Below are 143,511 nucleotides of genomic sequence, written 5' to 3'. Positions count from 1 at the left end.
GCAAACTCTAGGAGTTCCCGGCAGGAGTACTGTGAAAGTCTTAAGGTCAGCAAATAATGGTGTATCGCTTCTGGTGAACTGGCCAGAGTAAGTTTGTAGATGTGACTGTGGTTTAACGAGGAGCAAGTGGCAGGAGTACGTATGACTCTCTTAAGGTAGCCAAATGCCTCGTCAACAGGCGAAAAACATCGGCATTCTCGAGGAGCTCCCGGCAGGAGTACTGTGAAAGTCTTAAGGTCAACAAATAATGGCGTATCGCTTCTGGTTAACTGACCAGAGCAAGCTTGTACATGTGACTATTGTGAAACGGGGAGAAACTGGCAGGACTAACTATAACTCTCTTAAGGTAGCCAAATGCCTTGTCAACTGGCGAATTCCAACGGCAAACTCGAGGAGCTCCCGGCAGGAGTACTGTGAAAGTCTCAAGGCCGACAAATAATGACGTACCGCTTCAGGTGAACTGGGCCAGAGGAAGCTTGAAAATGTGGCTGTGGTTAACAGCGAGCATTTGGCAGGTGTAACAATGACTCTCTTAAGGTAGAAAAATGCCTCGTCAACAGGCGAAAAACATCGGCATTCTCGAGGAGCTCCCGGCAGGAGTACTGTGAAAGTATTAAGGTCAACAAATAATGGTGTATCGCTTCTGGTTAACTGGCCAGAGCAAGCTTGTAGATGTGACTATGGTGAAACGGGGAGAAACTGGCAGGATTAACTATGACTCTCTTAAGGTAGCCAAATGCCTCGTAAACAGGCGAATCCCAACGGCAAACTCGAGGAGCTCCTGGCAGGAGTACTGTGAAAGTCTTAAGGTCAACAAATAATGGCGTATCGCTTCTGGTGAACTAGCCAGAGTAAGCTTGTAGATGTGACTGTGGTAAAATGGGGAGCAAGTGGCAGGAGTAACTATGACTCTCTTAGGGTTGCCAAATGACTCGTCAAAAGGCGAATTACATCGGCAAACCCGAGGAGCTCCCGGAAGGAGTACTGTGAAAGTCTTAAGGTCAACAAATAATGGCGTATCGCCTCTGGTGAACTGGCCAGAGTAAGTTTGTAGATGTGACTGTGGATTAACGAGGAGCAAGTGGCAGGAGTACGTATGACTCTCTTAAGGTAGCCAAATGCCTCGTCAACAGGCGAAAAACATCGGCATTCTCGAGGAGCTCCCGGCAGGAGTACTGTGAAAGTCTTAAGGTCAACAAATAATGGCGTATCGCTTCTGGTTAACTGGCCAGAGCAAGCTTGTACATGTGACTATTGTGAAACGGGGAGAAACTGGCAGGACTAACTATAACTCTCTTAAGGTAGCCAAATGCCTTGTCAACTGGCGAATTCCAACGGCAAACTCGAGGAGCTCCCGGCAGGAGTACTGTGAAAGTCTCAAGGCCGACAAATAATGACGTACCGCTTCAGGTGAACTGGGCCAGAGGAAGCTTGAAAATGTGGCTGTGGTTAACAGCGAGCATTTGGCAGGTGTAACAATGACTCTCTTAAGGTAGAAAAATGCCTCGTCAACAGGCGAAAAACATCGGCATTCTCGAGGAGCTCCCGGCAGGAGTACTGTGAAAGTATTAAGGTCAACAAATAATGGTGTATCGCTTCTGGTTAACTGGCCAGAGCAAGCTTGTAGATGCGACTGTGGTTAAACGAGGAGCAAGTGGCAGGAGTAACTATGACTCTCTTAAGGTAGCCTAATGCCTCGTCAACAGGCGAATTCCAACGGCAAACTCTAGGAGTTCCCGGCAGGAGTACTGTGAAAGTCTTAAGGTCAGCAAATAATGGTGTATCGCTTCTGGTGAACTGGCCAGAGTAAGTTTGTAGATGTGACTGTGGTTTAACGAGGAGCAAGTGGCAGGAGTACGTATGACTCTCTTAAGGTAGCCAAATGCCTCGTCAACAGGCGAAAAACATCGGCATTCTCGAGGAGCTCCCGGCAGGAGTACTTTGAAAGTCTTAAGGTCAACAAATAATGGTATATCGCTTCTGGTTAACTGGCCAGAGCAAGCTTGTACATGTGACTATTGTGAAACGGGGACAAACTGGCAGGACTAACTATAACTCTCTTAAGGTAGCCAAATGCCTCGTCAACAGGCGAATTCCAACGGCAAACTCGAGGAGCTCCCGGCAGGAGTACTGTGAAAGTCTCAAGGCCGACAAATAATGACGTACCGCTTCAGGTGAACTGGGCCAGAGGAAGCTTGAAAATGTGGCTGTGGTTAACAGCGAGCATTTGGCAGGTGTAACAATGACTCTCTTAAGGTAGAAAAATGCCTCGTCAACAGGCGAAAAACATCGGCATTCTCGAGGAGCTCCCGGCAGGAGTACTGTGAAAGTATTAAGGTCAACAAATAATGGTTTATCGCTTCTGGTTAACTGGCCAGAGCAAGCTTGAAGATGTGACTATGGTGAAACGGGGAGAAACTGGCAGGATTAACTATGACTCTCTTAAGGTAGCCAAATGCCTCGTAAACAGGCGAATCCCAACGGCAAACTCGAGGAGCTCCTGGCAGGAGTACTGTGAAAGTCTTAAGGTCAACAAATAATGGCGTATCGCTTCTGGTGAACTAGCCAGAGTAAGCTTGTAGATGTGACTGTGGTAAAATGGGGAGCAAGTGGCAGGAGTAACTATGACTCTCTTAGGGTTGCCAAATGACTCGTCAAAAGGCGAATTACATCGGCAAACCCGAGGAGCTCCCGGAAGGAGTACTGTGAAAGTCTTAAGGTCAACAAATAATGGCGTATCGCTTCTGGTGAACTGGCCAGAGTAAGTTTGTAGATGTGACTGTGGATTAACGAGGAGCAAGTGGCAGGAGTACGTATGACTCTCTTAAGGTAGCCAAATGCCTCGTCAACAGGCGAAAAACATCGGCATTCTCGAGGAGGTCCCGGCAGGAGTACTGTGAAAGTCTTAAGGTCAACAAATAATGGTGTATCGCTTCTGGTTAACTGGCCAGAGCAAGCTTGTACATGTGACTATTGTGAAACGGGGAGAACCTGCAGGACTAACTATAACTCTCTTAAGGTAGCCAAATGCCTCGTCAACAGGCGAATTCCAACGGCAAACTCGAGGAGCTCCCGGCAGGAGTACTGTGAAAGTCTCAAGGCCGACAAATAATGACGTACCGCTTCAGGTGAACTGGGCCAGAGGAAGCTTGAAAATGTGGCTGTGGTTAACAGCGAGCATTTGGCAGGTGTAACAATGACTCTCTTAAGGTAGAAAAATGCCTCGTCAACAGGCGAAAAACATCGGCATTCTCGAGGAGCTCCCGGCAGGAGTACTGTGAAAGTATTACGGTCAACAAATAATGGTGTATCGCTTCTGGTTAACTGGCCAGAGCAAGCTTGTAGATGCGACTGTGGTTAAACGAGGAGCAAGTGGCAGGAGTAACTATGACTCTCTTAAGGTATCCAAATGCCTCGTCAACAGGCGAATTCCAACGGCAAACTCTAGGAGTTCCCGGCAGGAGTACTGTGAAAGTCTTAAGGTCAGCAAATAATGGTGTATCGCTTCTGGTGAAATGGCCAGAGTAAGTTTGTAGATGTGACTGTGGTTTAACGAGGAGCAAGTGGCAGGAGTACGTATGACTCTCTTAAGGTAGCCAAATGCCTCGTCAACAGGCGAAAAACATCGGCATTCTCGAGGAGCTCCCGGCAGGAGTACTGTGAAAGTCTTAAGGTCAACAAATAATGGTGTATCGCTTCTGGTTAACTGGCCAGAGCAAGCTTGTACATGTGACTATTGTGAAACGGGGAGAAACTGGCAGGACTAACTATAACTCTCTTAAGGTAGCCAAATGCCTCGTCAACAGGCGAATTCCAACGGCAAACTCGAGGAGCTCCCGGCAGGAGTACTGTGAAAGTCTCAAGGCCGACAAATAATGACGTACCGCTTCAGGTGAACTGGGCCAGAGGAAGCTTGAAAATGTGGCTGTGGTTAACAGCGAGCATTTGGCAGGTGTAACAATGACTCTCTTAAGGTAGAAAAATGCCTCGTCAACAAGCGAAAAACATCGGCATTCTCGAGGAGCTCCCGGCAGGAGTACTGTGAAAGTATTACGGTCAACAAATAATGGTGTATCGCTTCTGGTTAACTGGCCAGAGCAAGCTTGTAGATGCGACTGTGGTTAAACGAGGAGCAAGTGGCAGGAGTAACTATGACTCTCTTAAGGTAGCCAAATGCCTCGTCAACAGGCGAACTCCAACGGCAAACTCTAGGAGTTCCCGGCAGGAGTACTGTGAAAGTCTTAAGGTCAGCAAATAATGGTGTATCGCTTCTGGTGAACTGGCCAGAGTAAGTTTGTAGATGTGACTGTGGTTTAACGAGGAGCAAGTGGCAGGAGTACGTATGACTCTCTTAAGGTAGCCAAATGCCTCGTCAACAGGCGAAAAACATCGGCATTCTCGAGGAGCTCCCGGCAGGAGTACTGTGAAAGTCTTAAGGTCAACAAATAATGGTGTATCGCTTCTGGTTAACTGGCCAGAGCAAGCTTGAACATGTGACTATTGTGAAACGGGGACAAACTGGCAGGGCTAACTATAACTCTCTTAAGGTAGCCAAATGCCTCGTCAACAGGCGAATTCCAACGGCAAACTCGAGGAGCTCCCGGCAGGAGTACTGTGAAAGTCTCAAGGCCGACAAATAATGACGTACCGCTTCAGGTGAACTGGGCACGAGGAAGCTTGAAAATGTGGCTGTGGTTAACAGCGAGCATTTGGCAGGTGTAACAATGACTCTCTTAAGGTAGAAAAATGCCTCGTCAACAGGCGAAAAACATCGGCATTCTCGAGGAGCTCCCCGCAGGAGTACTGTGAAAGTATTAAGGTCAACAAATAATGGTGTATCGCTTCTGGTTAACTGGCCAGAGCAAGCTTGTAGATGTGACTATGGTGAAACGGGGAGAAACTGGCAGGATTAACTATGACTCTCTTAAGGTAGCCAAATGCCTCGTAAACAGGCGAATCCCAACGGCAAACTCGAGGAGCTCCTGGCAGGAGTACTGTGAAAGTCTTAAGGTCAACAAATAATGGCGTATCGCTTCTGGTGAACTAGCCAGAGTAAGCTTGTAGATGTGACTGTGGTAAAATGGGGAGCAAGTGGCAGGAGTAACTATGACTCTCTTAGGGTTGCCAAATGACTCGTCAAAAGGCGAATTACATCGGCAAACCCGAGGAGCTCCCGGAAGGAGTACTGTGAAAGTCTTAAGGTCAACAAATAATGGCGTATCGCTTCTGGTGAACTGGCCAGAGTAAGTTTGTAGATGTGACTGTGGATTAACGAGGAGCAAGTGGCAGGAGTACGTATGACTCTCTTGAGGTAGCCAAATGCCTCGTCAACAGGCGAAAAACATCGGCATTCTCGAGGAGCTCCCGGCAGGAGTACTGTGAAAGTCTTAAGGTCAACAAATAATGGTGTATCGCTTCTGGTTAACTGGCCAGAGCAAGCTTGTACATGTGACTATTGTGAAACGGGGAGAAACTGGCAGGACTAACTATAACTCTCTTAAGGTAGCCAAATGCCTCGTCAACAGGCGAATTCCAACGGCAAACTCGAGGAGCTCCCGGCAGGAGTACTGTGAAAGTCTCAAGGCCGACAAATAATGACGTACCGCTTCAGGTGAACTGGGCCAGAGGAAGCTTGAAAATGTGGCTGTGGTTAACAGCGAGCATTTGGCAGGTGTAACAATGACTCTCTTAAGGTAGAAAAATGCCTCGTCAACAGGCGAAAAACATCGGCATTCTCGAGGAGCTCCCGGCAGGAGTACTGTGAAAGTATTAAGGTCAACCAATAATGGTGAATCGCTTCTGGTGAACTAGCCAGAGTAAGCTTGTAGATGTGACTGTGGTAAAATGGGGAGCAAGTGGCAGGAGTAACTATGACTCTCTTAAGGTTGCCAAATGCCTCGTAAACAGGCGAATCCCAACGGCAAACTCGAGGAGCTCCTGGCAGGAGTACTGTGAAAGTCTTAAGGTCAACAAATAATGGCGTATCGCTTCTGGTGAACTGGCCAGAGTAAGTTTGTAGATGTGAATGTGGTTTAACGAGGAGCAAGTGGCAGGAGTACGTATGACTCTCTTAAGGTAGCCAAATGCCTCGTCCACAGGCGAAAAACATCGGCATTCTCGAGGAGCTCCCGGCAGGAGTACTGTGAAAGTCTTAAGGTCAACAAATAATGGTGTATCGCTTCTGGTTAACTGGCCAGAGCAAGTTTGTACATGTGACTATTGTGAAACGGGGAGAAACTGGCAGGACTAACTATAACTCTCTTAAGGTAGCCAAATGCCTCGTCAACAGGCGAATTCCAACGGCAAACTCGAGGAGCTCCCGGCAGGAGTACTGTGAAAGTCTCAAGGCCGACAAATAATGACGTACCGCTTCAGGTGAACTGGGCCAGAGGAAGCTTGAAAATGTGGCTGTGGTTAACAGCGAGCATTTAGCAGGTGTAACAATGACTCTCTTAAGGTAGAAAAATGCCTCGTCAACAGGCGAAAAACATCGGCATTCTCGAGGAGCTCCCGGCAGGAGTACTGTGAAAGTATTAAGGTCAACAAATAATGGTGTATCGCTTCTGGTTAACTGGCCAGAGCAAGCTTGTAGATGTGACTATGGTGAAACGGGGAGAAACTGGCAGGATTAACTATGACTCTCTTAAGGTAGCCAAATGCCTCGTAAACAGGCGAATCCCAACGGCAAACTCGAGGAGCTCCTGGCAGGAGTACTGTGAAAGTCTTAAGGTCAACAAATAATGGCGTATCGCTTCTGGTGAACTAGCCAGAGTAAGCTTGTAGATGTGACTGTGGTAAAATGGGGAGCAAGTGGCAGGAGTAACTATGACTCTCTTAGGGTTGCCAAATGACTCGTCAAAAGGCGAATTACATCGGCAAACCCGAGGAGCTCCCGGAAGGAGTACTGTGAAAGTCTTAAGGTCAACAAATAATGGCGTATCGCTTCTGGTGAACTGGCCAGAGTAAGTTTGTAGATGTGACTGTGGATTAACGAGGAGCAAGTGGCAGGAGTACGTATGACTCTCTTAAGGTAGCCAAATGCCTCGTCAACAGGCGAAAAACATCGGCATTCTCGAGGAGCTCCCGGCAGGAGTACTGTGAAAGTCTTAAGGTCAACAAATAATGGTGTATCGCTTCTGGTTAACTGGCCAGAGCAAGCTTGTACATGTGACTATTGTGAAACGGGGAGAAACTGGCAGGACTAACTATAACTCTCTTAAGGTAGCCAAATGCCTCGTCAACAGGCGAATTCCAACGGCAAACTCGAGGAGCTCCCGGCAGGAGTACTGTGAAAGTCTCAAGGCCGACAAATAATGACGTACCGCTTCAGGTGAACTGGGCCAGAGGAAGCTTGAAAATGTGGCTGTGGTTAACAGCGAGCATTTGGCAGGTGTAACAATGACTCTCTTAAGGTAGAAAAATGCCTCGTCAACAGGCGAAAAACATCGGCATTCTCGAGGAGCTCCCGGCAGGAGTACTGTGAAAGTATTAAGGTCAACAAATAATGGTGTATCGCTTCTGGTTAACTGGCCAGAGCAAGCTTGTAGATACGACTGTGGTTAAACGAGGAGCAAGTGGCAGGAGTAACTATGACTCTCTTAAGGTAGCCAAAAGCCTCGTCAACAGGCGAATTCCAACGGCAAACTCTAGGAGTTCCCGGCAGGAGTACTGTGAAAGTCTTAAGGTCAGCAAATAATGGTGTATCGCTTCTGGTGAACTGGCCAGAGTAAGTTTGTAGATGTGACTGTGGTTTAACGAGGAGCAAGTGGCAGGAGTACGTATGACTCTCTTAAGGTAGCCAAATGCCTCGTCAACAGGCGAAAAACATCGGCATTCTCGAGGAGCTCCCGGCAGGAGTACTGTGAAAGTCTTAAGGTCAACAAATAATGGCGTATCGCTTCTGGTTAACTGGCCAGAGCAAGTTTGTACATGTGACTATTGTGAAACGGGGAGAAACTGGCAGGACTAACTATAACTCTCTTAAGGTAGCCAAATGCCTCGTCAACAGGCGAATTCCAACGGCAAACTCGAGGAGCTCCCGGCAGGAGTACTGTGAAAGTCTCAAGGCCGACAAATAATGACGTACCGCTTCAGGTGAACTGGGCCAGAGGAAGCTTGAAAATGTGGCTGTGGTTAACAGCGAGCATTTAGCAGGTGTAACAATGACTCTCTTAAGGTAGAAAAATGCCTCGTCAACAGGCGAAAAACATCGGCATTCTCGAGGAGCTCCCGGCAGGAGTACTGTGAAAGTATTAAGGTCAACAAATAATGGTGTATCGCTTCTGGTTAACTGGCCAGAGCAAGCTTGTAGATGTGACTATGGTGAAACGGGGAGAAACTGGCAGGATTAACTATGACTCTCTTAAGGTAGCCAAATGCCTCGTAAACAGGCGAATCCCAACGGCAAACTCGAGGAGCTCCTGGCAGGAGTACTGTGAAAGTCTTAAGGTCAACAAATAATGGCGTATCGCTTCTGGTGAACTAGCCAGAGTAAGCTTGTAGATGTGACTGTGGTAAAATGGGGAGCAAGTGGCAGGAGTAACTATGACTCTCTTAGGGTTGCCAAATGACTCGTCAAAAGGCGAATTACATCGGCAAACCCGAGGAGCTCCCGGAAGGAGTACTGTGAAAGTCTTAAGGTCAACAAATAATGGCGTATCGCTTCTGGTGAACTGGCCAGAGTAAGTTTGTAGATGTGACTGTGGATTAACGAGGAGCAAGTGGCAGGAGTACGTATGACTCTCTTAAGGTAGCCAAATGCCTCGTCAACAGGCGAAAAACATCGGCATTCTCGAGGAGCTCCCGGCAGGAGTACTGTGAAAGTCTTAAGGTCAACAAATAATGGTGTATCGCTTCTGGTTAACTGGCCAGAGCAAGCTTGTACATGTGACTATTGTGAAACGGGGAGAAACTGGCAGGACTAACTATAACTCTCTTAAGGTAGCCAAATGTCTCGTCAACAGGCGAATTCCAACGGCAAACTCGAGGAGCTCCCGGCAGGAGTACTGTGAAAGTCTCAAGGCCGACAAATAATGACGTACCGCTTCAGGTGAACTGGGCCAGAGGAAGCTTGAAAATGTGGCTGTGGTTAACAGCGAGCATTTGGCAGGTGTAACAATGACTCTCTTAAGGTAGAAAAATGCCTCGTCAACAGGCGAAAAACATCGGCATTCTCGAAAAGCTCCCGGCAGGAGTACTGTGAAAGTATTAAGGTCAACAAATAATGGTGTATCGCTTCTGGTTAACTGGCCAGAGCAAGCTTGTAGATGCGACTGTGGTTAAACGAGGAGCAAGTGGCAGGAGTAACTATGACTCTCTTAAGGTAGCCAAAAGCCTCGTCAACAGGCGAATTCCAACGGCAAACTCTAGGAGTTCCCGGCAGGAGTACTGTGAAAGTCTTAAGGTCAGCAAATAATGGTGTATCGCTTCTGGTGAACTGGCCAGATTAAGTTTGTAGATGTGACTGTGGTTTAACGAGGAGCAAGTGGCAGGAGTACGTATGACTCTCTTAAGGTAGCCAAATGCCTCGTCAACAGGCGAAAAACATCGGCATTCTCGAGGAGCTCCCGGCAGGAGTACTGTGAAAGTCTTAAGGTCAACAAATAATGGCGTATCGCTTCTGGTTAACTGGCCAGAGCAAGTTTGTACATGTGACTATTGTGAAACGGGGAGAAACTGGCAGGACTAACTATAACTCTCTTAAGGTAGCCAAATGCCTCGTCAACAGGCGAATTCCAACGGCAAACTCGAGGAGCTCCCGGCAGGAGTACTGTGAAAGTCTCAAGGCCGACAAATAATGACGTACCGCTTCAGGTGAACTGGGCCAGAGGAAGCTTGAAAATGTGGCTGTGGTTAACAGCGAGCATTTAGCAGGTGTAACAATGACTCTCTTAAGGTAGAAAAATGCCTCGTCAACAGGCGAAAAACATCGGCATTCTCGAGGAGCTCCCGGCAGGAGTACTGTGAAAGTATTAAGGTCAACAAATAATGGTGTATCGCTTCTGGTTAACTGGCCAGAGCAAGCTTGTAGATGTGACTATGGTGAAACGGGGAGAAACTGGCAGGATTAACTATGACTCTCTTAAGGTAGCCAAATGCCTCGTAAACAGGCGAATCCCAACGGCAAACTCGAGGAGCTCCTGGCAGGAGTACTGTGAAAGTCTTAAGGTCAACAAATAATGGCGTATCGCTTCTGGTGAACTAGCCAGAGTAAGCTTGTAGATGTGACTGTGGTAAAATGGGGAGCAAGTGGCAGGAGTAACTATGACTCTCTTAGGGTTGCCAAATGACTCGTCAAAAGGCGAATTACATCGGCAAACCCGAGGAGCTCCCGGAAGGAGTACTGTGAAAGTCTTAAGGTCAACAAATAATGGCGTATCGCTTCTGGTGAACTGGCCAGAGTAAGTTTGTAGATGTGACTGTGGATTAACGAGGAGCAAGTGGCAGGAGTACGTATGACTCTCTTAAGGTAGCCAAATGCCTCGTCAACAGGCGAAAAACATCGGCATTCTCGAGGAGCTCCCGGCAGGAGTACTGTGAAAGTCTTAAGGTCAACAAATAATGGTGTATCGCTTCTGGTTAACTGGCCAGAGCAAGCTTGTACATGTGACTATTGTGAAACGGGGAGAAACTGGCAGGACTAACTATAACTCTCTTAAGGTAGCCAAATGCCTCGTCAACAGGCGAATTCCAACGGCAAACTCGAGGAGCTCCCGGCAGGAGTACTGTGAAAGTCTCAAGGCCGACAAATAATGACGTACCGCTTCAGGTGAACTGGGCCAGAGGAAGCTTGAAAATGTGGCTGTGGTTAACAGCGAGCATTTGGCAGGTGTAACAATGACTCTCTTAAGGTAGAAAAATGCCTCGTCAACAGGCGAAAAACATCGGCATTCTCGAGGAGCTCCCGGCAGGAGTACTGTGAAAGTATTAAGGTCAACAAATAATGGTGTATCGCTTCTGGTTAACTGGCCAGAGCAAGCTTGTAGATGCGACTGTGGTTAAACGAGGAACAAGTGGCAGGAGTAACTATGACTCTCTTAAGGTAGCCAAAAGCCTCGTCAACAGGCGAATTCCAACGGCAAACTCTAGGAGTTCCCGGCAGGAGTAATGTGAAAGTCTTAAGGTCAGCAAATAATGGTGTATCGCTTCTGGTGAACTGGCCAGAGTAAGTTTGTAGATGTGACTGTGGTTTAACGAGGAGCAAGTGGCAGGAGTACGTATGACTCTCTTAAGGTAGCCAAATGCCTCGTCAACAGGCGAAAAACATCGGCATTCTCGAGGAGCTCCCGGCAGGAGTACTGTGAAAGTCTTAAGGTCAACAAATAATGGCGTATCGCTTCTGGTTAACTGGCCAGAGCAAGCTTGTACATGTGACTATTGTGAAACGGGGAGAAACTGGCAGGACTAACTATAACTCTCTTAAGGTAGCCAAATGCCTTGTCAACTGGCGAATTCCAACGGCAAACTCGAGGAGTTCCCGGCAGGAGTACTGTGAAAGTCTCAAGGCCGACAAATAATGACGTACCGCTTCAGGTGAACTGGGCCAGAGGAAGCTTGAAAATGTGGCTGTGGTTAACAGCGAGCATTTGGCAGGTGTAACAATGACTCTCTTAAGGTAGAAAAATGCCTCGTCAACAGGCGAAAAACATCGGCATTCTCGAGGAGCTCCCGGCAGGAGTACTGTGAAAGTCTTAAGGTCAACAAATAATGGCGTATCGCTTCTGGTGAACTAGCCAGAGTAAGCTTGTAGATGTGACTGTGGTAAAATGGGGAGCAAGTGGCAGGAGTAACTATGACTCTCTTAGGGTTGCCAAATGACTCGTCAAAAGGCGAATTACATCGGCAAACCCGAGGAGCTCCCGGAAGGAGTACTGTGAAAGTCTTAAGGTCAACAAATAATGGCGTATCGCTCCTGGTGAACTGGCCAGAATAAGCTTGTAGATGTGACTGTGTGAAACGGGGTGCAACTGGCAGGATTAACTATGACTCTCTTAAGGTTGCCAAATGCCTCGTAAACAGGCGAATCCCAACGGCAAACTCGAGGAGCTCCTGGCAGGAGTACTGTGAAAGTCTTAAGGTCAACAAATAATGGCGTATCGCTTCTGGTGAACTGGCCAGAGTAAGTTTGTAGATGTGACTGTGGTTTAACGAGGAGCAAGTGGCAGGAGTACGTATGACTCTCTTAAGGTAGCCAAATGCCTCGTCAACAGGCGAAAAACATCGGCATTCTCGAGGAGCTCCCGGCAGGAGTACTGTGAAAGTCTTAAGGTCAACAAATAATGGCGTATCGCTCCTGGTGAACTGGCCAGAATAAGCTTGTAGATGTGACTGTGTGAAACGGGGTGCAACTGGCAGGATTAACTATGACTCTCTTAAGGTTGCCAAATGCCTCGTAAACAGGCGAATCCCAACGGCAAACTCGAGGAGCTCCTGGCAGGAGTACTGTGAAAGTCTTAAGGTCAACAAATAATGGCGTATCGCTTCTGGTGAACTAGCCAGAGTAAGCTTGTAGATGTGACTGTGGTAAAATGGGGAGCAAGTGGCAGGAGTAACTATGACTCTCTTAGGGTTGCCAAATGACTCGTCAAAAGGCGAATTACATCGGCAAACCCGAGGAGCTCCCGGAAGGAGTACTGTGAAAGTCTTAAGGTCAACAAATAATGGCGTATCGCTTCTGGTGAACTAGCCAGAGTAAGTTTGTAGATGTGAATGTGGTTTAACGAGGAGCAAGTGGCAGGAGTACGTATGACTCTCTTAAGGTAGACAAATGCCTCGTCAACAGGCGAAAAACATCGGCATTCTCGAGGAGCTCCCGGCAGGAGTACTGTGAAAGTCTTAAGGTCAACAAATAATGGTGTATCGCTTCTGGTTAACTGGCCAGAGCAAGTTTGTACATGTGACTATTGTGAAACGGGGAGAAACTGGCAGGACTAACTATAACTCTCTTAAGGTAGCCAAATGCCTCGTCAACAGGCGAATTCCAACGGCAAACTCGAGGAGCTCCCGGCAGGAGTACTGTGAAAGTCTCAAGGCCGACAAATAATGACGTACCGCTTCAGGTGAACTGGGCCAGAGGAAGCTTGAAAATGTGGCTGTGGTTAACAGCGAGCATTTGGCAGGTGTAACAATGACTCTCTTAAGGTAGAAAAATGCCTCGTCAACAGGCGAAAAACATCGGCATTCTCGAGGAGCTCCCGGCAGGAGTACTGTGAAAGTCTTAAGGTCAACAAATAATGGCGTATCGCTTCTGGTGAACTAGCCAGAGTAAGCTTGTAGATGTGACTGTGGTAAAATGGGGAGCAAGTGGCAGGAGTAACTATGACTCTCTTAGGGTTGCCAAATGACTCGTCAAAAGGCGAATTACATCGGCAAACCCGAGGAGCTCCCGGAAGGAGTACTGTGAAAGTCTTAAGGTCAACAAATAATGGCGTATCGCTCCTGGTGAACTGGCCAGAATAAGCTTGTAGATGTGACTGTGTGAAACGGGGTGCAACTGGCAGGATTAACTATGACTCTCTTAAGGTTGCCAAATGCCTCGTAAACAGGCGAATCCCAACGGCAAACTCGAGGAGCTCCTGGCAGGAGTACTGTGAAAGTCTTAAGGTCAACAAATAATGGCGTATCGCTTCTGGTGAACTAGCCAGAGTAAGCTTGTAGATGTGACTGTGGTAAAATGGGGAGCAAGTGGCAGGAGTAACTATGACTCTCTTAGGGTTGCCAAATGACTCGTCAAAAGGCGAATTACATCGGCAAACCCGAGGAGCTCCCGGAAGGAGTACTGTGAAAGTCTTAAGGTCAACAAATAATGGCGTATCGCTTCTGGTGAACTAGCCAGAGTAAGTTTGTAGATGTGAATGTGGTTTAACGAGGAGCAAGTGGCAGGAGTACGTATGACTCTCTTAAGGTAGACAAATGCCTCGTCAACAGGCGAAAAACATCGGCATTCTCGAGGAGCTCCCGGCAGGAGTACTGTGAAAGTCTTAAGGTCAACAAATAATGGTGTATCGCTTCTGGTTAACTGGCCAGAGCAAGTTTGTACATGTGACTATTGTGAAACGGGGAGAAACTGGCAGGACTAACTATAACTCTCTTAAGGTAGCCAAATGCCTCGTCAACAGGCGAATTCCAACGGCAAACTCGAGGAGCTCCCGGCAGGAGTACTGTGAAAGTCTCAAGGCCGACAAATAATGACGTACCGCTTCAGGTGAACTGGGCCAGAGGAAGCTTGAAAATGTGGCTGTGGTTAACAGCGAGCATTTAGCAGGTGTAACAATGACTCTCTTAAGGTAGAAAAATGCCTCGTCAACAGGCGAAAAACATCGGCATTCTCGAGGAGCTCCCGGCAGGAGTACTGTGAAAGTATTAAGGTCAACAAATAATGGTGTATCGCTTCTGGTTAACTGGCCAGAGCAAGCTTGTAGATGCGACTGTGGTTAAACGAGGAGCAAGTGGCAGGAGTAACTATGACTCTCTTAAGGTAGCCAAATGCCTCGTCAACAGGCGAATTCCAACGGCAAACTCTAGGAGTTCCCGGCAGGAGTACTGTGAAAGTCTTAAGGTCAGCAAATAATGGTGTATCGCTTCTGGTGAACTGGCCAGAGTAAGATTGTAGATGTGACTGTGGTTTAACGAGGAGCAAGTGGCAGGAGTACGTATGACTCTCTTAAGGTAGCTAAATGCCTCGTCAACAGGCGAAAAACATCGGCATTCTCGAGGAGCTCCCGGCAGGAGTACTGTGAAAGTCTTAAGGTCAACAAATAATGGCGTATCGCTTCTGGTTAACTGGCCAGAGCAAGCTTGTACATGTGACTATTGTGAAACGGGGAGAAACTGGCAGGACTAACTATAACTCTCTTAAGGTAGCCAAATGCCTCGTCAACAGGCGAATTCCAACGGCAAACTCGAGGAGCTCCCGGCAGGAGTACTGTGAAAGTCTCAAGGCCGACAAATAATGACGTACCGCTTCAGGTGAACTGGGCCAGAGGAAGCTTGAAAATGTGGCTGTGGTTAACAGCGAGCATTTGGCAGGTGTAACAATGACTCTCTTAAGGTAGAAAAATGCCTCGTCAACAGGCGAAAAACATCGGCATTCTCGAGGAGCTCCCGGCAGGAGTACTGTGAAAGTATTAAGGTCAACAAATAATGGTGTATCGCTTCTGGTTAACTGGCCAGAGCAAGCTTGTAGATGTGACTATGGTGAAACGGGGAGAAACTGGCAGGAGTAACTATGACTCTCTTAAGGTAGCCAAATGCCTCGTAAACATGCGAATCCCAACGGCAAACTCGAGGAGCTCCTGGCAGGAGTACTGTGAAAGTCTTAAGGTCAACAAATAATGGGGTATCGCTTCTGGTGAACAGAGTAAGCTTGTAGATGTGACTGTGGTAAAATGGGGAGCAAGTGGCAGGAGTAACTATGACTCTCTTAGGGTTGCCAAATGACTCGTCAAAAGGCGCATTACATCGGCAAACCCGAGGAGCTCCCGGAAGGAGTACTGTGAAAGCCTTAAGGTCAACAAATAATGGCGTATCGCTCCTGGTGTACTGGCCAGAGTAAGCTTGTAGATGTGACTGTGTGAAACGGGGACAAACTGGCAGGAGTAACTATGACTCTCTTAAGGAACCCAAATGCCTCGTCAACATGCGAAATACATCTGCAAACTCGAGGAGCTCCCAGCAGTAGTACTGTGAAACACTTTATGTCGACAGATAATGGCGTATCGGCTGTGGTGAACTGGGCCAGAGGAAGCTTGAAAATGTGGCTGTGGTTAACAGCGAGCATTTGGCAGGTGTAACAATGACTCTCTTAAGGTAGAAAAATGCCTCGTCAACAGGCGAAAAACATCGACATTCTCGAGGAGCTCCCGGCAGGAGTACTGTGAAAGTATTACGGTCAACAAATAATGGTGTATCGCTTCTGGTTAACTGGCCAGAGCAAGCTTGTAGATGCGACTGTGGTTAAACGAGGAGCAAGTGGCAGGAGTAACTATGACTCTCTTAAGGTAGCCAAATGCCTCGTCAACAGGCGAATTCCAACGGCAAACTCTAGGAGTTCCCGGCAGGAGTACTGTGAAAGTCTTAAGGTCAGCAAATAATGGTGTATCGCTTCTGGTGAACTGGCCAGAGTAAGTTTGTAGATGTGACTGTGGTTTAACGAGGAGCAAGTGGCAGGAGTACGTATGACTCTCTTAAGGTAGCCAAAAGCCTCGTCAACAGGCGAAAAACATCGGCATTCTCGAGGAGCTCCCGGCAGGAGTACTGTGAAAGTCTTAAGGTCAACAAATAATGGTGTATCGCTTCTGGTTAACTGGCCAGAGCAAGCTTGTACATGTGACTATTGTGAAACGGGGACAAACTGGCAGGACTAACTATAACTCTCTTAAGGTAGCCAAATGCCTCGTCAACAGGCGAATTCCAACGGCAAACTCGAAGAGCTCCCGGCAGGAGTACTGTGAAAGTCTCAAGGCCGACAAATAATGACGTACCGCTTCAGGTGAACTGGGCCAGAGGAAGCTTGAAAAAGTGGCTGTGGTTAACAGCGAGCATTTGGCAGGTGTAACAATGACTCTCTTAAGGTAGAAAAATGCCTCGTCAACAGGCGAAAAACATCGGCATTCTCGAGGAGCTCCCGGCAGGAGTACTGTGAAAGTATTAAGGTCAACAAATAATGGTGTATCGCTTCTGGTTAACTGGCCAGAGCAAGCTTGTAGATGTGACTATGGTGAAACGGGGAGAAACTGGCAGGATTAACTATGACTCTCTTAAGGTAGCCAAATGCCTCGTAAACAGGCGAATCCCAACGGCAAACTCGAGGAGCTCCTGGCAGGAGTACTGTGAAAGTCTTAAGGTCAACAAATAATGGCGTATCGCTTCTGGTGAACTAGCCAGAGTAAGCTTGTAGATGTGACTGTGGTAAAATGGGGAGCAAGTGGCAGGAGTAACTATGACTCTCTTAGGGTTGCCAAATGACTCGTCAATAGGCGAATTACATCGGCAAACCCGAGGAGCTCCCGGAAGGAGTACTGTGAAAGTCTTAAGGTCAACAAATAATGGCGTATCGCTTCTGGTGAACTGGCCAGAGTAAGTTTGTAGATGTGACTGTGGATTAACGAGGAGCAAGTGGCCGGAGTACGTATGACTCTCTTAAGGTAGCCAAATGCCTCGTCAACAGGCGAAAAACATCGGCATTCTCGAGGAGCTCCCGGCAGGAGTACTGTGAAAGTCTTAAGGTCAACAAATAATGGTGTATCGCTTCTGGTTAACTGGACAGAGCAAGCTTGTACATGTGACTATTGTGAAACGGGGAGAAACTGGCAGGACTAACTATAACTCTCTTAAGGTAGCCAAATGCCTCGTCAACAGGAGAATTCCAACGGCAAACTCTAGGAGCTCCCGGCAGGAGTACTGTGAAAGTCTCAAGGCCGACAAATAATGACGTACCGCTTCAGGTGAACTGGGCCAGAGGAAGCTTGAAAATGTGGCTGTGGTTAACAGCGAGCATTTGGCAGGTGTAACAATGACTCTCTTAAGGTAGAAAAATGCCTCGTCAACAGGCGAAAAACATCGGCATTCTCGGGGAGCTCCCGGCAGGAGTACTGTGAAAGTATTACGGTCAACAAATAATGGTGTATCGCTTCTGGTTAACTGGCCAGAGCAAGCTTGTAGATGCGACTGTGGTTAAACGAGGAGCAAGTGGCAGGAGTAACTATGACTCTCTTAAGGTAGCCAAATGCCTCGTCAACAGGCGAATTCCAACGGCAAACTCTAGGAGTTCCCGGCAGGAGTACTGTGAAAGTCTTAAGGTCAGCAAATAATGGTGTATCGCTTCTGGTGAACTGGCCAGAGTAAGATTGTAGATGTGACTGTGGTTTAACGAGGAGCAAGTGGCAGGAGTACGTATGACTCTCTTAAGGTAGCTAAATGCCTCGTCAACAGGCGAAAAACATCGGCATTCTCGAGGAGCTCCCGGCAGGAGTACTGTGAAAGTCTTAAGGTCAACAAATAATGGTGTATCGCTTCTGGTTAACTGGCCAGAGCAAGCTTGTACATGTGACTATTGTGAAACGGGGACAAACTGGCAGGACTAACTATAACTCTCTTAAGGTAGCCAAATGCCTCGTCAACAGGCGAATTCCAACGGCAAACTCGAAGAGCTCCCGGCAGGAGTACTGTGAAAGTCTCAAGGCCGACAAATAATGACGTACCGCTTCAGGTGAACTGGGCCAGAGGAAGCTTGAAAAAGTGGCTGTGGTTAACAGCGAGCATTTGGCAGGTGTAACAATGACTCTCTTAAGGTAGAAAAATGCCTCGTCAACAGGCGAAAAACATCGGCATTCTCGAGGAGCTCCCGGCAGGAGTACTGTGAAAGTATTAAGGTCAACAAATAATGGTGTATCGCTTCTGGTTAACTGGCCAGAGCAAGCTTGTAGATGTGACTATGGTGAAACGGGGAGAAACTGGCAGGATTAACTATGACTCTCTTAAGGTAGCCAAATGCCTCGTAAACAGGCGAATCCCAACGGCAAACTCGAGGAGCTCCTGGCAGGAGTACTGTGAAAGTCTTAAGGTCAACAAATAATGGCGTATCGCTTCTGGTGAACTAGTCAGAGTAACCTTGTAGATGTGACTGTGGTAAAATGGGGAGCAAGTGGCAGGAGTAACTATGACTCTCTTAGGGTTGCCAAATGACTCGTCAAAAGGCGAATTACATCGGCAAACCCGATGAGCTCCCGGAAGGAGTACTGTGAAAGCCTTAAGGTCAACAAATAATGGCGTATCGCTCCTGGTGTACTGGCCAGAGTAAGCTTGTAGATGTGACTGTGTGAAACGGGGACAAACTGGCAGGAGTAACTATGACTCTCTTAAGGAACCCAAATGCCTCGTCAACATGCGAAATACATCTGCAAACTCGAGGAGCTCCCAGCAGTAGTACTGTGAAACACTTTATGTCGACAGATAATGGCGTATCGGCTGTGGTGAACTGGGCCAGAGGAAGCTTGAAAATGTGGCTGTGGTTAACAGCGAGCATTTGGCAGGTGTAACAATGACTCTCTTAAGGTAGAAAAATGCCTCGTCAACAGGCGAAAAACATCGGCATTCTCGAGGAGCTCCCGGCAGGAGTACTGTGAAAGTATTACGGTCAACAAATAATGGTGTATCGCTTCTGGTTAACTGGCCAGAGCAAGCTTGTAGATGCGACTGTGGTTAAACGAGGAGCAAGTGGCAGGAGTAACTATGACTCTCTTAAGGTAGCCAAATGCCTCGTCAACAGGCGAATTCCAACGGCAAACTCTAGGAGTTCCCGGCAGGAGTACTGTGAAAGTCTTAAGGTCAGCAAATAATGGTGTATCGCTTCTGGTGAACTGGCCAGAGTAAGTTTGTAGATGTGACTGTGGTTTAACGAGGAGCAAGTGGCAGGAGTACGTATGACTCTCTTAAGGTAGCCAAAAGCCTCGTCAACAGGCGAAAAACATCGGCATTCTCGAGGAGCTCCCGGCAGGAGTACTGTGAAAGTCTTAAGGTCAACAAATAATGGTGTATCGCTTCTGGTTAACTGGCCACAGCAAGCTTGTACATGTGACTATTGTGAAACGGGGACAAACTGGCAGGACTAACTATAACTCTCTTAAGGTAGCCAAATGCCTCGTCAACAGGCGAATTCCAACGGCAAACTCGAAGAGCTCCCGGCAGGAGTACTGTGAAAGTCTTAAGGCCGACAAATAATGACGTACCGCTTCAGGTGAACTGGGCCAGAGGAAGCTTGAAAAAGTGGCTGTGGTTAACAGCGAGCATTTGGCAGGTGTAACAATGACTCTCTTAAGGTAGAAAAATGCCTCGTCAACAGGCGAAAAACATCGGCATTCTCGAGGAGCTCCCGGCAGGAGTACTGTGAAAGTATTAAGGTCAACAAATAATGGTGTATCGCTTCTGGTTAACTGGCCAGAGCAAGCTTGTAGATGTGACTATCGTGAAACGGGGAGAAACTGGCAGGATTAACTATGACTCTCTTAAGGTAGCCAAATGCCTCGTAAACAGGCGAATCCCAACGGCAAACTCGAGGAGCTCCTGGCAGGAGTACTGTGAAAGTCTTAAGGTCAACAAATAATGGCGTATCGCTTCTGGTGAACTAGCCAGAGTAAGCTTGTAGATGTGACTGTGGTAAAATGGGGAGCAAGTGGCAGGAGTAACTATGACTCTCTTAGGGTTGCCAAATGACTCGTCAAAAGGCGAATTACATCGGCAAACCCGAGGAGCTCCCGGAAGGAGTACTGTGAAAGTCTTAAGGTCAACAAATAATGGCGTATCGCTTCTGGTGAACTGGCCAGAGTAAGTTTGTAGATGTGACTGTGGATTAACGAGGAGCAAGTGGCAGGAGTACGTATGACTCTCTTAAGGTAGCCAAATGCCTCGTCAACAGGCGAAAAACATCGGCATTCTCGAGGAGCTCCCGGCAGGAGTACTGTGAAAGTCTTAAGGTCAACAAATAATGGTGTATCGCTTCTGGTTAACTGGCCAGAGCAAGCTTGTACATGTGACTATTGTGAAACGGGGACAAACTGGCAGGGCTAACTATAACTCTCTTAAGGTAGCCAAATGCCTCGTCAACAGGCGAATTCCAACGGCAAACTCGAGGAGCTCCCGGCAGGAGTACTGTGAAAGTCTCAAGGCCGACAAATAATGACGTACCGCTTCAGGTGAACTGGGCCAGAGGAAGCTTGAAAATGTGGCTGTGGTTAACAGCGAGCATTTGGCAGGTGTAACAATGACTCTCTTAAGGTAGAAAAATGCCTCGTCAACAGGCGAAAAACATCGGCATTCTCGAGGAGCTCCCGGCAGGAGTACTGTGAAAGTATTAATGTCAACAAATAATGGTGTATCGCTTCTGGTTAACTGGCCAGAGCAAGCTTGTAGATGTGACTATGGTGAAACGGGGAGAAACTGGCAGGATTAACTATGACTCTCTTAAGGTAGACAAATGCCTCGTAAACTGGCGAATCCCAACGGCAAACTCGAGGAGCTCCTGGCAGGAGTACTGTGAAAGTCTTAAGGTCAACAAATAATGGTGTATCGCTTCTGGTGAACTGGCCAGAGTAAGATTGTAGATGTGACTGTGGTTTAACGAGGAGCAAGTGGCAGGAGTACGTATGACTCTCTTAAGGTAGCTAAATGCCTCGTCAACAGGCGAAAAACATCGGCATTCTCGAGGAGCTCCCGGCAGGAGTGCTGTGAAAGTATTAAGGTCAACAAATAATGGTGTATCGCTTCTGGTTAACTGGCCAGAGCAAGCTTGTAGATGTGACTATGGTGAAACGGGGAGAAACTGGCAGGAGTAACTATGACTCTCTTAAGGTAGCCAAATGCCTCGTAAACAGGCGAATCCCAACGGCAAACTCGAGGAGCTCCTGGCAGGAGTACTGTGAAAGTCTTAAGGTCAACAAATAATGGCGTATCGCTTCTGGTGAACAGAGTAAGCTTGTAGATGTGACTGTGGTAAAATGGGGAGCAAGTGGCAGGAGTAACTATGACTCTCTTAGGGTTGCCAAATGACTCGTCAAAAGGCGCATTACATCGGCAAACCCGATGAGCTCCCGGAAGGAGTACTGTGAAAGCCTTAAGGTCAACAAATAATGGCGTATCGCTCCTGGTGTACTGGCCAGAGTAAGCTTGTAGATGTGACTGTGTGAAACGGGGACAAACTGGCAGGAGTAACTATGACTCTCTTAAGGAACCCAAATGCCTCGTCAACATGCGAAATACATCTGCAAACTCGAGGAGCTCCCAGCAGTAGTACTGTGAAACACTTTATGTCGACAGATAATGGCGTATCGGCTGTGGTGAACTGGGCCAGAGGAAGCTTGAAAATGTGGCTGTGGTTAACAGCGAGCATTTGGCAGGTGTAACAATGACTCTCTTAAGGTAGAAAAATGCCTCGTCAACAGGCGAAAAACATCGGCATTCTCGAGGAGCTCCCGGCAGGAGTACTGTGAAAGTATTACGGTCAACAAATAATGGTGTATCGCTTCTGGTTAACTGGCCAGAGCAAGCTTGTAGATGCGACTGTGGTTAAACGAGGAGCAAGTGGCAGGAGTAACTATGACTCTCTTAAGGTAGCCAAATGCCTCGTCAACAGGCGAATTCCAACGGCAAACTCTAGGAGTTCCCGGCAGGAGTACTGTGAAAGTCTTAAGGTCAGCAAATAATGGTGTATCGCTTCTGGTGAACTGGCCAGAGTAAGTTTGTAGATGTGACTGTGGTTTAACGAGGAGCAAGTGGCAGGAGTACGTATGACTCTCTTAAGGTAGCCAAAAGCCTCGTCAACAGGCGAAAAACATCGGAATTCTCGAGGAGCTCCCGGCAGGAGTACTGTGAAAGTCTTAAGGTCAACAAATAATGGTGTATCGCTTCTGGTTAACTGGCCAGAGCAAGCTTGTACATGTGACTATTGTGAAACGGGGACAAACTGGCAGGACTAACTATAACTCTCTTAAGGTAGCCAAATGCCTCGTCAACAGGCGAATTCCAACGGCAAACTCGAAGAGCTCCCGGCAGGAGTACTGTGAAAGTCTCAAGGCCGACAAATAATGACGTACCGCTTCAGGTGAACTGGGCCAGAGGAAGCTTGAAAATGTGGCTGTGGTTAACAGCGAGCATTTGGCAGGTGTAACAATGACTCTCTTAAGGTAGAAAAATGCCTCGTCAACAGGCGAAAAACATCGGCATTCTCGGGGAGCTCCCGGCAGGAGTACTGTGAAAGTATTACGGTCAACAAATAATGGTGTATCGCTTCTGGTTAACTGGCCAGAGCAAGCTTGTAGATGCGACTGTGGTTAAACGAGGAGCAAGTGGCAGGAGTAACTATGACTCTCTTAAGGTAGCCAAATGCCTCGTCAACAGGCGAATTCCAACGGCAAACTCTAGGAGTTCCCGGCAGGAGTACTGTGAAAGTCTTAAGGTCAGCAAATAATGGTGTATCGCTTCTGGTGAACTGGCCAGAGTAAGTTTGTAGATGTGACTGTGGTTTAACGAGGAGCAAGTGGCAGGAGTACGTATGACTCTCTTAAGGTAGCCAAATGCCTCGTCAACAGGCGAAAAACATCGGCATTCTCGAGGAGCTCCCGGCAGGAGTACTGTGAAAGTCTTAAGGTCAACAAATAATGGTGTATCGCTTCTGGTTAACTGGCCAGAGCAAGCTTGTACATGTGACTATTGTGAAACGGGGACAAACTGGCAGGGCTAACTATAACTCTCTTAAGGTAGCCAAATGCCTCGTCAACAGGCGAATTCCAACGGCAAACTCGAGGAGCTCCCGGCAGGAGTACTGTGAAAGTCTCAAGGCCGACAAATAATGACGTACCGCTTCAGGTGAACTGGGCCAGAGGAAGCTTGAAAATGTGGCTGTGGTTAACAGCGAGCATTTGGCAGGTGTAACAATGACTCTCTTAAGTTAGAAAAATGCCTCGTCAACAGGCGAAAAACATCGGCATTCTCGAGGAGCTCCCGGCAGGAGTACTGTGAAAGTATTAATGTCAACAAATAATGGTGTATCGCTTCTGGTTAACTGGCCAGAGCAAGCTTGTAGATGTGACTATGGTGAAACGGGGAGAAACTGGCAGGATTAACTATGACTCTCTTAAGGTAGACAAATGCCTCGTAAACTGGCGAATCCCAACGGCAAACTCGAGGAGCTCCTGGCAGGAGTACTGTGAAAGTCTTAAGGTCAACAAATAATGGTGTATCGCTTCTGGTGAACTGGCCAGAGTAAGATTGTAGATGTGACTGTGGTTTAACGAGGAGCAAGTGGCAGGAGTACGTATGACTCTCTTAAGGTAGCTAAATGCCTCGTCAACAGGCGAAAAACATCGGCATTCTCGAGGAGCTCCCGGCAGGAGTGCTGTGAAAGTATTAAGGTCAACAAATAATGGTGTATCGCTTCTGGTTAACTGGCCAGAGCAAGCTTGTAGATGTGACTATGGTGAAACGGGGAGAAACTGGCAGGAGTAACTATGACTCTCTTAAGGTAGCCAAATGCCTCGTAAACAGGCGAATCCCAACGGCAAACTCGAGGAGCTCCTGGCAGGAGTACTGTGAAAGTCTTAAGGTCAACAAATAATGGCGTATCGCTTCTGGTGAACAGAGTAAGCTTGTAGATGTGACTGTGGTAAAATGGGGAGCAAGTGGCAGGAGTAACTATGACTCTCTTAGGGTTGCCAAATGACTCGTCAAAAGGCGCATTACATCGGCAAACCCGATGAGCTCCCGGAAGGAGTACTGTGAAAGCCTTAAGGTCAACAAATAATGGCGTATCGCTCCTGGTGTACTGGCCAGAGTAAGCTTGTAGATGTGACTGTGTGAAACGGGGACAAACTGGCAGGAGTAACTATGACTCTCTTAAGGAACCCAAATGCCTCGTCAACATGCGAAATACATCTGCAAACTCGAGGAGCTCCCAGCAGTAGTACTGTGAAACACTTTATGTCGACAGATAATGGCGTATCGGCTGTGGTGAACTGGGCCAGAGGAAGCTTGAAAATGTGGCTGTGGTTAACAGCGAGCATTTGGCAGGTGTAACAATGACTCTCTTAAGGTAGAAAAATGCCTCGTCAACAGGCGAAAAACATCGGCATTCTCGAGGAGCTCCCGGCAGGAGTACTGTGAAAGTATTACGGTCAACAAATAATGGTGTATCGCTTCTGGTTAACTGGCCAGAGCAAGCTTGTAGATGCGACTGTGGTTAAACGAGGAGCAAGTGGCAGGAGTAACTATGACTCTCTTAAGGTAGCCAAATGCCTCGTCAACAGGCGAATTCCAACGGCAAACTCTAGGAGTTCCCGGCAGGAGTACTGTGAAAGTCTTAAGGTCAGCAAATAATGGTGTATCGCTTCTGGTGAACTGGCCAGAGTAAGTTTGTAGATGTGACTGTGGTTTAACGAGGAGCAAGTGGCAGGAGTACGTATGACTCTCTTAAGGTAGCCAAAAGCCTCGTCAACAGGCGAAAAACATCGGAATTCTCGAGGAGCTCCCGGCAGGAGTACTGTGAAAGTCTTAAGGTCAACAAATAATGGTGTATCGCTTCTGGTTAACTGGCCAGAGCAAGCTTGTACATGTGACTATTGTGAAACGGGGACAAACTGGCAGGACTAACTATAACTCTCTTAAGGTAGCCAAATGCCTCGTCAACAGGCGAATTCCAACGGCAAACTCGAAGAGCTCCCGGCAGGAGTACTGTGAAAGTCTCAAGGCCGACAAATAATGACGTACCGCTTCAGGTGAACTGGGCCAGAGGAAGCTTGAAAAAGTGGCTGTGGTTAACAGCGAGCATTTGGCAGGTGTAACAATGACTCTCTTAAGGTAGAAAAATGCCTCGTCAACAGGCGAAAAACATCGGCATTCTCGAGGAGCTCCCGGCAGGAGTACTGTGAAAGTATTAAGGTCAACAAATAATGGTGTATCGCTTCTGGTTAACTGGCCAGAGCAAGCTTGTAGATGTGACTATGGTGAAACGGGGAGAAACTGGCAGGATTAACTATGACTCTCTTAAGGTAGCCAAATGCCTCGTAAACAGGCGAATCCCAACGGCAAACTCGAGGAGCTCCTGGCAGGAGTACTGTGAAAGTCTTAAGGTCAACAAATAATGGCGTATCGCTTCTGGTGAACTAGTCAGAGTAACCTTGTAGATGTGACTGTGGTAAAATGGGGAGCAAGTGGCAGGAGTAACTATGACTCTCTTAGGGTTGCCAAATGACTCGTCAAAAGGCGAATTACATCGGCAAACCCGATGAGCTCCCGGAAGGAGTACTGTGAAAGCCTTAAGGTCAACAAATAATGGCGTATCGCTCCTGGTGTACTGGCCAGAGTAAGCTTGTAGATGTGACTGTGTGAAACGGGGACAAACTGGCAGGAGTAACTATGACTCTCTTAAGGAACCCAAATGCCTCGTCAACATGCGAAATACATCTGCAAACTCGAGGAGCTCCCAGCAGTAGTACTGTGAAACACTTTATGTCGACAGATAATGGCGTATCGGCTGTGGTGAACTGGGCCAGAGGAAGCTTGAAAATGTGGCTGTGGTTAACAGCGAGCATTTGGCAGGTGTAACAATGACTCTCTTAAGGTAGAAAAATGCCTCGTCAACAGGCGAAAAACATCGGCATTCTCGAGGAGCTCCCGGCAGGAGTACTGTGAAAGTATTACGGTCAACAAATAATGGTGTATCGCTTCTGGTTAACTGGCCAGAGCAAGCTTGTAGATGCGACTGTGGTTAAACGAGGAGCAAGTGGCAGGAGTAACTATGACTCTCTTAAGGTAGCCAAATGCCTCGTCAACAGGCGAATTCCAACGGCAAACTCTAGGAGTTCCCGGCAGGAGTACTGTGAAAGTCTTAAGGTCAGCAAATAATGGTGTATCGCTTCTGGTGAACTGGCCAGAGTAAGTTTGTAGATGTGACTGTGGTTTAACGAGGAGCAAGTGGCAGGAGTACGTATGACTCTCTTAAGGTAGCCAAAAGCCTCGTCAACAGGCGAAAAACATCGGAATTCTCGAGGAGCTCCCGGCAGGAGTACTGTGAAAGTCTTAAGGTCAACAAATAATGGTGTATCGCTTCTGGTTAACTGGCCAGAGCAAGCTTGTACATGTGACTATTGTGAAACGGGGACAAACTGGCAGGACTAACTATAACTCTCTTAAGGTAGCCAAATGCCTCGTCAACAGGCGAATTCCAACGGCAAACTCGAAGAGCTCCCGGCAGGAGTACTGTGAAAGTCTCAAGGCCGACAAATAATGACGTACCGCTTCAGGTGAACTGGGCCAGAGGAAGCTTGAAAAAGTGGCTGTGGTTAACAGCGAGCATTTGGCAGGTGTAACAATGACTCTCTTAAGGTAGAAAAATGCCTCGTCAACAGGCGAAAAACATCGGCATTCTCGAGGAGCTCCCGGCAGGAGTACTGTGAAAGTATTAAGGTCAACAAATAATGGTGTATCGCTTCTGGTTAACTGGCCAGAGCAAGCTTGTAGATGTGACTATGGTGAAACGGGGAGAAACTGGCAGGATTAACTATGACTCTCTTAAGGTAGCCAAATGCCTCGTAAACAGGCGAATCCCAACGGCAAACTCGAGGAGCTCCTGGCAGGAGTACTGTGAAAGTCTTAAGGTCAACAAATAATGGCGTATCGCTTCTGGTGAACTAGTCAGAGTAACCTTGTAGATGTGACTGTGGTAAAATGGGGAGCAAGTGGCAGGAGTAACTATGACTCTCTTAGGGTTGCCAAATGACTCGTCAAAAGGCGAATTACATCGGCAAACCCGATGAGCTCCCGGAAGGAGTACTGTGAAAGCCTTAAGGTCAACAAATAATGGCGTATCGCTCCTGGTGTACTGGCCAGAGTAAGCTTGTAGATGTGACTGTGTGAAACGGGGACAAACTGGCAGGAGTAACTATGACTCTCTTAAGGAACCCAAATGCCTCGTCAACATGCGAAATACATCTGCAAACTCGAGGAGCTCCCAGCAGTAGTACTGTGAAACACTTTATGTCGACAGATAATGGCGTATTGGCTGTGGTGAACTGGGCCAGAGGAAGCTTGAAAATGTGGCTGTGGTTAACAGCGAGCATTTGGCAGGTGTAACAATGACTCTCTTAAGGTAGAAAAATGCCTCGTCAACAGGCGAAAAACATCGGCATTCTCGAGGAGCTCCCGGCAGGAGTACTGTGAAAGTATTACGGTCAACAAATAATGGTGTATCGCTTCTGGTTAACTGGCCAGAGCAAGCTTGTAGATCCGACTGTGGTTAAACGAGGAGCAAGTGGCAGGAGTAACTATGACTCTCTTAAGGTAGCCAAATGCCTCGTCAACAGGCGAATTCCAACGGCAAACTCTAGGAGTTCCCGGCAGGAGTACTGTGAAAGTCTTAAGGTCAGCAAATAATGGTGTATCGCTTCTGGTGAACTGGCCAGAGTAAGTTTGTAGATGTGACTGTGGTTTAACGAGGAGCAAGTGGCAGGAGTACGTATGACTCTCTTAAGGTAGCCAAAAGCCTCGTCAACAGGCGAAAAACATCGGAATTCTCGAGGAGCTCCCGGCAGGAGTACTGTGAAAGTCTTAAGGTCAACAAATAATGGTGTATCGCTTCTGGTTAACTGGCCAGAGCAAGCTTGTACATGTGACTATTGTGAAACGGGGACAAACTGGCAGGACTAACTATAACTCTCTTAAGGTAGCCAAATGCCTCGTCAACAGGCGAATTCCAACGGCAAACTCGAAGAGCTCCCGGCAGGAGTACTGTGAAAGTCTCAAGGCCGACAAATAATGACGTACCGCTTCAGGTGAACTGGGCCAGAGGAAGCTTGAAAAAGTGGCTGTGGTTAACAGCGAGCATTTGGCAGGTGTAACAATGACTCTCTTAAGGTAGAAAAATGCCTCGTCAACAGGCGAAAAACATCGGCATTCTCGAGGAGCTCCCGGCAGGAGTACTGTGAAAGTATTAAGGTCAACAAATAATGGTGTATCGCTTCTGGTTAACTGGCCAGAGCAAGCTTGTAGATGTGACTATGGTGAAACGGGGAGAAACTGGCAGGATTAACTATGACTCTCTTAAGGTAGCCAAATGCCTCGTAAACAGGCGAATCCCAACGGCAAACTCGAGGAGCTCCTGGCAGGAGTACTGTGAAAGTCTTAAGGTCAACAAATAATGGCGTATCGCTTCTGGTGAACTAGCCAGAGTAAGCTTGTAGATGTGACTGTGGTAAAATGGGGAGCAAGTGGCAGGAGTAACTATGACTCTCTTAGGGTTGCCAAATGACTCGTCAAAAGGCGAATTACATCGGCAAACCCGAGGAGCTCCCGGAAGGAGTACTGTGAAAGTCTTAAGGTCAACAAATAATGGCGTATCGCTTCTGGTGAACTGGCCAGAGTAAGTTTGTAGATGTGACTGTGGATTAACGAGGAGCAAGTGGCAGGAGTACGTATGACTCTCTTAAGGTAGCCAAATGCCTCGTCAACAGGCGAAAAACATCGGCATTCTCGAGGAGCTCCCGGCAGGAGTACTGTGAAAGTCTTAAGGTCAACAAATAATGGTGTATCGCTTCTGGTTAACTGGCCAGAGCAAGCTTGTACATGTGACTATTGTGAAACGGGGAGAAACTGGCAGGACTAACTATAACTCTCTTAAGGTACCCAAATGCCTCGTCAACAGGAGAATTCCAACGGCAAACTCTAGGAGCTCCCGGCAGGAGTACTGTGAAAGCCTCAAGGCCGACAAATAATGACGTACCGCTTCAGGTGAACTGGGCCAGAGGAAGCTTGAAAATGTGGCTGTGGTTAACAGCGAGCATTTGGCAGGTGTAACAATGACTCTCTTAAGGTAGAAAAATGCCTCGTCAACAGGCGAAAAACATCGGCATTCTCGGGGAGCTCCCGGCAGGAGTACTGTGAAAGTATTACGGTCAACAAATAATGGTGTATCGCTTCTGGTTAACTGGCCAGAGCAAGCTTGTAGATGCGACTGTGGTTAAACGAGGAGCAAGTGGCAGGAGTAACTATGACTCTCTTAAGGTAGCCAAATGCCTCGTCAACAGGCGAATTCCAACGGCAAACTCTAGGAGTTCCCGGCAGGAGTACTGTGAAAGTCTTAAGGTCAGCAAATAATGGTGTATCGCTTCTGGTGAACTGGCCAGAGTAAGTTTGTAGATGTTACTGTGGTTTAACGAGGAGCAAGTGGCAGGAGTACGTATGACTCTCTTAAGGTAGCCAAATGCCTCGTCAACAGGCGAAAAACATCGGCATTCTCGAGGAGCTCCCGGCAGGAGTACTGTGAAAGTCTTAAGGTCAACAAATAATGGTGTATCGCTTCTGGTTAACTGGCCAGAGCAAGCTTGTACATGTGACTATTGTGAAACGGGGACAAACTGGCAGGGCTAACTATAACTCTCTTAAGGTAGCCAAATGCCTCGTCAACAGGCGAATTCCAACGGCAAACTCGAGGAGCTCCCGGCAGGAGTACTGTGAAAGTCTCAAGGCCGACAAATAATGACGTACCGCTTCAGGTGAACTGGGCCAGAGGAAGCTTGAAAATGTGGCTGTGGTTAACAGCGAGCATTTGGCAGGTGTAACAATGACTCTCTTAAGGTAGAAAAATGCCTCGTCAACAGGCGAAAAACATCGGCATTCTCGAGGAGCTCCCGGCAGGAGTACTGTGAAAGTATTAATGTCAACAAATAATGGTGTATCGCTTCTGGTTAACTGGCCAGAGCAAGCTTGTAGATGTGACTATGGTGAAACGGGGAGAAACTGGCAGGATTAACTATGACTCTCTTAAGGTAGCCAAATGCCTCGTAAACATTCGAATCCCAACGGCAAACTCTAGGAGCTCCTGGCAGGAGTACTGTGAAAGTCTTAAGGTCAACAAATAATGGCGTATCGCTTCTGGTGAACTGGCCAGAGCAAGCTTGTACATGTGACTATTGTGAAACGGGGAGAAACTGGCAGGACTAACTATAACTCTCTTAAGGTAGCCAAATGCCTCGTCAACAGGCGAATTCCAACTGCAAACTCGAGGAGCTCCCGGCAGGAGTACTGTGAAAGTCTCAAGGCCGACAAATAATGACGTACCGCTTCAGGTGAACTGGGCCAGAGGAAGCTTGAAAATGTGGCTGTGGTTAACAGCGAGCATTTGGCAGGTGTAACAATGACTCTCTTAAGGTAGAAAAATGCCTCGTCAACAGGCGAAAAACATCGGCATTCTCGAGGAGCTCCCGGCAGGAGTACTGTGAAAGTATTACGGTCAACAAATAATGGTGTATCGCTTCTGGTTAACTGGCCAGAGCAAGCTTGTAGATGCGACTGTGGTAAAACGAGGAGCAAGTGGCAGGAGTAACTATGACTCTCTTAAGGTAGCCAAATGCCTCGTCAACAGGCGAATTCCAACGGCAAACTCTAGGAGTTCCCGGCAGGAGTACTGTGAAAGTCTTAAGGTCAGCAAATAATGGTGTATCGCTTCTGGTGAACTGGCCAGAGTAAGTTTGTAGATGTGAATGTGGTTTAACGAGGAGCAAGTGGCAGGAGTACGTATGACTCTCTTAAGGTAGCCAAATGCCTCGTCAACAGGCGAAAAACATCGGCATTCTCGAGGAGCTCCCGGCAGGAGTACTGTGAAAGTCTTAAGGTCAACAAATAATGGTGTATCGCTTCTGGTTAACTGGCCAGAGCAAGCTTGTACATGTGACTATTGTGAAACGGGGACAAACTGGCAGGGCTAACTATAACTCTCTTAAGGTAGCCAAATGCCTCGTCAACAGGCGAATTCCAACGGCAAATTCGAGGAGCTCCCGGCAGGAGTACTGTGAAAGTCTCAAGGCCGACAAATAATGACGTACCGCTTCAGGTGAACTGGGCCAGAGGAAGCTTGAAAATGTGGCTGTGGTTAACAGCGAGCATTTGGCAGGTGTAACAATGACTCTCTTAAGGTAGAAAAATGCCTCGTCAACAGGCGAAAAACATCGGCATTCTCGAGGAGCTCCCGGCAGGAGTACTGTGAAAGTATTAATGTCAACAAATAATGGTGTATCGCTTCTGGTTAACTGGCCAGAGCAAGCTTGTAGATGTGACTATGGTGAAACGGGGAGAAACCGGCAGGATTAACTATGACTCTCTTAAGGTAGCCAAATGCCTCGTAAACAGGCGAATCCCAACGGCAAACTCGAGGAGCTCCTGGCAGGAGTACTGTGAAAGTCTTAAGGTCAACAAATAATGGCGTATCGCTTCTGGTGAACTAGCCAGAGTAAGCTTGTAGATGTGACTGTGGTAAAATGGGGAGCAAGTGGCAGGAGTAACTATGACTCTCTTAGGGTTGCCAAATGACTCGTGAAAAGGCGAATTACATCGGCAAACCCGAGGAGCTCCCGGAAGGAGTACTGTGAAAGTCTTAAGGTCAACAAATAATGGCGTATCGCTTCTGGTGAACTGGCCAGAGTAAGTTTGTAGATGTGACTGTGGATTAACGAGGAGCAAGTGGCAGGAGTACGTATGACTCTCTTAAGGTAGCCAAATGCCTCGTCAACAGGCGAAAAACATCGGCATTCTCGAGGAGCTCCCGGCAGGAGTACTGTGAAAGTATTAAGGTCAACAAATAATGGTGTATCGCTTCTGGTTAACTGGCCAGAGCAAGCTTGTAGATGTGACTATGGTGAAACGGGGAGAAACTGGCAGGATTAACTATGACTCTCTTAAGGTAGCCAAATGCCTCGTAAACAGGCGAATCCCAACGGCAAACTCGAGGAGCTCCTGGCAGGAGTACTGTGAAAGTCTTAAGGTCAACAAATAATGGCGTATCGCTTCTGGTGAACTAGCCAGAGTAAGCTTGTAGATGTGACTGTGGTAAAATGGGGAGCAAGTGGCAGGAGTAACTATGACTCTCTTAGGGTTGCCAAATGACTCGTCAAAAGGCGAATTAAATCGGCAGACCCGAGGAGCTCCCGGAAGGAGTACTGTGAAAGTCTTAAGGTCAACAAATAATGGCGTATCGCTTCTGGTGAACTGGCCAGAGTAAGTTTGTAGATGTGACTGTGGATTAACGAGGAGCAAGTGGCAGGAGTACGTATGACTCTCTTAAGGTAGCCAAATACCTCGTCAACAGGCGAAAAACATCGGCATTCTCGAGGAGCTCCCGGCAGGAGTACTGTGAAAGTCTTAAGGTCAACAAATAATGGTGTATCGCTTCTGGTTAACTGGCCAGAGCAAGCTTGTACATGTGACTATTGTGAAACGGGGAGAAACTGGCAGGACTAACTATAACTCTCTTAAGGTAGCCAAATGCCTCGTCAACAGGCGAATTCCAACTGCAAACTCGAGGAGCTCCCGGCAGGAGTACTGTGAAAGTCTCAAGGCCGACAAATAATGACGTACCGCTTCAGGTGAACTGGGCCAGAGGAAGCTTGAAAATGTGGCTGTGGTTAACAGCGAGCATTTGGCAGGTGTAACAATGACTCTCTTAAGGTAGAAAAATGCCTCGTCAACAGGCGAAAAACATCGGCATTCTCGAGGAGCTCCCGGCAGGAGTACTGTGAAAGTATTACGGTCAACAAATAATGGTGTATCGCTTCTGGTTAACTGGCCAGAGCAAGCTTGTAGATGCGACTGTGGTTAAACGAGGAGCAAGTGGCAGGAGTAACTATGACTCTCTTAAGGTAGCCAAATGCCTCGTCAACAGGCGAATTCCAACGGCAAACTCTAGGAGTTCCCGGCAGGAGTACTGTGAAAGTCTTAAGGTCAGCAAATAATGGTGTATCGCTTCTGGTGAACTGGCCAGAGTAAGTTTGTAGATGTGAATGTGGTTTAACGAGGAGCAAGTGGCAGGAGTACGTATGACTCTCTTAAGGTAGCCAAATGCCTCGTCAACAGGCGAAAAACATCGGCATTCTCGAGGAGCTCCCGGCAGGAGTACTGTGAAAGTCTTAAGGTCAACAAATAATGGTGTATCGCTTCTGGTTAACTGGCCAGAGCAAGCTTGTACATGTGACTATTGTGAAACGGGGACAAACTGGCAGGGCTAACTATAACTCTCTTAAGGTAGCCAAATGCCTCGTCAACAGGCGAATTCCAACGGCAAATTCGAAGAGCTCCCGGCAGGAGTACTGTGAAAGTCTCAAGGCCGACAAATAATGACGTACCGCTTCAGGTGAACTGGGCCAGAGGAAGCTTGAAAATGTGGCTGTGGTTAACAGCGAGCATTTGGCAGGTGTAACAATGACTCTCTTAAGGTAGAAAAATGCCTCGTCAACAGGCGAAAAACATCGGCATTCTCGAGGAGCTCCCGGCAGGAGTACTGTGAAAGTATTAATGTCAACAAATAATGGTGTATCGCTTCTGGTTAACTGGCCAGAGCAAGCTTGTAGATGTGACTATGGTGAAACGGGGAGAAACTGGCAGGATTAACTATGACTCTCTTAAGGTAGCCAAATGCCTCGTAAACAGGCGAATCCCAACGGCAAACTCGAGGAGCTCCTGGCAGGAGTACTGTGAAAATCTTAAGGTCAACAAATAATGGCGTATCGCTTCTGGTGAACTAGCCAGAGTAAGCTTGTAGATGTGACTGTGGTAAAATGGGGAGCAAGTGGCAGGAGTAACTATGACTCTCTTAGGGTTGCCAAATGACTCGTGAAAAGGCGAATTACATCGGCAAACCCGAGGAGCTCCCGGAAGGAGTACTGTGAAAGTCTTAAGGTCAACAAATAATGGCGTATCGCTTCTGGTGAACTGGCCAGAGTAAGTTTGTAGATGTGACTGTGGATTAACGAGGAGCAAGTGGCAGCCGTACGTATGACTCTCTTAAGGTAGCCAAATGCCTCGTCAACAGGCGAAAAACATCGGCATTCTCGAGGAGCTCCCGGCAGGAGTACTGTGAAAGTCTTAAGGTCAACAAATAATGGTGTATCGCTTCTGGTTAACTGGCCAGAGCAAGCTTGTACATGTGACTATTGTGAAACGGGGAGAAACTGGCAGGACTAACTATAACTCTCTTAAGGTAGCCAAATGCCTCGTCAACAGGCGAATTCCAACGGCAAACTCGAGGAGCTCCCGGCAGGAGTACTGTGAAAGTCTCAAGGCCGACAAATAATGACGTACCGCTTCAGGTGAACTGGGCCAGAGGAAGCTTGAAAATGTGGCTGTGGTTAACAGCGAGCATTTGGCAGGTGTAACAATGACTCTCTTAAGGTAGAAAAATGCCTCGTCAACAGGCGAAAAACATCGGCATTCTCGAGGAGCTCCCGGCAGGAGTACTGTGAAAGTATTAAGGTCAACAAATAATGGTGTATCGCTTCTGGTTAACTGGCCAGAGCAAGCTTGTAGATGCGACTGTGGTTAAACGAGGAGCAAGAGGCAGGAGTAACTATGACTCTCTTAAGGTAGCCAAATGCCTCGTCAACAGGCGAATTCCAACGGCAAACTCTAGGAGTTCCCGGCAGGAGTACTGTGAAAGTCTTAAGGTCAGCAAATAATGGTGTATCGCTTCTGGTGAACTGGCCAGAGTAAGTTTGTAGATGTGACTGTGGTTTAACGAGGAGCAAGTGGCAGGAGTACGTATGACTCTCTTAAGGTAGCCAAATGCCTCGTCAACAGGCGAAAAACATCGGCATTCTCGAGGAGCTCCCGGCAGGAGTACTGTGAAAGTCTTAAGGTCAACAAATAATGGCGTATCGCTTCTGGTTAACTGGCCAGAGCAAGCTTGTACATGTGACTATTGTGAAACGGGGAGAAACTGGCAGGACTAACTATAACTCTCTTAAGGTAGCCAAATGCCTTGTCAACTGGCGAATTCCAACGGCAAACTCGAGGAGCTCCCGGCAGGAGTACTGTGAAAGTCTCAAGACCGACAAATAATGACGTACCGCTTCAGGTGAACTGGGCCAGAGGAAGCTTGAAAATGTGGCTGTGGTTAACAGCGAGCATTTGGCAGGTGTAACAATGACTCTCTTAAGGTAGAAAAATGCCTCGTCAACAGGCGAAAAACATCGGCATTCTCGAGGAGCTCCCGGCAGGAGTACTGTGAAAGTCTTAAGGTCAACAAATAATGGCGTATCGCTTCTGGTGAACTAGCCAGAGTAAGCTTGTAGATGTGACTGTGGTAAAATGGGGAGCAAGTGGCAGGAGTAACTATGACTCTCTTAGGGTTGCCAAATGACTCGTCAAAAGGCGAATTACATCGGCAAACCCGAGGAGCTCCCGGAAGGAGTACTGTGAAAGTCTTAAGGTCAACAAATAATGGCGTATCGCTCCTGGTGAACTGGCCAGAATAAGCTTGTAGATGTGACTGTGTGAAACGGGGTGCAACTGGCAGGAGTAACTATGACTCTCTTAAGGTAGCCAAATGCCTCGTAAACAGGCGAATCCCAACGGCAAACTCGAGGAGCTCCTGGCAGGAGTAATGTGAAAGTCTTAAGGTCAACAAATAATGGCGTATCGCTTCTGGTGAACTAGCCAGAGTAAGCTTGTAGATGTGACTGTGGTAAAATGGGGAGCAAGTGGCAGGAGTAACTATGACTCTCTTAGGGTTGCCAAATGACTCGTCAAAAGGCGAATTACATCGGCAAACCCGAGGAGCTCCCGGAAGGAGTACTGTGAAAGTCTTAAGGTCAACAAATAATGGCGTATCGCTTCTGGTGAACTGGCCAGAGTAAGTTTGTAGATGTGACTGTGGATTAACGAGGAGCAAGTGGCAGGAGTACGTATGACTCTCTTAAGGTAGCCAAATGCCTCGTCAACAGGCGAAAAACATCGGCATTCTCGAGGAGCTCCCGGCAGGAGTACTGTGAAAGTCTTAAGGTCAACAAATAATGGTGTATCGCTTCTGGTTAACTGGCCAGAGCAAGCTTGTACATGTGACTATTGTGAAACGAGGAGAAACTGGCAGGACTAACTATAACTCTCTTAAGGTAGCCAAATGCCTCGACAACAGGCGAATTCCAACGGCAAACTCGAGGAGCTCCCGGCAGGAGTACTGTGAAAGTCTCAAGGCCGACAAATAATGACGTACCGCTTCAGGTGAACTGGGCCAGAGGAAGCTTGAAAATGTGGCTGTGGTTAACAGCGAGCATTTGGCAGGTGTAACAATGACTCTCTTAAGGTAGAAAAATGCCTCGTCAACAGGCGAAAAACATCGGCATTCTCGAGGAGCTCCCGGCAGGAGTACTGTGAAAGTATTAAGGTCAACAAATAATGGTGTATCGCTTCTGGTTAACTGGCCAGAGCAAGCTTGTAGATGCGACTGTGGTTAAACGAGGAGCAAGTGGCAGGAGTAACTATGACTCTCTTAAGGTAGTCAAATGCCTCGTCAACAGGCGAATTCCAACGGCAAACTCTAGGAGTTCCCGGCAGGAGTACTGTGAAAGTCTTAAGGTCAGCAAATAATGGTGTATCGCTTCTGGTGAACTGGCCAGAGTAAGTTTGTAGATGTGACTGTGGTTTAACGAGGAGCAAGTGGCAGGAGTACGTATGACTCTCTTAAGGTAGCCAAATGCCTCGTCAACAGGCGAAAAACATCGGCATTCTCGAGGAGCTCCCGGCAGGAGTACTGTGAAAGTCTTAAGGTCAACAAATAATGGCGTATCGTTTCTGGTTAACTGGCCAGAGCAAGCTTGTACATGTGACTATTGTGAAACGGGGAGAAACTGGCAGGACTATCTATAACTCTCTTAAGGTAGCCAAATGCCTTGTCAACTGGCGAATTCCAACGGCAAACTCGAGGAGCTCCCGGCAGGAGTACTGTGAAAGTCTCAAGGCCGACAAATAATGACGTACCGCTTCAGGTGAACTGGGCCAGAGGAAGCTTGAAAATGTGGCTGTGGTTAACAGCGAGCATTTGGCAGGTGTAACAATGACTCTCTTAAGGTAGAAAAATGCCTCGTCAACAGGCGAAAAACATCGGCATTCTCGAGGAGCTCCCGGCAGGAGTACTGTGAAAGTCTTAAGGTCAACAAATAATGGCGTATCGCTTCTGGTGAACTAGCCAGAGTAAGCTTGTAGATGTGACTGTGGTAAAATGGGGAGCAAGTGGCAGGAGTAACTATGACTCTCTTAGGGTTGCCAAATGACTCGTCAAAAGGCGAATTACATCGGCAAACCCGAGGAGCTCCCGGAAGGAGTACTGTGAAAGTCTTAAGGTCAACAAATAATGGCGTATCGCTCCTGGTGAACTGGCCAGAATAAGCTTGTAGATGTGACTGTGTGAAACGGGGTGCAACTGGCAGGAGTAACTATGACTCTCTTAAGGTAGCCAAATGCCTCGTAAACAGGCGAATCCCAACGGCAAACTCGAGGAGCTCCTGGCATGAGTACTGTGAAAGTCTTAAGGTCAACAAATAATGGCGTATCGCTTCTGGTGAACTAGCCAGAGTAAGCTTGTATATGTGACTGTGGTAAAATGGGGAGCAAGTGGCAGGAGTAACTATGACTCTCTTAGGGTTGCCAAATGACTCGTCAAAAGGCGAATTACATCGGCAAACCCGAGGAGCTCCCGGAAGGAGTACTGTGAAAGTCTTAAGGTCAACAAATAATGGCGTATCGCTTCTGGTGAACTGGCCAGAGTAAGTTTGTACATGTGACTGTGGTTTAACGAGGAGCAAGTGGCAGGAGTACGTATGACTCTCTTAAGGTAGCCAAATGCCTCGTAAACAGGCGAAAAACATCGGCATTCTCGAGGAGCTCCCGGCAGGAGTACTGTGAAAGTCTTAAGGTCAACAAATAATGGTGTATCGCTTCTGGTTAACTGGCCAGAGCAAGTTTGTACATGTGACTATTGTGAAACGGGGAGAAACTGGCAGGATTAACTATAACTCTCTTAAGGTAGCCAAATGCCTCGTCAACAGGCGAATTCCAACGGCAAACTCGAGGAGCTCCCGGCAGGAGTACTGTGAAAGTCTCAAGGCCGACAAATAATGACGTACCGCTTCAGGTGAACTGGGCCAGAGGAAGCTTGAAAATGTGGCTGTGGTTAACAGCGAGCATTTAGCAGGTGTAACAATGACTCTCTTAAGGTAGAAAAATGCCTCGTCAACAGGCGAAAAACATCGGCATTATCGAGGAGCTCCCGGCAGGAGTACTGTGAAAGTATTACGGTCAACAAATAATGGTGTATCGCTTCTGGTTAACTGGCCAGAGCAAGCTTGTAGATGCGACTGTGGTTAAACGAGGAGCAAGTGGCAGGAGTAACTATGACTCTCTTAAGGTAGCCAAATGCCTCGTCAACAGGCGAATTCCAACGGCAAACTCTAGGAGTTCCCGGCAGGAGTACTGTGAAGGTCTTAAGGTCAGCAAATAATGGTGTATCGCTTCTGGTGAACTGGCCAGAGTAAGTTTGTAGATGTGACTGTGGCTTAACGAGGAGCAAGTGGCAGGAGTACGTATGACTCTCTTAAGGTAGCCAAATGCCTCGTCAACAGGCGAAAAACATCGGCATTCTCGAGGAGCTCCCGGCAGGAGTACTGTGAAAGTCTTAGGGTCAACAAATAATGGTGTATCGCTTCTGGTTAACTGGCCAGAGCAAGCTTGTACATGTGACTATTGTGAAACGGGGACAAACTGGCAGGACTAACTATAACTCTCTTAAGGTAGCCAAATGCCTCGTCAACAGGCGAATTCCAACGGCAAACTCGAGGAGCTCCCGGCAGGAGTACTGTGAAAGTCTCAAGGCCGACAAATAATGACGTACCGCTTCAGGTGAACTGGGCCAGAGGAAGCTTGAAAAAGTGGCTGTGGTTAACAGCGAGCATTTGGCAGGTGTAACAATGACTCTCTTAAGGTAGAAAAATGCCTCGTCAACAGGCGAAAAACATCGGCATTCTCGAGGAGCTCCCGGCAGGAGTACTGTGAAAGTATTAAGGTCAACAAATAATGGTGTATCGCTTCTGGTTAACTGGCCAGAGCAAGCTTGTAGATGTGACTATGGTGAAACGGGGAGAAACTGGCAGGATTAACTATGACTCTCTTAAGGTAGCCAAATGCCTCGTCAACAGGCGAATCCCAACGGCAAACTCGAGGAGCTCCTGGCAGGAGTACTGTGAAAGTCTTAAGGTCAACAAATAATGGCGTATCGCTTCTGGTGAACTAGCCAGAGTAAGCTTGTAGATGTGACTGTGGTAAAATGGGGAGCAAGTGGCAGGAGTAACTATGACTCTCTTACGGTTGCCAAATGACTCGTCAAAAGGCGAATTACATCGGCAAACCCGAGGAGCTCCCGGAAGGAGTACTGTGAAAGTCTTAAGGTCAACAAATAATGGCGTATCGCTTCTGGTGAACTGGCCAGAGTAAGTTTGTAGATGTGACTGTGGATTAACGAGGAGCAAGTGGCAGGAGTACGTATGACTCTCTTAAGGTAGCCAAATGCCTCGTCAACAGGCGAAAAACATCGGCATTCTCGAGGAGCTCCCGGCAGGAGTACTGTGAAAGTCTTAAGGTCAACAAATAATGGTGTATCGCTTCTGGTTAACTGGCCAGAGCAAGCTTGTACATGTGACTATTGTGAAACGGGGAGAAACTGGCAGGACTAACTACAACTCTCTTAAGGTAGCCAAATGCCTCGTCAACAGGAGAATTCCAACGGCAAACTCTAGGAGCTCCCGGCAGGAGTACTGTGAAAGTCTCAAGGCCGACAAATAATGACGTACCGCTTCAGGTGAACTGGGCCAGAGGAAGCTTGAAAATGTGGCTGTGGTTAACAGCGAGCATTTGGCAGGTGTAACAATGATCTCTTAAGGTAGCCAAATGCCTTGTCAACAGGCGAAAAACATCGGCATTCTCGAGGAGCTCACGGCAGGAGTACTGTGAAAGTCTTAAGGTCAACAAATAATGGTGTATCGCTTCTGGTTAACTGGCCAGAGCAAGTTTGTACATGTGACTATTGTGAAACGGGGAGAAACTGGCAGGACTAACTATAACTCTCTTAAGGTAGCCAAATGCCTCGTCAACAGGCGAATTCCAACGGCAAACTCGAGGAGCTCCCGGCAGGAGTACTGTGAAAGTCTCAAGGCCGACAAATAATGACGTACCGCTTCAGGTGAACTGGGCCAGAGGAAGCTTGAAAATGTGGCTGTGGTTAACAGCGAGCATTTGGCAGGTGTAACAATGACTCTCTTAAGGTAGAAAAATGCCTCGTCAACAGGCGAAAAACATCGGCATTCTCGAGGAGCTCCCGGCAGGAGTACTGTGAAAGTATTAAGGTCAACAAATAATGGTGTATCGTTTCTGGTTAACTGGCCAGAGCAAGCTTGTAGATGCGACTGTGGTTAAACGAGGAGCAAGTGGCAGGAGTAACTATGACTCTCTTAAGGTAGCCAAATGCCTCGTCAACAGGCGAATTCCAACGGCAAACTCTAGGAGTTCCCGGCAGGAGTACTGTGAAGGTCTTAAGGTCAGCAAATAATGGTGTATCGCTTCTGGTGAACTGGCCAGAGTAAGTTTGTAGATGTGACTGTGGCTTAACGAGGAGCAAGTGGCAGGAGTACGTATGACTCTCTTAAGGTAGCCAAATGCCTCGTCAACAGGCGAAAAACATCGGCATTCTCGAGGAGCTCCCGGCAGGAGTACTGTGAAAGTCTTAAGGTCAACAAATAATGTTGTATCGCTTCTGGTTAACTGGCCAGAGCAAGCTTGTACATGTGACTATTGTGAAACGGGGACAAACTGGCAGGACTAACTATAACTCTCTTAAGGTAGCCAAATGCCTCGTCAACAGGCGAATTCCAACGGCAAACTCGAGGAGCTCCCGGCAGGAGTACTGTGAAAGTCTCAAGGCCGACAAATAATGACGTACCGCTTCAGGTGAACTGGGCCAGAGGAAGCTTGAAAAAGTGGCTGTGGTTAACAGCGAGCATTTGGCAGGTGTAACAATGACTCTCTTAAGGTAGAAAAATGCCTCGTCAACAGGCGAAAAACATCGGCATTCTCGAGGAGCTCCCGGCAGGAGTACTGTGAAAGTATTAAGGTCAACAAATAATGGTGTATCGCTTCTGGTTAACTGGCCAGAGCAAGCTTGTAGATGTGACTATGGTGAAACGGGGAGAAACTGGCAGGATTAACTATGACTCTCTTAAGGTAGCCAAATGCCTCGTCAACAGGCGAATCCCAACGGCAAACTCGAGGAGCTCCTGGCAGGAGTACTGTGAAAGTCTTAAGGTCAACAAATAATGGCGTATCGCTTCTGGTGAACTACCCAGAGTAAGCTTGTAGATGTGACTGTGGTAAAATGGGGAGCAAGTGGCAGGAGTAACTATGACTCTCTTACGGTTGCCAAATGACTCGTCAAAAGGCGAATTACATCGGCAAACCCGAGGAGCTCCCGGAAGGAGTACTGTGAAAGTCTTAATGTCAACAAATAATGGCGTATCGCTTCTGGTGAACTGGCCAGAGTAAGTTTGTAGATGTGACTGTGGATTAACGAGGAGCAAGTGGCAGGAGTACGTATGACTCTCTTAAGGTAGTCAAATGCCTCGTCAACAGGCGAAAAACATCGGCATTCTCGAGGAGCTCCCGGCAGGAGTACTGTGAAAGTCTTAAGGTCAACAAATAATGGTGTATCGCTTCTGGTTAATTGGCCAGAGCAAGCTTGTACATGTGACTATTGTGAAACGGGGAGAAACTGGCAGGACTAACTATAACTCTCTTAAGGTAGCCAAATGCCTCGTCAACAGGAGAATTCCAACGGCAAACTCTAGGAGCTCCCGGCAGGAGTACTGTGAAAGTCTCAAGGCCGACAAATAATGACGTACCGCTTCAGGTGAACTGGGCCAGAGGAAGCTTGAAAATGTGGCTGTGGTTAACAGCGAGCATTTGGCAGGTGTAACAATGATCTCTTAAGGTAGCCAAATGCCTTGTCAACAGGCGAAAAACATCGGCATTCTCGAGGAGCTCCCGGCAGGAGTACTGTGAAAGTCTTAAGGTCAACAAATAATGGTATATCGCTTCTGGTTAACTGGCCAGAGCAAGCTTGTACATGTGACTATTGTGAAACGGGGAGAAACTGGCAGGACTAACTATAACTCTCTTAACGTAGCCAAATGCCTTGTCAACTGGCGAATTCCAACGGCAAACTCGAAGAGCTCTCGGCAGGAGTACTGTGAAAGTCTCAAGGCCGACAAATAATGACGTACCGCTTCAGGTGAACTGGGCCAGAGGAAGCTTGAAAATGTGGCTGTGGTTAACAGCGAGCATTTGGCAAATGTAACAATGACTCTCTTAAGGTAGAAAAATGCCTCGTCAACAGGCGAAAAACATCGGCATTCTCGAGGAGCTCCCGGCAGGAGTACTGTGAAAGTCTTAAGGTCAACAAATAATGGCGTATCGCTTCTGGTGAACTAGCCAGAGTAAGCTTGTAGATGTGACTGTGGTAAAATGGGGAGCAAGTGGCAGGAGTAACTATGACTCTCTTAGGGTTGCCAAATGACTCGTCAAAAGGCGAATTACATCGGCAAACCCGAGGAGCTCCCGGAAGGAGTACTGTGAAAGTCTTAAGGTCAACAAATAATGGCGTATCGCTCCTGGTGAACTGGCCAGAATAAGCTTGTAGATGTGACTGTGTGAAACGGGGTGCAACTGGCAGGAGTAACTATGACTCTCTTAATGTAGCCAAATGCCTCGTAAACAGGCGAATCCCAACGGCAAACTCGAGGAGCTCCTGGCAGGAGTACTGTGAAAGTCTTAAGGTCAACAAATAATGGCGTATCGCTTCTGGTGAACTAGCCAGAGTAAGCTTGTATATGTGACTGTGGTAAAATGGGGAGCAAGTGGCAGGAGTAACTATGACTCTCTTAGGGTTGCCAAATGACTCGTCAAATGGCGAATTACATCGGCAAACCCGAGGAGCTCCCGGAAGGAGTACTGTGAAAGTCTTAAGGTCAACAAATAATGGCGTATCGCTTCTGGTGAACTGGCCAGAGTAAGTTTGTAGATGTGACTGTGGATTAACGAGGAGCAAGTGGCAGGAGTACGTATGACTCTCTTAAGGTAGCCAAATGCCTCGTCAACAGGCGAAAAACATCGGCATTCTCGAGGAGCTCCCGGCAGGAGTACTGTGAAAGTCTTAAGGTCAACAAATAATGGTGTATCGCTTCTGGTTAACTGGCCAGAGCAAGCTTGTACATGTGACTATTGTGAAACGGGGAGAAACTGGCAGGACTAACTATAACTCTCTTAAGGTAGCCAAATGCCTCGTCAACAGGCGAATTCCAACGGCAAACTCGAGGAGCTCCCGGCAGGAGTACTGTGAAAGTCTCAAGGCCGACAAATAATGACGTACCGCTTCAGGTGAACTGGGCCAGAGGAAGCTTGGAAATGTGGCTGTGGTTAACAGCGAGCATTTGGCATGTGTAACAATGACTCTCTTAAGGTAGAAAAATGCCTCGTCAACAGGCGAAAAACATCGGCATTATCGAGGAGCTCCCGGCAGGAGTACTGTGAAAGTATTACGGTCAACAAATAATGGTGTATCGCTTCTGGTTAACTGGCCAGAGCAAGCTTGTAGATGCGACTGTGGTTAAACGAGGAGCAAGTGGCAGGAGTAACTATGACTCTCTTAAGGTAGCCAAATGCCTCGTCAACAGGCGAATTCCAACGGCAAACTCTAGGAGTTCCCGGCAGGAGTACTGTGAAAGTCTTAAGGTCAGCAAATAATGGTGTATCGCTTCTGGTGAACTGGCCAGAGTAAGTTTGTAGATGTGACTGTGGTTTAACGAGGAGCAAGTGGCAGGAGTACGTATGACTCTCTTAAGGTAGCCAAATGCCTCGTCAACAGGCGAAAAACATCGGCATTCTCGAGGAGCTCCCGGCAGGAGTAATGTGAAAGTCTTAAGGTCAACAAATAATGGTGTATCGCTTCTGGTTAACTGGCCAGAGCAAGCTTGTACATGTGACTATTGTGAAACGGGGACAAACTGGCAGGACTAACTATAACTCTCTTAAGGTAGCCAAATGCCTCGTCAACAGGCGAATTCCAACGGCAAACTCGAGGAGCTCCCGGCAGGAGTACTGTGAAAGTCTCAAGGCCGACAAATAATGACGTACCGCTTCAGGTGAACTGGGCCAGAGGAAGCTTGAAAAAGTGGCTGTGGTTAACAGCGAGCATTTGGCAGGTGTAACAATGACTCTCTTAAGGTAGAAAAATGCCTCGTCAACAGGCGAAAAACATCGGCATTCTCGAGGAGCTCCCGGCAGGAGTACTGTGAAAGTATTAAGGTCAACAAATAATGGTGTATCGCTTCTGGTTAACTGGCCAGAGCAAGCTTGTAGATGTGACTATGGTGAAACGGGGAGAAACTGGCAGGATTAACTATGACTCTCTTAAGGTAGCCAAATGCCTCGTCAACAGGCGAATCCCAACGGCAAACTCGAGGAGCTCCTGGCAGGAGTACTGTGAAAGTCTTAAGGTCAACAAATAATGGCGTATCGCTTCTGGTGAACTAGCCAGAGTAAGCTTGTAGATGTGACTGTGGTAAAATGGGGAGCAAGTGGCAGGAGTAACTATGACTCTCTTAGGGTTGCCAAATGACTCGTCAAAAGGCGAATTACATCGGCAAACCCGAGGAGCTCCCGGAAGGAGTACTGTGAAAGTCTTAAGGTCAACAAATAATGGCGTATCGCTTCTGGTTAACTGGCCAGAGTAAGTTTGTAGATGTGACTGTGGATTAACGAGGAGCAAGTGGCAGGAGTACGTATGACTCTCTTAAGGTAGCCAAATGCCTCGTCAACAGGCGAAAAACATCGGCATTCTCGAGGAGCTCCCGGCAGGAGTACTGTGAAAGTCTTAAGGTCAACAAATAATGGTGTATCGCTTCTGGTTAACTGGCCAGAGCAAGCTTGTACATGTGACTATTGTGAAACGGGGAGAAACTGGCAGGACTAACTATAACTCTCTTAAGGTAGCCAAATGCCTCGTCAACAGGAGAATTCCAACGGCAAACTCTAGGAGCTCCCAGCAGGAGTACTGTGAAAGTCTCAAGGCCGACAAATAATGACGTACCGCTTCAGGTGAACTGGGCCAGAGGAAGCTTGAAAATGTGGCTGTGGTTAACAGCGAGCATTTGGCAGGTGTAACAATGACTCTCTTAAGGTAGAAAAATGCCTCGTCAACAGGCGAAAAACATCGGCATTCTCGGGGAGCTCCCGGCAGGAGTACTGTGAAAGTATTACGGTCAACAAATAATGGTGTATCGCTTCTGGTTAACTGGCCAGAGCAAGCTTGTAGGTGCGACTGTGGTTAAACGAGGAGCAAGTGGCAGGAGTAACTATGACTCTCTTAAGGTAGCCAAATGCCTCGTCAACAGGCGAATTCCAACGGCAAACTCTAGGAGTTCCCGGCAGGAGTACTGTGAAAGTCTTAAGGTCAGCAAATAATGGTGTATCGCTTCTGGTGAACTGGCCAGAGTAAGTTTGTAGATGTGACTGTGGTTTAACGAGGAGCAAGTGGCAGGAGTACGTATGACTCTCTTAAGGTAGCCAAATGCCTCGTCAACAGGCGAAAAACATCGGCATTCTCGAGGAGCTCCCGGCAGGAGTACTGTGAAAGTCTTAAGGTCAACAAATAATGGCGTATCGCTTCTGGTGAACTAGCCAGAGTAAGCTTGTAGATGTGACTGTGGTAAAATGGGGAGCAAGTGGCAGGAGTAACTATGACTCTCTTAGGGTTGCCAAATGACTCGTCAAAAGGCGAATTACATCGGCAAACCCGAGGAGCTCCCGGAAGGAGTACTGTGAAAGTCTTAAGGTCAACAAATAATGGCGTATCGCTTCTGGTGAACTGGCCAGAATATGCTTGTAGATGTGACTGTGTGAAACGGGGTGCAACTGTCAGGAGTAACTATGACTCTCTTAAGGTAGCCAAATGCCTCGTAAACAGGCGAATCCCAACGGCAAACTCGAGGAGCTCCTGGCAGGAGTACTGTGAAAGTCTTAAGGTCAACAAATAATGGCGTATCGCCTCTGGTGAACTAGCCAGAGTAAGTTCGTATATGTGACTGTGGTAAAATGGGGAGCAAGTGGCAGGAGTAACTATGACTCTCTTAGGGTTGCCAAATGACTCGTCAAAAGGCGAATTACATCGGCAAACCCGACGAGCTCCCGGAAGGAGTACTGTGAAAGTCTTAAGGTCAACAAATAATGGCGTATCGCTTCTGGTGAACTGGCCAGAGTAAGTTTGTACATGTGACTATTGTGAAACGGGGAGAAACTGGCAGGACTAACTATAACTCTCTTAAGGTAGCCAAATGCCTCGTCAACAGGCGAATTCCAACGGCAAACTCGAGGAGCTCCCGGCAGGAGTACTGTGAAAGTCTCAAGGCCGACAAATAATGACGTACCGCTTCAGGTGAACTGGGCCAGAGGAAGCTTGAAAATGTGGCTGTGGTTAACAGCGAGCATTTAGCAGGTGTAACAATGACTCTCTTAAGGTAGAAAAATGCCTCGTCAACAGGCGAAAAACATCGGCATTCTCGAGGAGCTCCCGGCAGGAGTACTGTGAAAGTATTAAGGTCAACAAATAATGGTGTATCGCTTCTGGTTAACTGGCCAGAGCAAGCTTGTAGATGCGACTGTGGTTAAACGAGGAGCAAGTGGCAGGAGTAACTATGACTCTCTTAAGGTAGCCAAATGCCTCGTCAACAGGCGAATTCCAACAGCAAACTCTAGGAGTTCCCGGCAGGAGTCCTGTGAAAGTCTTAAGGTCAGCAAATAATGGTGTATCGCTTCTGGTGAACTGGCCAGAGTAAGTTTGTAGATGTGAGTGTCGTAAAATGGGGAGCAAGTGGCAGGAGTAACTATGACTCTCTTAGGGTTGCCAAATGACTCGTCAACAGGCGAAAAACATCGGCATTCTCGAGGAGCTCCCGGCAGGAGTACTGTGAAAGTCTTAAGGTCAACAAATAATGGTGTATCGCTTCTGGTTAACTGGCCAGAGCAAGCTTGTACATGTGACTATTGTGAAACGGGGAGAAACTGGCAGGACTAACTATAACTCTCTTAAGGTAGCCAAATGCCTCGTAAACAGGCGAATCCCAACGGCAAACTCGAGGAGCTCCTGGCAGGAGTACTGTGAAAGTCTTAAGGTCAACAAATAATGGCGTATCGCTTCTGGTGAACTAGCCAGAGTAAGCTTGTATATGTGAGTGTGGTAAAATGGGGAGCAAGTGGCAGGAGTAACTATGACTCTCTAGGGGTTGCCAAATGACTCGTCAAAAGGCGAATTACATCGGGAAACCCGAGGAGCTCCCGGAAGGAGTACTGTGAAAGTCTTAAGGTCAACAAATAATGGTGTATCGCTTCTGGTTAACTGGCCAGAGCAAGTTTGTACATGTGACTATTGTGAAACGGGGAGAAACTGGCAGGACTAACTATAACTCTCTTAAGGTAGCCAAATGCCTCGTCAACAGGCGAATTCCAACGGCAAACTCGAGGAGCTCCCGGCAGGAGTACTGTGAAAGTCTCAAGGCCGACAAATAATGACGTACCGCTTCAGGTGAACTGGGCCAGAGGAAGCTTGAAAATGTGGCTGTGGTTAACAGCGAGCATTTAGCAGGTGTAACAATGACTCTCTTAAGGTAGAAAAATGCCTCGTCAACAGGCGAAAAACATCGGCATTCTCGAGGAGCTCCCGGCAGGAGTACTGTGAAAGTATTAAGGTCAACAAATAATGGTGTATCGCTTCCGGTTAACTGGCCAGAGCAAGCTTGTAGATGCGACTGTGGTTAAACGTGGAGCAAGTGGCAGGAGTAACTATGACTCTCTTAAGGTAGCCAAATGCCTCGTCAACAGGCGAATTCCAACGGCAAACTCTAGGAGTTCCCGGCAGGAGTCCTGTGAAAGTCTTAAGGTCAGCAAATAATGGTGTATCGCTTCTGGTGAACTGGCCAGAGTAAGTTTGTAGATGTGAGTGTGGTAAAATGGGGAGCAAGTGGCAGGAGTAACTATGACTCTCTTAGGGTTGCCAAATGACTCGTCAACAGGCGAAAAACATCGGCATTCTCGAGGAGCTCCCGGCAGGAGTACTGTGAAAGTCTTAAGGTCAACAAATAATGGTGTATCGCTTCTGGTTAACTGGCCAGAGCAAGCTTGTACATGTGACTATTGTGAAACGGGGAGAAACTGGCAGGACTAACTATAACTCTCTTAAGGTAGCCAACTGCCTCGTCAACAGGCGAATTCCAACGGCAAACTCGAGGAGCTCCCGGCAGGAGTACTGTGAAAGTCTCAAGGCGGACAAATAATGACGTACCGCTTCAGGTGAACTGGGCCAGAGGAAGCTTGAAAATGTGGCTGTGGTTAACAGCGAGCATTTGGCAGGTGTAACAATGACTCTCTTAAGGTAGAAAAATGCCTCGTCAACAGGCGAAAAACATCGGCATTCTCGAGGAGCTCCCGGCAGGAGTACTGTGAAAGTATTAAGGTCAACAAATAATGGTGTATCGCTTCTGGTTAACTGGCCAGAGCAAGCTTGTAGATGTGACTATGGTGAAACGGGGAGAAACTGGCAGGAGTAACTATGACTCTCTTAAGGTAGCCAAATGCCTCGTAAACAGGCGAATCCCAACGGCAAACTCGAGGAGCTCCTGGCAGGAGTACTGTGAAAGTCTTAAGGTCAACAAATAATGGCGTATCGCTTCTGGTGAACTAGCCAGAGTAAGCTTGTATATGTGAGTGTGGTAAAATGGGGAGCAAGTGGCAGGAGTAACTATGACTCTCTAGGGGTTGCCAAATGACTCGTCAAAAGGCGAATTACATCGGCAAACCCGAGGAGCTCCCGGAAGGAGTACTGTGAAAGTCTTAAGGTCAACAAATAATGGTGTATCGCTTCTGGTTAACTGGCCAGAGCAAGTTTGTACATGTGACTATTGTGAAACGGGGAGAAACTGGCAGGACTAACTATAACTCTCTTAAGGTAGCCAAATGCCTCGTCAACAGGCGAATTCCAACGGCAAACTCGAGGAGCTCCCGGCAGGAGTACTGTGAAAGTCTCAAGGCCGACAAATAATGACGTACCGCTTCAGGTGAACTGGGCCAGAGGAAGCTTGAAAATGTGGCTGTGGTTAACAGCGAGCATTTAGCAGGTGTAACAATGACTCTCTTAAGGTAGAAAAATGTCTCGTCAACAGGCGAAAAACATCGGCATTCTCGAGGAGCTCCCGGCAGGAGTACTGTGAAAGTATTAAGGTCAACAAATAATGGTGTATCGCTTCTGGTTAACTGGCCAGAGCAAGCTTGTAGATGCGACTGTGGTTAAACGAGGAGCAAGTGGCAGGAGTAACTATGACTCTCTTAAGGTAGCCAAATGCCTCGTCAACAGGCGAATTCCAACGGCAAACTCTAGGAGTTCCCGGCAGGAGTCCTGTGAAAGTCTTAAGGTCAGCAAATAATGGTGTATCGCTTCTGGTGAACTGGCCAGAGTAAGTTTGTAGATGTGAGTGTGGTAAAATGGGGAGCAAGTGGCAGGAGTAACTATGACTCTCTTAGGGTTGCCAAATGACTCGTCAACAGGCGAAAAACATCGGCATTCTCGAGGAGCTCCCGGCAGGAGTACTGTGAAAGTCTTAAGGTCAACAAATAATGGTGTATCGCTTCTGGTTAACTGGCCAGAGCAAGCTTGTACATGTGACTATTGTGAAACGGGGAGAAACTGGCAGGACTAACTATAACTCTCTTAAGGTAGCCAAATGCCTCGTCAACAGGCGAATTCCAACGGCAAACTCGAGGAGCTCCCGGCAGGAGTACTGTGAAAGTCTCAAGGCCGACAAATAATGACGTACCGCTTCAGGTGAACTGGGCCAGAGGAAGCTTGAAAATGTGGCTGTGGTTAACAGCGAGCATTTGGCAGGTGTAACAATGACTCTCTTAAGGTAGAAAAATGCCTCGTCAACAGGCGAAAAACATCGGCATTCTCGAGGAGCTCCCGGCAGGAGTACTGTGAAAGTATTAAGGTCAACAAATAATGGTGTATCGCTTCTGGTTAACTGGCCAGAGCAAGCTTGTAGATGTGACTATGGTGAAACGGGGAGAAACTGGCAGGAGTAACTATGACTCTCTTAAGGTAGCCAAATGCCTCGTAAACAGGCGAATCCCAACGGCAAACTCGAGGAGCTCCTGGCAGGAGTACTGTGAAAGTCTTAAGGTCAACAAATAATGGCGTATCGCTTCTGGTGAACTAGCCAGAGTAAGCTTGTATATGTGAGTGTGGTAAAATGGGGAGCAAGTGGCAGGAGTAACTATGACTCTCTTAGGGTTGCCAAATGACTCGTCAACAGGCGAAAAACATCGGCATTCTCGAGGAGCTCCCGGCAGGAGTACTGTGAAAGTCTTAAGGTCAACAAATAATGGTGTATCGCTTCTGGTTAACTGGCCAGAGCAAGCTTGTAGATGCGACTGTGGTTAAACGAGGAGCAAGTGGCAGGAGTAACTATGACTCTCTTAAGGTAGCCAAATGCCTCGTCAACAGGCGAATTCCAACGGCAAACCCGAGGAGCTCCCGGAAGGAGTACTGTGAAAGTCTTAAGGTCAACAAATAATGGTGTATCGCTTCTGGTTAACTGGCCAGAGCAAGTTTGTACATGTGACTATTGTGAAACGGGGAGAAACTGGCAGGACTAACTATAACTCTCTTAAGGTAGCCAAATGCCTCGTCAACAGGCGAATTCCAACGGTAAACTCGAGGAGCTCCCGGCAGGAGTACTGTTTAAGTCTCAAGGCCGACAAATAATGACGTACCGCTTCAGGTGAACTGGGCCAGAGGAAGCTTGAAAATGTAGCTGTGGTTAACAGCGAGCATTTAGCAGGTGTAACAATGACTCTCTTAAGATAGAAAAATGCCTCGTCAACAGGCGAAAAACATCGGCATTCTCGAGGAGCTCCCGGCAGGAGTACTGTGAAAGTATTAAGGTCAACAAATAATGGTGTATCGCTTCTGGTTAACTGGCCAGAGCAAGCTTGTAGATGCGACTGTGGTTAAACGAGGAGCAAGTGGCAGGAGTAACTATGACTCTCTTAAGGTAGCCAAATGCCTCGTCAACAGGCGAATTCCAACGGCAAACTCTAGGAGTTCCCGGCAGGAGTACTGTGAAAGTCTTAAGGTCAGCAAATAATGGTGTATCGCTTCTGGTGAACTGGCCAGAGTAAGTTTGTAGATGTGACTGTGGTTTAACGAGGAGCAAGTGGCAGGAGTACGTATGACTCTCTTAAGGTAGCTAAATGCCTCGTCAACAGGCGAAAAACATCGGCATTCTCGAGGAGCTCCCGGCAGGAGTACTGTGAAAGTCTTAAGGTCAACAAATAATGGTGTATCGCTTCTGGTTAACTGGCCAGAGCAAGCTTGTACATGTGACTATTGTGAAACGGGGAGAAACTGGCAGGACTAACTATAACTCTCTTAAGGTAGCCAAATGCCTCGTCAACAGGCGAATTCCAACGGCAAACTCGAGGAGCTCCCGGCAGGAGTACTGTGAAAGTCTCAAGGCCGACAAATAATGACGTACCGCTTCAGGTGAACTGGGCCAGAGGAAGCTTGAAAATGTGGCTGTGGTTAACAGCGAGCATTTGGCAGGTGTAACAATGACTCTCTTAAGGTAGAAAAATGCCTCGTCAACAGGCGAAAAACATCGGCATTCTCGAGGAGCTCCCGGCAGGAGTACTGTGAAAGTATTAAGGTCAACAAATAATGGTGTATCGCTTCTGGTTAACTGGCCAGAGCAAGCTTGTAGATGTGACTATGGTGAAACGGGGAGAAACTGGCAGGAGTAACTATGACTCTCTTAAGGTAGCCAAATGCCTCGTAAACAGGCGAATCCCAACGGCAAACTCGAGGAGCTCCTGGCAGGAGTACTGTGAAAGTCTTAAGGTCAACAAATAATGGCGTATCGCTTCTGGTGAACAGAGTAAGCTTGTAGATGTGACTGTGGTAAAATGGGGAGCAAGTGGCAGGAGTAACTATGACTCTCTTAGGGTTGCCAAATGACTCGTCAAAAGGCGCATTACATCGGCAAACCCGAGGAGCTCCCGGAAGGAGTACTGTGAAAGCCTTAAGGTCAACAAATAATGGCGTATCGCTCCTGGTGTACTGGCCAGAGTAAGCTTGTAGATGTGACTGTGTGAAACGGGGTGCAACTGGCAGGAGTAACTATGACTCTCTTAAGGAACCCAAATGCCTCGTCAACATGCGAAATACATCTGCAAACTCGAGGAGCTCCCAGCAGTAGTACTGTGAAACACTTTATGTCGACAGATAATGGCGTATCGGCTGTGGTGAACTGGGCCAGAGGAAGCTTGAAAATGTGGCTGTGGTTAACAGCGAGCATTTGGCAGGTGTAACAATGACTCTCTTAAGGTAGAAAAATGCCTCGTCAACAGGCGAAAAACATCGGCATTCTCGAGGAGCTCCCGGCAGGAGTACTGTGAAAGTATTAAGGTCAACAAATAATGGTGTATCGCTTCTGGTTAACTGGCCAGAGCAAGCTTGTAGATGCGACTGTGGTTAAACGAGGAGCAAGTGGCAGGAGTAACTATGACTCTCTTAAGGTAGCCAAATGCCTCGTCAACAGGCGAATTCCAACGGCAAACTCTAGGAGTTCCCGGCAGGAGTACTGTGAAAGTCTTAAGGTCAGCAAATAATGGTGTATCGCTTCTGGTGAACTGGCCAGAGTAAGTTTGTAGATGTGACTGTGGTTTATCGAGGAGCAAGTGGCAGGAGTACGTATGACTCTCTTAAGGTAGCTAAATGCCTCGTCAACAGGCGAAAAACATCGGCATTCTCGAGGAGCTCCCGGCAGGAGTACTGTGAAAGTCTTAAAGTCAACAAATAATGGTGTATCGCTTCTGGTTAACTGGCCAGAGCAAGCTTGTACATGTGACTATTGTGAAACGGGGAGAAACTGGCAGGACTAACTATAACTCTCTTAAGGTAGCCAAATGCCTCGTCAACAGGCGAATTCCAACGGCAAACTCGAGGAGCTCCCGGCAGGAGTACTGTGAAAGTCTCAAGGCCGACAAATAATGACGTACCGCTTCAGGTGAACTGGGCCAGAGGAAGCTTGAAAATGTGGCTGTGGTTAACAGCGAGCATTTGGCAGGTGTAACAATGACTCTCTTAAGGTAGAAAAATGCCTCGTCAACAGGCGAAAAACATCGGCATTCTCGAGGAGCTCCCGGCAGGAGTACTGTGAAAGTATTAAAGTCAACAAATAATGGTGTATCGCTTCTGGTTAACTGGCCAGAGCAAGCTTGTAGATGTGACTATGGTGAAACGGGGAGAAACTGGCAGGAGTAACTATGACTCTCTTAAGGTAGCCAAATGCCTCGTAAACAGGCGAATCCCAACGGCAAACTCGAGGAGCTCCTGGCAGGAGTACTGTGAAAGTCTTAAGGTCAACAAATAATGGCGTATCGCTTCTGGTGAACAGAGTAAGCTTGTAGATGTGACTGTGGTAAAATGGGGAGCAAGTGGCAGGAGTAACTATGACTCTCTTAGGGTTGCCAAATGACTCGTCAAAAGGCGCATTACATCGGCAAACCCTAGGAGCTCCCGGAAGGAGTACTGTGAAAGCCTTAAGGTCAACAAATAATGGCGTATCGCTCCTGGTGTACTGGCCAGAGTAAGCTTGTAGATGTGACTGTGTGAAACGGGGTGCAACTGGCAGGAGTAACTATGACTCTCTTAAGGAACCCAAATGCCTCGTCAACATGCGAAATACATCTGCAAACTCGAGGAGCTCCCAGCAGTAGTACTGTGAAACACTTTATGTCGACAGATAATGGCGTATCGGCTGTGGTGAACTGGGCCAGAGGAAGCTTGAAAATGTGGCTGTGGTTAACAGCGAGCATTTGGCAGGTGTAACAATGACTCTCTTAAGGTAGAAAAATGCCTCGTCAACAGGCGAAAAACATCGGCATTCTCGAGGAGCTCCCGGCAGGAGTACTGTGAAAGTATTACGGTCAACAAATAATGGTGTATCGCTTCTGGTTAACTGGCCAGAGCAAGCTTGTAGATGCGACTGTGGTTAAACGAGGAGCAAGTGGCAGGAGTAACTATGACTCTCTTAAGGTAGCCAAATGCCTCGTCAACAGGCGAATTCCAACGGCAAACTCTAGGAGTTCCCGGCAGGAGTACTGTGAAAGTCTTAAGGTCAGCAAATAATGGTGTATCGCTTCTGGTGAACTGGCCAGAGTAAGTTTGTAGATGTGACTGTGGTTTAACGAGGAGCAAGTGGCAGGAGTACGTATGACTCTCTTAAGGTAGCCAAATGCCTCGTCAACAGGCGAAAAACATCGGCATTCTCGAGGAGCTCCCGGCAGGAGTACTGTGAAAGTCTTAAGGTCAACAAATAATGGTGTATCGCTTCTGGTTAACTGGCCAGAGCAAGCTTGTACATGTGACTATTGTGAAACGGGGACAAACTGGCAGGACTAACTATAACTCTCTTAAGGTAGCCAAATGCCTCGTCAACAGGCGAATTCCAACGGCAAACTCGAGGAGCTCCCGGCAGGAGTACTGTGAAAGTCTCAAGGCCGACAAATAATGACGTACCGCTTCAGGTGAACTGGGCCAGAGGAAGCTTGAAAAAGTGGCTGTGGTTAACAGCGAGCATTTGGCAGGTGTAACAATGACTCTCTTAAGGTAGAAAAATGCCTCGTCAACAGGCGAAAAACATCGGCATTCTCGAGGAGCTCCCGGCAGGAGTACTGTGAAAGTATTAAGGTCAACAAATAATGGTGTATCGCTTCTGGTTAACTGGCCAGAGCAAGCTTGTAGATGTGACTATGGTGAAACGGGGAGAAACTGGCAGGATTAACTATGACTCTCTTAAGGTAGCCAAATGCCTCGTCAACAGGCGAATCCCAACGGCAAACTCGAGGAGCTCCTGGCAGGAGTACTGTGAAAGTCTTAAGGTCAACAAATAATGGCGTATCGCTTCTGGTGAACTAGCCAGAGTAAGCTTGTAGATGTGACTGTGGTAAAATGGGGAGCAAGTGGCAGGAGTAACTATGACTCTCTTACGGTTGCCAAATGACTCGTCAAAAGGCGAATTACATCGGCAAACCCGAGGAGCTCCCGGAAGGAGTACTGTGAAAGTCTTAAGGTCAACAAATAATGGTGTATCGCTTCTGGTGAACTGGCCAGAGTAAGTTTGTAGATGTGACTGTGGATTAACGAGGAGCAAGTGGCAGGAGTACGTATGACTCTCTTAAGGTAGCCAAATGCCTCGTCAACAGGCGAAAAACATCGGCATTCTCGAGGAGCTCCCGGCAGGAGTACTGTGAAAGTCTTAAGGTCAACAAATAATGGTGTATCGCTTCTGGTTAACTGGCCAGAGCAAGCTTGTACATGTGACTATTGTGAAACGGGGAGAAACTGGCAGGACTAACTATAACTCTCTTAAGGTAGCCAAATGCCTCGTCAACAGGAGAATTCCAACGGCAAACTCTAGGAGCTCCCGGCAGGAGTACTGTGAAAGTCTCAAGGCCGACAAATAATGACGTACCGCTTCAGGTGAACTGGGCCAGAGGAAGCTTGAAAATGTGGCTGTGGTTAACAGCGAGCATTTGGCAGGTGTAACAATGACTCTCTTAAGGTAGAAAAATGCCTCGTCAACAGGCGAAAAACATCGGCATTCTCGGGGAGCTCCCGGCAGGAGTACTGTGAAAGTATTACGGTCAACAAATAATGGTGTATCGCTTCTGGTTAACTGGCCAGAGCAAGCTTGTAGGTGCGACTGTGGTTAAACGAAGAGCAAGTGGCAGGAGTAACTATGACTCTCTTAAGGTATCCAAATGCCTCGTCAACAGGCGAATTCCAACGGCAAACTCTAGGAGTTCCCGGCAGGAGTACTGTGAAAGTCTTAAGGTCAGCAAATAATGGTGTATCGCTTCTGGTGAACTGGCCAGAGTAAGTTTGTAGATGTGACTGTGGTTTAACGAGGAGCAAGTGGCAGGAGTACGTATGACTCTCTTAAGGTAGCCAAATGCCTCGTCAACAGGCAAAAAACATCGGCATTCTCGAGGAGCTCCCGGCAGGAGTACTGTGAAAGTCTTAAGGTCAACAAATAATGGTGTATCGCTTCTGGTTAACTGGCCAGAGCAAGCTTGTACATGTGACTATTGTGAAACGGGGAGAAACTGGCAGGACTAACTATAACTCTCTTAAGGTAGCCAAATGCCTTGTCAACTGGCGAATTCCAACGGCAAACTCGAAGCGCTCTCGGCAGGAGTACTGTGAAAGTCTCAAGGCCAACAAATAAAGACGTACCGCTTCAGGTGAACTGGGCCAGAGGAAGCTTGAAAATGTGGCTGTGGTTAACAGCGAGCATTTGGCAGGTGTAACAATGACTCTCTTAAGGTAGAAAAATGCCTCGTCAACAGGCGAAAAACATCGGCATTCTCGAGGAGCTCCCGGCAGGAGTACTGTGAAAGTCTTAAGGTCAACAAATAATGGCGTATCGCTTCTGGTGAACTAGCCAGAGTATGCTTGTAGATGTGACTGTGGTAAAATGGGGAGCAAGTGGCAGGAGTAACTATGACTCTCTTAGGGTTGCCAAATGACTCGTCAAAAGGCGAATTACATCGGCAAACCCGAGGGGCTCCCGGAAGGAGTACTGTGAAAGTCTTAAGGGGAGTTGGAATGCCGGAAAATGGAAAAAATTCACATTTTCAGTTTTTAACCTTATAACTTAATTTGAAATTTTCTGCTTAAAATGGTGCAAAATTTGTTAAGAAATTCCAATTGGAAGTATTTTTATTTAATTTTTCAAAATTACATGTGCGCCCAGCAAAGTTACCCATCTTGTGATTTGTACACATTTAAATCTTCGCATTTCCGAAAACATTACATATAGAAGGCTGTGGATTTCACTCTTCAGTTGTAGAATCTTTGATCCTTCCATAGGTACCATTGTTTTTACGACTAGCTGTGTTTATTGTTCAGTTTTTGATCTGTGAGTGTTTGTTTTGAGCCTCGAGTTTAGTTTGTCGCTCATTTGGAGTTTGTTATCTGTCTTGTTTTGACTTTCAGTGGTGAGTGCGTAGTTTCTACGATGCCTAGGAGTGCATCATTATTTAAAAAGCGAAAGTTTCGCGGTAATAGATTTACAAATAACGTTTGTTCAAGTGATTCTGCTTCAGCACCTGTTGATGCTGGTGAAAGTTCTGACGTTTGTACAGCTGAGATGTGTGAAGGAGACACGCCCACCAGTGCATCAAAAAAGAAGTTATCAAACTGTGCAAGTGAAATTACAGATGAAGCTTCTAATGAACAATATGTTTTAGTCGACTTTCCTGTTTTTACTGAGTTTATGAAGAAATGTTTGTGTTGTAATCTTTGTGGAGGTTCTTTTGATATGAACATAACAAAATCTATAGGACTTTCCTGCAAAATTGCTATAGTTTGTGCCAGTTGTGAAAATGAGACCTGTTTTTGGAGCTCTAAAACATGCAGTAGCAATTTGTTTGAGAGTAATATCAGGCTAATGTATGCAATGAGAGCAATTGGTAAAGGACATACTGCTGCTCAAACATTTTGTGCCATAATGAATCTTCCACCTCCACCTGCTAAAATTGACAATTACACTGAAGTGATAGGAGATGCTGTTCAGTCTGTAGCAGATTTATCAATGAAAGCTGCTGCCAGTGAAGCAAAATATATAAATGAAGGAAACCCAGATATCCCTGTTGCTTTTGATGGAACCTGGCAGAAAAGGGGTCACACATCCAAAAATGCTGTTGCTACTGTTACTAGTGTGGACAGCGGTAAAGTTTTGGACTATGAAGTGCTCACTAAACATTGTTACCATTGTGCATCTGGTAAGATAGAAGCAGCTCACATATGTAGCAAGAATTATGAAGGTACGAGTGGAGGCATGGAGGCTGCCGCTGCTGTGAAAATGTTTAGCAGATCAGAAAAAGAACGGGGAGTATTTTACACAAAATTCCTTGGAGATGGGGACTCCAAGGCATACAAAAGTGTTACAGAATCCATGCCATATGTCAATAAGACAATAACTAAACTAGAATGTGTCGGTCATGTTCAGAAACGAATGGGCACTCGTCTAAGGAAACTGAAACAGAATCTGAAGGACAAAATTTTGTCAGATGGTAAAACCATTAGAGGTCGCCTGTCAGATAAAATTATAAATGAATTACAACAATACTATGGTATGGCAATAAGAAATAATGCAAATAATTTGCAGGAAATGAGACAAGCTGTATGGGCCACATATTTACATCGATCATCAACTGATGATAATCCTCAACATTTTGCTTGTCCAGATGGTCCTCAGTCATGGTGCAATTATAGAAAATCTCAAGCTACTGGGGATCCTTATCACCATAAAAATTATATTCCATTGGCTGTTATGGAAGTAATTAAACCAATATATAGAGACTTGGGGCATCCTGATCTTCTGCGAAAATGTCTTCATGGTTGTACCCAGAATCAAAACGAGTCGTTCAACAACCTCATTTGGACTCGTGTACCTAAGAATGTATTTGTTGGGATAAAAACATTGAAATGGGGAGTCAGTGATGCTGTTATTTCATTCAATGATGGTCATATGGGTAGGCTAAAGGTCATGGCAAGGCTCGGCATTGCTCCTGGTATCAACACCATCAGAGGTCTTCAGCTTCTGGACAGCGTGCGAGTAAGGAAGGCTCAGTATGCAGCTGAATTTAATACAAAAAAAGCAAGGGCAGCAAGGAGAAGAAAGCTTCTAGGTGAAGAAGAAGAACTAGAAGATGACCCTGATTACTCTGCTGGACACTTTTGATAATAGAATAAAAGGTATTTGTGAATTTTCATAATAAATTACTTTAATCGCATTTTCTGGCATTTGACATTTTTAGTGTTACATGTACCTTTATCTCATAAACCACTCAACCAACAACATTCAAATTTTCAGAAATGCTGCAAAACAGTTCAAAGAGGCCACTGAACTAGAATCATGACAAGAACTGGCTTATTCTCTGAACTAGGGAAGTTTATGTTATACTTTTTCCAATAAAAAATGGCTTAATGGTAAAAAATTCATAAATACTATACCAACAAAAAGAAAACATTGGTTCTAGTTCAGTGGGCTCACAATATATGCTGAAAACCTCTGCCAGAATTTCAAAGTTCTGAAGATAATAGTTCCAAAGAAAAAGGTACACAAAGTTAGCAAATTTAACATTGGCGAGATAGGGCATTCCAACTCCCCTTAAGGTCAACAAATAATGGCGTATCGCTCCTGGTGAACTGGCCAGAATAAGCTTGTAGATGTGACTGTGTGAAACGGGGTGCAACTGGCAGGAGTAACTATGACTCTCTTAAGGTAGCCAAATGCCTCGTAAACAGGCGAATCCCAACGGCAAACTCGAGGAGCTCCTGGCAGGAGTACTGTGAAAGTCTTAAGGTCAACAAATAATGGCGTATCGCTTCTGGTGAACTAGCCAGAGTAAGCTTGTATATGTGACTGTGGTAAAATGGGGAGCAAGTGGCAGGAGTAACTATGACTCTCTTAGGGTTGCCAAATGACTCGTCAAAAGGCGAATTACATCGGCAAACCCGAGGAGCTCCCGGAAGGAGTACTGTGAAAGTCTTAAGGTCAACAAATAATGGCGTATCGCTTCTGGTGAACTGGCCAGAGTAAGTTTGTAGATGTGACTGTGGTTTAACGAGGAGCAAGTGGCTGGAGTACGTATGACTCTCTTAAGGTAGCCAAATGCCTCGTCAACAGGCGAAAAACATCGGCATTCTCGAGGAGCTCCCGGCAGGAGTACTGTGAAAGTCTTAAGGTCAACAAATAATGGTGTATCGCTTCTGGTTAACTGGCCAGAGCTAGTTTGTACATGTGACTATTGTGAAACGGGGAGAAACTGGCAGGACTAACTATAACTCTCTTAAGGTAGCCAAATGCCTCGTCAACAGGCGAATTCCAACGGCAAACTCGAGGAGCTCCCGGCAGGAGTACTGTGAAAGTCTCAAGGCCGACAAATAATGACGTACCGCTTCAGGTGAACTGGGCCAGAGGAAGCTTGAAAATGTGGCTGTGGTTAACAGCGAGCATTTAGCAGATGTAACAATGACTCTCTTAAGGTAGAAAAATGCCTCGTCAACAGGCGAAAAACATCGGCATTCTCGAGGAGCTCCCGGCAGGAGTACTGTGAAAGTATTAAGGTCAACAAATAATGGTGTATCGCTTCTGGTTAACTGGCCAGAGCAAGCTTGTAGATGCGACTGTGGTTAAACGAGGAGCAAGTGGCAGGAGTAACTATGACTCTCTTAAGGTAGCCAAATGCCTCGTCAACAGGCGAATTCCAACGGCAAACTCTAGGAGTTCCCGGCAGGAGTCCTGTGAAAGTGTTAAGGTCAGCAAATAATGGTGTATCGCTTCTGGTGAACTGGCCAGAGTAAGGTTGTAGATGTGACTGTGGTTTAACGAGGAGCTAGTGGCAGGAGTACGTATGACTCTCTTAAGGTAGCTAAATGCCTCGTCAACAGGCGAAAAACATCGGCATTCTCGAGGAGCTCCCGGCAGGAGTACTGTGAAAGTCTTAAGGTCAACAAATAATGGTGTATCGCTTCTGGTTAACTGGCCAGAGCAAGCTTGTACATGTGACTATTGTGAAACGGGGAGAAACTGGCAGGACTAACTATAACTCTCTTAAGGTAGCAAAATGCCTCGTCAACAGGCGAATTCCAACGGCAAACTCGAGGAGCTCCCGGCAGGAGTACTGTGAATGTCTCAAGGCCGACAAATAATGACGTACCGCTTCAGGTGAACTGGGCCAGAGGAAGCTTGAAAATGTGGCTGTGGTTAACAGCGAGCATTTGGCAGGTGTAACAATGACTCTCTTAAGGTAGAAAAATGCCTCGTCAACAGGCGAAAAACATCGGCATTCTCGAGGAGCTCCCGGCAGGAGTACTGTGAAAGTATTAAGGTCAACAAATAATAGTGTATCGCTTCTGGTAAACTGGCCAGAGCAAGCTTGTAGATGTGACTATGGTGAAACGGGGAGAAACTGGCAGGAGTAACTATGACTCTCTTAAGGTAGCCAAATGCCTCGTCAACAGGCGAATCCCAACGGCAAACTCGAGGAGCTCCTGGCAGGAGTACTGTGAAAGTCTTAAGGTCAACAAATAATGGCGTATCGCTTCTGGTGAACTACCCAGAGTAAGCTTGTATATGTGAGTGTGGTAAAATGGGGAGCAAGTGGCAGGAGTAACTATGACTCTCTTAGGGTTGCCAAATGACTCGTCAAAAGGCGAATTACATCGGCAAACCCGAGGAGCTCCCGGAAGGAGTACTGTGAAAGTCTTAAGGTCAACAAATAATGGTGTATCGCTTCTGGTTAACTGGCCAGAGCAAGTTTGTACATGTGACTATTGTAAAACGGGGAGAAACTGGCAGGACTAACTATAACTCTCTTAAGGTAGCCAAATGCCTCGTCAACAGGCGAATTCCAACGGCAAACTCGAGGAGCTCCAGGCAGGAGTACTGTGAAAGTCTCAAGGCCGTCAAATAATGACGTACCGCTTCAGGTGAACTGGGCCAGAGGAAGCTTGAAAATGTGGCTGTGGTTAACAGCGAGCATTTAGCAGGTGTAACAATGACTCTCTTAAGGTAGAAAAATGCCTCGTCAACAGGCGAAAAACATCGGCATTCTCGAGGAGCTCCCGGCAGGAGTACTGTGAAAGTATTAAGGTCAACAAATAATGGTGTATCGCTTCTGGTTAACTGGCCAGAGCAAGCTTGTAGATGCGACTGTGGTTAAACGAGGAGCAAGTGGCAGGAGTAACTATGACTCTCTTAAGGTAGCCAAATGCCTCGTCAACAGGCGAATCCCAACGGCAAACTCTAGGAGTTCCCGGCAGGAGTCCTGTGAAAGTCTTAAGGTCAGCAAATAATGGTGTATCGCTTCTGGTGAACTGGCCAGAGTAAGTTTGTAGATGTGACTGTGGTTTAACGAGGAGCTAGTGGCAGGAGTACGTATGACTCTCTTAAGGTAGCTAAATGCCTCGTCAACAGGCGAAAAACATCGGCATTCTCGAGGAGCTCCCGGCAGGAGTACTGTGAAAGTCTTAAGGTCAACAAATAATGGTGTATCGCTTCTGGTTAACTGGCCAGAGCAAGCTTGTACATGTGACTATTGTGAAACGGGGAGAAACTGGCAGGACTAACTATAACTCTCTTAAGGTAGCCAAATGCCTCGTCAACAGGCGAATTCCAACGGCAAACTCGAGGAGCTCCCGGCAGGAGTACTGTGAAAGTCTCAAGGCCGACAAATAATGACGTACCGCTTCAGGTGAACTGGGCCAGAGGAAGCTTGAAAATGTGGCTGTGGTTAACAGCGAGCATTTGGCAGGTGTAACAATGACTCTCTTAAGGTAGAAAAATGCCTCGTCAACAGGCGAAAAACATCGGCATTCTCGAGGAGCTCCCGGCAGGAGTACTGTGAAAGTCTTAAGGTCAACAAATAATGGTGTATCGCTTCTGGTTAACTGGCCAGAGCAAGCTTGTAGATGTGACTATGGTGAAACGGGGAGAAACTGGCAGGAGTAACTATGACTCTCTTAAGGTAGCCAAATGCCTCGTCAACAGGCGAATCCCAACGGCAAACTCGAGGAGCTCCTGGCAGGAGTACTGTGAAAGTCTTAAGGTCAACAAATAATGGCGTATCGCTTCTGGTGAACTACCCAGAGTAAGCTTGTATATGTGAGTGTGGTAAAATGGGGAGCAAGTGGCAGGAGTAACTATGACTCTCTTAGGGTTGCCAAATGACTCGTCAAAAGGCGAATTACATCGGCAAACGCGAGGAGCTCCCGGAAGGAGTACTGTGAAAGTCTTAAGGTCAACAAATAATGGTGTATCGCTTCTGGTTAACTGGCCAGAGCAAGTTTGTACATGTGACTATTGTGAAACGGGGAGAAACTGGCAGGACTAACTATAACTCTCTTAAGGTAGCCAAATGCCTCGTCAACAGGCGAATTCCAACGGCAAACTCGAGGAGCTCCCGGCAGGAGTACTGTGAAAGTCTCAAGGCCGTCAAATAATGACGTACCGCTTCAGGTGAACTGGGCCAGAGGAAGCTTGAAAATGTGGCTGTGGTTAACAGCGAGCATTTAGCAGGTGTAACAGTGACTCTCTTAAGGTAGAAAAATGCCTCGTCAACAGGCGAAAAACATCGGCATTCTCGAGGAGCTCCCGGCAGGAGTACTGTGAAAGTATTAAGGTCAACAAATAATGGTGTATCGCTTCTGGTTAACTGGCCAGAGCAAGCTTGTAGATGCGACTGTGGTTAAACGAGGAGCAAGTGGCAGGAGTAACTATGACTCTCTTAAGGTAGCCAAATGCCTCGTCAACAGGCGAATTCCAACGGCAAACTCTAGGAGTTCCCGGCAGGAGTCCTGTGAAAGTCTTAAGGTCAGCAAATAATGGTGTATCGCTTCTGGTGAACTGGCCAGAGTAAGTTTGTAGATGTGACTGTGGTTTAACGAGGAGCTAGTGGCAGGAGTACGTATGACTCTCTTAAGGTAGCTAAATGCCTCGTCAACAGGCGAAAAACATCGGCATTCTCGAGGAGCTCCCGGCAGGAGTACTGTGAAAGTCTTAAGGTCAACAAATAATGGTGTATCGCTTCTGGTTAACTGGCCAGAGCAAGCTTGTACATGTGACTATTGTGAAACGGGGAGAAACTGGCAGGACTAACTATAACTCTCTTAAGGTAGCCAAATGCCTCGTCAACAGGCGAATTCCAACGGCAAACTCGAGGAGCTCCCGGCAGGAGTACTGTGAAAGTCTCAAGGCCGACAAATAATGACGTACCGCTTCAGGTGAACTGGGCCAGAGGAAGCTTGAAAATGTGGCTGTGGTTAACAGCGAGCATTTGGCAGGTGTAACAATGACTCTCTTAAGGTAGAAAAATGCCTCGTCAACAGGCGAAAAACATCGGCATTCTCGAGGAGCTCCCGGCAGGAGTACTGTGAAAGTATTAAGGTCAACAAATAATGGTGTATCGCTTCTGGTTAACTGGCCAGAGCAAGCTTGTAGATGTGACTATGGTGAAACGGGGAGAAACTGGCAGGAGTAACTATGACTCTCTTAAGGTAGCCAAATGCCTCGTAAACAGGCGAATCCCAACGGCAAACTCGAGGAGCTCCTGGCAGGAGTACTGTGAAAGTCTTAAGGTCAACAAATAATGGCGTATCGCTTCTGGTGAACTAGCCAGAGTAAGCTTGTATATGTGAGTGTGGTAAAATGGGGAGCAAGTGGCAGGAGTAACTATGACTCTCTTAGGGTTGCCAAATGACTCGTCAAAAGGCGAATTACATCGGCAAACCCGAGGAGCTCCCGGAAGGAGTACTGTGAAAGTCTTAAGGTCAACAAATAATGGTGTATCGCTTCTGGTTAACTGGCCAGAGCAAGTTTGTACATGTGACTATTGTGAAACGGGGAGAAACTGGCAGGACTAACTATAACTCTCTTAAGGTAGCCAAATGCCTCGTCAACAGGCGAATTCCAACGGCAAACTCGAGGAGCTCCCGGCAGGAGTACTGTGAAAGTCTTAAGGTCAACAAATAATGGCGTATCGCTTCTGGTGAACTAGCCAGAGTAAGCTTGTAGATGCGACTGTGGTTAAACGAGGAGCAAGTGGCAGGAGTAACTATGACTCTCTTAAGGTAGCCAGATGCCTCGTCAACAGGCGAATTCCAACGGCAAACTCTAGGAGTTCCCGGCAGGAGTACTGTGAAAGTCTTAAGGTCAGCAAATAATGGTGTATCGCTTCTGGTGAACTGGCCAGAGTAAGTTTGTAGATGTGACTGTGGTTTAACGAGGAGCAAGTGGCAGGAGTACGTATGACTCTCTTAAGGTAGCTAAATGCCTCGTCAACAGGCGAAAAACATCGGCATTCTCGAGGAGCTCCCGGCAGGAGTACTGTGAAAGTCTTAAGGTCAACAAATAATGGTGTATCGCTTCTGGTTAACTGGCCAGAGCAAGCTTGTACATGTGACTATTGTGAAACGGGGAGAAACTGGCAGGACTAACTATAACTCTCTTAAGGTAGCCAAATGCCTCGTCAACAGGCGAATTCCAACGGCAAACTCGAGGAGCTCCCGGCAGGAGTACTGTGAAAGTCTCAAGGTCGACAAATAATGACGTACCGCTTCAGGTGAACTGGGCCAGAGGAAGCTTGAAAATGTGGCTGTGGTTAACAGCGAGCATTTGGCAGGTGTAACAATGACTCTCTTAAGGTAGAAAAATGCCTCGTCAACAGGCGAAAAACATCGGCATTCTCGAGGAGCTCCCGGCAGGAGTACTGTGAAAGTATTAAGGTCAACAAATAATGGTGTATCGCTTCTGGTTAACTGGCCAGAGCAAGCTTGTAGATGTGACTATGGTGAAACGGGGAGAAACTGGCAGGAGTAACTATGACTCTCTTAAGGTAGCCAAATGCCTCGTAAACAGGCGAATCCCAACGGCAAACTCGAGGAGCTCCTGGCAGTACTGTGAAAGTCTTAAGGTCAACAAATAATGGCGTATCGCTTCTGGTGAACAGAGTAAGCTTGTAGATGTGACTGTGGTAAAATGGGGAGCAAGTGGCAGGAGTAACTATGACTCTCTTAGGGTTGCCAAATGACTCGTCAAAAGGCGCATTACATCGGCAAACCCGAGGAGCTCCCGGAAGGAGTACTGTGAAAGCCTTAAGGTCAACAAATAATGGCGTATCGCTCCTGGTGTACTGGCCAGAGTAAGCTTGTAGATGTGACTGTGTGAAACGGGGTGCAACTGGCAGGAGTAACTATGACTCTCTTAAGGAACCCAAATGCCTCGTCAACATGCGAAATACATCTGCAAACTCGAGGAGCTCCCAGCAGTAGTACTGTGAAACACTTTATGTCGACAGATAATGGCGTATCGGCTGTGGTGAACTGGGCCAGAGGAAGCTTGAAAATGTGGCTGTGGTTAACAGCGAGCATTTGGCAGGTGTAACAATGACTCTCTTAAGGTAGAAAAATGCCTCGTCAACAGGCGAAAAACATCGGCATTCTCGAGGAGCTCCCGGCAGGAGTACTGTGAAAGTATTACGGTCAACAAATAATGGTGTATCGCTTCTGGTTAACTGGCCAGAGCAAGCTTGTAGATGCGACTGTGGTTAAACGAGGAGCAAGTGGCATGAGTAACTATGACTCTCTTAAGGTAGCCAAATGCCTCGTCAACAGGCGAATTCCACCGGCAAACTCTAGGAGTTCCCGGCAGGAGTACTGTGAAAGTCTTAAGGTCAGCAAATAATGGTGTATCGCTTCTGGTGAACTGGCCAGAGTAAGTTTGTAGATGTGACTGTGGTTTAACGAGGAGCAAGTGGCAGGAGTACGTATGACTCTCTTAAGGTAGCCAAATGCCTCGTCAACAGGCGAAAAACATCGGCATTCTCGAGGAGCTCCCGGCAGGAGTACTGTGAAAGTCTTAAGGCCGACAAATAATGACGTACCGCTTCAGGTGAACTGGGCCAGAGGAAGCTTGAAAATGTGGCTGTGGTTAACAGCGAGCATTTGGCAGGTGTAACAATGACTCTCTTAAGGTAGAAAAATGCCTCGTCAACAGGCGAAAAACATCGGCATTCTCGAGGAGCTCCCGGCAGGAGTACTGTGAAAGTATTAAGGTCAACAAATAATGGTGTATCGCTTCTGGTTAACTGGCCAGAGCAAGCTTGTAGATGTGACTATGGTGAAACGGGGAGAAACTGGCAGGATTAACTATGACACTCTTAAGGTAGCCAAATGCCTCGTCAACAGGCGAATTCCAACGGCAAACTCTAGGAGTTCCCGGCAGGAGTACTGTGAAAGTCTTAAGGTCAGCAAATAATGGTGTATCGCTTCTGGTGAACTGGCCAGAGTAAGTTTGTAGATGTGACTGTGGTTTAACGAGGAGCAAGTGGCAGGAGTACGTATGACTCTCTTAAGGTAGCTAAATGCCACGTCAACAGGCGAAAAACATCGGCATTCTCGAGGAGCTCCCGGCAGGAGTACTGTGAAAGTCTTAAGGTCAACAAATAATGGTGTATCGCTTCTGGTTAACTGGCCAGAGCAAGCTTGTACATGTGACTATTGTGAAACGGGGAGAAACTGGCAGGACTAACTATAACTCTCTTAAGGTAGCCAAATGCCTCGTCAACAGGCGAATTCCAACGGCAAACTCGAGGAGCTCCCGGCAGGAGTACTGTGAAAGTCTCAAGGCCGACAAATAATGACGTACCGCTTCAGGTGAACTGGGCCAGAGGAAGCTTGAAAATGTGGCTGTGGTTAACAGCGAGCATTTGGCAGGTGTAACAATGACTCTCTTAAGGTAGAAAAATGCCTCGTCAACAGGCGAAAAACATCGGCAATCTCGAGGAGCTCCCGGCAGGAGTACTGTGAAAGTATTAAGGTCAACAAATAATGGTGTATCGCTTCTGGTTAACTGGCCAGAGCAAGCTTGTAGATGCGACTGTGGTTAAACGAGGAGCAAGTGGCAGGAGTAACTATGACTCTCTTAAGGTAGCCAAATGCCTCGTCAACAGGCGAATTCCAACGGCAAACTCTAGGAGTTCCCGGCAGGAGTACTGTGAAAGTCTTAAGGTCAGCAATTAATGGTGTATCGCTTCTGGTGAACTGGCCAGAGTAAGTTTGTAGATGTGACTGTGGTTTAACGAGGAGCAAGTGGCAGGAGTACGTATGACTCTCTTAAGGTAGCCAAATGCCTCGTCAACAGGCGAAAAACATCGGCATTCTCGAGGAGCTCCCGGCAGGAGTACTGTGAAAGTCTTAAGGTCAACAAATAATGGTGTATCGCTTCTGGTTAACTGGCCAGAGCAAGCTTGTACATGTGACTATTGTGAAACGGGGAGAAACTGGCAGGACTAACTATAACTCTCTTAAGGTAGCCAAATGCCTCGTCAACAGGCGAATTCCAACGGCAAACTCGAGGAGCTCCCGGCAGGAGTACTGTGAAAGTCTCAAGGCCGACAAATAATGACGTACCGCTTCAGGTGAACTGGGCCAGAGGAAGCTTGAAAAAGTGGCTGTGGTTAACAGCGAGCATTTGGCAGGTGTAACAATGACTCTCTTAAGGTAGAAAAATGCCTCGTCAACAGGCGAAAAACATCGGCATTCTCGAGGAGCTCCCGGCAGGAGTACTGTGAAAGTATTAAGGTCAACAAATAATGGTGTATCGCTTCTGGTTAACTGGCCAGAGCAAGCTTGTAGATGTGACTATGGTGAAACGGGGAGAAACTGGCAGGAGTAACTATGACTCTCTTAAGGTAGCCAAATGCCTCGTAAACACGCGAATCCCAACGGCAAACTCGAGGAGCTCCTGGCAGGAGTACTGTGAAAGTCTTAAGGTCAACAAATAATGGCGTATCGCTTCTGGTGAACAGAGTAAGCTTGTAGATGTGACTGTGGTAAAATGGGGAGCAAGTGGCAGGAGTAACTATGACTCTCTTAGGGTTGCCAAATGACTCGTCAAAAGGCGCATTACATCGGCAAACCCGAGGAGCTCCCGGAAGGAGTACTGTGAAAGCCTTAAGGTCAACAAATAATGGCGTATCGCTCCTGGTGTACTGGCCAGAGTAAGCTTGTAGATGTGACTGTGTGAAACGGGGTGCAACTGGCAGGAGTAACTATGACTCTCTTAAGGAACACAAATGCCTCGTCAACATGCGAAATACATCTGCAAACTCGAGGAGCTCCCAGCAGTAGTACTGTGAAACACTTTATGTCGACAGATAATGGCGTATCGGCTGTGGTGAACTGGGCCAGAGGAAGCTTGAAAATGTGGTTGTGGTTAACAGCGAGCATTTGGCAGGTGTAACAATGACTCTCATAAGGTAGAAAAATGCTTCGTCAACAGGCGAAAAACATCGGCATTCTCGAGGAGCTCCCGGCAGGAGTACTGTGAAAGTCTTAAGGTCAACAAATAATGGCGTATCGCTTCTGGTGAACTAGCCAGAGTAAGCTTGTATATGTGAGTGTGGTAAAATGGGGAGCAAGTGGCAGGAGTAACTATGACTCTATTAGGGTTGCCAAATGACTCGTCAAAAGGCGAATTACATCGGCAAACCCGAGGAGCTCCCGGAAGGAGTACTGTGAAAGTCTTAAGGTCAACAAATAATGGTGTATCGCTTCTGGTTAACTGGCCAGAGCAAGTTTGTACATGTGACTATTGTGAAACGGGGAGAAACTGGCAGGACTAACTATAACTCTCTTAAGGTAGCCAAATGCCTCGTCAACAGCCGAATTCCAACGGCAAACTCGAGGAGCTCCCGGCAGGAGTACTGTGAAAGTCTTAAGGTCAACAAATAATGGCGTATCGCTTCTGGTGAACTAGCCAGAGTAAGCTTGTAGATGCGACTGTGGTTAAACGAGGAGCAAGTGGCAGGAGTAACTATGACTCTCTTAAGGTAGCCAGATGCCTCGTCAACAGGCGAATTCCAACGGCAAACTCTAGGAGTTCCCGGCAGGAGTACTGTGAAAGTCTTAAGGTCAGCAAATAATGGTGTTTCGCTTCTGGTGAACTGGCCAGAGTAAGTTTGTAGATGTGACTGTGGTTTAACGAGGAGCAAGTGGCAGGAGTACGTATGACTCTCTTAAGGTAGCTAAATGCCTCGTCAACAGGCGAAAAACATCGGCATTCTCGAGGAGCTCCCGGCAGGAGTACTGTGAAAGTCTTAAGGTCAACAAATAATGGTGTATCGCTTCTGGTTAACTGGCCAGAGCAAGCTTGTACATGTGACTATTGTGAAACGGGGAGAAACTGGCAGGACTAACTATAACTCTCTTAAGGTAGCCAAATGCCTCGTCAACAGGCGAATTCCAACGGCAAACTCGAGGAGCTCCCGGCAGGAGTACTGTGAAAGTCTCAAGGTCGACAAATAATGACGTACCGCTTCAGGTGAACTGGGCCAGAGGAAGCTTGAAAATGTGGCTGTGGTTAACAGCGAGCATTTGGCAGGTGTAACAATGACTCTCTTAAGGTAGAAAAATGCCTCGTCAACAGGTGAAAAACATCGGCATTCTCGAGGAGCTCCCGGCAGGAGTACTGTGAAAGTATTAAGGTCAACAAATAATGGTGTATCGCTTCTGGTTAACTGGCCAGAGCAAGCTTGTAGATGTGACTATGGTGAAACGGGGAGAAACTGGCAGGAGTAACTATGACTCTCTTAAGGTAGCCAAATGCCTCGTAAACAGGCGAATCCCAACGGCAAACTCGAGGAGCTCCTGGCAGTACTGTGAAAGTCTTAAGGTCAACAAATAATGGCGTATCGCTTCTGGTGAACAGAGTAAGCTTGTAGATGTGACTGTGGTAAAATGGGGAGCAAGTGGCAGGAGTAACTATGACTCTCTTAGGGTTGCCAAATGACTCGTCAAAAGGCGCATTACATCGGCAAACCCGAGGAGCTCCCGGAAGGAGTACTGTGAAAGCCTTAAGGTCAACAAATAATGGCGTATCGCTCCTGGTGTACTGGCCAGAGTAAGCTTGTAGATGTGACTGTGTGAAACGGGGTGCAACTGGCAGGAGTAACTATGACTCTCTTAAGGAACCCAAATGCCTCGTCAACATGCGAAATACATCTGCAAACTCGAGGAGCTCCCAGCAGTAGTACTGTGAAACACTTTATGTCGACAGATAATGGCGTATCGGCTGTGGTGAACTGGGCCAGAGGAAGCTTGAAAATGTGGCTGTGGTTAACAGCGAGCATTTGGCAGGTGTAACAATGACTCTCTTAAGGTAGAAAAATGCCTCGTCAACAGGCGAAAAACATCGGCATTCTCGAGGAGCTCCCGGCAGGAGTACTGTGAAAGTATTAAGGTCAACAAATAATGGTGTATCGCTTCTGGTTAACTGGCCAGAGCAAGCTTGTAGATGCGACTGTGGTTAAACGAGGAGCAAGTGGCAGGAGTTACTATGACTCTCTTAAGGTAGCCAAATGCCTCGTCAAAAGGCGAATTACATCGGCAAACCCGAGGAGCTCCCGGAAGGAGTACTGTGAAAGTCTTAAGGTCAACAAATAATGGTGTATCGCTTCTGGTTAACTGGCCAGAGCAAGTTTGTACATGTGACTATTGTGAAACGGGGAGAAACTGGCAGGACTAACTATAACTCTCTTAAGGTAGCCAAATGCCTCGTCAACAGGCGAAAAACATCGGCACTCTCGAGGAGCTCCCGGCAGGAGTACTGTGAAAGTCTTAAGGCCGACAAATAATGACGTACCGCTTCAGGTGAACTGGGCCAGAGGAAGCTTGAAAATGTGGCTGTGGTTAACAGGGAGCATTTGGCAGGTGTAACAATGACTCTCTTAAGGTAGAAAAATGCCTTAAGGTAGCCAAATGCCTCGTCAACAGGCGAATTCCAACGGCAAACTCTAGGAGTTCCCGGCAGGAGTACTGTGAAAGTCTTAAGGTCAGCAATTAATGGTGTATCGCTTCTGGTGAACTGGCCAGAGTAAGTTTGTAGATGTGACTGTGGTTTAACGAGGAGCAAGTGGCAGGAGTACGTATGACTCTCTTAAGGTAGCCAAATGCCTCGTCAACAGGCGAAAAACATCGGCATTCTCGAGGAGCTCCCGGCAGGAGTACTGTGAAAGTCTTAAGGTCAACAAATAATGGTGTATCGCTTCTGGTTAACTGGCCAGAGCAAGCTTGTACATGTGACTATTGTGAAACGGGGAGAAACTGGCAGGACTAACTATAACTCTCTTAAGGTAGCCAAATGCCTCGTCAACAGGCGAATTCCAACGGCAAACTCGAGGAGCTCCCGGCAGGAGTACTGTGAAAGTCTCAAGGCCGACAAATAATGACGTACCGCTTCAGGTGAACTGGGCCAGAGGAAGCTTGAAAATGTGGCTGTGGTTAACAGCGAGCATTTGGCAGGTGTAACAATGACTCTCTTAAGGTAGAAAAATGCCTCGTCAACAGGCGAAAAACATCGGCATTCTCGAGGAGCTCCCGGCAGGAGTACTGTGAAAGTATTAAGGTCAACAAATAATGGTGTATCGCTTCTGGTTAACTGGCCAGAGCAAGCTTGTAGATGCGACTGTGGTTAAACGAGGAGCAAGTGGCAGGAGTAACTATGACTCTCTTAAGGTAGCCAAATGCCTCGTCAACAGGCGAATTCCAACGGCAAACTCTAGGAGTTCCCGGCAGGAGTACTGTGAAAGTCTTAAGGTCAGCAATTAATGGTGTATCGCTTCTGGTGAACTGGCCAGAGTAAGTTTGTAGATGTGACTGTGGTTTAACGAGGAGCAAGTGGCAGGAGTACGTATGACTCTCTTAAGGTAGCCAAATGCCTCGTCAACAGGCGAAAAACATCGGCATTCTCGAGGAGCTCCCGGCAGGAGTACTGTGAAAGTCTTAAGGTCAACAAATAATGGTGTATCGCTTCTGGTTAACTGGCCAGAGCAAGCTTGTACATGTGACTATTGTGAAACGGGGAGAAACTGGCAGGACTAACTATAACTCTCTTAAGGTAGCCAAATGCCTCGTCAACAGGCGAATTCCAACGGCAAACTCGAGGAGCTCCCGGCAGGAGTACTGTGAAAGTCTCAAGGCCGACAAATAATGACGTACCGCTTCAGGTGAACTGGGCCAGAGGAAGCTTGAAAAAGTGGCTGTGGTTAACAGCGAGCATTTGGCAGGTGTAACAATGACTCTCTTAAGGTAGAAAAATGCCTCGTCAACAGGCGAAAAACATCGGCATTCTCGAGGAGCTCCCGGCAGGAGTACTGTGAAAGTATTAAGGTCAACAAATAATGGTGTATCGCTTCTGGTTAACTGGCCAGAGCAAGCTTGTAGATGTGACTATGGTGAAACGGGGAGAAACTGGCAGGAGTAACTATGACTCTCTTAAGGTAGCCAAATGCCTCGTAAACACGCGAATCCCAACGGCAAACTCGAGGAGCTCCTGGCAGGAGTACTGTGAAAGTCTTAAGGTCAACAAATAATGGCGTATCGCTTCTGGTGAACAGAGTAAGCTTGTAGATGTGACTGTGTGAAACGGGGTGCAACTGGCAGGAGTAACTATGACTCTCTTAAGGAACACAAATGCCTCGTCAACATGCGAAATACATCTGCAAACTCGAGGAGCTCCCAGCAGTAGTACTGTGAAACACTTTATGTCGACAGATAATGGCGTATCGGCTGTGGTGAACTGGGCCAGAGGAAGCTTGAAAATGTGGCTGTGGTTAACAGCGAGCATTTGGCAGGTGTAACAATGACTCTCATAAGGTAGAAAAATGCTTCGTCAACAGGCGAAAAACATCGGCATTCTCGAGGAGCTCCCGGCAGGAGTACTGTGAAAGTCTTAAGGTCAACAAATAATGGCGTATCGCTTCTGGTGAACTAGCCAGAGTAAGCTTGTATATGTGAGTGTGGTAAAATGGGGAGCAAGTGGCAGGAGTAACTATGACTCTCTTAGGGTTGCCAAATGACTCGTCAAAAGGCGAATTACATCGGCAAACCCGAGGAGCTCCCGGAAGGAGTACTGTGAAAGTCTTAAGGTCAACAAATAATGGTGTATCGCTTCTGGTTAACTGGCCAGAGCAAGTTTGTACATGTGACTATTGTGAAACGGGGAGAAACTGGCAGGACTAACTATAACTCTCTTAAGGTAGCCAAATGCCTCGTCAACAGGCGAAAAACATCGGCATTCTCGAGGAGCTCCCGGCAGGAGTACTGTGAAAGTCTTAAGGCCGACAAATAATGACGTACCGCTTCAGGTGAACTGGGCCAGAGGAAGCTTGAAAATGTGGCTGTGGTTAACAGGGAGCATTTGGCAGGTGTAACAATGACTCTCTTAAGGTAGAAAAATGCCTCGTCAACAGGCGAAAAACATCGGCATTCTCGAGGAGCTCCCGGCAGGAGTACTGTGAAAGTATTAAGGTCAACAAATAATGGTGTATCGCTTCTGGTTAACTGGCCAGAGCAAGCTTGTAGATGTGACTATGGTGAAACGGGGAGAAACTGGCAGGATTAACTATGACTCTCTTAAGGTAGCCAAATGCCTCGTAAACAGGCGAATCCCAACGGCAAACTCGAGGAGCTCCTGGCAGGAGTACTGTGAAAGTCTTAAGGTCAACAAATAATGGCGTATCGCTTCTGGTGAACTGGCCAGAGTAAGTTTGTAGATGTGACTGTGGATTAACGAGGAGCAAGTGGCAGGAGTACGTATGACTCTCTTAAGGTAGCCAAATGCCTCGTCAACAGGCGAAAAACATCGGCATTCTCGAGGAGTTCCCGGCAGGAGTACTGTGAAAGTCTTAAGGTCAACAAATAATGGTGTATCGCTTCTGGTTAACTGGCCAGAGCAAGCTTGTACATGTGACTATTGTGAAACGGGGAGAAACTGGCAGGACTAACTATAACTCTCTTAAGGTAGCCAAATGCCTCGTCAACAGTCGAATTCCAACGGCAAACTCTAGGAGCTCCCGGCAGGAGTACTGTGAAAGTCTCAAGGCCGACAAATAATGACGTACCGCTTCAGGTGAACTGGGCCAGAGGAAGCTTGAAAATGTGGCTGTGGTTAACAGCGAGCATTTGGCAGGTGTAACAATGCCTCTCTTAAGGTAGAAAAATGCCTCGTCAACAGGCGAAAAACATCGGCATTCTCGAGGAGCTCCCGGCAGGAGCACTGTGAAAGTATTAAGGTCAACAAATAATGGTGTATCGCTTCTGGTTAACTGGCCAGAGCAAGCTTGTAGATGCGACTGTGGTTAAACGAGGAGCAAGTGGCAGGAGTAACTATGACTCTCTTAAGGTAGCCAAATGCCTCGTCAACAGGCGAATTACAACGGCAAACTCTAGGAGTTCCCGGCAGGAGTACTGTGAAAGTCTTAAGGTCAGCAAATAATGGTGTATCGCTTCTGGTGAACTGGCCAGAGTAAGTTTGTAGATGTGACTGTGGTTTAACGAGGAGCAAGTGGCAGGAGTACGTATGACTCTCTTAAGGTAGCTAAATGCCTCGTCAACAGGCGAAAAACATCGGCATTCTCGAGGAGCTCCCGGCAGGAGTACTGTGAAAGTCTTAAGGTCAACAAATAATGGTGTATCGCTTCTGGTTAACTGGCCAGAGCAAGCTTGTACATGTGACTATTGTGAAACGGGGAGAAACTGGCAGGACTAACTATAACTCTCTTAAGGTAGCCAAATGCCTCGTCAACAGGCGAATTCCAACGGCAAACTCGAGGAGCTCCCGGCAGGAGTACTGTGAAAGTCTCAAGGTCGACAAATAATGACGTACCGCTTCAGGTGAACTGGGCCAGAGGAAGCTTGAAAATGTGGCTGTGGTTAACAGCGAGCATTTGGCAGGTGTAACAATGACTCTCTTAAGGTAGAAAAATGCCTCGTCAACAGGCGAAAAACATCGGCATTCTCGAGGAGCTCCCGGCAGGAGTACTGTGAAAGTATTAAGGTCAACAAATAATGGTGTATCGCTTCTGGTTAACTGGCCAGAGCAAGCTTGTAGATGTGACTATGGTGAAACGGGGAGAAACTGGCAGGAGTAACTATGACTCTCTTAAGGTAGCCAAATGCCTCGTAAACAGGCGAATCCCAACGGCAAACTCGAGGAGCTCCTGGCAGTACTGTGAAAGTCTTAAGGTCAACAAATAATGGCGTATCGCTTCTGGTGAACAGAGTAAGCTTGTAGATGTGACTGTGGTAAAATGGGGAGCAAGTGGCAGGAGTAACTATGACTCTCTTAGGGTTGCCAAATGACTCGTCAAAAGGCGCATTACATCGGCAAACCCGAGGAGCTCCCGGAAGGAGTACTGTGAAAGCCTTAAGGTCAACAAATAATGGCGTATCGCTCCTGGTGTACTGGCCAGAGTAAGCTTGTAGATGTGACTGTGTGAAACGGGGTGCAACTGGCAGGAGTAACTATGACTCTCTTAAGGAACCCAAATGCCTCGTCAACATGCGAAATACATCTGCAAACTCGAGGAGCTCCCAGCAGTAGTACTGTGAAACACTTTATGTCGACAGATAATGGCGTATCGGCTGTGGTGAACTGGGCCAGAGGAAGCTTGAAAATGTGGCTGTGGTTAACAGCGAGCATTTGGCAGGTGTAACAATGACTCTCTTAAGGTAGAAAAATGCCTCGTCAACAGGCGAAAAACATCGGCATTCTCGAGGAGCTCCCGGCAGGAGTACTGTGAAAGTATTAAGGTCAACAAATAATGGTGTATCGCTTCTGGTTAACTGGCCAGAGCAAGCTTGTAGATGCGACTGTGGTTAAACGAGGAGCAAGTGGCAGGAGTAACTATGACTCTCTTAAGGTAGCCAAATGCCTCGTCAACAGGCGAATTCCAACGGCAAACTCTAGGAGTTCCCGGCAGGAGTACTGTGAAAGTCTTAAGGTCAGCAATTAATGGTGTATCGCTTCTGGTGAACTGGCCAGAGTAAGTTTGTAGATGTGACTGTGGTTTAACGAGGAGCAAGTGGCAGGAGTACGTATGACTCTCTTAAGGTAGCCAAATGCCTCGTCAACAGGCGAAAAACATCGGCATTCTCGAGGAGCTCCCGGCAGGAGTACTGTGAAAGTCTTAAGGTCAACAAATAATGGTGTATCGCTTCTGGTTAACTGGCCAGAGCAAGCTTGTACATGTGACTATTGTGAAACGGGGAGAAACTGGCAGGACTAACTATAACTCTCTTAAGGTAGCCAAATGCCTCGTCAACAGGCGAATTCCAACGGCAAACTCGAGGAGCTCCCGGCAGGAGTACTGTGAAAGTCTCAAGGCCGACAAATAATGACGTACCGCTTCAGGTGAACTGGGCCAGAGGAAGCTTGAAAATGTGGCTGTGGTTAACAGCGAGCATTTGGCAGGTGTAACAATGACTCTCTTAAGGTAGAAAAATGCCTCGTCAACAGGCGAAAAACATCGGCATTCTCGAGGAGCTCCCGGCAGGAGTACTGTGAAAGTATTAAGGTCAACAAATAATGGTGTATCGCTTCTGGTTAACTGGCCAGAGCAAGCTTGTAGATGCGACTGTGGTTAAACGAGGAGCAAGTGGCAGGAGTAACTATGACTCTCTTAAGGTAGCCAAATGCCTCGTCAACAGGCGAATTCCAACGGCAAACTCTAGGAGTTCCCGGCAGGAGTACTGTGAAAGTCTTAAGGTCAGCAATTAATGGTGTATCGCTTCTGGTGAACTGGCCAGAGTAAGTTTGTAGATGTGACTGTGGTTTAACGAGGAGCAAGTGGCAGGAGTACGTATGACTCTCTTAAGGTAGCCAAATGCCTCGTCAACAGGCGAAAAACATCGGCATTCTCGAGGAGCTCCCGGCAGGAGTACTGTGAAAGTCTTAAGGTCAACAAATAATGGTGTATCGCTTCTGGTTAACTGGCCAGAGCAAGCTTGTACATGTGACTATTGTGAAACGGGGAGAAACTGGCAGGACTAACTATAACTCTCTTAAGGTAGCCAAATGCCTCGTCAACAGGCGAATTCCAACGGCAAACTCGAGGAGCTCCCGGCAGGAGTACTGTGAAAGTCTCAAGGCCGACAAATAATGACGTACCGCTTCAGGTGAACTGGGCCAGAGGAAGCTTGAAAAAGTGGCTGTGGTTAACAGCGAGCATTTGGCAGGTGTAACAATGACTCTCTTAAGGTAGAAAAATGCCTCGTCAACAGGCGAAAAACATCGGCATTCTCGAGGAGCTCCCGGCAGGAGTACTGTGAAAGTATTAAGGTCAACAAATAATGGTGTATCGCTTCTGGTTAACTGGCCAGAGCAAGCTTGTAGATGTGACTATGGTGAAACGGGGAGAAACTGGCAGGAGTAACTATGACTCTCTTAAGGTAGCCAAATGCCTCGTAAACACGCGAATCCCAACGGCAAACTCGAGGAGCTCCTGGCAGGAGTACTGTGAAAGTCTTAAGGTCAACAAATAATGGCGTATCGCTTCTGGTGAACAGAGTAAGCTTGTAGATGTGACTGTGGTAAAATGGGGAGCAATTGGCAGGAGTAACTATGACTCTCTTAGGGTTGCCAAATGACTCGTCAAAAGGCGCATTACATCGGCAAACCCGAGGAGCTCCCGGAAGGAGTACTGTGAAAGCCTTAAGGTCAACAAATAATGGCGTATCGCTCCTGGTGTACTGGCCAGAGTAAGCTTGTAGATGTGACTGTGTGAAACGGGGTGCAATTGGCAGGAGTAACTATGACTCTCTTAAGGAACACAAATGCCTCGTCAACATGCGAAATACATCTGCAAACTCGAGGAGCTCCCAGCAGTAGTACTGTGAAACACTTTATGTCGACAGATAATGGCGTATCGGCTGTGGTGAACTGGGCCAGAGGAAGCTTGAAAATGTGGCTGTGGTTAACAGCGAGCATTTGGCAGGTGTAACAATGACTCTCATAAGGTAGAAAAATGCTTCGTCAACAGGCGAAAAACATCGGCATTCTCGAGGAGCTCCCGGCAGGAGTACTGTGAAAGTCTTAAGGTCAACAAATAATGGCGTATCGCTTCTGGTGAACTAGCCAGAGTAAGCTTGTATATGTGAGTGTGGTAAAATGGGGAGCAAGTGGCAGGAGTAACTATGACTCTCTTAGGGTTGCCAAATGACTCGTCAAAAGGCGAATTACATCGGCAAACCCGAGGAGCTCCCGGAAGGAGTACTGTGAAAGTCTTAAGGTCAACAAATAATGGTGTATCGCTTCTGGTTAACTGGCCAGAGCAAGTTTGTACATGTGACTATTGTGAAACGGGGAGAAACTGGCAGGACTAACTATAACTCTCTTAAGGTAGCCAAATGCCTCGTCAACAGGCGAAAAACATCGGCACTCTCGAGGAGCTCCCGGCAGGAGTACTGTGAAAGTCTTAAGGCCGACAAATAATGACGTACCGCTTCAGGTGAACTGGGCCAGAGGAAGCTTGAAAATGTGGCTGTGGTTAACAGGGAGCATTTGGCAGGTGTAACAATGACTCTCTTAAGGTAGAAAAATGCCTCGTCAACAGGCGAAAAACATCGGCATTCTCGAGGAGCTCCCGGCAGGAGTACTGTGAAAGTATTAAGGTCAACAAATAATGGTGTATCGCTTCTGGTTAACTGGCCAGAGCAAGCTTGTAGATGTGACTATGGTGAAACGGGGAGAAACTGGCAGGATTAACTATGACTCTCTTAAGGTAGCCAAATGCCTCGTAAACAGGCGAATCCCAACGGCAAACTCGAGGAGCTCCTGGCAGGAGTACTGTGAAAGTCTTAAGGTCAACAAATAATGGCGTATCGCTTCTGGTGAACTGGCCAGAGTAAGTTTGTAGATGTGACTGTGGATTAACGAGGAGCAAGTGGCAGGAGTACGTATGACTCTCTTAAGGTAGCCAAATGCCTCGTCAACAGGCGAAAAACATCGGCATTCTCGAGGAGTTCCCGGCAGGAGTACTGTGAAAGTCTTAAGGTCAACAAATAATGGTGTATCGCTTCTGGTTAACTGGCCAGAGCAAGCTTGTACATGTGACTATTGTGAAACGGGGAGAAACTGGCAGGACTAACTATAACACTCTTAAGGTAGCCAAATGCCTCGTCAACAGTCGAATTCCAACGGCAAACTCTAGGAGCTCCCGGCAGGAGTACTGTGAAAGTCTCAAGGCCGACAAATAATGACGTACCGCTTCAGGTGAACTGGGCCAGAGGAAGCTTGAAAATGTGGCTGTGGTTAACAGCGAGCATTTGGCAGGTGTAACAATGCCTCTCTTAAGGTAGAAAAATGCCTCGTCAACAGGCGAAAAACATCGGCATTCTCGAGGAGCTCCCGGCAGGAGCACTGTGAAAGTATTAAGGTCAACAAATAATGGTGTATCGCTTCTGGTTAACTGGCCAGAGCAAGCTTGTAGATGCGACTGTGGTTAAACGAGGAGCAAGTGGCAGGAGTAACTATGACTCTCTTAAGGTAGCCAAATGCCTCGTCAACAGGCGAATTACAACGGCAAACTCTAGGAGTTCCCGGCAGGAGTACTGTGAAAGTCTTAAGGTCAGCAAATAATGGTGTATCGCTTCTGGTGAACTGGCCAGAGTAAGTTTGTAGATGTGACTGTGGTTTAACGAGGAGCAAGTTTCAGGAGTACGTATGACTCTCTTAAGGTAGCTAAATGCCTCGTCAACAGGCGAAAAACATCGGCATTCTCGAGGAGCTCCCGGCAGGAGTACTGTGAAAGTCTTAAGGTCAACAAATAATGGTGTATCGCTTCTGGTTAACTGGCCAGAGCAAGCTTGTACATGTGACTATTGTGAAACGGGGAGAAACTGGCAGGACTAACTATAACTCTCTTAAGGTAGCCAAATGCCTCGTCAACAGGCGAATTCCAACGGCAAACTCGAGGAGCTCCCGGCAGGAGTACTGTGAAAGTCTCAAGGCCGACAAATAATGACGTACCGCTTCAGGTGAACTGGGCCAGAGGAAGCTTGAAAATGTGGCTGTGGTTAACAGCGAGCATTTGGCAGGTGTAACAATGACTCTCTTAAGGTAGAAAAATGCCTCGTCAACAGGCGAAAAACATCGGCATTCTCGAGGAGCTCCCGGCAGGAGCACTGTGAAAGTATTAAGGTCAACAAATAATGGTGTATCGCTTCTGGTTAACTGGCCAGAGCAAGCTTGTAGATGTGACTATGGTGAAACGGGGAGAAACTGGCAGGAGTAACTATGACTCTCTTAAGGTAGCCAAATGCCTCGTAAACAGGCGAATCCCAACGGCAAACTCGAGGAGCTCCTGGCAGGAGTACTGTGAAAGTCTTAAGGTCAACAAATAATGGCGTATCGCTTCTGGTGAACAGAGTAAGCTTGTAGATGTGACTGTGGTAAAATGGGGAGCAAGTGGCAGGAGTAACTATGACTCTCTTAGGGTTGCCAAATGACTCGTCAAAAGGCGCATTACATCGGCAAACCCGAGGAGCTCCCGGAAGGAGTACTGTGAAAGCCTTAAGGTCAACAAATAATGGCGTATCGCTCCTGGTGTACTGGCCAGAGTAAGCTTGTAGATGTGACTGTGTGAAACGGGGTGCAACTGGCAGGAGTAACTATGACTCTCTTAAGGAACCCAAATGCCTCGTCAACATGCGAAATACATCTGCAAACTCGAGGAGCTCCCAGCAGTAGTACTGTGAAACACTTTATGTCGACAGATAATGGCGTATCGGCTGTGGTGAACTGGACCAGAGGAAGCTTGAAAATGTGGCTGTGGTTAACAGCGAGCATTTGGCAGGTGTAACAATGACTCTCTTAAGGTAGAAAAATGCTTCGTCAACAGGCGAAAAACATCGGCATTCTCGAGGAGCTCCCGGCAGGAGTACTGTGAAAGTATTACGGTCAACAAATAATGGTGTATCGCTTCTGGTTAACTGGCCAGAGCAAGCTTGTAGATGCGACTGTGGTTAAACGAGGAGCAAGTGGCATGAGTAACTATGACTCTCTTAAGGTAGCCAAATGCCTCGTCAACAGGCGAATTCCAACGGCAAACTCTAGGAGTTCCCGGCAGGAGTACTGTGAAAGTCTTAAGGTCAGCAAATAATGGTGTATCGCTTCTGGTGAACTGGCCAGAGTAAGTTTGTAGATGTGACTGTTGTTTAACGAGGAGCAAGTGGCAGGAGTACGTATGACTCTCTTAAGGTAGCCAAATGCCTCGTCAACAGGCGAAAAACATCGGCATTCTCGAGGAGCTCCCGGCAGGAGTACTGTGAAAGTCTTAAGGCCGACAAATAACGACGTACCGCTTCAGGTGAACTGGGCCAGAGGAAGCTTGAAAATGTGGCTGTGGTTAACAGGGAGCATTTGGCAGGTGTAACAATGACTCTCTTAAGGTAGAAAAATGCCTCGTCAACAGGCGAAAAACATCGGCATTCTCGAGGAGCTCCCGGCAGGAGTACTGTGAAAGTATTAAGGTCAACAAATAATGGTGTATCGCTTCTGGTTAACTGGCCAGAGCAAGCTTGTAGATGTGACTATGGTGAAACGGGGAGAAACTGGCAGGATTAACTATGACTCTCTTAAGGTAGCCAAATGCCTCGTAAACAGGCGAATCCCAACGGCAAACTCGAGGAGCTCCTGGCAGGAGTACTGTGAAAGTCTTAAGGTCAACAAATAATGGCGTATCGCTTCTGGTGAACTAGCCAGAGTAAGCTTGTAGATGTGACTGTGGTAAAATGGGGAGCAAGTGGCAGGAGTAACTATGACTCTCTTAGGGTTGCCAAATGACTCGTCAAAAGGCGAATTACATCGGCAAACCCGAGGAGCTCCCAGGAGGAGTACTGTGAAAGTCTTAAGGTCAACAAATAATGGCGAATCGCTTCTGGTGAACTGGCCAGAGTAAGTTTGTAGATGTGACTGTGGATTAACGAGGAGCAAGTGGCAGGAGTACGTATGACTCTCTTAAGGTAGCCAAATGCCTCGTCAACAGGCGAAAAACATCGGCATTCTCGAGGAGCTCCCGGCAGGAGTACTGTGAAAGTCTTAAGGTCAACAAATAATGGTGTATCGCTTCTGGTTAACTGGCCAGAGCAAGCTTGTACATGTGACTATTGTGAAACGGGGAGAAACTGGCAGGACTAACTATAACTCTCTTAAGGTAGCCAAATGCCTCGTCAACAGGCGAATTCCAACGGCAAACTCTAGGAGCTCCCGGCAGGAGTACTGTGAAAGTCTCAAGGCCGACAAATAATGACGTACCGCTTCAGGTGAACTGGGCCAGAGGAAGCTTGAAAATGTGGCTGTGGTTAACAGCGAGCATTTGGCAGGTGTAACAATGACTCTCTTAAGGTAGAAAAATGCCTCGTCAACAGGCGAAAAACATCGGCATTCTCGAGGAGCTCCCGGCAGGAGTACTGTGAAAGTATTAAGGTCAACAAATAATGGTGTATCGCTTCTGTTTAACTGGCCAGAGCAAGCTTGTAGATGCGACTGTGGTTAAACGAGGAGCAAGTGGCAGGAGTAACTATGACTCTCTTAAGGTAGAAAAATGCCTCGTCAACAGGCGAAAAACATCGGCATTCTCGAGGAGCTCCCGGCAGGAGTACTGTGAAAGTCTTAAGGTCAACAAATAATGGCGTATCGCTTCTGGTGAACTAGCCAGAGTAAGCTTGTAGATGTGACTGTGGTAAAATGGGGAGCAAGTGGCAGGAGTAACTATGACTCTCTTAGGGTTGCCAAATGACTCGTCAAAAGGCGAATTACATCGGCAAACCCGAGGAGCTCCCGGAAGGAGTACTGTGAAAGTCTTAAGGTCAACAAATAATGGCGTATCGCTCCTGGTGAACTGGCCAGAATAAGCTTGTAGATGTGACTGTGTGAAACGGGGTGCAACTGGCAGGAGTAACTATGACTCTCTTAAGGTAGCCAAATGCCTCGTAAACAGGCGAATTCCAACGGCAAACTCGAGGAGCTCCTGGCAGGAGTACTGTGAAAGTCCTAAGGTCAACAAATAATGGCGTATCGCTTCTGGTGAACTAGCCAGAGTAAGCTTGTATATGTGACTGTGGTAAAATGGGGAGCAAGTGGCAGGAGTAACTATGACTCTCTTAGGGTTGCCAAATGACTCGTCAAAAGGCGAATTACATCGGCAAACCCGAGGAGCTCCCGGAAGGTGTACTGTGAAAGTCTTAAGGTCAACAAATAATGGCGTATCGCTTCTGGTGAACTGGCCAGAGTAAGTTTGTAGATGTGACAGTGGTTTAACGAGGAGCAAGTGGCAGGAGTACGTATGACTCTCTTAAGGTAGACAAATGCCTCGTCAACAGGCGAAATACATCGGCATTCTCGAGGAGCTCCCGGCTGGAGTACTGTGAAAGTCTTAAGGTCAACAAATAATGGTGGATCGCTTCTGGTTAACTGGCCAGAGCAAGTTTGTACATGTGACTATTGTGAAACGGGGAGAAACTGGCAGGACTAACTATAACTCTCTTAAGGTAGCCAAATGCCTCGTCAACAGGCGAATTCCAACGGCAAACTCGAGGAGCTCCCGGCAGGAGTACTGTGAAAGTCTCAAGGCCGACAAATAATGACGTACCGCTTCAGGTGAACTGGGCCAGAGGAAGCTTGAAAATGTGGCTGTGGTTAACAGCGAGCATTTAGCAGGTGTAACAATGACTCTCTTAAGGTAGAAAAATGCCTCGTCAATAGGCGAAAAAACGCGGCATTCTCGAGGAGCTCCCGGCAGGAGTACTGTGAAAGTATTAAGGTCAACAAATAATGGTGTATCGCTTCTTGTTAACTGGCCAGAGCAAGCTTGTAGATGCGACTGTGGTTAAACGAGGAGCAAGTGGCAGGAGTAACTATGACTCTCTTAAGGTAGCCAAATGCCTCGTCAACAGGCGAATTCCAACGGCAAACTCTAGGAGTTCCCGGCAGGAGTACTGTGAAAGTCTTAAGGTCAGCAAATAATGGTGTATCGCTTCTGGTGAACTGGCCAGAGTAAGTTTGTAGATGTGACTGTGGTTTAACGAGGAGCAAGTGGCAGGAGTACGTATGACTCTCTTAAGGTAGCTAAATGCCTCGTCAACAGGCGAAAAACATCGGCATTCTCGAGGAGCTCCCGGCAGGAGTACTGTGAAAGTCTTAAGGTCAACAAATAATGGTGTATCGCTTCTGGTTAACTGGCCAGAGCAAGCTTGTACATGTGACTATTGTGAAACGGGGAGAAACTGGCAGGACTAACTATAACTCTCTTAAGGTAGCCAAATGCCTCGTCAACAGGCGAATTCCAACGGCAAACTCGAGGAGCTCCCGGCAGGAGTACTGTGAAAGTCTCAAGGCCGACAAATAATGACGTACCGCTTCAGGTGAACTGGGCCAGAGGAAGCTTGAAAATGTGGCTGTGGTTAACAGCGAGCATTTGGCAGGTGTAACAATGACTCTCTTAAGGTAGAAAAATGCCTCGTCAACAGGCGAAAAACATCGGCATTCTCGAGGAGCTCCCGGCAGGAGTACTGTGAAAGTATTAAGGTCAACAAATAATGGTGTATCGCTTCTGGTTAACTGGCCAGAGCAAGCTTGTAGATGCGACTGTGGTCAAACGAGGAGCAAGTGGCAGGAGTAACTATGACTCTCTTAAGGTAGCCAAATGCCTCGTCAACAGGCGAATTCCAACGGCAAACTCTAGGAGTTCCCGGCAGGAGTACTGTGAAAGTCTTAAGGTCAGCAAATAATGGTGTATCGCTTCTGGTGAACTGGCCAGAGTAAGTTTGTAGATGTGACTGTGGTTTAACGAGGAGCAAGTGGCAGGAGTACGTATGACTCTCTTAAGGTAGCCAAATGCCTCGTCAACAGGCGAAAAACATCGGTATTCTCGAGGAGCTCCCGGCAGGAGTACTGTGAAAGTCTTAAGGTCAACAAATAATGGTGTATCGCTTCTGGTTAACTGGCCAGAGCAAGCTTGTACATGTGACTATTGTGAAACGGGGACAAACTGGCAGGACTAACTATAACTCTCTTAAGGTAGCCAAATGCCTCGTCAACAGGCGAATTCCAACGGCAAACTCGAGGAGCTCCCGGCAGGAGTACTGTGAAAGTCTCAAGGCCGACAAATAATGACGTACCGCTTCAGGTGAACTGGGCCAGAGGAAGCTTGAAAATGTGGCTGTGGTTAACAGCGAGCATTTGGCAGGTGTAACAATGACTCTCTTAAGGTAGAAAAATGCCTCGTCAACAGGCGAAAAACATCGGCATTCTCGAGGAGCTCCCGGCAGGAGTACTGTGAAAGTATTAAGGTCAACAAATAATGGTGTATCGCTTCTGGTTAACTGGCCAGAGCAAGCTTGTAGATGTGACTATGGTGAAACGGGGAGAAGCTGGCAGGATTAACTATGACTCTCTTAAGGTAGCCAAATGCCTCGTCAACACGCGAATCCCAACGGCAAACTCGAGGAGCTCCTGGCAGGAGTACTGTGAAAGTCTTAAGGTCAACAAATAATGGCGTATCGCTTCTGGTGAACTAGCCAGAGTAAGCTTGTATATGTGAGTGTGGTAAAATGGGGAGCAAGTGGCAGGAGTTACTATGACTCTCTTAGGGTTGCTTAATGACTCGTCAAAAGGCGAATTACATCGGCAAACCCGAGGAGCTCCCGGAAGGAGTACTGTGAAAGTCTTAAGGTCAACAAATAATGGCGTATCGCTTCTCGTGAACTGGCCAGAGTAAGTTTGTAGATGTGACTGTGGTTTAACGAGGAGCAAGTGGCAGGAGTACGTATGACTCTCTTAAGGTAGCCAAATGCCTCGTCAACAGGCGAAAAACATCGGCATTCTCGAGGAGCTCCCGGCAGGAGTACTGTGAAAGTCTTAAGGTCAACAAATAATGGTGTATCGCTTCTGGTTAACTGGCCAGAGCAAGCTTGTACATGTGACTATTGTGAAACGGGGAGAAACTGGCAGGACTAACTATAACTCTCTTAAGGTAGCCAAATGTCTCGTCAACAGGCGAATTCCAACGGCAAACTCGAGGAGCTCCCGGCAGGAGTACTGTGAAAGTCTCAAGGCCGACAAATAATGACGTACCGCTTCAGGTGAACTGGGCCAGAGGAAGCTTGAAAATGTGGCTGTGGTTAACAGCGAGCATTTGGCAGGTGTAACAATGCCTCTCTTAAGGTAGAAAAATGCCTCGTCAACAGGCGAAAAACATCGGAATTCTCGAGGAGCTCCCGGCAGGAGTACTGTGAAAGTATTACGGTCAACAAATAATGGTGTATCGCTTCTGGTTAACTGGCCAGAGCAAGCTTGTAGATGCGACTGTGGTTAAACGAGGAGCAAGTGGCAGGAGTAACTATGACTCTCTTAAGGTAGCCAAATGCCTCGTCAACAGGCGAATTCCAACGGCAAACTCTAGGAGTTCCCGGCAGGAGTACTGTGAAAGTCTTAAGGTCAGCAAATAATGGTGTATCGCTTCTGGTGAACTGGCCTGAGTAAGTTTGTAGATGTGACTGTGGTTTAACGAGGAGCAAGTGGCAGGAGTACGTATGACTCTCTTAAGGTAGCCAAATGCCTCGTCAACAGGCGAAAAACATCGGCATTCTCGAGGAGCTCCCGGCAGGAGTACTGTGAAAGTCTTAAGGTCAACAAATAATGGTGTATCGCTTCTGGTTAACTGGCCAGAGCAAGCTTGTACATGTGACTATTGTGAAACGGGGAGAAACTGGCAGGACTAACTATAACTCTCTTAAGGTAGCCAAATGTCTCGTCAACAGGCGAATTCCAACGGCAAACTCGAGGAGCTCCCGGCAGGAGTACTGTGAAAGTCTCAAGGCCGACAAATAATGACGTACCGCTTCAGGTGAACTGGGCCAGAGGAAGCTTGAAAATGTGGCTGTGGTTAACAGCGAGCATTTGGCAGGTGTAACAATGACTCTCTTAAGGTAGAAAAATGCCTCGTCAACAGGCGAAAAACATCGGCATTCTCGAGGAGCTCCCGGCAGGAGTACTGTGAAAGTATTAATGTCAACAAATAATGGTGTATCGCTTCTGGTTAACTGGCCAGAGCAAGCTTGTAGATGTGACTATGGTGAAACGGGGAGAAACTGGCAGGATTATCTATGACTCTCTTAAGGTAGCCAAATGCCTCGTAAACAGGCGAATCCCAACGGCAAACTCGAGGAGCTCCTGGCAGGAGTACTGTGAAAGTCTTAAGGTCAACAAATAATGGCGTATCGCTTCTGGTGAACTAGCCAAAGTAAGCATGTATATGTGACTGTGGTAAAATGGGGAGCAAGTGGCAGGAGTAACTATGACTCTCTTAGGGTTGCCAAATGACTCGTCAAAAGGCGAATTACATCGGCAAACCCGAGGAGTTCCCGGAAGGAGTACTGTGAAAGTCTTAAGGTCAACAAATAATGGCGTATCGCTTCTGGTGAACTGGCCAGAGTAGGTTTGTAGATGTGACTGTGGTTTAACGAGGAGCAAGTGGCAGGAGTACGTATGACTCTCTTAAGGTAGCCAAATGCCTCGTCAACAGGCGAAAAACATCGGCATTCTCGAGGAGCTCCCGGCAGGAGTACTGTGAAAGTCTTAAGGTCAACAAATAATGGCGTATCGCTTCTGGTGAACTAGCCAGAGTAAGCATGTATATGTGACTGTGGTAAAATGGGGAGCAAGTGGCAGGAGTAACTATGACTCTCTTAGGGTTGCCAAATGGCTCGTCAAAAGGCGAATTACATCGGCAAACCCGAGGAGTTCCCGGAAGGAGTACTGTGAAAGTCTTAAGGTCAACAAATAATGGTGTATCGCTTCTGGTTAACTGGCCAGAGCAAGCTTGTACATGTGACTATTGTGAAACGGGGAGAAACTGGCAGGACTAACTATAACTCTCTTAAGGTAGCCAAATGCCTCGTCAACAGGCGAATTCCAACGGCAAACTCGAGGAGCTCCCGGCAGGAGTACTGTGAAAGTCTCAAGGCCGACAAATAATGACGTACCGCTTCAGGTGAACTGGGCCAGAGGAAGCTTGAAAATGTGGCTGTGGTTAACAGCGAGCATTTGGCAGGTGTAACAATGACTCTCTTAAGGTAGAAAAATGCCTCGTCAACAGGCGAAAAACATCGGCATTCTCGAGGAGCTCCCGGCAGGAGTACTGTGAAAGTATTAATGTCAACAAATAATGGTGTATCGCTTCTGGTTAACTGGCCAGAGCAAGCTTGTAGATGTGACTATAGTGAAACGGGGAGAAACTGGCAGGATTAACTATGACTCTCTTAAGGTAGCCAAATGCCTCGTAAACAGGCGAATCCCAACGGCAAACTCGAGGAGCTCCTGGCAGGAGTACTGTGAAAGTCTTAAGGTCAACAAATAATGGCGTATCGCTTCTGGTGAACAAGCCAGAGTAAGCTTGTAGATGTGACTGTGGTAAAATGGGGAGCAAGTGGCAGGAGTAACTATGACTCTCTTAGGGTTGCCAAATGACTCGTCAAAAGGCGAATTACATCGGCAAACCCGAGGAGCTCCCGGAAGGAGTACTGTGAAAGTCTTAAGGTCAACAAATAATGGCGTATCGCTTCTGGTGAACTGGCCAGAGTAAGTTTGTAGATGTGACTGTGGATTAACGAGGAGCAAGTGGCAGGAGTACGTATGACTCTCTTAAGGTAGCCAAATGCCTCGTCAACAGGCGAAAAACATCGGCATTCTCGAGGAGCTCCCGGCAGGAGTACTGTGAAAGTCTTAAGATCAACAAATAATGGTGTATCGCTTCTGGTTAACTGGCCAAAGCAAGCTTGTACATGTGGCTATTGTGAAACGGGGAGAAACTGGCAGGACTAACTATAACTCTCTTAAGGTAGCCAAATGCCTCGTCAACAGGCGAATTCCAACGGCAAACTCGAGGAGCTCCCGGCAGGAGTACTGTGAAAGTCTCAAGGCCGACAAATAATGACGTACCGCTTCAGGTGAACTGGGCCAGAGGAAGCTTGAAAATGTGGCTGTGGTTAACAGCGAGCATTTGGCAGGTGTAACAATGGCTCTCTTAAGGTAGAAAAATGCCTCGTCAACAGGCGAAAAACATCGGCATTCTCGAGGAGCTCCCGGCAGGAGTACTGTGAAAGTATTAAGGTCAACAAATAATGGTGTATCGCTTCTGGTTAACTGGCCAGAGCAAGCTTGTAGATGTGACTATGGTGAAACGGGGAGAAACTGGCAGGATTAACTATGACTCTCTTAAGGTAGCCAAATGCCTCGTCAACAGGCGAATCCCAACGGCAAACTCGAGGAGCTCCTGGCAGGAGTACTGTGAAAGTCTTAAGGTCAACAAATAATGGCGTATCGCTTCTGGTAAACTACAGAGTAAGCTTGTATATGTGAGTGTGGTAAAATGGGGAGCAAGTGGCAGGAGTTACTATGACTCTCTTAGGGTTGCCAAATGACTCGTCAAAAGGCGAATTACATCGGCAAACCCGAGGAGCTCCCGGAAGGAGTACAGTGAAAGTCTTAAGGTCAACAAATAATGGTGTATCGCTTCTCGTGAACTGGCCAGAGTAAGTTTGTAGATGTGACTGTGGTTTAACGAGGAGCAAGTGGCAGGAGTACGTATGACTCTCTTAAGGTAGCCAAATGCCTCGTCAACAGGCGAAAAACATCGGCATTCTCGAGGAGCTCCCGGAAGGAGTACTGTGAAAGTCTTAAGGTCAACAAATAATGGTGTATCGCTTCTGGTTAACTGGCCAGAGCAAGCTTGTAGATGCGACTGTGGTTAAACGAGGAGCAAGTGGCAGGAGTAACTATGACTCTCTTAAGGTAGCCAAATGCCTCGTCAACAGGCGAATTCCAACGGCAAACTCTAGGAGTTCCCGGCAGGAGTACTGTGAAAGTCTTAAGGTCAGCAAATAATGGTGTATCGCTTCTGGTGAACTGGCCAGAGTAAGTTTGTAGATGTGACTGTGGTTTAACGAGGAGCAAGTGGCAGGAGTACGTATGACTCTCTTAAGGTAGCCAAATGCCTCGTAAACAGGCGAAAAACATCGGCAATCTCGAGGAGCTCCCGGAAGGAGTACTGTGAAAGTCTTAAGGTCAACAAATAATGGTGTATCGCTTCTGGTTAACTGGCCAGAGCAAGCTTGTACATGTGACTATTGTGAAACGGGGAGAAACTGGCAGGACTAATTATAACTCTCTTAAGGTAGAAAAATGTCTCGTCAACAGGCGAATTCCAACGGCAAACTCGAGGAGCTCCCGGCAGGAGTACTGTGAAAGTCTCAAGGCCGACAAATAATGACGTACCGCTTCAGGTGAACTGGGCCAGAGGAAGCTTGAAAATGTGGCTGTGGTTAACAGCGAGCATTTGGCAGGTGTAACAATGACTCTCTTAAGGTAGAAAAATGCCTCGTCAACAGGCGAAAAACATCGGCATTCTCGAGGAGCTCCCGGCAGGAGTACTGTGAAAGTATTAATGTCAACAAATAATGGTGTATCGCTTCTGGTTAACTGGCCAGAGCAAGCTTGTAGATGTGACTATGGTGAAACGGGGAGAAACTGGCAGGATTAACTATGACTCTCTTAAGGTAGCCAAATGCCTCGTAAACAGGCGAATCCCAACGGCAAACTCGAGGAGCTCCTGGCAGGAGTACTGTGAAAGTCTTAAGGTCAACAAATAATGGCGTATCGCTTCTGGTGAACTAGCCAGAGTAAGCATGTATATGTGACTGTGGTAAAATGGGGAGCAAGTGGCAGGAGTAACTATGACTCTCTTAGGGTTGCCAAATGACTCGTCAAAAGGCGAATTACATCGGCAAACCCGAGGAGTTCCCGGAAGGAGTACTGTGAAAGTCTTAAGGTCAACAAATAATGGCGTATCGCTTCTGGTGAACTGGCCAGAGTAGGTTTGTAGATGTGACTGTGGTTTAACGAGGAGCAAGTGGCAGGAGTACGTATGACTCTCTTAAGGTAGCCAAATGCCTCGTCAACAGGCGAAAAACATCGGCATTCTCGAGGAGCTCCCGGCAGGAGTACTGTGAAAGTCTTAAGGTCAACAAATAATGGTGTATCGCTTCTGGTTAACTGGCCAGAGTAAGCTTGTACATGTGACTATTGTGAAACGGGGAGAAACTGGCAGGACTAACTATAACTCTCTTAAGGTAGCCAAATGTCTCGTCAACAGGCGAATTCCAACGGCAAACTCGAGGAGCTCCCGGCAGGAGTACTGCGAAAGTCTCAAGGCCGACAAATAATGACGTACCGCTTCAGGTGAACTGGGCCAGAGGAAGCTTGAAAATGTGGCTGTGGTTAACAGCGAGCATTTGGCAGGTGTAACAATGACTCTCTTAAGGTAGAAAAATGCCTCGTCAACAGGCGAAAAACATCGGCATTCTCGAGGAGCTCCCGGCAGGAGTACTGTGAAAGTATTACGGTCAACAAATAATGGTGTATCGCTTCTGGTTAACTGGCCAGAGCAATCTTGTAGATGCGACTGTGGTTAAACGAGGAGCAAGTGGCAGGAGTAACTATGACTCTCTTAAGGTAGCCAAATGCCTCGTCAACAGGCGAATTCCAACGGCAAACTCTAGGAGTTCCCGGCAGGAGTACTGTGAAAGTCTTAAGGTCAGCAAATAATGGTGTATCGCTTCTGGTGAACTGGCCAGAGTAAGTTTGTAGATGTGACTGTGGTTTAACGAGGAGCAAGTGGCAGGAGTACGTATGACTCTCTTAAGGTAGCCAAATGCCTCGTCAACAGGCGAAAAACATCGGCATTCTCGAGGAGCTCCCGGCAGGAGTACTGTGAAAGTCTTAAGGTCAACAAATAATGGTGTGTCGCTTCTGGTTAACTGGCCAGAGCAAGCTTGTACATGTGACTATTGTGAAACGGGGAGAAACTGGCAGGACTAACTATAACTCTCTTAAGATAGCCAAATGCCTCGTCAACAGGCGAATTCCAACGGCAAACTCGAGGAGCTCCCGGCAGGAGTACTGTGAAAGTCTCAAGGCCGACAAATAATGACGTACCGCTTCAGGTGAACTGGGCCAGAGGAAGCTTGAAAATGTGGCTGTGGTTAACAGCGAGCATTTGGCAGGTGTAACAATGACTCTCTTAAGGTAGAAAAATGCCTCGTCAACAGGCGAAAAACATCGGCATTCTCGAGGAGCTCCCGGCAGGAGTACTGTGAAAGTATTAATGTCAACAAATAATGGTGTATCGCTTCTGGTTAATTGGCCAGAGCAAGCTTGTAGATGTGACTATGGTGAAACGGGGAGAAACTGGCAGGATTAACTATGACTCTCTTAAGGTAGCCAAATGCCTCGTAAACAGGCGAATCCCAACGGCAAACTCGAGGAGCTCCTGGCAGGAGTACTGTGAAAGTCTTAAGGTCAACAAATAATGGCGTATCGTTTCTGGTGAACAAGCCAGAGTAAGCTTGTAGATGTGACTGTGGTAAAATGGGGAGCAAGTGGCAGGAGTAACTATGACTCTCTTAGGGTTGCCAAATGACTCGTCAAAAGGCGAATTACATCGGCAAACCCGAGGAGCTCCCGGAAGGAGTACTGTGAAAGTCTTAAGGTCAACTAATAATGGCGTATCGCTTCTGGTGAACTGGCCAGAGTAAGTTTGTAGATGTGACTGTGGATTAACGAGGAGCAAGTGGCAGGAGTACGTATGACTCTCTTAAGGTAGCCAAATGCCTCGTCAACAGGCGAAAAACATCGGCATTCTCGAGGAGCTCCCGGCAGGAGTACTGTGAAAGTCTTAAGATCAACAAATAATGGTGTATCGCTTCTGGTTAACTGGCCAGAGCAAGCTTGTACATGTGGCTATTGTGAAACGGGGAGAAACTGGCAGGACTAACTATAACTCTCTTAAGGTAGCCAAATGCCTCGTCAACAGGCGAATTCCAACGGCAAACTCGAGGAGCTCCCGGCAGGAGTACTGTGAAAGTCTCAAGGCCGACAAATAATGACGTACCGCTTCAGGTGAACTGGGCCAGAGGAAGCTTGAAAATGTGGCTGTGGTTAACAGCGAGCATTTGGCAGGTGTAACAATGACTCTCTTAAGGTAGAAAAATGCCTCGTCAACAGGCGAAAAACATCGGCATTCTCGAGGAGCTCCCGGCAGGAGTACTGTGAAAGTATTAAGGTCAACAAATAATGGTGTATCGCTTCTTGTTAACTGGCCAGAGCAAGCTTGTAGATGCGACTGTGGTTAAACGAGGAGCAAGTGGCAGGAGTAACTATGACTCTCTTAAGGTAGCAAAATGCCTCGTCAACAGGCGAATTCCAACGGCAAACTCTAGGAGTTCCCGGCAGGAGTACTGTGAAAGTCTTAAGGTCAGCAAATAATGGTGTATCGCTTCTGGTGAACTGGCCAGAGTAAGTTTGTAGATGTGACTGTGGTTTAACGAGGAGCAAGTGGCAGGAGTACGTATGACTCTCTGAAGGTAGCCAAATGCCTCGTCAACAGGCGAAAAACATCGGCATTCTCGAGGAGCTCCCGGCAGGAGTACTGTGAAAGTCTTAAGGTCAACAAATAATGGTGTATCGCTTCTGGTTAACTGGCCAGAGCAAGCTTGTACATGTGACTATTGTGAAACGGGGAGAAACTGGCAGGACTAACTATAACTCTCTTAAGGTAGCCAAATGCCTTGTCAACTGGCGAATTCCAACGGCAAACTCGAGGAGCTCCCGGCAGGAGTACTGTGAAAGTCTCAAGGCCGACAAATAATGACGTACCGCTTCAGGTGAACTGGGCCAGAGGAAGCTTGAAAATGTGGCTGTGGTTAACAGCGAGCATTTGGCAGGTGTAACAATGACTCTCTTAAGGTAGAAAAATGCCTCGTCAACAGGCGAAAAACATCGGCATTCTCGAGGAGCTCCCGGCAGGAGTACTGTGAAAGTCTTAAGGTCAACAAATAATGGCGTATCGCTTCTGGTGAACTAGCCAGAGTAAGCTTGTAGATGTGACTGTGGTAAAATGGGGAGCAAGTGGCAGGAGTAACTATGACTCTCTTAGGGTTGCCAAATGACTCGTCAAAAGGCGAATTACATCGGCAAACCCGAGGAGCTCCCGGAAGGAGTACTGTGAAAGTCTTAAGGTCAACAAATAATGGCGTATCGTACCTGGTGAACTGGCCAGAATAAGCTTGTAGATGTGACTGTGTGAAACGGGGTGCAACTGGCAGGAGTAACTATGACTCTCTTAAGGTAGCCAAATGCCTCGTAAACAGGCGAATCCTAACGGCAAACTCGAGGAGCTCCTGGCAGGAGTACTGTGAAAGTCTTAAGGTCAACAAATAATGGCGTATCGCTTCTGGTGAACTAGCCAGAGTAACCTTGTATATGTGACTGTGGTAAAATGGGGAGCAAGTGGCAGGAGTAACTATGACTCTCTTAGGGTTGCCAAATGACTCGTCAAAAGGCGAATTACATCGGCAAACCCGAGGAGCTCCCGGAAGGAGTACTGTGAAAGTCTTAAGGTCAACAAATAATGGCGTATCGCTTCTGGTGAACTGGCCAGAGTAAGTTTGTAGATGTGACTGTGGATTAACGAGGAGCAAGTGGTAGGAGTACGTATGACTCTCTTAAGGTAGCCAAATGCCTCGTCAACAGGCGAAAAACATCGGCATTCTCGAGGAGCTCCCGGCAGGAGTACTGTGAAAGTCTTAAGATCAACAAATAATGGTGTATCGCTTCTGGTTAACTGGCCAGAGCAAGCTTGTACATGTGGCTATTGTGAAACGGGGAGAAACTGGCAGGACTAACTATAACTCTCTTAAGGTAGCCAAATACCTCGTCAACAGGCGAATTCCATCGGCAAACTCGAGGAGCTCCCGGCAGGAGTACTGTGAAAGTCTCAAGGCCGACAAATAATGACGTACCGCTTCAGGTGAACTGGTCCAGAGGAAGCTTGAAAATGTGGCTGTGGTTAACAGCGAGCATTTGGCAGGTGTAACAATGACTCTCTTAAGGTAGAAAAATGCCTCGTCAACAGGCGAAAAACATCGGCATTCTCGAGGAGCTCCCGGCAGGAGTACTGTGAAAGTATTAAGGTCAACAAATAATGGTGTATCGCTTCTGGTTAACTGGCCAGAGCAAGCTTGTAGATGCGACTGTGGTTAAACGAGGAGCAAGTGGCAGGAGTAACTATGACTCTCTTAAGGTAGCCAAATGCCTCGTCAACAGGCGAATTCCAACGGCAAACTCTAGGAGTTCCCGGCAGGAGTACTGTGAAAGTCTTAAGGTCAGCAAATAATGGTGTATCGCTTCTGGTGAACTGGCCAGAGTAAGTTTGAAGATGTGACTGTGGTTTAACGAGGAGCAAGTGGCAGGAGTACGTATGACTCTCTTAAGGTAGCCAAATGCCTCGTCAACAGGCGAAAAACATCGGCATTCTCGAGGAGCTCCCGGCAGGAGTACTGTGAAAGTCTTAAGGTCAACAAATAATGGTGTATCGCTTCTGGTTAACTGGCCAGAGCAAGCTTGTACATGTGACTATTGTGAAACGGGGAGAAACTGGCAGGACTAACTATAACTCTCTTAAGGTAGCCAAATGCCTTGTCAACTGGCGAATTCCAACGGCAAACTCGAGGAGCTCCCGGCAGGAGTACTGTGAAAGTCTCAAGGCCGACAAATAATGACGTACTGCTTCAGGTGAACTGGGCCAGAGGAAGCTTGAAAATGTGGCTGTGGTTAACAGCGAGCATTTGGCAGGTGTAACAATGACTCTCTTGAGGTAGAAAAATGCCTCGTCAACAGGCGAAAAACATCGGCATTCTCGAGGAGCTCCCGGCAGGGGTACTGTGAAAGTCTTAAGGTCAACAAATAATGGCGTATCGCTTCTGGTGAACTAGCCAGAGTAAGCTTGTAGATGTGACTGTGGTAAAATGGGGAGCAAGTGGCAGGAGTAACTATGACTCTCTTAGGGTTGCCAAATGACTCGTCAAAAGGCGAATTACATCGGCAAACCCGAGGAGCTCCCGGAAGGAGTACTGTGAAAGTCTTAAGGTCAACAAATAATGGCGTATCGTACCTGGTGAACTGGCCAGAATAAGCTTGTAGATGTGACTGTGTGAAACGGGGTGCAACTGGCAGGAGTAACTATGTCTCTCTTAAGGTAGCCAAATGCCTCATAAACAGGCGAATCCCAACGGCAAACTCGAGGAGCTCCTGGCAGGAGTACTGTGAAAGTCTTAAGGTCAACAAATAATGGCGTATCGCTTCTGGTGAACTAGCCAGAGTAAGCTTGTATATGTGACTGTGGTAAAATGGGGAGCAAGTGGCAGGAGTAACTATGACTCTCTTAGGGTTGCCAAATGACTCGTCAAAAGGCGATTTACATCGGCAAACCCGAGGAGCTCCCGGAAGGAGTACTGTGAAAGTCTTAAGGTCAACAAATAATGGCGTATCGCTTCTGGTGAACTGGCCAGAGTAAGTTTGTAGATGTGACTGTGGTTTAACGAGGAGCAAGTGGCAGGAGTACGTATGACTCTCTTAAGGTAGCCAAATGCCTCGTCAACAGGCGAAAAACATCGGCATTCTCGAGGAGCTCCCGGCAGGAGTACTGTGAAAGTCTTAAGGTCAACAAATAATAGTGTATCGCTTCTGGTTAACTGGCCAGAGCAAGCTTGTACATGTGACTATTGTGAAACGGGGAGAAACTGGCAGGACTAACTATAACTCTCTTAAGGTAGCCAAATGTCTCGTCAACAGGCCAATTCCAACGGCAAACTCGAGGAGCTCCCGGCAGGAGTACTGTGAAAGTCTCAAGGCCGACAAATAATGACGTACCGCTTCAGGTGAACTGCGCCAGAGGAAGCTTGAAAATGTGGCTGTGGTTAACAGCGAGCATTTGGCAGGTGTAACAATGACTCTCTTAAGGTAGAAAAATGCCTCGTCAACAGGCGAAAAACATCGGCATTCTCGAGGAGCTCCCGGCAGGAGTACTGTGAAAGTATTACGGTCAACAAATAATGGTGTATCGCTTCTGGTTAACTGGCCAGAGCAAGCTTGTAGATGCGACTGTGGTTAAACGAGGAGCAAGTCGCAGGAGTAACTATAACTCTCTTAAGGAAGCCAAATGCCTCGTCAACAGGCGAATTCCAACGGCAAACTCTAGGAGTTCCCGGCAGGAGTACTGTGAAAGTCTTAAGGTCAGCAAATAATGGTGTATCGCTTCTGGTGAACTGGCCAGAGTAAGTTTGTAGATGTGACTGTGGTTTAACGAGGAGCAAGTGGCAGGAGTACGTATGACTCTCTTAAGGTAGCCAAATGCCTCGTCAACAGGCGAAAAACATCGGCATTCTCGAGGAGCTCCCGGCAGGAGTACTGTGAAAGTCTTAAGGTCAACAAATAATGGTGTATCGCTTCTGGTTAACTGGCCAGAGCAAGCTTGTAGATGTGACTATGGTGAAACGGGGAGAAACTGGCAGGACTAACTATAACTCTCTTAAGGTATCCAAATGCCTCGTCAACAGGCGAATTCCAACGGCAAACTCGAGGAGCTCCCGGCAGGAGTACTGTGAAAGTCTCAAGGCCGACAAATAATGACGTACCGCTTCAGGTGAACTGGGCCAGAGGAAGCTTGAAAATGTGGCTGTGGTTAACAGCGAGCATTTGGCAGGTGTAACAATGACTCTCTTAAGGTAGAAAAATGCCTCGTCAACAGGCGAAAAACATCGGCATTCTCGAGGAGCTCCCGGCAGGAGTACTGTGAAAGTATTAATGGCAACAAATAATGGTGTATCGCTTCTGGTTAACTGGCCAGAGCAAGCTTGTAGATGTGACTGTGGTTAAACGAGGAGCAAGTGGCAGGAGTAACTATGACTCTCTTAAGGTAGCCAAATGCCTCGTCAACAGGCGAATTCCAACGGCAAACTCTAGGAGTTCCCGGCAGGAGTACTGTGAAAGTCTTAAGGTCAGCAAATAATGGTGTATCGCTTCTGGTGAACTGGCCAGAGTAAGTTTGTAGATGTGACTGTGGTTTAACGAGGAGCAAGTGGCAGGAGTACGTATGACTCTCTTAAGGTAGCCAAATGCCTCGTCAACAGGCGAAAAACATCGGCATTCTCGAGGAGCTCCCGGCAGGAGTACTGTGAAAGTCTTAAGGTCAACAAATAATGGTGTATCGCTTCTGGTTGACTGACCAGAGCAAGCTTGTACAATGTGACTATTGTGAAACGGGGAGAAACTGGCAGGACTAACTATAACTCTCTTAAGGTAGCCAAATGCCTCGTCAACAGGCGAATTCCAACGGCAAACTCGAGGAGCTCCCGGCAGCAGTACTGTGAAAGTCTTAAGGTAAACAAATAATGGCGTATCGCTTCTGGTGAACTAGCCAGAGTAAGCTTGTAGATGTGACTGTGGTAAAATGGGGAGCAAGTGGCAGGAGTAACTATAACTCTCTTAGGGTTGCCAAATGACTCGTCAAAAGGCGAATTACATCGGCAAACTCGAGGAGCTCCCGGAAGGAGTACTGTGAAAGCCTTAAGGTCAACAAATAATGGCGTATCGCTCCTGGTGAACTAGCCAGAGTAAGCTTGTAGATGCGACTGTGGTAAAACGAGGAGCAAGTGGCAGGAGTAACTATGACTCTCTTAAGGTAGCCAAATGCCTGGTCAACAGGCGAATTCCAATGGCAAACTCGAGGAGCTCCCGGAAGGAGTACTGTGAAAGCCTTAAGGTCAACAAATAATGGCGTATCGCTCCTGGTGAACTGGCCAGAGTAAGCTTGTAGATGTGACTGTGTGAAACGGTGTGCAACTAGCAGGAGTAACTATGACTCCCTTAAGATAGCCAAATGCCTCGTCAACAGGCGAAAAACATCGGAATTCTCGAGGAGCTCCCGGCAGGAGTACTGTGAAAGTCTTAAGGTCAACAAATAATGGTGTATCGCTTCTGGTGAACTAGCCAGAGTAAGCTAGTAGATGTGACTGTGGTAAAATGGGGAGCAAGTGGCAGGAGTAACTATGACTCTCTTAGGGTAGCCAAATGACTCGTCAAAGGCGAATTACATCGGCAAACCCGAGGAGCTCCCGGAAGGAGTACTGTGAAAGTCTTAAGGTCAACAAATAATGGCGTATCGCTTCTGGTGAACTGGCCAGAGTAGGTTTGTAGATGTGACTGTGGTTTAACGAGGAGCAAGTGGCAGGAGTACGTATGACTCTCTTCAGGTAGCCAAATGCCTTGTCAACAGCGAAAAACATCGGCATTCTTGAGGAGCTCCCGGCAGGAGTACTGTGAAAGTCTTAAGGTCAACAAATAATGGTGTATCGCTTCTGGTTAACTGGCCAGAGCAAGCTTGTACATGTGACTATTGTGAAACGGGGAGAAACTGGCAGGACTATCTATAACTCTCTTAAGGTAGCCAAATGTCTCGTCAACAGGCGAATCCCAACGGCAAACTCGAGGAGCTCCCGGCAGGAGTACTGTGAAAGTCTCAAGGCCGACAAATAATGACGTACCGCTTCAGGTGAACTGGGCCAGAGGAAGCTTGAAAATGTGGCTGTGGTTAACAGCGAGCATTTGGCAGGTGTAACAATGACTCTCTTAAGGTAGAAAAATGCCTCGTCAACAGGCGAAAAACATCGGCATTCTCGAGGAGCTCCGGGCAGGAGTACTGTGAAAGTATTACGGTCAACAAATAATGGTGTATCGCTTCTGGTTAACTGGCCGGAGCAAGCTTGTAGATGCGACTGTGGTTAAACGAGGAGCAAGTGGCAGGAGTAACTATGACTCTCTTAAGGAAGCCAAATGCCTCGTCAACAGGCGAATTCCAACGGCAAACTCTAGGAGTTCCCGGCAGGAGTACTGTGAAAGTCTTAAGGTCAGCAAATAATGGTGTATCGCTTCTGGTGAACTGGCCAGAGTAAGTTTGTAGATGTGACTGTGGTTTAACGAGGAGCAAGTGGCAGGAGTACGTATGACTCTCTTAAGGTAGCCAAATGCCTCGTCAACAGGCGAAAAACATCGGCATTCTCGAGGAGCTCCCGGCAGGAGTACTGTGAAAGTATTAATGTCAACAAATAATGGTGTATCGCTTCTGGTTAACTGGCCAGAGCAAGCTTGTAGATGTGACTATGGTGAAACGGGGAGAAACTGGCAGGATTAACTATGACTCTCTTAAGGTAGCCAAATGCCTCGTCAACAGGCGAATTCCAACGGCAAACTCGAGGAGCTCCCGGAAGGAGTACTGTGAAAGCCTTAAGGTCAACAAATAATGGCGTATCACTACTGGTGAACTAGCCAGAGTAAGCTTGTAGATGTGACTGTGGTAAAATGGGGAGCAAGTGGCAGGAGTAACTATGACTCTCTTAGGGTTGCCAAATGAATCGTCAAAAGGCGAATTACATCGGCAAACTCGAGGAGCTCCCGGAAGGAGTACTGTGAAAGCCTTAAGGTCAACAAATAATGGCGTATCGCTCCTGGTGAACTAGCCAGAGTAAGCTTGTAGATGCAGACTGTGGTAAAACGAGGAGCAAGTGGCAGGAGTAACTATGACTCTCTTAGGGTTGCCAAATGACTCGTCAAAAGGCGAATTACATCGGCAAACTCGAGGAGCTCCCGGAAGTAGTACTGTGAAAGCCTTAAGGTCAAGAAATAATGGCGTATCGCTCCTGGTGAACTAGCCAGAGTAAGCTTGTAGATGCGACTATGGTAAAACGAGGAGCAAGTGGCAGGAGTAACTATGACTCTCTTAAGGTAGCCAAATGCCTCGTCAACAGGCGAATTCCAACGGCAAACTCGAGGAGCTCCCGGAAGGAGTACTGTGAAAGTCTTAAGGTCAACAAATAATGGCGTATCGCTTCTGGTGAACTAGCCAGAGTAAGCTTGTAGATGTGACTGTGTGAAACGGGGTGCAACTGGCAGGTGTAACTATGACTCTCTTAAAGTAGCCAAATGCCTCGTCAACAGGCGAAAAACATCGGCATTCTCGAGGAGCTCCCGGCAGGAGTACTGTGAAAGTCTTAAGGTCAACAAATAATGGTGTATCGCTTCTGGTTAACTGGCCAGAGCAAGCTTGTAAATGTGACTATTGTGAAACGGGGAGAAACTGGCAGGACTAACTATAACTCTCTTAAGGTAGCCAAATGCCTCGTCAACAGGCGAATTCCAACGGCAAACTCGAGGAGCTCCCGGCAGGAGTACTGTGAAAGTCTTAAGGTCAACAAATAATGGCGTATCGCTTCTGGTGAACTAGCCAGAGTAAGCTTGTAGATGTGACTGTGGTAAAATGGGGAGCAAGTGGCAGGAGTAACTATGACTCTCTTAGGGTTGCCAAATGACTCGTCAAAAGGCGACTTACATCGGCAAACTCGAGGAGCTACCGGAAGGAGTACTGCGAAAGCCTTAAGGTCAACAAATAATGGCGTATCGCTCCTGGTGAACTAGCCAGAGTAAGCTTGTAGATGCGACTGTGGTAAAATGGGGAGCAAGTGGCAGGAGTAACTATGACTCTCTTAGGGTTGCCAAATGACTCGTCAAAAGGCGAATTACATCGGCAAACTCGAGGAGCTCCCGGAAGGAGTACTGTGAAAGCCTTAAGGTCAACAAATAATGGCGTATCGCTCCTGGTGAACTAGCCAGAGTAAGCTTGTAGATGCGACTGTGGTAAAACGAGGAGCAAGTGGCAGGAGTAACTATGACTCTCTTAAGGTAGCCAAATGCCTCGTCAACAGGCGAATTCCAACGGCAAACTCGAGGAGCTCCCGGAAGGAGTACTGTGAAAGCCTTAAGGTCAACAAATAATGGCGTATCGCTTCTGGTGAACTAGCCAGAGTAAGCTTGTAGATGTGACTGTGGTAAAATGGGGAGCAAGTGGCAGGAGTAACTATGACTCTCTTAGGGTTGCCAAATGACTCGTCAAAAGGCGAATTACATCAGCAAACTCGAGGAGCTCCCGGCAGGAGTACTGTGAAAGCCTTAAGGTCAACAAGTAATGGCGTATCGCTCCTGGTGAACTAGCCAGAGTAAGCTTGTAGATGCGACTGTGGTAAAACGAGGAGCAAGTGGCAGGAGTAACTATGACTCTCTTAAGGTAGCCAAATGCCTCGTCAACAGGCGAATTCCAACGGCAAACTCGAGGAGCTCCCGGCAGGAGTACTGTGAAAGTCTTAAGGTCAACAAATAATGGCGTATCGCTTCTGGTGAACTAGCCAGAGTAAGCTTGTAGATGTGACTGTGGTAAAATGGGGAGCAAGTGGCAGGAGTAACTATGACTCTCTTAGGTTTGCCAAATGACTCGTCAAAAGGCGACTTACATCGGGAAACTCGAGGAGCTCCCGGAAGGAGTACTGTGAAAGCCTTAAGGTCAACAAATAATGGCGTCAGTGAGAGAGCACTTCGATTTCCTGCTGCTAATAAGGCGAGTACACCGTTCGCTTGTTACACATTTTTACGAGCTTCAAACAGGTACAACTTATTTCAGTTATCTGGGTAGTTACTATTTTATTTTTGTAATTTCTTGCGTGTTTGAGTGCCTACTAGACACAACCTTTTATTTTAATAACAGTGTAGTGTACAGTATCGCCGTTGCTATCGACCCTCGTATCGTACAGGCTTTTGTTTGTTTGGTTAGAACAGCTCAGTGTCGGTTAGACCGTCAGTGAGAGAGCACTTCGATTTCCTGCTGCTAATAAGGCGAGTACACCGTTCGCTTGTAGGGTAAACATAGTCATGTGTAGGGACTGTGGTTGTTGTGAGCGGACGCAAGGAGAATTGGCCACTCTTCGGGGGCAGGTGGAGGCTTTGTCTGTTAGGCTCATCGAGCTCGAGGCGCAGGCGTCGGCTCGTAGTGGCGTTGGGGCAACTGTGGTGAGACCTATGCCTACTTCGGTGGCCTTGGAATCACATGGAACCCCTGATGTCGCTGCGTCTTCCGGCAGTGAGCATCTTACCGGTCAGCCATCACTCCAGGGTGAATGGCGGACAGTGGTGGGCTAGCGCGTGCCTGGCCGAAAGGCGAAGGTGGGATCTGGCCGCGTGGCAGCTGCCTTACCCCTTTCCAACAGGTACGGGGTACTTCCTAGTGGTGATGACATCGTTTCCGAGCCACCACAGGATGCCTCGCCTGTTGGGCCAGTGGCCGATTCTCCGGCAAGGTCCCGACAGTCACAGAGGGCGGGCCTATTAGTTATAGGGAGCTCCAACGTTAGGCGGGTTATGGAGCCCCTTAGGAAAATAGCGGGTAGGTCGGGGAAGAATGCCAGTGTGCACTCGGTGTGCTTGCCGGGGGGTCTCGTCCGTAATGTGGAGGAGGCCCTTCCGGCAGCTATTGAACGCACTGGGTGTGACCGGCTGCAGATAGTAGCACATGTCGGAACGAATGACGCCTGCCGCTTGGGTTCTGAGGCCATCCTTGGTTCCTTCCGGCGACTGGCTGATTTGGTGAAGACAACCAGCATCGCACGCGGAGTGCAAGCTGAGCTTAATATCTGCAGCATAGTGCCCAGAGTCGATCGCGGTCCTCTGGTTTGGAGCCGTGTGGAGGGTCTAAACCAGAGGCTCAGACGACTCTGCGACTATAATGGTTGCAAATTCATCGACCTCCGTTATTGGGTGGAGAACTGTAGGGCCCCCCTAGACAGGTCAGGCGTGCACTACACACCGGAAGCAGCTACTAGGGTAGCAGAGTACGTGTGGCGTGCACACGGGGGTTTTTTAGGTTAGAGGGACCCCCCCTTGGGCGAAACGATAAAATACCTGACGGCTTACCAGAGAGGACATCATCATCGTTGATAAAGAACGTCCGTCCTCAGAGACCAAAAACAGGAAAAGTCAACGTAATATTGGTAAACTGCAGGAGTATCCAGGGCAAGGTTCCTGAATTAGTATCTCTTATTGAAGGAAATAGTGCGCATATAGTATTAGGAACGGAAAGTTGGTTAAAACCGGAAGTGAACAGTAACGAAATCCTAGACACAGAATGGAATATATACCGCAAGGATAGGATAAACGCCAATGGTGGAGGAGTATTTATAGCAGTAAAGAATTCAATAATATCCAGTGAAGTTATTAGCGAATGCGAATGTGAAATAATCTGGGTTAAGTTAAGTATCAAAGGTGGGTCAGATATGATAGTCGGATGCTTCTATAGACCACCTGCATCAGCAACCGTAGTAGTTGAGCGCCTCAGAGAGAACCTGCAGAACGTCGTGAAGAAGTTTCGTGATCATACTATTGTAATAGGGGGAGACTTCAATCTACCAGGTATAGAATGGGATAGTCACACAATCAGAACTGGAGCCAGGGACAGAGACTCTTGTGACATTATCCTGACTGCCTTGTCCGAGAATTACTTCGAGCAGATAGTTAGAGAACCAACTCGTGAAGCTAACGTTTTAGACCTCATAGCAACAAATAGACCGGAACTTTTCGACTCCGTGAATGTAGAAGAGGGTATCAGTGATCATAAGTCAGTGGTTGCATCAATGACTACAAGTGTAATAAGAAATGCCAAGAAAGGAAGGAAAATATATTTGCTTAACAAGAGTGATAGGGCACAAATCGCAGAATATCTGAGTGACCACCATCAAACGTTCATTTCTGAGGAAGAGGATGTGGAACAAAAATGGAAAAAATTCAGAAACATCGTCCAGTACGCCTTAGATAAGTTCGTACCGACTAAGGTCCAAAGCGAGGGGAAAGATCCACCGTGGTATAACAATCATGTACAAAAGGTACTACGGAAACAAAGAAAGCTTCATCATAGGTTTAAGAGTAGTCGAATCATAGCTGATAAGGAAAAGCTGAACGAAGCGAAAAAGAGCGTAAAGAGAGCAATGAGAGAAGCATTCAACGAATTCGAACATAAAACATTGGCAAACAATCTAAACAAGAACCCTAAAAAGTTTTGGTCATATGTAAAATCGGTAAGCGGATCTAAATCCCCTATTCAGTCACTCGTTGACCACGATGGCACCGAAACAGAGGACGACCGAAGAAAGGCAGAAATACTGAATTCAGTGTTCCGAAACTGTTTCACTGCGGAAAATCGTAACACGGTCCCTGACTTCAGCCGTCGCACGGACGCCAAAATGGAAAATATTGAAATAAACGATATCGGAATTGAAAAACAACTGCTATCACTTAGTAGCGGAAAAGCATCCGGACCAGACGAGATACCCGTAAGATTCTACAGTGATTATGCTAAAGAACTTGCCCCCTTTCTATCAGCAATTTATCGTAGATCTCTGAAAGAACGTAAAGTACCTAGCGACTGGAAGAAAGCGCAGGTCGTTCCCATTTTCAAGAAGGGGCATAAATCAGATGCGAATAATTATAGGCCTATTTCGCTTACGTCAATCTGTTGTAGAATAATGGAACATGTTTTATGTTCTCGTATTATGACGTTCTTAGATAATACAAATCTCCTTCATCATAACCAACATGGATTCCGCAAACAGAGATCATGTGAAACTCAGCTCGCCCTATTTGTCCAAGAAATTCACAGTGCCGTAGACACTGGCGAGCAGATTGATGCCGTATTCCTGGACTTCAGGAAGGCATTTGATACGGTTCCGCACTTACGTTTAGTGAAAAAAATACGAGCTTACGGAATATCGGACCAGGTTTGTGATTGGATTCAGGATTTCCTAGAAGAAAGAACACAACATGTCATTCTTAACGGTTCAAAATCTGCAGATGTAGAGGTAATTTCGGGAGTACCGCAAGGAAGCGTGATAGGACCTTTATTGTTTACAATATACATAAATGACTTAGTTGACAACATCGGTAGCTCCGTGAGGCTATTTGCAGATGACACGGTTGTCTACAAGAAAGTAGCAACATCAGAAGACTCGTACGTACTCCAGGAAGACCTGCAGAGGATTAATGAATGGTGCGACAGCTGGCAGCTTTCCCTAAACGTAGATAAATGTAATATAATGCGCATACATAGGGGCAGAAATCCATTCCAGTACGATTATGCCATAGGTGGTAAATCATTGGAAGCGGTAACGACCGTAAAATACTTAGGAGTTACTATCCGGAGCGATCTGAAGTGGAATGATCACATAAAACAAATAGTGGGAAAAGCAGGCGCCAGGTTGAGATTCATAGGAAGAATTCTAAGAAAATGTGACTCATCGACGAAAGAAGTAGCTTACAAAACGCTTGTTCGTCCGATTCTTGAGTATTGCTCATCAGTATGGGACCCTTACCAGGTTGGATTAATAGAAGAGATAGACATGATCCAGCGAAAAGCAGCGCGATTCGTCATGGGGACATTTAGTCAGCGCGAGAGCGTTACGGAGATGCTGAACAAGCTCCAATGGCGGACACTTCAAGAAAGGCGTTACGCAATACGGAGAGGTTTATTATCGAAATTACGAGAGAGCACATTCCGGGAAGAGATGGGCAACATATTACTACCGCCCACATATATCTCGCGTAATGATCACAACGAAAAGATCCGAGAAATTAGAGCAAATACGGAGACTTACAAGCAGTCGTTCTTCCCACGCACAATTCGTGAATGGAACAGGGAAGGGGGGATCAGATAGTGGTACAATAAGTACCCTCCGCCACACACCGTAAGGTGGCTCGCGGAGTATAGATGTAGATGTAGATGTAGATGGCGTATCGCTCCTGGTGAACTAGCCAGAGTAAGCTTGTAGATGCGACTGTGGTAAAATGGGGAGCAAGTGGCAGGAGTAACTATGACTCTCTTAGGGTTGCCAAATGACTCGTCAAAAGGCGAATTACATCGGCAAACTCGAGGAGCTCCCGGAAGGAGTACTGTGAAAGCCTTAAGGTCAACAAATAATGGCGTATCGCTCCTGGTGAACTAGCCAGAGTAAGCTTGTAGATGCGACTATGGTAAAACGAGGAGCAAGTGGCAGGAGTAACTATGACTCTCTTAAGGTAGCCAAATGCCTCGTCAACAGGCGAATTCCAACGGCAAACTCGAGGAGCTCCCGGAAGGAGTACTGTGAAAGTCTTAAGGTCAACAAATAATGGCGTATCGCTTCTGGTGAACTAGCCAGAGTAAGCTTGTAGATGTGACTGTGTGAAACGGGGTGCAACTGGCAGGTGTAACTATGACTCTCTTAAAGTAGCCAAATGCCTCGTCAACAGGCGAAAAACATCGGCATTCTCGAGGAGCTCCCGGCAGGAGTACTGTGAAAGTCTTAAGGTCAACAAATAATGGTGTATCGCTTCTGGTTAACTGGCCAGAGCAAGCTTGTAAATGTGACTATTGTGAAACGGGGAGAAACTGGCAGGACTAACTATAACTCTCTTAAGGTAGCCAAATGCCTCGTCAACAGGCGAATTCCAACGGCAAACTCGAGGAGCTCCCGGCAGGAGTACTGTGAAAGTCTTAAGGTCAACAAATAACGGCGTATTGCTTCTGGTAAACTAGCCAGAGTAAGCTTGTAGATGTGACTGTGGTAAAATGGGGAGCAAGTGGCAGGAGTAACTATGACTCTCTTAGGGTTGCCAAATGAATCGTCAAAAGGCGAATTACATCGGCAAACTCGAGGAGCTCCCGGAAGGAGTACTGTGAAAGCCTTAAGGTCAACAAATAATGGCGTATCGCTCCTGGTGAACTAGCCAGAGTAAGCTTGTAGATGCAGACTGTGGTAAAACGAGGAGCAAGTGGCAGGAGTAACTATGACTCTCTTAAGGTAGCTAAATGCCTCGTCAACAGGCGAATTCCAACGGCAAACTCGAGGAGCTCCCGGCAGGAGTACTGTGAAAGTCTTAAGGTCAACAAATAATGGCGTATCGCTTCTGGTGAACTAGCCAGAGTAAGCTTGTAGATGTGACTGTGGTAAAATGGGGAGCAAGTGGCAGGAGTAACTATGACTCTCTTAGGGTTGCCAAATGACTCGTCAAAAGGCGACTTACATCGGCAAACTCGAGGAGCTCCCGGAAGGAGTACTGTGAAAGCCTTAAGGTCAACAAATAATGGCGTATCGCTCCTGGTGAACTAGCCAGAGTAAGCTTGTAGATGCGACTGTGGTAAAACGAGGAGCAAGTGGCAGGAGTAACTATGACTCTCTTAGGGTTGCCAAATGACTCGTCAAAAGGCGAATTACATCGGCAAACTCGAGGAGCTCCCGGAAGGAGTACTGTGAAAGCCTTAAGGTCAACAAATAATGGCGTATCGCTCCTGGTGAACTAGCCAGAGTAAGCTTGTAGATGCGACTGTGGTAAAACGAGGAGCAAGTGGCAGGAGTAACTATGACTCTCTTAAGGTAGCCAAATGCCTCGTCAACAGGCGAATTCCAACGGCAAACTCGAGGAGCTCCCGGAAGGAGTACTGTGAAAGCCTTAAGGTCAACAAATAATGGCGTATCGCTTCTGGTGAACTAGCCAGAGTAAGCTTGTTGAGGTGACTGTGGTAAAATGGGGAGCAAGTGGCAGGAGTAACTATGACTCTCTTAGGGTTGCCAAATGACTCGTCAAAAGGTGAATTACATCGGCAAACTCGAGGAGCTCCCGGAAGGAGTACTGTGAAAGCCTTAAGGTCAACAAATAATGGCGTATCGCTTCTGGTGAACTAGCCAGAGTAAGCTTGTAGATGTGACTGTGTGAAACGGGGTGCAACTGGCAGGTGTAACTATGACTCTCTTAAAGTAGCCAAATGCCTCGTCAACAGGCGAAAAACATCGGCATTCTCGAGGAGCTCCCGGCAGGAGTACTGTGAAAGTCTTAAGGTCAACAAATAATGGTGTATCGCTTCTGGTTAACTGGCCAGAACAAGCTTGTACATGTGACTATTGTGAAACGGGGAGAAACTGGCAGGACTAACTATAACTCTCTTAAGGTAGCCAAATGCCTCGTCAACAGGCGAATTCCAACGGCAAACTCGAGGAGCTCCCGGCAGCAGTACTGTGAAAGTCTTAAGGTCAACAAATAATGGCGTATCGCTTCTGGTGAACTAGCCAGAGTAAGCTTGTAGATGTGACTGTGGTAAAATGGGGAGCAAGTGGCAGGAGTAACTATGACTCTCTTAAGGTTGCCAAATGACTCGTCAAAAGGCGAATTACATCGGCAAACTCGAGGAGCTCCCGGAAGGAGTACTGTGAAAGCCTTAAGGTCAACAAATAATGGCGTATCGCTCCTGGTGAACTAGCCAGAGTAAGCTTGTAGATGCGACTGTGGTAAAACGAGGAGCAAGTGGCAGGAGTAACTATGACTCTCTTAAGGTAGCCAAATGCCTCGTCAACAGGCGAATTCCAACGGCAAACTCGAGGAGCTCCCGGAAGGAGTACTGTGAAAGCCTTAAGGTCAACAAATAATGGCGTATCGCTTCTGGTGAACTAGCCAGAGTAAGCTTGTAGATGTGACTGTGGTAAAATGGGGAGCAAGTGGCAGGAGTAACTATGACTCTCTTAGGGTTGCCAAATGACTCGTCAAAAGGCGAATTACATCGGCAAACTCGAGGAGCTCCCGGCAGGAGTACTGTGAAAGCCTTAAGGTCAACAAGTAATGGCGTATCGCTCCTGGTGAACTAGCCAGAGTAAGCTTGTAGATGCGACTGTGGTAAAACGAGGAGCAAGTGGCAGGAGTAACTATGACTCTCTTAAGGTAGCCAAATGCCTCGTCAACAGGCGAATTCCAACGGCAAACTCGAGGAGCTCCCGGCAGGAGTACTGTGAAAGTCTTAAGGTCAACAAATAATGGCGTATCGCTTCTGGTGAACTAGCCAGAGTAAGCTTGTAGATGTGACTGTGGTAAAATGGGGAGCAAGTGGCAGGAGTAACTATGACTCTCTTAGGGTTGCCAAATGAATCGTCAAAAGGCGAATTACATCGGCAAACTCGAGGAGCTCCCGGAAGGAGTACTGTGAAAGCCTTAAGGTCAACAAATAATGGCGTATCGCTCCTGGTGAACTAGCCAGAGTAAGCTTGTAGATGCAGACTGTGGTAAAACGAGGAGCAAGTGGCAGGAGTAACTATGACTCTCTTAAGGTAGCTAAATGCCTCGTCAACAGGCGAATTCCAACGGCAAACTCGAGGAGCTCCCGGCAGGAGTACTGTGAAAGTCTTAAGGTCAACAAATAATGGCGTATCGCTTCTGGTGAACTAGCCAGAGTAAGCTTGTAGATGTGACTGTGGTAAAATGGGGAGCAAGTGGCAGGAGTAACTATGACTCTCTTAGGGTTGCCAAATGACTCGTCAAAAGGCGACTTACATCGGCAAACTCGAGGAGCTCCCGGCAGGAGTACTGTGAAAGCCTTAAGGTCAACAAATAATGGCGTATCGCTCCTGGTGAACTAGCAAGAGTAAGCTTGTAGATGCGACTGTGGTAAAATGGGGAGCAAGTGGCAGGAGTAACTATGACTCTCTTAGGGTTGCCAAATGACTCGTCAAAAGGCGAATTACATCGGCAAACTCGAGGAGCTCCCGGAAGGAGTACTGTGAAAGCCTTAAGGTCAACAAATAATGGCGTATCGCTCCTGGTGAACTAGCCAGAGTAAGCTTGTAGATGCGACTGTGGTAAAACGAGGAGCAAGTGGCAGGAGTAACTATGACTCTCTTAAGGTAGCCAAATGCCTCGTCAACAGGCGAATTCCAACGGCAAACTCGAGCAGCTCCCGGAAGGAGTACTGTGAAAGCCTTAAGGTCAACAAATAATGGCGTATCGCTTCTGGTGAACTAGCCAGAGTAAGCTTGTAGAGGTGACTGTGGTAAAATGGGGAGCAAGTGGCAGGAGTAACTATGACTCTCTTAGGGTTGCCAAATGACTCGTCAAAAGGTGAATTACATCGGCAAACTCGAGGAGCTCCCGGAAGGAGTACTGTGAAAGCCTTAAGGTCAACAAATAATATCGTATCGCTTCTGGTGAACTAGCCAGAGTAAGCTTGTAGATGTGACTGTGTGAAACGGGGTGCAACTGGCAGGTGTAACTATGACTCTCTTAAAGTAGCCAAATGCCTCGTCAACAGGCGAAAAACATCGGCATTCTCGAGGAGCTCCCGGCAGGAGTACTGTGAAAGTCTTAAGGTCAACAAATAATGGTGTATCGCTTCTGGTTAACTGGCCAGAACAAGCTTGTACATGTGACTATTGTGAAACGGGGAGAAACTGGCAGGACTAACTATAACTCTCTTAAGGTAGCCAAATGCCTCGTCAACAGGCGAATTCCAACGGCAAACTCGAGGAGCTCCCGGCAGCAGTACTGTGAAAGTCTTAAGGTCAACAAATAATGGCGTATCGCTTCTGGTGAACTAGCCAGAGTAAGCTTGTAGATGTGACTGTGGTAAAATGGGGAGCAAGTGGCAGGAGTAACTATGACTCTCTTAGGGCTGCCAAATGACTCGTCAAAAGGCGAATTACATCGGCAAACTCGAGGAGCTCCCGGAAGGAGTACTGTGAAAGCCTTAAGGTCAACAAATAATGGCGTATCGCTCCTGGTGAACTAGACAGAGTAAGCTTGTAGATGCAGACTGTGGTAAAACGAGGAGCAAGTGGCAGGAGTAACTATGACTCTCTTAAGGTAGCCAAATGCCTCGTCAACAGGCGAATTCCAACGGCAAACTCGAGGAGCTCCCGGAAGGAGTACTGTGAAAGCCTTAAGGTCAACAAATAATGGCGTATCGCTTCTGGTGAACTAGCCAGAGTAAGCTTGTAGATGTGACTGTGGTAAAATGGGGAGCAAGTGGCAGGAGTAACTATGACTCTCTTAGGGTTGCCAAATGACTCGTCAAAAGGCGACTTACATCGGCAAACTCGAGGAGCTCCCGGCAGGAGTACTGTGAAAGCCTTAAGGTCAACAAATAATGGCGTATCGCTCCTGGTGAACTAGCAAGAGTAAGCTTGTAGATGCGACTGTGGTAAAATGGGGAGCAAGTGGCAGGAGTAACTATGACTCTCTTAGGGTTGCCAAATGACTCGTCAAAAGGCGAATTACATCGGCAAACTCGAGGAGCTCCCGGAAGGAGTACTGTGAAAGCCTTAAGGTCAACAAATAATGGCGTATCGCTCCTGGTGAACTAGCCAGAGTAAGCTTGTAGATGCGACTGTGGTAAAACGAGGAGAAAGTGGCAGGAGTAACTATGACTCTCTTAAGGTAGCCAAATGCCTCGTCAACAGGCGAATTCCAACGGCAAACTCGAGGAGCTCCCGGAAGGAGTACTGTGAAAGCCTTAAGGTCAACAAATAATGGCGTATCGCTTCTGGTGAACTAGCCAGAGTAAGCTTGTAGAGGTGACTGTGGTAAAATGGGGAGCAAGTGGCAGGAGTAACTATGACTCTCTTAGGGTTGCCAAATGACTCGTCAAAAGGTGAATTACATCGGCAAACTCGAGGAGCTCCCGGAAGGAGTACTGTGAAAGCCTTAAGGTCAACAAATAATGGCGTATCGCTTCTGGTGAACTAGCCAGAGTAAGCTTGTAGATGTGACTGTGTGAAACGGGGTGCAACTGGCAGGTGTAACTATGACTCTCTTAAAGTAGCCAAATGCCTCGTCAACAGGCGAAAAACATCGGCATTCTCGAGGAGCTCCCGGCAGGAGTACTGTGAAAGTCTTAAGGTCAACAAATAATGGTGTATCGCTTCTGGTTAACTGGCCAGAACAAGCTTGTACATGTGACTATTGTGAAACGGGGAGAAACTGGCAGGACTAACTATAACTCTCTTAAGGTAGCCAAATGCCTCGTCAACAGGCGAATTCCAACGGCAAACTCGAGGAGCTCCCGGCAGCAGTACTGTGAAAGTCTTAAGGTCAACAAATAATGGCGTATCGCTTCTGGTGAACTAGCCAGAGTAAGCTTGTAGATGTGACTGTGGTAAAATGGGGAGCAAGTGGCAGGAGTAACTATGACTCTCTTAAGGTTGCCAAATGACTCGTCAAAAGGCGAATTACATCGGCAAACTCGAGGAGCTCCCGGAAGGAGTACTGTGAAAGCCTTAAGGTCAACAAATAATGGCGTATCGCTCCTGGTGAACTAGCCAGAGTAAGCTTGTAGATGCGACTGTGGTAAAACGAGGAGCAAGTGGCAGGAGTAACTATGACTCTCTTAAGGTAGCCAAATGCCTCGTCAACAGGCGAATTCCAACGGCAAACTCGAGGAGCTCCCGGAAGGAGTACTGTGAAAGCCTTAAGGTCAACAAATAATGGCGTATCGCTTCTGGTGAACTAGCCAGAGTAAGCTTGTAGATGTGACTGTGGTAAAATGGGGAGCAAGTGGCAGGAGTAACTATGACTCTCTTAGGGTTGCCAAATGACTCGTCAAAAGGCGAATTACATCGGCAAACTCGAGGAGCTCCCGGCAGGAGTACTGTGAAAGCCTTAAGGTCAACAAGTAATGGCGTATCGCTCCTGGTGAACTAGCCAGAGTAAGCTTGTAGATGCGACTGTGGTAAAACGAGGAGCAAGTGGCAGGAGTAACTATGACTCTCTTAAGGTAGCCAAATGCCTCGTCAACAGGCGAATTCCAACGGCAAACTCGAGGAGCTCCCGGCAGGAGTACTGTGAAAGTCTTAAGGTCAACAAATAATGGCGTATCGCTTCTGGTGAACTAGCCAGAGTAAGCTTGTAGATGTGACTGTGGTAAAATGGGGAGCAAGTGGCAGGAGTAACTATGACTCTCTTAGGGTTGCCAAATGAATCGTCAAAAGGCGAATTACATCGGCAAACTCGAGGAGCTCCCGGAAGGAGTACTGTGAAAGCCTTAAGGTCAACAAATAATGGCGTATCGCTCCTGGTGAACTAGCCAGAGTAAGCTTGTAGATGCAGACTGTGGTAAAACGAGGAGCAAGTGGCAGGAGTAACTATGACTCTCTTAAGGTAGCTAAATGCCTCGTCAACAGGCGAATTCCAACGGCAAACTCGAGGAGCTCCCGGCAGGAGTACTGTGAAAGTCTTAAGGTCAACAAATAATGGCGTATCGCTTCTGGTGAACTAGCCAGAGTAAGCTTGTAGATGTGACTGTGGTAAAATGGGGAGCAAGTGGCAGGAGTAACTATGACTCTCTTAGGGTTGCCAAATGACTCGTCAAAAGGCGACTTACATCGGCAAACTCGAGGAGCTCCCGGCAGGAGTACTGTGAAAGCCTTAAGGTCAACAAATAATGGCGTATCGCTCCTGGTGAACTAGCAAGAGTAAGCTTGTAGATGCGACTGTGGTAAAATGGGGAGCAAGTGGCAGGAGTAACTATGACTCTCTTAGGGTTGCCAAATGACTCGTCAAAAGGCGAATTACATCGGCAAACTCGAGGAGCTCCCGGAAGGAGTACTGTGAAAGCCTTAAGGTCAACAAATAATGGCGTATCGCTCCTGGTGAACTAGCCAGAGTAAGCTTGTAGATGCGACTGTGGTAAAACGAGGAGCAAGTGGCAGGAGTAACTATGACTCTCTTAAGGTAGCCAAATGCCTCGTCAACAGGCGAATTCCAACGGCAAACTCGAGGAGCTCCCGGAAGGAGTACTGTGAAAGCCTTAAGGTCAACAAATAATGGCGTATCGCTTCTGGTGAACTAGCCAGAGTAAGCTTGTAGAGGTGACTGTGGTAAAATGGGGAGCAAGTGGCAGGAGTAACTATGACTCTCTTAGGGTTGCCAAATGACTCGTCAAAAGGTGAATTACATCGGCAAACTCGAGGAGCTCCCGGAAGGAGTACTGTGAAAGCCTTAAGGTCAACAAATAATGGCGTATCGCTTCTGGTGAACTAGCCAGAGTAAGCTTGTAGATGTGACTGTGTGAAACGGGGTGCAACTGGCAGGTGTAACTATGACTCTCTTAAAGTAGCCAAATGCCTCGTCAACAGGCGAAAAACATCGGCATTCTCGAGGAGCTCCCGGCAGGAGTACTGTGAAAGTCTTAAGGTCAACAAATAATGGTGTATCGCTTCTGGTTAACTGGCCAGAACAAGCTTGTACATGTGACTATTGTGAAACGGGGAGAAACTGGCAGGACTAACTATAACTCTCTTAAGGTAGCCAAATGCCTCGTCAACAGGCGAATTCCAACGGCAAACTCGAGGAGCTCCCGGCAGCAGTACTGTGAAAGTCTTAAGGTCAACAAATAATGGCGTATCGCTTCTGGTGAACTAGCCAGAGTAAGCTTGTAGATGTGACTGTGGTAAAATGGGGAGCAAGTGGCAGGAGTAACTATGACTCTCTTAGGGCTGCCAAATGACTCGTCAAAAGGCGAATTACATCGGCAAACTCGAGGAGCTCCCGGAAGGAGTACTGTGAATGCCTTAAGGTCAACAAATAATGGCGTATCGCTCCTGGTGAACTAGACAGAGTAAGCTTGTAGATGCAGACTGTGGTAAAACGAGGAGCAAGTGGCAGGAGTAACTATGACTCTCTTAAGGTAGCCAAATGCCTCGTCAACAGGCGAATTCCAACGGCAAACTCGAGGAGCTCCCGGAAGGAGTACTGTGAAAGCCTTAAGGTCAACAAATAATGGCGTATCGCTTCTGGTGAACTAGCCAGAGTAAGCTTGTAGATGTGACTGTGGTAAAATGGGGAGCAAGTGGCAGGAGTAACTATGACTCTCTTAGGGTTGCCAAATGACTCGTCAAAAGGCGACTTACATCGGCAAACTCGAGGAGCTCCCGGCAGGAGTACTGTGAAAGCCTTAAGGTCAACAAATAATGGCGTATCGCTCCTGGTGAACTAGCAAGAGTAAGCTTGTAGATGCGACTGTGGTAAAATGGGGAGCAAGTGGCAGGAGTAACTATGACTCTCTTAGGGTTGCCAAATGACTCGTCAAAAGGCGAATTACATCGGCAAACTCGAGGAGCTCCCGGAAGGAGTACTGTGAAAGCCTTAAGGTCAACAAATAATGGCGTATCGCTCCTGGTGAACTAGCCAGAGTAAGCTTGTAGATGCGACTGTGGTAAAACGAGGAGCAAGTGGCAGGAGTAACTATGACTCTCTTAAGGTAGCCAAATGCCTCGTCAACAGGCGAATTCCAACGGCAAACTCGAGGAGCTCCCGGAAGGAGTACTGTGAAAGCCTTAAGGTCAACAAATAATGGCGTATCGCTTCTGGTGAACTAGCCAGAGTAAGCTTGTAGAGGTGACTGTGGTAAAATGGGGAGCAAGTGGCAGGAGTAACTATGACTCTCTTAGGGTTGCCAAATGACTCGTCAAAAGGTGAATTACATCGGCAAACTCGAGGAGCTCCCGGAAGGAGTACTGTGAAAGCCTTAAGGTCAACAAATAATGGCGTATCGCTTCTGGTGAACTAGCCAGAGTAAGCTTGTAGATGTGACTGTGTGAAACGGGGTGCAACTGGCAGGTGTAACTATGACTCTCTTAAAGTAGCCAAATGCCTCGTCAACAGGCGAAAAACATCGGCATTCTCGAGGAGCTCCCGGCAGGAGTACTGTGAAAGTCTTAAGGTCAACAAATAATGGTGTATCGCTTCTGGTTAACTGGCCAGAACAAGCTTGTACATGTGACTATTGTGAAACGGGGAGAAACTGGCAGGACTAACTATAACTCTCTTAAGGTAGCCAAATGCCTCGTCAACAGGCGAATTCCAACGGCAAACTCGAGGAGCTCCCGGCAGCAGTACTGTGAAAGTCTTAAGGTCAACAAATAATGGCGTATCGCTTCTGGTGAACTAGCCAGAGTAAGCTTGTAGATGTGACTGTGGTAAAATGGGGAGCAAGTGGCAGGAGTAACTATGACTCTCTTAGGGCTGCCAAATGACTCGTCAAAAGGCGAATTACATCGGCAAACTCGAGGAGCTCCCGGAAGGAGTACTGTGAAAGCCTTAAGGTCAACAAATAATGGCGTATCGCTCCTGGTGAACTAGACAGAGTAAGCTTGTAGATGCAGACTGTGGTAAAACGAGGAGCAAGTGGCAGGAGTAACTATGACTCTCTTAAGGTAGCCAAATGCCTCGTCAACAGGCGAATTCCAACGGCAAACTCGAGGAGCTCCCGGAAGGAGTACTGTGAAAGCCTTAAGGTCAACAAATAATGGCGTATCGCTTCTGGTGAACTAGCCAGAGTAAGCTTGTAGATGTGACTGTGGTAAAATGGGGAGCAAGTGGCAGGAGTAACTATGACTCTCTTAGGGTTGCCAAATGACTCGTCAAAAGGCGACTTACATCGGCAAACTCGAGGAGCTCCCGGCAGGAGTACTGTGAAAGCCTTAAGGTCAACAAATAATGGCGTATCGCTCCTGGTGAACTAGCAAGAGTAAGCTTGTAGATGCGACTGTGGTAAAATGGGGAGCAAGTGGCAGGAGTAACTATGACTCTCTTAGGGTTGCCAAATGACTCGTCAAAAGGCGAATTACATCGGCAAACTCGAGGAGCTCCCGGAAGGAGTACTGTGAAAGCCTTAAGGTCAACAAATAATGGCGTATCGCTCCTGGTGAACTAGCCAGAGTAAGCTTGTAGATGCGACTGTGGTAAAACGAGGAGCAAGTGGCAGGAGTAACTATGACTCTCTTAAGGTAGCCAAATGCCTCGTCAACAGGCGAATTCCAACGGCAAACTCGAGGAGCTCCCGGAAGGAGTACTGTGAAAGCCTTAAGGTCAACAAATAATGGCGTATCGCTTCTGGTGAACTAGCCAGAGTAAGCTTGTAGAGGTGACTGTGGTAAAATGGGGAGCAAGTGGCAGGAGTAACTATGACTCTCTTAGGGTTGCCAAATGACTCGTCAAAAGGTGAATTACATCGGCAAACTCGAGGAGCTCCCGGAAGGAGTACTGTGAAAGCCTTAAGGTCAACAAATAATGGCGTATCGCTTCTGGTGAACTAGCCAGAGTAAGCTTGTAGATGTGACTGTGTGAAACGGGGTGCAACTGGCAGGTGTAACTATGACTCTCTTAAAGTAGCCAAATGCCTCGTCAACAGGCGAAAAACATCGGCATTCTCGAGGAGCTCCCGGCAGGAGTACTGTGAAAGTCTTAAGGTCAACAAATAATGGTGTATCGCTTCTGGTTAACTGGCCAGAACAAGCTTGTACATGTGACTATTGTGAAACGGGGAGAAACTGGCAGGACTAACTATAACTCTCTTAAGGTAGCCAAATGCCTCGTCAACAGGCGAATTCCAACGGCAAACTCGAGGAGCTCCCGGCAGCAGTACTGTGAAAGTCTTAAGGTCAACAAATAATGGCGTATCGCTTCTGGTGAACTAGCCAGAGTAAGCTTGTAGATGTGACTGTGGTAAAATGGGGAGCAAGTGGCAGGAGTAACTATGACTCTCTTAGGGCTGCCAAATGACTCGTCAAAAGGCGAATTACATCGGCAAACTCGAGGAGCTCCCGGAAGGAGTACTGTGAAAGCCTTAAGGTCAACAAATAATGGCGTATCGCTCCTGGTGAACTAGACAGAGTAAGCTTGTAGATGCAGACTGTGGTAAAACGAGGAGCAAGTGGCAGGAGTAACTATGACTCTCTTAAGGTAGCCAAATGCCTCGTCAACAGGCGAATTCCAACGGCAAACTCGAGGAGCTCCCGGAAGGAGTACTGTGAAAGCCTTAAGGTCAACAAATAATGGCGTATCGCTTCTGGTGAACTAGCCAGAGTAAGCTTGTAGATGTGACTGTGTGAAACGCGGTGCAACTGGCAGGTGTAACTATGACTCTCTTAAGGTAGCCAAATGCCTCGTCAACAGGCGAAAAACATCGGCATTCTCGAGGAGCTCCCGGCAGGAGTACTGTGAAAGTCTTAAGGTCAACAAATAATGGTGTATCGCTTCTGGTTAACTGGCCAGAGCAAGCTTGTAAATGTGACTATTGTGAAACGGGGAGAAACTGGCAGGACTAACTATAACTCTCTTAAGGTAGCCAAATGCCTCGTCAACAGGCGAATTCCAACGGCAAACTCGAGGAGCTCCCGGCAGGAGTACTGTGAAAGTCTTAAGGTCAACAAATAATGGCGTATCGCTTCTGGTGAACTAGCCAGAGTAAGCTTGTAGATGTGACTGTGCTAAAATGGGGAGCAAGTGGCAGGAGTAACTATGACTCTCTTAGGGTTGCCAAATGAATCGTCAAAAGGCGAATTACATCGGCAAACTCGAGGAGCTCCCGGAAGGAGTACTGTGAAAGCCTTAAGGTCAACAAATAATGGCGTATCGCTCCTGGTGAACTAGCCAGAGTAAGCTTGTAGATGCAGACTGTGGTAAAACGAGGAGCAAGTGGCAGGAGTAACTATGACTCTCTTAAGGTAGCTAAATGCCTCGTCAACAGGCGAATTCCAACGGCAAACTCGAGGAGCTCCCGGCAGGAGTACTGTGAAAGTCTTAAGGTCAACAAATAATGGCGTATCGCTTCTGGTGAACTAGCCAGAGTAAGCTTGTAGATGTGACTGTGGTAAAATGGGGAGCAAGTGGCAGGAGTAACTATGACTCTCTTAGGGTTGCCAAATGACTCGTCAAAAGGCGACTTACATCGGCAAACTCGAGGAGCTCCCGGAAGGAGTACTGTGAAAGCCTTAAGGTCAACAAATAATGGCGTATCGCTCCTGGTGAACTAGCCAGAGTAAGCTTGTAGATGCGACTGTGGTAAAATGGGGAGCAAGTGGCAGGAGTAACTATGACTCTCTTAGGGTTGCCAAATGACTCGTCAAAAGGCGAATTACATCGGCAAACTCGAGGAGCTCCCGGAAGGAGTACTGTGAAAGCCTTAAGGTCAACAAATAATGGCGTATCGCTCCTGGTGAACTAGCCAGAGTAAGCTTGTAGATGCGACTGTGGTAAAATGAGGAGCAAGTGGCAGGAGTAACTATGACTCTCTTAAGGTAGCCAAATGCCTCGTCAACAGGCGAATTCCAACGGCAAACTCGAGCAGCTCCCGGAAGGAGTACTGTGAAAGCCTTAAGGTCAACAAATAATGGCGTATCGCTTCTGGTGAACTAGCCAGAGTAAGCTTGTAGAGGTGACTGTGGTAAAATGGGGAGCAAGTGGCAGGAGTAACTATGACTCTCTTAGGGTTGCCAAATGACTCGTCAAAAGGTGAATTACATCGGCAAACTCGAGGAGCTCCCGGAAGGAGTACTGTGAAAGCCTTAAGGTCAACAAATAATGGCGTATCGCTTCTGGTGAACTAGCCAGAGTAAGCTTGTAGATGTGACTGTGTGAAACGGGGTGCAACTGGCAGGTGTAACTATGACTCTCTTAAAGTAGCCAAATGCCTCGTCAACAGGCGAAAAACATCGGCATTCTCGAGGAGCTCCCGGCAGGAGTACTGTGAAAGTCTTAAGGTCAACAAATAATGGTGTATCGCTTCTGGTTAACTGGCCAGAACAAGCTTGTACATGTGACTATTGTGAAACGGGGAGAAACTGGCAGGACTAACTATAACTCTCTTAAGGTAGCCAAATGCCTCGTCAACAGGCGAATTCCAACGGCAAACTCGAGGAGCTCCCGGCAGCAGTACTGTGAAAGTCTTAAGGTCAACAAATAATGGCGTATCGCTTCTGGTGAACTAGCCAGAGTAAGCTTGTAGATGTGACTGTGGTAAAATGGGGAGCAAGTGGCAGGAGTAACTATGACTCTCTTAGGGTTGCCAAATGACTCGTCAAAAGGCGAATTACATCGGCAAACTCGAGGAGCTCCCGGAAGGAGTACTGTGAAAGCCTTAAGGTCAACAAATAATGGCGTATCGCTCCTGGTGAACTAGACAGAGTAAGCTTGTAGATGCAGACTGTGGTAAAACGAGGAGCAAGTGGCAGGAGTAACTATGACTCTCTTAAGGTAGCCAAATGCCTCGTCAACAGGCGAATTCCAACGGCAAACTCGAGGAGCTCCCGGAAGGAGAACTGTGAAAGCCTTAAGGTCAACAAATAATGGCGTATCGCTTCTGGTGAACTAGCCAGAGTAAGCTTGTAGATGTGACTGTGTGAAACGCGGTGCAACTGGCAGGTGTAACTATGACTCTCTTAAGGTAACCAAATGCCTCGTCAACAGGCGAAAAACATCGGCATTCTCGAGGAGCTCCCGGCAGGAGTACTGTGAAAGTCTTAAGGTCAACAAATAATGGTGTATCGCTTCTGGTTAACTGGCCAGAGCAAGCGTGTACATGTGACTATTGTGAAACGGGGAGAAACTGGCAGGACTAACTATAACTCTCTTAAGGTAGCCAAATGCCTCGTCAACAGGCGAATTCCAACGGCAAACTCGAGGAGCTCCAGGCAGGAGTACTGTGAAAGTCTTAAGGTCAACAAATAATGGCGTATCGCTTCTGGTGAACTAGCCAGAGTAAGCTTGTAGATGTGACTGTGGTAAAATGGGGAGCAAGTGGCAGGAGTAACTATGACTCTCTTAGGGTTGCCAAATGACTCGTCAAAAGGCGAATTACATCGGCAAACTCGAGGAGCTCCCGGAAGGAGTACTGTGAAAGCCTTAAGGTCAACAAATAATGGCGTATCGCTCCTGGTGAACTAGCCAGAGTAAGCTTGTAGATGCGACTGTGGTAAAACGAGGAGCAAGTGGCAGGAGTAACTATGACTCTCTTAAGGTAGCCAAATGCCTCGTCAACAGGCGAATTCCAACGGCAAACTCGAGGAGCTCCCGGAAGGAGTACTGTGAAAGCCTTAAGGTCAACAAATAATGGCGTGTCGCTCCTGGTGAACTGGCCAGAGTAAGCTTGTAGATGTGACTGTGTGAAACGGGGTGCAACTAGCAGGAGTAACTATGACTCCCTTAAGATAGCCAAATGCCTCGTCAACAGGCGAAAAACATCGGAATTCTCGAGGAGCTCCCGGCAGGAGTACTGTGAAAGTCTTAAGGTCAACAAATAATGGTGTATCGCTTCTGGTGAACTAGGCAGAGTAAGCTTGTAGATGTGACTGTGGTAAAATGGGGAGCAAGTGGCAGGAGTAACTATGACTCTCTTAGGGTTGCCAAATGACTCGTCAAAGGCGAATTACATCGGCAAACTCGAGGAGCTCCCGGCAGGAGTACTGTGAAAGTCTTAAGGTCAACAAATAATGGCGTATCGCTTCTGGTGAACTAGCCAGAGTAAGCTTGTAGATGTGACTGTGGTAAAATGGGGAGCAAGTGGCAGGAGTAACTATGACTCTCTTAGGGTTGCCAAATGAATCGTCAAAAGGCGAATTACATCGGCAAACTCGAGGAGCTCCCGGAAGGAGTACTGTGAAAGCCTTAAGGTCAACAAATAATGGCGTATCGCTCCTGGTGAACTAGCCAGAGTAAGCTTGTAGATGCAGACTGTGGTAAAACGAGGAGCAAGTGGCAGGAGTAACTATGACTCTCTTAAGGTAGCTAAATGCCTCGTCAACAGGCGAATTCCTACGGCAAACTCGAGGAGCTCCCGGCAGGAGTACTGTGAAAGTCTTAAGGTCAACAAATAATGGCGTATCGCTTCTGGTGAACTAGCCAGAGTAAGCTTGTAGATGTGACTGTGGTAAAATGGGGAGCAAGTGGCAGGAGTAACTATGACTCTCTTAGGGTTGCCAAATGACTCGTCAAAAGGCGACTTACATCGGCAAACTCGAGGAGCTCCCGGAAGGAGTGCTGTGAAAGCCTTAAGGTCAACAAATAATGGCGTATCGCTCCTGGTGAACTAGCCAGAGTAAGCTTGTAGATGCGACTGTGGTAAAATGGGGAGCAAGTGGCAGGAGTAACTATGACTCTCTTAGGGTTGCCAAATGACTCGTCAAAAGGCGAATTACATCGGCAAACTCGAGGAGCTCCCGGAAGGAGTACTGTGAAAGCCTTAAGGTCAACAAATAATGGCGTATCGCTCCTGGTGAACTAGCCAGAGTAAGCTTGTAGATGCGACTGTGGTAAAACGAGGAGCAAGTGGCAGGAGTAACTATGACTCTCTTAAGGTAGCCAAATGCCTCGTCAACAGGCGAATTCCAACGGCAAACTCGAGCAGCTCCCGGAAGGAGTACTGTGAAAGCCTTAAGGTCAACAAATAATGGCGTATCGCTTCTGGTGAACTAGCCAGAGTAAGCTTGTAGAGGTGACTGTGGTAAAATGGGGAGCAAGTGGCAGGAGTAACTATGACTCTCTTAGGGTTGCCAAATGACTCGTCAAAAGGTGAATTACATCGGCAAACTCGAGGAGCTCCCGGAAGGAGAACTGTGAAAGCCTTAAGGTCAACAAATAATGGCGTATCGCTTCTGGTGAACTAGCCAGAGTAAGCTTGTAGATGTGACTGTGTGAAACGGGGTGCAACTGGCAGGTGTAACTATGACTCTCTTAAAGTAGCCAAATGCCTCGTCAACAGGCGAAAAACATCGGCATTCTCGAGGAGCTCCCGGCAGGAGTACTGTGAAAGTCTTAAGGTCAACAAATAATGGTGTATCGCTTCTGGTTAACTGGCCAGAACAAGCTTGTACATGTGACTATTGTGAAACGGGGAGAAACTGGCAGGACTAACTATAACTCTCTTAAGGTAGCCAAGTGCCTCGTCAACAGGCGAATTCCAACGGCAAACTCGAGGAGCTCCCGGCAGCAGTACTGTGAAAGTCTTAAGGTCAACAAATAATGGCGTATCGCTTCTGGTGAACTAGCCAGAGTAAGCTTGTAGATGTGACTGTGGTAAAATGGGGAGCAAGTGGCAGGAGTAACTATGACTCTCTTAGGGTTGCCAAATGACTCGTCAAAAGGCGAATTACATCGGCAAACTCGAGGAGCTCCCGGAAGGAGTACTGTGAAAGCCTTAAGGTCAACAAATAATGGCGTATCGCTCCTGGTGAACTAGACAGAGTAAGCTTGTAGATGCAGACTGTGGTAAAACGAGGAGCAAGTGGCAGGAGTAACTATGACTCTCTTAAGGTAGCCAAATGCCTCGTCAACAGGCGAATTCCAACGGCAAACTCGAGGAGCTCCCGGAAGGAGAACTGTGAAAGCCTTAAGGTCAACAAATAATGGCGTATCGCTTCTGGTGAACTAGCCAGAGTAAGCTTGTAGATGTGACTGTGTGAAACGCGGTGCAACTGGCAGGTGTAACTATGACTCTCTTAAGGTAGCCAAATGCCTCGTCAACAGGCGAAAAACATCGGCATTCTCGAGGAGCTCCCGGCAGGAGTACTGTGAAAGTCTTAGGTCAACAAATAATGGTGTATCGCTTCTGGTTAACTGGCCAGAGCAAGCTTGTACATGTGACTATTGTGAAACGGGGAGAAACTGGCAGGACTAACTATAACTCTCTTAAGGTAGCCAAATGCCTCGTCAACAGGCGAATTCCAACGGCAAACTCGAGGAGCTCCAGGCAGGAGTACTGTGAAAGTCTTAAGGTCAACAAATAATGGCGTATCGCTTCTGGTGAACTAGCCAGAGTAAGCTTGTAGATGTGACTGTGGTAAAATGGGGAGCAAGTGGCAGGAGTAACTATGACTCTCTTAGGGTTGCCAAATGACTCGTCAAAAGGCGAATTACATCGGCAAACTCGAGGAGCTCCCGGAAGGAGTACTGTGAAAGCCTTAAGGTCAACAAATAATGGCGTATCGCTCCTGGTGAACTAGCCAGAGTAAGCTTGTAGATGCGACTGTGGTAAAACGAGGAGCAAGTGGCAGGAGTAACTATGACTCTCTTAAGGTAGCCAAATGCCTCGTCAACAGGCGAATTCCAACGGCAAACTCGAGGAGCTCCCGGAAGGAGTACTGTGAAAGCCTTAAGGTCAACAAATAATGGCGTGTCGCTCCTGGTGAACTGGCCAGAGTAAGCTTGTAGATGTGACTGTGTGAAACGGGGTGCAACTAGCAGGAGTAACTATGACTCCCTTAAGATAGCCAAATGCCTCGTCAACAGGCGAAAAACATCGGAATTCTCGAGGAGCTCCCGGCAGGAGTACTGTGAAAGTGTTAAGGTCAACAAATAATGGTGTATCGCTTCTGGTGAACTAGCCAGAGTAAGCTTGTAGATGTGACTGTGGTAAAATGGGGAGCAAGTGGCAGGAGTAACTATGACTCTCTTAGGGTTGCCAAATGACTCGTCAAAGGCGAATTACATCGGCAAACCCGAGGAGCTCCCGGAAGGAGTACTGTGAAAGTCTTAAGGTCAACAAATAATGGCGTATCGCTTCTGGTGAACTAGCCAGAGTAAGATTGTAAATGCGACTGTGGTAAAACGAGGAGAAAGTGGCAGGAGTAACTATGACTCTCTTAAGGTAGCCAAATGCCTCGTCAACAGGCGAATTCCAACGGCAAACTCGAGGAGATCCCGGAAGGAGTACTGTGAAAGCCTTAAGGTCAACAAATAATGGCGTATCGCTCCTGGTGAACTAGCCAGAGTAAGCTTGTAGATGCGACTGTGGTAAAACGAGGAGCAAGTGGCAGGAGTAACTATGACTCTCTTAAGGTAGCCAAATGCCTCGTCAACAGGCGAATTCCAACGGCAAACTCGAGGAGCTCCCGGCAGGAGTACTGTGAAAGTCTTAAGGTCAACAAATAATGGTGTATCGCTTCTGGTGAACTAGCCAGAGTAAGCTTGTAGATGCGACTGTGGTAAAACGAGGAGCAAGTGGCAGGAGTAACTATGACACTCTTAAGGTAGCCAAATGCCTCGTCAACAGGCGAATTCCAACGGCAAACTCGAGGAGCTCCCGGAAGGAGTACTGTGAAAGCCTTAAGGTCAACAAATAATGGCGTATCGCTCCTGGTGAACTAGCCAGAGTAAGCTTGTAGATGCGACTGTGGTAAAACGAGGAGCAAGTGGCAGGAGTAACTATGAATCTCTTAAGACAGCCAAATGCCTCGTCAACAGGAGAATTCCAACGGCAAACTCGAGGAGCTCCCGGCAGGAGTACTGTGAAAGTCTTAAGGTCAACAAATAATGGCGTATCGCTTCTGGTGAACTAGCCAGAGTAAGCTTGTAGATGTGGCTGTGTGAAACGGGGTGCAACTGGCAGGTGTAACTATGACTCTCTTAAAGTAGCAAAATGCCTCGTCAACAGGCGAAAAACATCGGCATTCTCGAGGAGCTCCCGGCAGGAGTACTGTGAAAGTCTTAAGGTCAACAAATAATGGTGTATCGCTTCTGGTTAACTGGCCAGAGCAAGCTTGTACATGTGACTATTGTGAAACGGGGAGAAACTGGCAGGACTAACTATAACTCTCTTAAGGTAGCCAAATGCCTCGTCAACAGGCGAATTCCAACGGCAAACTCGAGGAGCTCCCGGCAGGAGTACTGTGAAAGTCTTAAGGTCAACAAATAATGGCGTATCGCTTCTGGTGAACTAGCCAGAGTAAGCTTGTAGATGTGACTGTGGTAAAATGGGGAGCAAGTGGCAGGAGTAACTATGACTCTCTTAGGGTTGCCAAATGACTCGTCAAAAGGCGAATTACATCGGCAAACTCGAAGAGCTCCCGGAAGGAGTACTGTGAAAGCCTTAAGGTCAACAAATAATGGCGTATCGCTCCTGGTGAACTAGCCAGAGTAAGCTTGTAGATGCGACTGTGGTAAAACGAGGAGCAAGTGGCAGGAGTAACTATGACTCTCTTAAGGTAGCCAAATGCCTCGTCAACAGGCGAATTCCAACGGCAAACTCGAGGAGCTCCCGGAAGGAGTACTGTGAAAGCCTTAAGGTCAACAAATAATGGCGTATCGCTCCTGGTGAACTGGCCAGAGTAAGCTTGTAGATGTGACTGTGTGAAACGGGGTGCAACTAGCAGGAGTAACTATGACTCCCTTAAGATAGCCAAATGCCTCGTCAACAGGCGAAAAACATCGGAATTCTCGAGGAGCTCCCGGAAGGAGTACTGTGAAAGCCTTAAGGTCAACAAATAATGGCGTATCGCTCCTGGTGAACTAGCCAGAGTAAGCTTGTAGATGCGACTGTGGTAAAATGGGGAGCAAGTGGCAGGAGTAACTATGACTCTCTTAGGGTTGCCAAATGACTCGTCAAAAGGCGAATTACATCGGAAAACTCGAGGAGCTCCCGGAAGGAGTACTGTGAAAGCCTTAAGGTCAACAAATAATGGCGTATCGCTCCTGGTGAACTAGCCAGAGTAAGCTTGTAGATGCGACTGTGGTAAAACGAGGAGCAAGTGGCAGGAGTAACTATGACTCTCTTAAGGTAGCCAAATGCCTCGTCAACAGGCGAATTCCAACGGCAAACACGAGGAGCTACCGGAAGGAGTACTGTGAAAGCCTTAAGGTCAACAAATAATGGCGTATCGCTCCTGGTGAACTAGCCAGAGTAAGCTTGTAGATGCGACTGTGGTAAAACGAGGAGCAAGTGGCAGGAGTAACTATGACTCTCTTAAGGTAGCCAAATGCCTCGTCAACAGGCGAATTCCAACGGCAAACTCGAGGAGCTCCCGGCAGGAGTACTGTGAAAGTCTTAAGGTCAACAAATAATGGTGTATCGCTTCTGGTGAACAAGCCAGAGTAAGCTTGTAGATGCGACTGTGGTAAAACGAGGAGCAAGTGGCAGGAGTAACTATGACTCTCTTAAGGTAGCCAAATGCCTCGTCAACAGGCGAATTCCAACGGCAAACTCGAGGAGCTCCCGGAAGGAGTACTGTGAAAGCCTTAAGGTCAACAAATAATGGCGTATCGCTCCTGGTGAACTAGCCAGAGTAAGCTTGTAGATGCGACTGTGGTAAAACGAGGAGCAAGTGGCAGGAGTAACTATGAATCTCTTAAGGTAGCCAAATGCCTCGTCAACAGGAGAATTCCAACGGCAAACTCGAGGAGCTCCCGGCAGGAGTACTGTGAAAGTCTTAAGGTCAACAAATAATGGCGTATCGCTTCTGGTGAACTAGCCAGAGTAAACTTGTAGATGTGACTGTGTGAAACGGGGTGCAACTGGCAGGTGTAACTATGACTCCCTTAAAGTAGCAAAATGCCTCGTCAACAGGCGAAAAACATCGGCATTCTCGAGGAGCTCCCGGCAGGAGTACTGTGAAAGTCTTAAGGTCAACAAATAATGGTGTATCGCTTCTGGTTAACTGGCCAGAGCAAGCTTGTACATGTGACTATTGTGAAACGGGGAGAAACTGGCAGGACTAACTATAACTCTCTTAAGGTAGCCAAATGCCTCGTCAACAGGCGAATTCCAACGGCAAACTCGAGGAGCTCCCGGCAGGAGTACTGTGAAAGTCTTAAGGTCAACAAATAATGGCGAATCGCTTCTGGTGAACTAGCCAGAGTAAGCTTGTAGATGCGACTGTGGTAAAACGAGGAGCAAGTGGCAGGAGTAACTATGACTCTCTTAAGGTAGCCAAATGCCTCGTCAACAGGCGAATTCCAACGGCTAACTCGAGGAGCTCCCGGAAGGAGTACTGTGAAAGCCTTAAGGTCAACAAATAATGGCGTATCGCTCCTGGTGAACTAGCCAGAGTAAGCTTGTAGATGCGACTGTGGTAAAACGAGGAGCAAGTGGCAGGAGTAACTATGACTCTCTTAAGGTAGCCAAATGCCTCGTCAACAGGCGAATTCCAACGGCAAACTCGAGGAGCTCCCGGAAGGAGTACTGTGAAAGCCTTAAGGTCAACAAATAATGGCGTATCGCTCCTGGTGAACTGGCCAGAGTAAGCTTGTAGATGTGACTGTGTGAAACGGGGTGCAACTAGCAGGAGTAACTATGACTCTCTTAAGATAGCCAAATGCCTCGTCAACAGGCGAAAAACATCGGAATTCTCGAGGAGCTCCCGGAAGGAGTACTGTGAAAGCCTTAAGGTCAACAAATAATGGCGTATCGCTCCTGGTGAACTAGCCAGAGTAAGCTTGTAGATGCGACTGTGGTAAAATGGGGAGCAAGTGGCAGGAGTAACTATGACTCTCTTAGGGTTGACAAATGACTCGTCAAAAGGCGAATTACATCGGCAAACTCGAGGAGCTCCCGGAAGGAGTACTGTGAAAGCCTTAAGGTCAACAAATAATGGCGTATCGCTCCTGGTGAACTAGCCAGAGTAAGCTTGTAGATGCGACTGTGGTAAAACGAGGAGCAAGTGGCAGGAGTAACTATGACTCTCTTAAGGTAGCCAAATGCCTCGTCAACAGGCGAATTCCAACGGCAAACTCGAGGAGCTCCCGGAAGGAGTACTGTGAAAGCCTTAAGGTCAACAAATAATGGCGTATCGCTCCTGGTGAACTAGCCAGAGTAAGCTTGTAGATGCGACTGTGGTAAAACGAGGAGCAAGTGGCAGGAGTAACTATGACTCTCTTAAGGTAGCCAAATGCCTCGTCAACAGGCGAATTCCAACGGCAAACTCGAGGAGCTCCCGGCAGGAGTACTGTGAAAGTCTTAAGGTCAACAAATAATGGTGTATCGCTTCTGGTGAACAAGCCAGAGTAAGCTTGTAGATGCGACTGTGGTAAAACGAGGAGCAAGTGGCAGGAGTAGCTATGACTCTCTTAAGGTAGCCAAATGCCTCGTCAACAGGCGAATTCCAACGGCAAACTCGAGGAGCTCCCGGAAGGAGTACTGTGAAAGCCTTAAGGTCAACAAATAATGGCGTATCGCTCCTGGTGAACTAGCCAGAGTAAGCTTGTAGATGCGACTGTGGTAAAACGAGGAGCAAGTGGCAGGAGTAACTATGAATCTCTTAAGGTAGCCAAATGCCTCGTCAACAGGCGAATTCCAACGGCAAACTCGAGGAGCTCCCGGAAGGAGAACTGTGAAAGCCTTAAGGTCAACAAATAATGGCGTATCGCTTCTGGTGAACTAGCCAGAGTAAGCTTGTAGATGTGACTGTGTGAAACGCGGTGCAACTGGCAGGTGTAACTATGACTCTCTTAAGGTAGCCAAATGCCTCGTCAACAGGCGAAAAACATCGGCATTCTCGAGGAGCTCCCGGCAGGAGTACTGTGAAAGTCTTAAGGTCAACAAATAATGGTGTATCGCTTCTGGTTAACTGGCCAGAGCAAGCTTGTACATGTGACTATTGTGAAACGGGGAGAAACTGGCAGGACTAACTATAACTCTCTTAAGGTAGCCAAATGCCTCGTCAACAGGCGAATTCCTACGGCAAACTCGAGGAGCTCCCGGCAGGAGTACTGTGAAAGTCTTAAGGTCAACAAATAATGGCGTATCGCTTCTGGTGAACTAGCCAGAGTAAGCTTGTAGATGTGACTGTGGTAAAATGGGGAGCAAGTGGCAGGAGTAACTATGACTCTCTTAGGGTTGCCAAATGACTCGTCAAAAGGCGACTTACATCGGCAAACTCGAGGAGCTCCCGGAAGGAGTGCTGTGAAAGCCTTAAGGTCAACAAATAATGGCGTATCGCTCCTGGTGAACTAGCCAGAGTAAGCTTGTAGATGCGACTGTGGTAAAATGGGGAGCAAGTGGCAGGAGTAACTATGACTCTCTTAGGGTTGCCAAATGACTCGTCAAAAGGCGAATTACATCGGCAAACTCGAGGAGCTCCCGGAAGGAGTACTGTGAAAGCCTTAAGGTCAACAAATAATGGCGTATCGCTCCTGGTGAACTAGCCAGAGTAAGCTTGTAGATGCGACTGTGGTAAAACGAGGAGCAAGTGACAGGAGTAACTATGACTCTCTTAAGGTAGCCAAATGCCTCGTCAACAGGCGAATTCCAACGGCAAACTCGAGCAGCTCCCGGAAGGAGTACTGTGAAAGCCTTAAGGTCAACAAATAATGGCGTATCGCTTCTGGTGAACTAGCCAGAGTAAGCTTGTAGAGGTGACTGTGGTAAAATGGGGAGCAAGTGGCAGGAGTAACTATGACTCTCTTAGGGTTGCCAAATGACTCGTCAAAAGGTGAATTACATCGGCAAACTCGAGGAGCTCCCGGAAGGAGAACTGTGAAAGCCTTAAGGTCAACAAATAATGGCGTATCGCTTCTGGTGAACTAGCCAGAGTAAGCTTGTAGATGTGACTGTGTGAAACGGGGTGCAACTGGCAGGTGTAACTATGACTCTCTTAAAGTAGCCAAATGCCTCGTCAACAGGCGAAAAACATCGGCATTCTCGAGGAGCTCCCGGCAGGAGTACTGTGAAAGTCTTAAGGTCAACAAATAATGGTGTATCGCTTCTGGTTAACTGGCCAGAACAAGCTTGTACATGTGACTATTGTGAAACGGGGAGAAACTGGCAGGACTAACTATAACTCTCTTAAGGTAGCCAAATGCCTCGTCAACAGGCGAATTCCAACGGCAAACTCGAGGAGCTCCCGGCAGGAGTACTGTGAAAGTCTTAAGGTCAACAAATAATGGCGTATCGCTTCTGGTGAACTAGCCAGAGTAAGCTTGTAGATGTGACTGTGGTAAAATGGGGAGCAAGTGGCAGGAGTAACTATGACTCTCTTAGGGTTGCCAAATGACTCGTCAAAAGGCGAATTACATCGGCAAACTCGAGGAGCTCCCGGAAGGAGTACTGTGAAAGCCTTAAGGTCAACAAATAATGGCGTATCGCTCCTGGTGAACTAGACAGAGTAAGCTTGTAGATGCAGACTGTGGTAAAACGAGGAGCAAGTGGCAGGAGTAACTATGACTCTCTTAAGGTAGCCAAATGCCTCGTCAACAGGCGAATTCCAACGGCAAACTCGAGGAGCTCCCGGAAGGAGAACTGTGAAAGCCTTAAGGTCAACAAATAATGGCGTATCGCTTCTGGTGAACTAGCCAGAGTAAGCTTGTAGATGTGACTGTGTGAAACGCGGTGCAACTGGCAGGTGTAACTATGACTCTCTTAAGGTAGCCAAATGCCTCGTCAACAGGCGAAAAACATCGGCATTCTCGAGGAGCTCCCGGCAGGAGTACTGTGAAAGTCTTAGGTCAACAAATAATGGTGTATCGCTTCTGGTTAACTGGCCAGAGCAAGCTTGTACATGTGACTATTGTGAAACGGGGAGAAACTGGCAGGACTAACTATAACTCTCTTAAGGTAGCCAAATGCCTCGTCAACAGGCGAATTCCAACGGCAAACTCGAGGAGCTCCAGGCAGGAGTACTGTGAAAGTCTTAAGGTCAACAAATAATGGTGTATCGCTTCTGGTGAACTAGGCAGAGTAAGCTTGTAGATGTGACTGTGGTAAAATGGGGAGCAAGTGGCAGGAGTAACTATGACTCTCTTAGGGTTGCCAAATGACTCGTCAAAGGCGAATTACATCGGCAAACTCGAGGAGCTCCCGGCAGGAGTACTGTGAAAGTCTTAAGGTCAACAAATAATGGCGTATCGCTTCTGGTGAACTAGCCAGAGTAAGCTTGTAGATGTGACTGTGGTAAAATGGGGAGCAAGTGGCAGGAGTAACTATGACTCTCTTAGGGTTGCCAAATGAATCGTCAAAAGGCGAATTACATCGGCAAACTCGAGGAGCTCCCGGAAGGAGTACTGTGAAAGCCTTAAGGTCAACAAATAATGGCGTATCGCTCCTGGTGAACTAGCCAGAGTAAGCTTGTAGATGCAGACTGTGGTAAAACGAGGAGCAAGTGGCAGGAGTAACTATGACTCTCTTAAGGTAGCTAAATGCCTCGTCAACAGGCGAATTCCTACGGCAAACTCGAGGAGCTCCCGGCAGGAGTACTGTGAAAGTCTTAAGGTCAACAAATAATGGCGTATCGCTTCTGGTGAACTAGCCAGAGTAAGCTTGTAGATGTGACTGTGGTAAAATGGGGAGCAAGTGGCAGGAGTAACTATGACTCTCTTAGGGTTGCCAAATGACTCGTCAAAAGGCGACTTACATCGGCAAACTCGATGAGCTCCCGGAAGGAGTGCTGTGAAAGCCTTAAGGTCAACAAATAATGGCGTATCGCTCCTGGTGAACTAGCCAGAGTAAGCTTGTAGATGCGACTGTGGTAAAATGGGGAGCAAGTGGCAGGAGTAACTATGACTCTCTTAGGGTTGCCAAATGACTCGTCAAAAGGCGAATTACATCGGCAAACTCGAGGAGCTCCCGGAAGGAGTACTGTGAAAGCCTTAAGGTCAACAAATAATGGCGTATCGCTCCTGGTGAACTAGCCAGAGTAAGCTTGTAGATGCGACTGTGGTAAAACGAGGAGCAAGTGGCAGGAGTAACTATGACTCTCTTAAGGTAGCCAAATGCCTCGTCAACAGGCGAATTCCAACGGCAAACTCGAGCAGCTCCCGGAAGGAGTACTGTGAAAGCCTTAAGGTCAACAAATAATGGCGTATCGCTTCTGGTGAACTAGCCAGAGTAAGCTTGTAGAGGTGACTGTGGTAAAATGGGGAGCAAGTGGCAGGAGTAACTATGACTCTCTTAGGGTTGCCAAATGACTCGTCAAAAGGTGAATTACATCGGCAAACTCGAGGAGCTCCCGGAAGGAGAACTGTGAAAGCCTTAAGGTCAACAAATAATGGCGTATCGCTTCTGGTGAACTAGCCAGAGTAAGCTTGTAGATGTGACTGTGTGAAACGGGGTGCAACTGGCAGGTGTAACTATGACTCTCTTAAAGTAGCCAAATGCCTCGTCAACAGGCGAAAAACATCGGCATTCTCGAGGAGCTCCCGGCAGGAGTACTGTGAAAGTCTTAAGGTCAACAAATAATGGTGTATCGCTTCTGGTTAACTGGCCAGAACAAGCTTGTACATGTGACTATTGTGAAACGGGGAGAAACTGGCAGGACTAACTATAACTCTCTTAAGGTAGCCAAATGCCTCGTCAACAGGCGAATTCCAACGGCAAACTCGAGGAGCTCCCGGCAGCAGTACTGTGAAAGTCTTAAGGTCAACAAATAATGGCGTATCGCTTCTGGTGAACTAGCCAGAGTAAGCTTGTAGATGTGACTGTGGTAAAATGGGGAGCAAGTGGCAGGAGTAACTATGACTCTCTTAGGGTTGCCAAATGACTCGTCAAAAGGCGAATTACATCGGCAAACTCGAGGAGCTCCCGGAAGGAGTACTGTGAAAGCCTTAAGGTCAACAAATAATGGCGTATCGCTCCTGGTGAACTAGACAGAGTAAGCTTGTAGATGCAGACTGTGGTAAAACGAGGAGCAAGTGGCAGGAGTAACTATGACTCTCTTAAGGTAGCCAAATGCCTCGTCAACAGGCGAATTCCAACGGCAAACTCGAGGAGCTCCCGGAAGGAGAACTGTGAAAGCCTTAAGGTCAACAAATAATGGCGTATCGCTTCTGGTGAACTAGCCAGAGTAAGCTTGTAGATGTGACTGTGTGAAACGCGGTGCAACTGGCAGGTGTAACTATGACTCTCTTAAGGTAGCCAAATGCCTCGTCAACAGGCGAAAAACATCGGCATTCTCGAGGAGCTCCCGGCAGGAGTACTGTGAAAGTCTTAGGTCAACAAATAATGGTGTATCGCTTCTGGTTAACTGGCCAGAGCAAGCTTGTACATGTGACTATTGTGAAACGGGGAGAAACTGGCAGGACTAACTATAACTCTCTTAAGGTAGCCAAATGCCTCGTCAACAGGCGAATTCCAACGGCAAACTCGAGGAGCTCCAGGCAGGAGTACTGTGAAAGTCTTAAGGTCAACAAATAATGGCGTATCGCTTCTGGTGAACTAGCCAGAGTAAGCTTGTAGATGTGACTGTGGTAAAATGGGGAGCAAGTGGCAGGAGTAACTATGACTCTCTTAGGGTTGCCAAATGACTCGTCAAAAGGCGAATTACATCGGCAAACTCGAGGAGCTCCCGGAAGGAGTACTGTGAAAGCCTTAAGGTCAACAAATAATGGCGTATCGCTCCTGGTGAACTAGCCAGAGTAAGCTTGTAGATGCGACTGTGGTAAAACGAGGAGCAAGTGGCAGGAGTAACTATGACTCTCTTAAGGTAGCCAAATGCCTCGTCAACAGGCGAATTCCAACGGCAAACTCGAGGAGCTCCCGGAAGGAGTACTGTGAAAGCCTTAAGGTCAACAAATAATGGCGTGTCGCTCCTGGTGAACTGGCCAGAGTAAGCTTGTAGATGTGACTGTGTGAAACGGGGTGCAACTAGCAGGAGTAACTATGACTCCCTTAAGATAGCCAAATGCCTCGTCAACAGGCGAAAAACATCGGAATTCTCGAGGAGCTCCCGGCAGGAGTACTGTGAAAGTGTTAAGGTCAACAAATAATGGTGTATCGCTTCTGGTGAACTAGCCAGAGTAAGCTTGTAGATGTGACTGTGGTAAAATGGGGAGCAAGTGGCAGGAGTAACTATGACTCTCTTAGGGTTGCCAAATGACTCGTCAAAGGCGAATTACATCGGCAAACCCGAGGAGCTCCCGGAAGGAGTACTGTGAAAGTCTTAAGGTCAACAAATAATGGCGTATCGCTTCTGGTGAACTAGCCAGAGTAAGATTGTAAATGCGACTGTGGTAAAACGAGGAGCAAGTGGCAGGAGTAACTATGACTCTCTTAAGGTAGCCAAATGCCTCGTCAACAGGCGAATTCCAACGGCAAACTCGAGGAGCTCCCGGCAGGAGTACTGTGAAAGTCTTAAGGTCAACAAATAATGGTGTATCGCTTCTGGTGAACTAGCCAGAGTAAGCTTGTAGATGCGACTGTGGTAAAACGAGGAGCAAGTGGCAGGAGTAACTATGACTCTCTTAAGGTAGCCAAATGCCTCGTCAACAGGCGAATTCCAACGGCAAACTCGAGGAGCTCCCGGAAGGAGTACTGTGAAAGCCTTAAGGTCAACAAATAATGGCGTATCGCTCCTGGTGAACTAGCCAGAGTAAGCTTGTAGATGCGACTGTGGTAAAACGAGGAGCAAGTGGCAGGAGTAACTATGAATCTCTTAAGACAGCCAAATGCCTCGTCAACAGGAGAATTCCAACGGCAAACTCGAGGAGCTCCCGGCAGGAGTACTGTGAAAGTCTTAAGGTCAACAAATAATGGCGTATCGCTTCTGGTGAACTAGCCAGAGTAAGCTTGTAGATGTGGCTGTGTGAAACGGGGTGCAACTGGCAGGTGTAACTATGACTCTCTTAAAGTAGCAAAATGCCTCGTCAACAGGCGAAAAACATCGGCATTCTCGAGGAGCTCCCGGCAGGAGTACTGTGAAAGTCTTAAGGTCAACAAATAATGGTGTATCGCTTCTGGTTAACTGGCCAGAGCAAGCTTGTACATGTGACTATTGTGAAACGGGGAGAAACTGGCAGGACTAACTATAACTCTCTTAAGGTAGCCAAATGCCTCGTCAACAGGCGAATTCCAACGGCAAACTCGAGGAGCTCCCGGCAGGAGTACTGTGAAAGTCTTAAGGTCAACAAATAATGGCGTATCGCTTCTGGTGAACTAGCCAGAGTAAGCTTGTAGATGTGACTGTGGTAAAATGGGGAGCAAGTGGCAGGAGTAACTATGACTCTCTTAGGGTTGCCAAATGACTCGTCAAAAGGCGAATTACATCGGCAAACTCGAAGAGCTCCCGGAAGGAGTACTGTGAAAGCCTTAAGGTCAACAAATAATGGCGTATCGCTCCTGGTGAACTAGCCAGAGTAAGCTTGTAGATGCGACTGTGGTAAAACGAGGAGCAAGTGGCAGGAGTAACTATGACTCTCTTAAGGTAGCCAAATGCCTCGTCAACAGGCGAATTCCAACGGCAAACTCGAGGAGCTCCCGGAAGGAGTACTGTGAAAGCCTTAAGGTCAACAAATAATGGCGTATCGCTCCTGGTGAACTGGCCAGAGTAAGCTTGTAGATGTGACTGTGTGAAACGGGGTGCAACTAGCAGGAGTAACTATGACTCCCTTAAGATAGCCAAATGCCTCGTCAACAGGCGAAAAACATCGGAATTCTCGAGGAGCTCCCGGAAGGAGTACTGTGAAAGCCTTAAGGTCAACAAATAATAGCGTATCGCTCCTGGTGAACTAGCCAGAGTAAGCTTGTAGATGCGACTGTGGTAAAATGGGGAGCAAGTGGCAGGAGTAACTATGACTCTCTTAGGGTTGCCAAATGACTCGTCAAAAGGCGAATTACATCGGAAAACTCGAGGAGCTCCCGGAAGGAGTACTGTGAAAGCCTTAAGGTCAACAAATAATGGCGTATCGCTCCTGGTGAACTAGCCAGAGTAAGCTTGTAGATGCGACTGTGGTAAAACGAGGAGCAAGTGGCAGGAGTAACTATGACTCTCTTAAGGTAGCCAAATGCCTCGTCAACAGGCGAATTCCAACGGCAAACACGAGGAGCTACCGGAAGGAGTACTGTGAAAGCCTTAAGGTCAACAAATAATGGCGTATCGCTCCTGGTGAACTAGCCAGAGTAAGCTTGTAGATGCGACTGTGGTAAAACGAGGAGCAAGTGGCAGGAGTAACTATGACTCTCTTAAGGTAGCCAAATGCCTCGTCAACAGGCGAATTCCAACGGCAAACTCGAGGAGCTCCCGGCAGGAGTACTGTGAAAGTCTTAAGGTCAACAAATAATGGTGTATCGCTTCTGGTGAACAAGCCAGAGTAAGCTTGTAGATGCGACTGTGGTAAAACGAGGAGCAAGTGGCAGGAGTAACTATGACTCTCTTAAGGTAGCCAAATGCCTCGTCAACAGGCGAATTCCAACGGCAAACTCGAGGAGCTCCCGGAAGGAGTACTGTGAAAGCCTTAAGGTCAACAAATAATGGCGTATCGCTCCTGGTGAACTAGCCAGAGTAAGCTTGTAGATGCGACTGTGGTAAAACGAGGAGCAAGTGGCAGGAGTAACTATGAATCTCTTAAGGTAGCCAAATGCCTCGTCAACAGGAGAATTCCAACGTCAAACTCGAGGAGCTCCCGGCAGGAGTACTGTGAAAGTCTTAAGGTCAACAAATAATGGCGTATCGCTTCTGGTGAACTAGCCAGAGTAAGCTTGTAGATGTGACTGTGTGAAACGGGGTGCAACTGGCAGGTGTAACTATGACTCCCTTAAAGTAGCAAAATGCCTCGTCAACAGGCGAAAAACATCGGCATTCTCGAGGAGCTCCCGGCAGGAGTACTGTGAAAGTCTTAAGGTCAACAAATAATGGTGTATCGCTTCTGGTTAACTGGCCAGAGCAAGCTTGTACATGTGACTATTGTGAAACGGGGAGAAACTGGCAGGACTAACTATAACTCTCTTAAGGTAGCCAAATGCCTCGTCAACAGGCGAATTCCAACGGCAAACTCGAGGAGCTCCCGGCAGGAGTACTGTGAAAGTCTTAAGGTCAACAAATAATGGCGAATCGCTTCTGGTGAACTAGCCAGAGTAAGCTTGTAGATGCGACTGTGGTAAAACGAGGAGCAAGTGGCAGGAGTAACTATGACTCTCTTAAGGTAGCCAAATGCCTCGTCAACAGGCGAATTCCAACGGCTAACTCGAGGAGCTCCCGGAAGGAGTACTGTGAAAGCCTTAAGGTCAACAAATAATGGCGTATCGCTCCTGGTGAACTAGCCAGAGTAAGCTTGTAGATGCGACTGTGGTAAAACGAGGAGCAAGTGGCAGGAGTAACTATGACTCTCTTAAGGTAGCCAAATGCCTCGTCAACAGGCGAATTCCAACGGCAAACTCGAGGAGCTCCCGGAAGGAGTACTGTGAAAGCCTTAAGGTCAACAAATAATGGCGTATCGCTCCTGGTGAACTGGCCAGAGTAAGCTTGTAGATGTGACTGTGTGAAACGGGGTGCAACTAGCAGGAGTAACTATGACTCTCTTAAGATAGCCAAATGCCTCGTCAACAGGCGAAAAACATCGGAATTCTCGAGGAGCTCCCGGAAGGAGTACTGTGAAAGCCTTAAGGTCAACAAATAATGGCGTATCGCTCCTGGTGAACTAGCCAGAGTAAGCTTGTAGATGCGACTGTGGTAAAATGGGGAGCAAGTGGCAGGAGTAACTATGACTCTCTTAGGGTTGACAAATGACTCGTCAAAAGGCGAATTACATCGGCAAACTCGAGGAGCTCCCGGAAGGAGTACTGTGAAAGCCTTAAGGTCAACAAATAATGGCGTATCGCTCCTGGTGAACTAGCCAGAGTAAGCTTGTAGATGCGACTGTGGTAAAACGAGGAGCAAGTGGCAGGAGTAACTATGACTCTCTTAAGGTAGCCAAATGCCTCGTCAACAGGCGAATTCCAACGGCAAACTCGAGGAGCTCCCGGAAGGAGTACTGTGAAAGCCTTAAGGTCAACAAATAATGGCGTATCGCTCCTGGTGAACTAGCCAGAGTAAGCTTGTAGATGCGACTGTGGTAAAACGAGGAGCAAGTGGCAGGAGTAACTATGACTCTCTTAAGGTAGCCAAATGCCTCGTCAACAGGCGAATTCCAACGGCAAACTCGAGGAGCTCCCGGCAGGAGTACTGTGAAAGTCTTAAGGTCAACAAATAATGGTGTATCGCTTCTGGTGAACAAGCCAGAGTAAGCTTGTAGATGCGACTGTGGTAAAACGAGGAGCAAGTGGCAGGAGTAGCTATGACTCTCTTAAGGTAGCCAAATGCCTCGTCAACAGGCGAATTCCAACGGCAAACTCGAGGAGCTCCCGGAAGGAGTACTGTGAAAGCCTTAAGGTCAACAAATAATGGCGTATCGCTCCTGGTGAACTAGCCAGAGTAAGCTTGTAGATGCGACTGTGGTAAAACGAGGAGCAAGTGGCAGGAGTAACTATGAATCTCTTAAGGTAGCCAAATGCCTCGTCAACAGGCGAATTCCAACGGCAAACTCGAGGAGCTCCCGGAAGGAGAACTGTGAAAGCCTTAAGGTCAACAAATAATGGCGTATCGCTTCTGGTGAACTAGCCAGAGTAAGCTTGTAGATGTGACTGTGTGAAACGCGGTGCAACTGGCAGGTGTAACTATGACTCTCTTAAGGTAGCCAAATGCCTCGTCAACAGGCGAAAAACATCGGCATTCTCGAGGAGCTCCCGGCAGGAGTACTGTGAAAGTCTTAAGGTCAACAAATAATGGTGTATCGCTTCTGGTTAACTGGCCAGAGCAAGCTTGTACATGTGACTATTGTGAAACGGGGAGAAACTGGCAGGACTAACTATAACTCTCTTAAGGTAGCCAAATGCCTCGTCAACAGGCGAATTCCAACGGCAAACTCGAGGAGCTCCAGGCAGGAGTACTGTGAAAGTCTTAAGGTCAACAAATAATGGCGTATCGCTTCTGGTGAACTAGCCAGAGTAAGCTTGTAGATGTGACTGTGGTAAAATGGGGAGCAAGTGGCAGGAGTAACTATGACTCTCTTAGGGTTGCCAAATGACTCGTCAAAAGGCGAATTACATCGGCAAACTCGAGGAGCTCCCGGAAGGAGTACTGTGAAAGCCTTAAGGTCAACAAATAATGGCGTATCGCTCCTGGTGAACTAGCCAGAGTAAGCTTGTAGATGCGACTGTGGTAAAACGAGGAGCAAGTGGCAGGAGTAACTATGACTCTCTTAAGGTAGCCAAATGCCTCGTCAACAGGCGAATTCCAACGGCAAACTCGAGGAGCTCCCGGAAGGAGTACTGTGAAAGCCTTAAGGTCAACAAATAATGGCGTGTCGCTCCTGGTGAACTGGCCAGAGTAAGCTTGTAGATGTGACTGTGTGAAACGGGGTGCAACTAGCAGGAGTAACTATGACTCCCTTAAGATAGCCAAATGCCTCGTCAACAGGCGAAAAACATCGGAATTCTCGAGGAGCTCCCGGCAGGAGTACTGTGAAAGTCTTAAGGTCAACAAATAATGGTGTATCGCTTCTGGTGAACTAGCCAGAGTAAGCTTGTAGATGTGACTGTGGTAAAATGGGGAGCAAGTGGCAGGAGTAACTATGACTCTCTTAGGGTTGCCAAATGACTCGTCAAAGGCGAATTACATCGGCAAACCCGAGGAGCTCCCGGAAGGAGTACTGTGAAAGTCTTAAGGTCAACAAATAATGGCGTATCGCTTCTGGTGAACTAGCCAGAGTAAGTTTGTAAATGCGACTGTGGTAAAACGAGGAGAAAGTGGCAGGAGTAACTATGACTCTCTTAAGGTAGCCAAATGCCTCGTCAACAGGCGAATTCCAACGGCAAACTCGAGGAGCTCCCGGAAGGAGTACTGTGAAAGCCTTAAGGTCAACAAATAATGGCGTATCGCTCCTGGTGAACTAGCCAGAGTAAGCTTGTAGATGCGACTGTGGTAAAACGAGGAGCAAGTGGCAGGAGTAACTATGACTCTCTTAAGGTAGCCAAATGCCTCGTCAACAGGCGAATTCCAACGGCAAACTCGAGGAGCTCCCGGCAGGAGTACTGTGAAAGTCTTAAGGTCAACAAATAATGGTGTATCGCTTCTGGTGAACTAGCCAGAGTAAGCTTGTAGATGCGACTGTGGTAAAACGAGGAGCAAGTGGCAGGAGTAACTATGACTCTCTTAAGGTAGCCAAATGCCTCGTCAACAGGCGAATTCCAACGGCAAACTCGAGGAGCTCCCGGAAGGAGTACTGTGAAAGCCTTAAGGTCAACAAATAATGGCGTATCGCTCCTGGTGAACTAGCCAGAGTAAGCTTGTAGATGCGACTGTGGTAAAACGAGGAGCAAGTGGCAGGAGTAACTATGAATCTCTTAAGGTAGCCAAATGCCTCGTCAACAGGAGAATTCCAACGGCAAACTCGAGGAGCTCCCGGCAGGAGTACTGTGAAAGTCTTAAGGTCAACAAATAATGGCGTATCGCTTCTGGTGAACTAGCCAGAGTAAGCTTGTAGATGTGACTGTGTGAAACGGGGTGCAACTGGCAGGTGTAACTATGACTCTCTTAAAGTAGCAAAATGCCTCGTCAACAGGCGAAAAACATCGGCATTCTCGAGGAGCTCCCGGCAGGAGTACTGTGAAAGTCTTAAGGTCAACAAATAATGGTGTATCGCTTCTGGTTAACTGGCCAGAGCAAGCTTGTACATGTGACTATTGTGAAACGGGGAGAAACTGGCAGGACTAACTATAACTCTCTTAAGGTAGCCAAATGCCTCGTCAACAGGCGAATTCCAACGGCAAACTCGAGGAGCTCCCGGCAGGAGTACTGTGAAAGTCTTAAGGTCAACAAATAATGGCGTATCGCTTCTGGTGAACTAGCCAGAGTAAGCTTGTAGATGTGACTGTGGTAAAATGGGGAGCAAGTGGCAGGAGTAACTATGACTCTCTTAGGGTTGCCAAATGACTCGTCAAAAGGCGAATTACATCGGCAAACTCGAAGAGCTCCCGGAAGGAGTACTGTGAAAGCCTTAAGGTCAACAAATAATGGCGTATCGCTCCTGGTGAACTAGCCAGAGTAAGCTTGTAGATGCGACTGTGGTAAAACGAGGAGCAAGTGGCAGGAGTAACTATGACTCTCTTAAGGTAGCCAAATGCCTCGTCAACAGGCGAATTCCAACGGCAAACTCGAGGAGCTCCCGGAAGGAGTACTGTGAAAGCCTTAAGGTCAACAAATAATGGCGTATCGCTCCTGGTGAACTGGCCAGAGTAAGCTTGTAGATGTGACTGTGTGAAACGGGGTGCAACTAGCAGGAGTAACTATGACTCCCTTAAGATAGCCAAATGCCTCGTCAACAGGCGAAAAACATCGGAATTCTCGAGGAGCTCCCGGCAGGAGTACTGTGAAAGCCTTAAGGTCAACAAATAATGGCGTATCGCTCCTGGTGAACTAGCCAGAGTAAGCTTGTAGATGCGACTGTGGTAAAATGGGGAGCAAGTGGCAGGAGTAACTATGACTCTCTTAGGGTTGCCAAATGACTCGTCAAAAGGCGAATTACATCGGAAAACTCGAGGAGCTCCCGGAAGGAGTACTGTGAAAGCCTTAAGGTCAACAAATAATGGCGTATCGCTCCTGGTGAACTAGCCAGAGTAAGCTTGTAGATGCGACTGTGGTAAAACGAGGAGCAAGTGGCAGGAGTAACTATGACTCTCTTAAGGTAGCCAAATGCCTCGTCCACAGGTGAATTCCAACGGCAAACACGAGGAGCTACCGGAAGGAGT

Source organism: Schistocerca nitens, chromosome 6 (genome assembly GCF_023898315.1).
Source record: "Schistocerca nitens isolate TAMUIC-IGC-003100 chromosome 6, iqSchNite1.1, whole genome shotgun sequence".
Classification (NCBI taxonomy): domain Eukaryota; kingdom Metazoa; phylum Arthropoda; class Insecta; order Orthoptera; family Acrididae; genus Schistocerca; species Schistocerca nitens.
The sequence above is the reverse complement of the archived record's forward strand: the minus strand, read 5'-3'. Positions refer to the sequence as shown.